Here is a 144179-nt window from a genome sequence, read left to right on the forward strand (position 1 = left end):
GGTGGTATGAACTCCTTTGTACGTAACATCAAAGGTAAAGTGAGGAAAAATCTGAAGTTATCAGGGTTTGAGTACCCAGAGTTGAGGCGTAAGGGATGGGTGATGAACAACGAAGTGAACGTTTCTAAGACCGGGGGGGTTGGATGTAGTGGCGATGTGATGAAAAGCGAAAGTGTGATTGATGTGGACAGTGTTGGTGACGGGAAGAAAATTTTCACAGGTTTTGGAATCACGAATCGTAACACAGTGTGGAAGATGATGACGGAGACAGAAAAAGATGTGATAAGCAATGTGTATGATACATACGGTGATAGGTCAGTAACGTGTGTGTTTGTGGGTTTAATTTTTAAAGTGTGCATTACTAATTGCAATGGCAGTTTTTTGTACTGTAGTACACAATGTTATTGTCGTTTATGTAATTGTAATGTTATATGTTGACATGTGTGTAGGGCTGTAATGTGGGTTGGTCGAATTGATGGGAATGCAGTATATTTTTCGGACGTTAGATCACTGGTGAGGCAATTAGGTGTGCGGGGGAATGTAAGTGTTACCATTTCCGTTATGGGTCATACTAGTTTATCGAAATGACTGTTTTGTGAATATATGTGAATGTGTGAATATTGATTTTATTTGGATTCTGGCGCTGTTTGTGGCAGGTTATTGACGCCTTCGCAGAGGTGCTGTCTGATGAGCAGGAAAGGTTGAATGCGGGAAAAGATTTTCCGGAGAACTCCTATTTCTTCAGCAACATATGCTGGGTAAGTGTTTTTTAGGTATCCATTGTGTGTCATTGTTTGTGGATGGTGTTGACTGATCTTGTTATTTTGGTTTGTTGTGTGTTTGATGCGTGCAGGACATGATGAAAGGTGACAATATGGAGGCAAAATTCAAGTATGTGACGAGCAATCTACATGCTGGTAGGGATGCACGTTACATGCATTTCCCGGTTTGCCACCTTGGTCGTTGGACGTTAGTGGTTTATGATACTGAGGACGGAAGCTGGAAGCACTACAATTCGATGCGGAGCAGGAGCGGTACCGGCGGTGTGCACTACACGGAGGCGGTAAAACTAGTGCGTTGATTTGAATAATGATAGAGTTGACGAGTATTGGAATAATTTACGTGTATTGGAGGTACATGTTATACATTCTCATTGGGTTTGTTTTTATGGCGCCGAAAAAAATTGTAACGGACATTCAGCGGCAAGCGATGGCTGCAAATGGATTGGATCAACTGGTTGGTACGCAGGACTTTGATATGATGGTTGAATCAGTTTTGGAATGCCCCCAGCAGCGTGCGGAAACGTAAGTGCGACGTGTTTTTATTTATTTATTCTTTTTAACAAAAGGTTGATCCTGTAGAAGATTTCTGATGTGTGTTGTTGACTGACCGTTTCTAATGTGTGTTGTTGCAGCATAGACTGTGCGATTATTGTTTGCGCAATAATGAGACAGTATGTGAATCATGTTGATGTGGGGCGGTCGTTGGAAGGAGGCAACTGTAGCGTGTTACGTGTGGACATGGTGAAAAGATTCATAGGAGATCCTATACGTGGGGTGATGAGCAACATGGGCCGAATGGTTGGGTGAATGAAGTTCAATTACCGTTACGTTACTACGTACTACAACTACTTTTTATTTTGCTGCGTAGATTACAATTTGGAAATAGTTTTTGGTTGGCAGTTGCAGTACATACTATTTATATTTTGTGTGTTGGTTTTATGGTTTTTGCATTGGCTTATGGTATGTAATGTGGCTTTTGTCGTGGATAGTTTTGGTTACGCTTCAATTAAATTATGCACAGATTATAAACAAATAAAAACTATGACGTTACTCCGTTTAACAACTGTGTTGAATTATAGTGATCAATGCGCACGTTTGAAATACTGATTTACTGTTGGTCGTTTTTTGACAAAGTGTTATGCATTTATGTCTTGGTTATATGTATGTGTGTTTGCATTAATCTCATTCGTGAATGTGTGTGTGGCGTGCTGTACGTGTATGTGGTGGGGCATCACGGATGCATCTGTTGATATAAATGTGTTGTCGAAATAGGATTTAGGTTGGATTGATAAGGTATTGTAATTTGGTTCTGGCTTGCATGGTAGGAAGTGTAGTACGTGTAGTATGGTGCAATAATTAGACGGGAGGGGGTTCATGTGTGCTAAGTTATTGATCCTGTTCGAAGGGGACATTGTAGTGTGAATCTGTAGTTGCATCGATATGGAAATCTAACTTACTGGTTGTTGTTCTGTTCGTCTTGCTGGCGGTGTTTAAATTGCATCGTTTCGGGTAGGGTGCGATTGTTAGTTGGTGTTGGGAATGTCGGTGTGTGGTGATGGTGTGAGTTGCAAGTTTTGTTTGATGTTTGCATCGTAAATGTGTGTTTGTGGCGTGATGTTTGCACTGGTAAGCTTGTATGAATTCATGATAGAGGAAGTATGTTGTTGATGTGCAAAGGCTGGTGTGATATTCACCACATGACGTCCACACGCTTGGGTTGGTTACCCTGCATGTTGTCATACCAAACACGAATGCAGATTGTGTGTAAGTCATTATAATTTTAGCACGTATTTGCATGTTCTGTTGTAGTTGTAAAATACTGCAGTTCAGGATTCACGTGAAAACACGTGAGAAAATGCTGTGGGAGGTATAAGCTGACATATTAGTTCAATACACAGATGTCAAAGTTTGTGACGGAACTATGTTATCTGCTGTGGAGATAACACGTATGAAATTAAATGAAGGAAACCTATTATTAATAACTGAGTGTGCCAAAGATAGTAAATTGGCTATGACATTGTCGTGTGGCGTCGCACACAATTATTGAAATCGAAAACAATTGAAACAAAAAAATTGCATCGAGGAAAAAACTGGAAGAGTAATAAGAAAGTATTGTATCGAATATGGCAAGGAAAAAACTTGAATAGTAATAATAGTTTAGTGCTGGTGTGGTCGGGTGGAAGGATGTGGTTAAATGGGTTGGTTGCATGTCTTCCTGTTATGATTCCCCATGTGCCCACATCTGCCGCATCTGATTTGCTGAACATGTTCCCCCTTTGACAGTATCCTCTTCTTCTTTGGTCTACCGGGTGGACGTTTCACGGCAGGGGGATTTATGATGTAATCATTTGGGTTGAAAGGCGATTGCTCGACAGTGGGAATTGGGAAAATGCTTGATGCGTAAGTGGCACGAAACTCAGACACGTGGAAGTATGGTTCGACCAATGTGTTCAAATCCCGCCCACTCTTACGGACGGCAACCATCGCATGTGCGCAAGGGAACCCATTGAGTTGCCACTTGAAACATGAACAAGTGCGTCGTCTGATGTCAACAGTGACCGATGGGAAAGAGTGCACTTCGTACACATCAGCGTTTGATTGGCTCACTTTCCATGATCTACCTTCGTTGAATGCTTTTTCTAACCGATCTTCCATTTTGGGACATATGGTGCCGGTCCACATTTGGGAAGCGTCTCTACATTTCGCCATTTGTCGCATCAATTTGGTCCGTATGCTGTCAACCATTCTTGTGATTGGGAGGTTACGGGCCTCACGGACCCATGAGTTGAATGATTCTGCAGCATTTGAGCACATTTCGCCATAACGTCGCCCCCTGCAAAATGAATAGAACATATAGGTAAATAATTATGAACATTATGAGGAAATGTGTTGTGCATGTGGTTTTTTTGACTAACATGTGGGACGAACCTGAAAAATGCATTTGCCCGATGTTATGGATGTGCATTTGCTAGGAATTCAGATGCAACAGACTGGCCTGATTTTTGGAATTGTTCAACTCTGTGGTTAAAAGCGGTAACAGTTGGTGCGTATGCGCAATGTCGTAATTTGCTAACCAAACCTGCCCGATGCATACTGTTTGTGTAACGCAACCAGTCCCTTAAGTTCCTCTGCAAATGTTGTAGACAGAATGCATGTTTTGCATTCGGAAATACGGTGGGCATTGCCTCAAGCAAACCAAGGTTCCGATCCGATACGAATGTTAGAGGTCTGTCCCCATGAACCACCTGCGCGAGATGATGAAGAAACCAAGACCAGTTTGAGGTGTTTTCGGAATCCACCACTGCATATGATAGCGGGAACAAACCTGCAGATTTGGAAAATTTTTTAGAACTAAGTATGTACTGCATGCAAAGGTTGTGACAGAAACATAGCGCCGGGGGTTAATGACCACGTTAAAATATAGTATAAACGTGGTGTGGTTGGTTGTCATGTGAATGGGGTAGTGTGATTGTTTAAATTGAAGGAACTAACCTTGGTTTCCGTCTTTTGCAGTGGCCGCAAGTAGAAAACCTTTGAAGCGGCCCTTGAGGAACGTGGCGTCTAGGAAAAGCAGAGGACGGCAATGGTGGAACCCGTCGATGCATGCTTTGAATGAAATGAAGTAGCGTGTGAACTGTTGGGTGTGATTATCGTATTCAATGTTAATGTAGGTCCCGGGGTTGTGTTCCAATACTGCATTACTATACCAACGTAATTGGTCAAACGAAATGGAATGTGCACCGAACAATTCTCCCCTCGCTTTTTCAACACCGAGCCAGGCCACCCGGTAACTTATATCAAGCCCGTAATCTTGTTTCAAGTCCAATATCACTTCGGTCGGACGGGTTAAAGGTTTATCACGCACACGTTCAGATACAATGTCGGCCACAAGATCAGACCCAACAAATGGGTGTGTGGACGTACGCACAGCCACGCCACAAATGTGTTCACTGTTCCATTTTCGTAAGTAGAAAAATCCGTTTGCCTCCAATTTCCGTCCGTGCACAGACCACGTGCAAGACTTCGATTCGTTCATAGCACATATAGCCGTTACCCGAACGGAGTCATTCTTCAGAAATTTGATCTGGAACCCACATTCAACGGCGTATTTCCGTAGTACATTGCGAAATTCAGAAGCCCCACCTTCGAAATGTTGTCCAATGTGGGTAAAACCTTTTGCCCATGGAGCGGAAAGGAAGACTTTCTCCTTGTGGGGACAATATGATTGCAGCAGATCAACTTCATCATCCATTCCGAAATCATTAAGTAGTGCATCCCCCGTTGTGCCTTGATCTTGGATTATCATTGGGTCAATGGCAGGAGTGTTGTCATCCCGACGAGGATGTTGTTCAATGACCACGTCAATTAACTGCAACTAGAACGAGCGCGCAAGGCAAACCATATTCTTCAGGTCGACATCATTCTGTAAGGAGAAGTTGTTATAGCCGGGAATCTTATAGAACAACTCGAAATTTCCCGGCAGGAGTCCGGAAAACTTCGAACAAACATAATCGACAACCTCAGCAAATGTGTTTGACGATTGCAGATTATATGCGACATTCGTGGACCGATAAGAACAAAGAAGCATCAAAAAGGCGTCCATCTGCATAACGGCACAGGTATCAGTAAGAAATAACACACGACTAAGTATGTGAGAAAGACCCATAAGCCGAAAATGAAAAAAATTGCGATAGAAATGCAACTGCAATGGGAATTGTGCATCGTTGTCAATGTATGGTTACAAGTGCGCAGCGAACGGGAATACATGGAATTGGCTATTGTGTTCGTGAAGTCGAATGTTTATCTGTAAACATTAATGTGTCGGTGTGTTCCACAACATCGACGAAGTTGTGCATAGGTGAGGGGGGAATTACTGAAGTGTGGGTATGGTGAGGAGGGGATCCGTAACGGGAAATGAAGAGAGAACCTGTGTGATATGACGGTGTGAACGTAAGCGGATGAATTTCTAAGCCGCAGAGACGATCATGAACCCACAATGTAAACCCTAATTATAATACCTCTTAAATGAATTTTGACCCACTGTCAGGTTCCACAATTGCTGGGATTGCACATACCAATATGGAAAAACAGAACATCCCATATAATAGGTGAGGCCATTTCCGTCCAGGACACAAAAAAATTTAAAAAAGGACTTATGGGTAAGGAATCCCACCTAATATGGAGATGTCAATCAAAGAAAAAATCAGCAGGACCAAATGGAACACAATTCAACCATAAAGGACTTTCCGATAAATTTCCCTTTATTTAACTAAATACTATTTTGCTAATTAAATTCATAATTTCACAACTACATTAAATAAATTAACAACTTATATTATAATCAACTTAAGTAATTAATCTCAATTAAAATGTACCTTAAACCCCTGGCGATGGCTGCCTTTTATAGTAATCCATGCCTTCCTCGTCCTAGAAGTCTCACTTAATAGGACTCTTATCCCTTTTTAAGATAACTCTTATATAGAACTCCTCTAACCTGAAGAAGATAAACTCTCTCAAGTCTTATCTTATCCAAACAAAAAATTTGCCATGACCTTTGACTCTAGTCCTTCTTTGAATATCGCAGATTTTGGTGTGATCATATCACACCTTAGTTAATCACTGCCACCCACTTGCAAATTCGACTAACAACCTGCGCCATATTAAAATTATGTCCCCAGAATTATGTTTCAATATATATATATATATATTTTACAAATACCAAAAATTGTGATTTCCTACCCATCTCAATATTAAAATTTTGTCATTTTTTTTTTAAATTTTTTTAATTTATTACATTTTTACTACCATATATAAAATCTAATAAATTTATTCACACACTCACAAAAAATCTCTAATAACATATAAAACAATATTGTCTAATATGAAAATACAATAAAAAATAAAAAACAAATATTATAACTACATGTTGACTGCATGTCAGGTCAACTAATTTATTAAAAGGAGGAAGATCTTCTCCAATTCAGATTTTAGATTAAAGGACACTATTTGGGCCCGTAGGGTCATCATAGATCCCATTTTGATAATTTGAATGGTTTATTTTATCAGACATTTTGTGTATATTATCCATACAAAAAATTAGATCGATCTAATAGCTATAATTTATTTAATTAATCTCGTTTTTAACTTTAAAAAAATTATATATTTAAAAATAAATCATAAATTTTTTTATTAAAAAATTTAATAAATTTTAATTATTAAATTGACTTAATTTTTATATAAATAAAATATATAAAATACTTGAGAAAATAAATGATATAAATGAGAGCATTGCTATTAACTCCTACATTTTTTCTTAGAACCCCCACCTCATTCATTTTTTTTTTCCCCAATTTTGTCCCAATCTAAAATTTCATTTTTACCTTCATTCCTAATCTTCTAAACCTAATTTTCCAAACTCTAACCCTAACCCTAACCTTAATCGCCTTCGGCAATACCACTATCTCTGACCACCTCTCACCGCTGCAACCACCACCACCTCCAACCACCCCTCATCGTTGCAACCTTTACCATCTTTGACCACTCCTCACCGTCACAACCATTACTCCCTCTGTCGCAATCAACCATCACCTCTATCGACAAGCACCCCCATCCCTTTACTGCAGATCTGAATCCCATTCAACATTGTGTTATTGAACTAAAAGGATTCATTCAGCACTGTATTGCCGAACATTTAGGATTCGTTCAACACTGTGTTACCGAACATTCAAGATTTGTTTAGCATTGTGTTGTTGAACCCACTCCGCAATCGTGACCTCCCTATTTATTGTGAGAGAGAATGAGTAAGAGATATATATATATATATATATATGAAAACCTATGGTTTTCAAAAGAAGATGAAGAAGAAAAGAGAGAAGAGGGAGAAGAAATGCAAGAAGTCACTTGCCATAGCCTGTGATAGAGGTTTTAATGGTGGCCATTGTTGATGAGTCTTTTGTCTTGCTCTGTTTCTCGCTAATACTTGATTTGAATGCAAGAAAACAAAGAAGAAAGAGAGAGAATCCATATTAGAGAGAGAAGTGGAAGGGGCTAGGGTTTGGGTTTGGGTTTGGGTTTGGGTTTGGGTTTGGTTTTGGGATTAGGGGTATAGTTGGTATTAAGGTGGGGGTTTAAAAAAATGTAAGAGTTTCATTTTGCTAAGTAGGAGTTTAAAGAAATGAAAGGGCCAAACTAATTTGGTGGGGACAAATATCAGCGCTTATAAATAATTATCAAAACAAAATCCGTGTCAGTGGCTTGAGTCCAAAATGTGGATCGGGGGGATGTTCTTCCTTATTAAGCGGGTGTTTGGTAAAACTTATTTGCAGCATAAATCAACTTATAGCTTCAAATAAGTCATGTTGGAGTGTTTGGTAAAAATTATGAGGGATGGATTATAGATTAACTTAAGCCATTTCAGCAATAATCTGTTAAGTTGGTTCCCAGGTGCTTTTGAAAACTGATTGTGCGCGTAACTGTTTGTTGAGGTGTGTAATCACTTAAATGACCGTCAGATATTTCAACTATTACCAAAAACCCACTATATGAGCCTTGTTCTCAACATTGTTCACTTGAAAGAGAGAGATAGAGGCGATTTTCGGCGAGGGCGATTTCTAGCTCCTCAACATTGTTCTCAATTCTCTCTTTCAATTCTCTCTCTTTCTCTCTCTCTCTCTCTCTCTCTCTCTCTCAAACACACATACACACGACCCAGAGCTCTCTCTTCCTCTCTCCCTCTCTCTTCATTGCGCATCAACATCATTTTAGACCGACAGTTAGGGTTTCATGAACGAGAGCTCTCCCTCTCATCTCTCTCTCTCTTTTCCATCGTGATATGAAATCGAAAATCATCTCTGGCGTTCACTCTCTTTCCGTCACCTCCCACACCTGCATCGACGCCTTGTGCATTAACGCCGTCACATTAATGCCGTTTTAGACCAGCGGTTAGGGTTTTGTGAACGAGAGCTTCGCGATTAGGATGAAGAGGAGAAGGAGAAGGAGAAGGAGAAGGAAAATGAGAAGAAGGGTTTTGCAGACCGACAACTAGGGTTTTACAGCACCAGCTGGTCACTAGTTTGAAATGGAAGAGAAGGAGGAGGAGGAGGAGAATGAGGGGTCGGTGGCGTACGGATGGAGGAGAAGAAAGGGGCGGCTAGGGTTTTGTAATGAATTTTTTTTTTGATTGTTTAATGAAAAAAATTTGATTATATTAATTGATACTAATTAATAATTGTAGTATTAATTGATATTAATGAAATTACAATTAATATGAATATATGAATATAATTAATATGTAAGAAGAGAAGAACAAGAAAGAAGAGAATAAAAAACAATTAAGAGAAAGAAAAAAAAAGAAGAGAAAAGAAAATAAGTAAAAAAAGAAAAGAAAAGAAAATGAAGAAAAAGAAAAAAAAAACAAAAATTACGTTACACAACAAAATATTATTTTACAACTTATTCAACTAAATACTATTTTGCTAATTAAATTTATAATTTCACAACTACACTAAACAAATTAACAACTTACATTTAAAGCTATAATCTATCACCTATTAATTCATAATCTATAATCACTAACTTATATTTAAAACTATAACCGATAAACTATTAAAGTCATAATTAATAATCACTATCCGATTGGCTTCCAATTGGTCTACCAAATGGAGCAGAAAATAGGGTCTTTTCCCAAATTAAGGCAAAATAGCAACTTATTTCCCAAACTAGGCCTAGTTTGGACGGAATTCCCAAACTAAGGTAAAACGCTATTACAAACCACGCTTTCACCGTTTTTGTGGCTCTTCCGTGGAAAATTTGTAAAATCGTGGTTACAAACCACGCTTTTAATTAAGAAAACGTGGTTACAAACCACGTGTTTAAGGAAATTTTATTTATACATAAAGCGTTGTTAGGAATCACGCTTTTAAGTAACATTTGTTTTTTTTTTTTTTCCAAAAAACGTGGATGCGAACCACACTTTTACTGTTGTTATTAGCGTTGTTAAGCCACAATGTAAAAACGTGTTTTTTCAAAACACGTTTTCAATAAAAAATCAAAACCAGCACTCACACTCTTCTTTCTCTCTCTCTCTCACTCTGACACATACACCCACAACACTCACACACTCACATCAAACATATATAATTTTTAATATATATAAATTTTATTTTATAAAATTGAGACCAATATTAAATATATATATAATAATAATTTATAATAGCAAATAATAATCAACTATATAAAATGATTACTTTTTTACTTTAATTCTTAATTTTTTTTATTTAGGTAAATTACACTGACACCCCTTGAGGTTTATGTTTATTACAGTTCTCCCCTCACTTTTTAGAAATTACATCTCTCTCCTAAGGTTTAAAGTTTCATTACAGATTTCCCCTGCAATTTAATTTTTTTAAATACCAATTTTTCCCTCACTGGGTAAATTATATTGACACCCTTCACATTTTAGAAATTACAATTCCCTCCCTAAGGTTTAAAGTAGCATTACCAATTGCCCTCTCGGTCAGTACTAGTTGGAAAAAAAAAATTCATTGAAAAAAAAAAAAATTAATTGGAAAAAAATTATTTGAAAAACAAAATTAATTGAAAAAAAAGTTATTTGAAAAAAAATTCATTGAAAAATTTTTTTGTTAGTAAAAATTAATTTGGTTAAGAAATAAAAAATAAAAAATAATTATCATTTAAGGGTAAAAAATAATTATTATTTTAACTTTTGGACATGTTATATACATACATATAGTTGTTTCAATTTAATTTGTAAAAAATTATTTCTAACCACTCGAAAGATAAAAATTATATACAAATGATTTATATTTACAAAAATTATATAGTTGATTATTATTTGTTATTATAAATTATTATTATATATATATATATTTAATATTGGTCTTAATTTTATAAAATAAAATTTATATATATTAAAAATTATATATGTTTGATATGAGTGTGTGAGTGTTATGGGTGTGTGTCACAAAGAGAGAGAGAGAGAGTGAGTGTTGTGGGTGTGTGTTATAGAGAGAGAGTGAGAGTGAGTGTGAGAAAGAAGAGTGCGAGTGCTGGTTTTGATTTTTCATTGCAAACGTGTTTTGAAAACACGTTTTTACATTGTGGCTTAACAACACTAATAGCAACAGTAAAAGCGTGGTTCGCAGCCACGTTTTCTGAAAAAAATAAAATTTACTTAAAAGCGTGATTCCTAACAACGCTTTATGTATAAATCAAATTTCCTTAAATGCGTGGTTTGTAACTACGCTTTCTTAATTAAAAGCGTGGTTTATAACTACGCTTTTATGATTTTATAAATTTTTCATGAGAGGGCCACAAAAAGGGTAGTTTATAATAACGTATTAGCTTAATTTAAAAATTCCATTTAAACTAAGCCTAATTTAAAAAATAAATTACTATTTTACCTTAATTTGGAAAAATCCCCATAAAACAAGTTCGGTTTGCACCGGCATGTGGTATGGAAAGCTTACGACTTGCCAGAATAAAAACCCTACCCTAGTTTCAACCAGTTTTGACTGCTTGCCTTGCTTTCGTTAGTTTCAAATTTCAATTAATCTATCCCCTGCTGTTGCTGTTGTTCCAATATATCCCAATCTGACTCGATTAGCTTCGAATTGAACCCCCTAAAGCTAGGGTTGATCGATTCCAGACTGTTCTCACCAATGGAAGACGAGCAGGTTCTCTGGCCATCAACAGACTCCAACTCCAACTCCAACTCCAACTCCAACTCGATGGTATCAGCGACGCTTGGTCGAGTGATGAGCACTCTGCTCAGTGCCCGTCCCAAGAAGCTTCAAGACGCTATTTCTCGACTCCACTCTCCTCCCAAAAGAGGCTCATTTGGTACGTTTTTCAAAGCCAAAACATTTCAGAGAGAGAGAGAGCGCGAGACAGCAAATAATCTTGAGTGATCTTTACAACTTTTGAAGAAAGACAAGTTTACTGAAATTTGGACAGACAATTATTAAAACTTTGAATTTGTTCTTGTATGTTATTCAAGTTATGAAATAATCTTAACTTGGTATTATTGCATTATTGCAGTTACTTTGGAAGAATCACTGTGGATTCTTCACACCTACGTTAGAGAAGCAGCTCAGAGGGAGGAGTCTTTGGATGAAATCCTCGTTCCCATTACTCAGCATGTACATCAACTTTCAGAATTCATTCTTTTTTGTCCTTTCTATTTCAAGTTAATTAAATATCAAGAAGAAAATTTAATTTCATATTACCATTTTAATGGCGTGATGGAATTCTGAAAAAAAAAAAAAAAAAACCCATTTCTCATTTCAATTTAAAAGTCATTTTAATTGATGTACTATACCAATATAATTTGGAAATTTCTTTTTATCCTTTTGCATTGCTGTGAACTCTCTCTCTCTCTCTCTCTCTCCCTTTTTCCTTGTCTCTTTCTCTGGGTTTATGGGGATTAAAATTTCTACTCCGTCACAGCACTGCACCCATTCTTTTCCCAATCCTTTTACCTGTTGCAAGTCCCTCCCTTCTTTATTCACTCGTAGTTTATGCCTATTTGTTTTTAATAATATCAGTTTCTTTAAATTTTGTTTATAATTTGTCATTGATATCCTCTTTTGTTTTTTAATTTTTCCCCAGTCATTGAAACACAAGGAATCAAAGCATGGTAACCAAGCAATGATACTTTTTAATTGGCTTTTTCAAGATGAAATTATTTTCCAAGCTCTTGCAACAAATCTTGCCGGCATCATAAGAAGGAAAGACGACCGGTATATTGCCCTTGGCTGGTGTATACTTGTGCGTGGTCTTGTAGAGTATGAGATTTCCATGAAACAATTTATAAATAATGGTAACATGACAAGCTCCTTTTTTTTCTCCCCCCTCTATATTTGTATAATTGATGTGGCTGAAAGTTTCTAATTCTTGAGATCGTTGATGTACGATTGTTTTTATTTCATGCAATAAGGATATCCTTTCTTAAGATGTGCATGGAAGGTGTTTGGGTGGGGACAACCCTCCTCCCACCTTTTTATGAATCAAACCTAGGCAAATGCCACAAACCCTCCATAGGGAGAATGAGGTGGGGCTGCTGGCCTTAATTAACTGCATGTGGAATAATTATTTGAACTTGATCACTTACTATATATGTATATGTTGTGGTTTCACTTGAATTATTGCCGATGTTAATATAAGATTCATGCAGCCAACCCCATGGCTGGTTGAGTTGAGTTGTCATCATCATCATCATAATAGTATATTTGATCTAGATCAGTAAATGTATGTAGCAATGTTATACAAAATAATGTTAGATTTGGAGTGGGGTGTGCATGTGGTGGGGTAGGGGTGTTTAATTGAGATGCGGGGGTGGTTTAAGTGGCAATGTGGGGCTGATTTTGCTGGCAGCCGCTTTGGGTTTGTGGTGGTGGCTTGGGTGCTGATGCTGGTGGACTAGTGGATGGGTTTTGTGAATGTAATTACTCTCTCTCTCTCTCTCTCTCCATATATATGTACTCTGAGTGTTCTGAGCGTTGTGGTTTTTAGTTTTGGTGGCAATTATTGGTTTGATGGGTGTGGCAGTGGAGGGTAGAGGTAGTGGATTGCTGGACCCGGGCAAGAGATGGAGAGGCATGGATAGTGGAGTGTTGTGGTGGTAATGTTTCTTGGATTTGATGGTGGGGTGGAGGTGTGGTGGTTTTGTGGAGGGAGAAGAGGGCATGTGCAGTTGGCGGTTGTGATATAGTGATGGTGATGGTGATGGTGATGGTGCCTGAGTTTGGGGGTGGGGTGGAGTGAGGTGTATGCACAAGGTAGAGGTGGTACAAGTTGGTTGGGAATGTTTAGCAGAGGTTTATGATTGTTGATGTATTCCAATTAGTTATAGACTAAGCATAGAGGTGAGGGAGAAAAACCAGTGGGTTAGGGGTTTTCTGGTAGTTGAGTTAGTGATGGTGGGGTCACTATGGTGTTTGTGTGGCAAGTTTGTGGACAAGTTGGAAGGGAGGGGGGTGGGGATCATAAGATGATGGTAGGAGGTTGATGAATGAGTATGACGTGGTGTGGTCAATCTTGTAGTTTTTAAAATGCTCTATTATGTCAAAATATGGTGGGAAGATATCAGTATGTATTTTTAGTTATAGTTTGTATAATGTCGATAAATTAGTTATAGTATAGCATACATCTAAGGCCAATTCTTTTTTGAAAATTCCTTGGATTGCCTTGGGGCCTATTTGGTCAATACAAAGTGAAATTTCCGTAAGCTAAGTGGGTGAGATTTCCATGGATTTTCCAAAGTGATTATACATACAAAAAGTCAAATTGTGTAAGTGCTCAATTGGGAAAATTTAAAGCTTAAGGGGCAAAGTGAGAATCGGTCAATATATTAAGTGATATTTACCCTTTAGATTATTAGAATTTATGCTCTTTTGTTTATGTACTTTGTTTTTCATAATTGGGTAGTGTCTATTAAATTTGGATTGTTTTGTTTTTTTAGCTTTGTGATTTATCAATCATTGTCAATAGAAAGACGGGGAAAACCTTTAGGGCATCTCGAGGTCTGAGATAAGTTGACCCATTGTCTTCTTCTTCATCTTTTTTTTTTGTCTCCCTGTTTATCTTGGTGGTAGATGTGATAGAGCTAGGGAGGTTGGATTAGTTGATAGGTTTGTTATTGGATGGACAAGATTTGCATGCCTCATTTACAGTATGTAGGTGATACAATTATTTATTATTGGAATGAATCCTTTTACCCTCTTCACACCCTTCTCAAAGAAAATCTCTTATCAATTTCTCAATATTCCTCACAATGCTAATCGGAATTTTGAATAGGGGAAAGAAATAGGAACAGAGCCTAATACAGATTGTACCAGAGTATATCGTCTCCTTCTACACAACAAAGCTCGCTTCCATCTCTCCAATCTTTTCCCAATTTTGACAAGAATAGGCTCCCAAAAGGACGTCAATTCAGGATCTCCTCCCATGGAAGCCTCAAGTATTTGAGAGGAAAGGATTCAATGGAACATCCCAACATATCCCCCACCCTTTGCACATACTTATCTCCCAGATTAATACCCACAACACTACTTTTGCTATGATTGACCTTGAGACCCGATACAATTTCAAAAATTCTCAAAATCTTTAGCAAACTACTTACTTTACTTTCCTCCTCTGATGAGAAAAATATAGTATCATTCGCAAATTGCAAATGAGTGACTCCAATCCTATCTCTTCACACCACAAAACCCTCAATGACACCACATCCTTATCCCTAGCTTTGTCAATAATCCGACCCAACACATCAGCGACTAGAATAAACAAAAATGGTGATAAAGGATCCCCAGCCTTGCCATTCACAATGACTGACATAGTGCATGACGACAAGCACCCCCAAATCCACCTCTCCACCTGGATTCAAACCCTTTCCTTTCCAAAACGAAATCCACAAAGCCCGAATCAACTTGGTCATATGCTTTTTCAAAATTAACCTTAAAAACAACACCCTCCTCATGTAATCCCCTATACTCCTTAACTACCTCATTTGCCACTAAGACAACATCCAATATCTGCCTTCCCTACACGAAGGCACCGTGTGTAGAAGAAATGGTTTCCCCAAGGACCACCCAAAGTCTCTTAGAAAGCACCTTTGTTAGAATTTTGTAGAGTGATGTAACAAACTCTTGGCCCTGCCTCTTGCCTTATATCCAGAAACAACTCCTCTCACCCTAAAGTATAAAGAAATCTGTCCAACCTACAGCACATAAGATTCTCCTGAAGATTAGGCCACGTGAACCGAGCATTACTTATGGGAAGATCAATCAAATCACACGCCCTTATAAAAGAATCAAAGTCCCACATACTCCTATTTGTGGAAACCCTATTGAGTTTTTCCGAACTAAGTCGAACCACATTGAAATCCCCACCCACACACCAATTAGGAGAACACAGCCCAAATAAACCCGACAACTCCTCCCATCGTGCTTGACAACTACTAGGCTTGTTGGGACCATAAACCCCTGTCAACCAACATTTCTTGTTATCCCAGTTCCCAAATCTAATGGACAATGAAGAAACCCCAACAACTATCTCACATTCCAATACAACTATTTTGTATCATATAATCAAAATTCCTCGCGATCTCCCACTAGAAGGTAAAACAACCCATCTCTTAAACCGGGTTCTCCAAACACTCCTAATGAACAATCCTCATTCGTCGTCTATTGAAACATCAGTATATATGGTTGATGAACTTTCAAAAACTCTTTAATTACTTACTATCCTTTTCCTACGGGACTGCAGCCCTCTTAACATTCCAATTCAAAATTTTCATCGACAACCAGCATCACCCCTTGTCTCTTCCCCAGACCCTCATAATTGATGCCACTTTCAAGATTCCTTAGTTTCCTCATCCCTTTTCTAAGCCCCAAACTTCTATGACTACTACCCCCTGAGATGCAAACCCCACACTCCTAGACCTAGGCTTCATTCCATTGTTCCTAACTAGTGACAGACCAAGAGTGTCAAGCAATTGTACAAAGTGAGGCACTTTTCCCTCCTCCAAAGGGAAAGGCACATACTTGCTCATTTTCCTCAACCACATCTCAGATTCATCACCACCATTCCCAAGAACATTGCTTTTCTGAAGCCTATGATTAGTAGACACTTCCATTGGAAGATCATTCCTATGGTTATCCATGTTAATCGCCTGTGGGTTCGACCCATCACTAGTAGAGGACCTACTTGCAGATAACTGAAGAAAATTATCATTCTTTGTAGAAAACACTCTACTAGGATGTAAGAAAAAAGGACCCAAGAACTGACTCAGATTGAATACACTAAAGATGATTAGGAAGTGAAGAGTTCATATTGTCGCTGTCAAAAGAGTCAGCATACTTTTTCACAAGAGTCAAAGACTTTCTCACCCTTAGGCCTCACAGTGTGCTTAGAACTGGAAGAATGTGAATCTTAAACCTTTTCTCTGCATGCTCAATCTTTTCAGAGTTGAAGGCCTTCTCACTGTCTAGGACCTCAGTGAATCTTGCGCAAGAAGGTGGCAGAATCTCATCATCCTAGAAAAGCCAATTCAATTTGGGATCAAAATCCTCCTCTAACAGTTAGTTATTATCATCTTCATCTTTTGGAAATGTTGACTCGTCTGAGCTGTAAATTGACCTGTAGCCTTCAAGAGCTTGTAACGCCTCATGGGTATTGTACTTTCCTTCCTCCACATCCTCCACTAGCTGATCTCTCCCAATGACCTCATCATCGAGTATCGCAGCCTCTCCTCCTACCTCATGCTCAACCATCAATATTCCGCATAACAGAGCATCATCCTTTGATCTGTCGACAATGTTTGCTAAGCCCAAATGAATTTCAGATTCGTTGAGGACTGATTTTGGGACCTCAGAGATCTTTTGCCTATCACCCAGTGCTTCGCTAGGCCTCGCACCACCCATCGACCTTCTTCTTCCTCCATCAAGTGTATCAGGCGAACAAGAAGCCCTAATCTGTGAAATATCATGATCTGCCATTACCCCTTTGGATGAAAGCCTGGGTTTGAGAAGATTGACCCTCTTGTCTTAATAATGGGCCATTGTGCTAATCCCCTTCTTCTATAATAACAATGGGCTCATTTCTAATCTTGGCCCAACTTCTAACTCTGGCCCCTTTGCAAAGCCATGGGCTGAAAATTTGCCAAGCCCATTTGACGTTCAAAGATCATTTGGGCTCTGACTGTGAAACTTATTTAGCCCAATAAAATCCTTGTCCTCCCTTCTAACGTCTTCCGCATTCTCAGATAACATCTCGTTTGATTCAAGTTCCTTCGACACCTCGATTCCATCTCCATCTCTGATCCTTTGACATCCTACTGTTTCCCTTTATTGTATATGCTGCGTGTCCTGCCCATCTCCTCCAGCGTTTCGTCTTCCCCACCTCCACTGTTGGATCTGCCTGAGAAATCTTGCCGGAAAATCCATTGCCCATCTTCCTAACAGATCTTGACAATGGCTTAATGCGAATTTGAATAGAGATCCCAGCAATCTCCAACTCCATTCTTGCTGGCAAAAAGCCACAATCAGAGCCTCTTGCCTTCAGTCTTGCTTCAAACAGGTTATCAAATGTTTTGGTTCTTCGATCAATCTCCAGTAAACGTCCACACTTTTTTCCAATCAACTTGAAAGTCACTTGATTCCACAAATTGAAGGGTAGATCACAAACAGCAATCCAACCTGCATACGATGCAATAACCTCCGAAGAACTGTGCTTATCTCCCATCCATTTCTCCACTGTCACTACAATTCCTTCATCAAAGAAGTGCTAACCATATTGGCCAAAGGATTCCGCCTCCTCACTGTTTTTAGCAAAGAACATAGCTCGGTTTAACTTGAACGGACAAAGAACAATAATTTGCTGAAGATATTTGCTCACTTCCTTCTCAATTTGATCCCAGCTGATGAAAAAATCACTTCTAGTATAGATCACAACTTGACCCATATCCAAATCATTAGATAATCTCTTGTTTTGATGATTCAGCTCTGAATAAGTCAACGTACTCTGTTTATCCGTGATTCCTGACATTCATCCTGATCAACATGAGAAGAACTTCTTTGAGCCCCATTCATCAAACTCCCTCTCTGACTCTCCCCTTCCCTAAGCATTTTCCTCATATCCCCCTCCGTCGTCTTATCATTGAAATCTCTATTAATAATTCTTCCAAGCATCTGAACAGTTTCTTCCCAACTAGAACCATTAATTCCTGCTGGAATCACTATGTTACTGCATTTTCCCCCTGAATTCCATTTTGATAACTCTATGAAGATTCCTCTCTTGTTGCTGAACCTCTGTAAACAAAATACTGTTGATTTGCTACTGTATTTGCCGAAAAATCTTTCATCCTTGATTTTCCCCCATTCTTCTCTCAGAGATTGCATTGCCCAAAAAACTCCTCCTAGATCAATCTTCAAAGAGAAACTTCATATTCGGTTCCTTTCAATGATCTCTACTAGCTCCCCTCTTGACGCTTCATCAATCTGAATGATAATAATCTTGTGCTCAATTTTCACCTCCGAGTAATTTCCCCTGTAAACTCCCATCCTAGGGAACTCTGATAAAAGAATGGCACCTGCCTTGTGGCAGCTGTGGCAAGTGTGGTGTTTTGATACCATGTTAAGTCACCAATTATTCCAAAATCTTAAGCTGTTAGGAAATGGGCCAATAACGTATATCAAGCTATCCAATAATTTGGTTGGAAAGGAATGCAAGGATATTTAAGGACAAGTTTGTTGGCACAAAGCCATTGTAGGATAGAGTGTGTTACTTGGCATCATTTTGGGCTTCAGTTTCACTTGCGTTGAAAGGATTCCATGCCTTTTGATATACAGAGATTGGAGAGCTATTTGTGATGCCTGGTTTGTTTATTTGTTAGGCTTGGTGGTGTTTTTTTAATTTATTTTTATGTGAAGAGGACTGTAATAATATTCCTTTTGTTGTCGATCAAAACAAAAATAAAAATGTGTGGAGTGTTAACATCACTAATTGGCAAGATGTTTGCACATGGCTGGCTTAGTGAGACAGCACGTGGTCTTGTGAGGTCTTGACACGAGCAAGAGGATACCGGGGTAGGGTCTTTTTATTATATAATCCTAACTTGAAAGATGAGGGTTGTCTGGATCAGAGGAAAAAATTAGGTAGCGGTTGGTAGAGTTTTCTAAATATGATTTGAGAATAGAATTGCATTTTGAATTTGTGAGTTTTGGAATTATGATTTGAGTGTGGAAAATTTGTTTGATTATGAGTTTTGAATTGAGTTTTGGAGGGAGTTTTGAGTTTTTGAAATTAGAAAAGTTATTTGATTAAAAAACTTACAACTCATAACTAAACACACAACCAAAATTTCTATTCAAAGCTCATATAAAAATTTTAAAAATTCCGAAATTATCTTTTATTTACAATATAAAAATAATAGGTGCCAAAAAAAAAAAAAAAAAAAAAACCGAACATCGTTCTGGTTAATCGGTCGGACGTCCAGGTTAAGCCAAATTTTCCCACCTTGGAAAGGAGTTTTCAAAAGTGGGTGTAGAATTATAATTTGAAAGTTCAAAACAAACATCACACTCAAATCAGTGGGTGGAAATGTGTTAGGAACATAACAAAACACAGCCTTAATGTTGCTGCTTTCTTTCTCTTGCTCCCTCAATGTCACATTCTCTTCTCTTTTGTCCTTTTCTTTTCTTGAGCTTTTGCACATTTCTGCCTCTTTTTCCTCCTCCCTCTCCTACTTGATCATCAGAGCGAACATATGGTGTCATAAGTCGTTGATGCAACAACAAATCTCATATAAAATGACAATCAATTTCAATATGCTTTGTACACTCATGAAACACGGTGTTATTAGCAATGAAAATAGCAGCTTGATTGTCACAGCTCTTGCTCATAGGAGTTGGAACATGAATACCAAAATCTTGCAGAAGAGAACAAACCCATAACATCTTAGAAGTGGTATGTGCCATAGCATGACGCTCAGCTTCAACACTTGAACAAGCAACAACTGGCTGTTTCTTGCCACGCCAAGTAACAAGATTACCTCCAACAAGCTGCAATATCCAAATGTAGAACGACGGTTAGTCTAACTGATGGCCCAATTAGCATCACTAATGCTAGTGTTAGTCAAGGAAGAAGGATAATAAATTAGCCTCGACCTAGAGCACGTTTGAGATAATGCAAGATATGACACACACCATCAAAATGTGGTTGACGAGGGGCATGCATAGTAAGATAAATCAACTTCCCAACTAAATGACAAATACCGACCAATATCAAGAAACAACTCTCTAGTCTCACCATCAAGTTTAACCGAGTCCATAAGAGTATATCACTAGGACGAGTGCCCCGAAGACCAACCTTAACAAAAAGATCAAGAACATACTTGCGTTGAGAAAGAAACAAACCCCGTCCCAATCCCAAGAAAATGTTGCAGATTACCCAAGTCCTTTGTGTGAAATTGCTTACCCAAATAAAGCTTCAGATCAGCAATACCGGCGGAGTCACTGTTAGAGATGATGATGTTGCCTACATAAACAATGAGAACAATAACCCTAGTAGATGAGTTGCGAATAAAACAGAGTGATCAGAAGTGGAACGGTGGAAACCATATGCAAGCACAACGGTACTGAAGCGATCAAACCAAGCACGAGGAGATTGTTTGAGACCATACAAAACCTTCCGTAATTGACAGACCATATGCACATGACTAGGAACAACATAGTCAGGGGGCTGATCCATATAGACATCCTCGTTGAGATCGCCATGAAGAAAGGCATACTTTATGTCAAGCTAATATAAAGGCTAAGACTGACTAACTACAACAGAGAGAAGAATCCTAATAGAATTAAGGCGAGCCACAGGGGAGGTATCAAGATAATCAATGCCATAGGTTTAAGTATAACCTTTGGCCACGAGACGGGCTTTAAGCTGCTCAACAGTACCATCAAGAAGATACTTAACAGTCTAAATCCAATGATAACCAATAACAAGTTTCCTAGAAGGAATAGGTGTAAGTTCCCAAGTCTGATTCTAATGAAGAGCACTCATTTTCTCATCCATAGTATGTTTCCAACCCGACATCGATATAGCCGGTTGATGAGATGGAATAGAAAGATGAGACAAGTTATATGCAAAAGAGTGAAAACTAGAGGAAAGACGAGCATAAGAAACAAAATTAGAAATAGGATGCTAAGTACAAATACGTTTATCTTGGTGCAATGCAGTAGGTAAATCATCATCAGATGGCATAGGTAGAGGAGGGGTAGGAACCTCAAATACAGAAGATGAAGTAGCTGGGCCATAAGAAACCAGTCAACGGGCTTGGGACCACTGATAAACCTGTAGAGGAGATGACGGAGAAGAATCTAAACCGATGGAAGATGACGGGGGAACAAAGGGCACCGGAAGAGTAGCAGTTGGAACGGATGTCTCCTCCTCATGACAAGAGATAAGATCCCCTGACAATTGCTGACTAGGCGAGGAGAAAAAATAGGTGGATTCTAAAAAGGTAACATCGACACTAGTAAAGACTGATGAGACTAAGGGTGATAACACTGATAACCTTTCTGTGTATGGGAATAGCTGGCAAAAACACATTTTCGAGCATGGGGAGTTAATTTATACAACCTTGGATCCAGGACATGGACAAAGGCTAACCAAAAGCACGAGGATGAAGAGGAAACAGAGAACAATTGGGGTATAATTGAGAGAAGGGAGACTGATTATGTAAAACAACGGCGGGCATGCGGTTAATAAGGGAACATGCAGTAAGCACAACATCACTCTAAAATTGTTTGGGAATATGCATATTAAACATCAAGGTCTGGGCAACATCTAGCAAATGTCGGTGTTTCCGCTTAGCAACACCATTTTGCTGTGATGTATGAGCACAACTAGTTTGATGGATAATACCATGAGCATCACAAAAAACATTCACAATAGATTGCATATATTCTAAGGCATTATCAGACAAAAATATCTTAATGCATTTCCCAAACTGAGTAAATATTTCATTATAAAACTTAGAAATTATTTGGGGAAAGTCAGATTGCTGCCGTAATAAAAACAACTAAGTCATCCAAGAATAATCATCCACAAAAATAACAAAATAAAAAAAACGATTACCAGTGGGAGTGTGAGAAAGACCCCATATGTCTGTATGGACTAAATCAAATGACGTTGACACACGACTAACACTACGACTAGAAAAAGAACTACGGTGATGCTTGCCGAGTTGACATGCTTCACATTCAAGTTGAGACAAATGGCTTAAATCCAGAATAACTAACTTATGGGTGACCCATACGGAAATGCCATTGCAAGGGAGACACTGTTGCACACAGAACAACAAAACTAGAAGGAGGAGAACTAGTAGTGTCCAAAAAATATAAGCCGTTCTTCTAATGCCCCGAACCAATCATCTTCTTGGTTTGGAGGTCTTATAAAACACAAGAAGAGGGAGAAAAGGTTACAGAACAATGTAGAACTTTAGTTAATTGACTAACAGAAAGCAAATTAAAAAGAAAGGACGAAACATAAAGACTAGAGGGTAAGGAGAGAGATGAAGTGGGTTGAAGAGTGCCTTGGTCACTAACAGGTTGGGAGGATCCATCAGCGAGTATAATATTACGGGTAATAGGACGAAGAGTATGAAAAAGAGAGGAATTACCAGAAATATTAGAACTAGTGCCGAAGTCTAAAAGTCAAGGTTAAGGGGATTGAGCCATACATGCAATATTACCTGAGCTAGCTAAGGTAGCAGTAGAAGATGAAGGAATAGTAGTACGAGAATTGACTAGCTCTATCTCAGTAAGCTTACTAATCTAGGTGGTGAGTGCATCATTAGAATCAGTTAGGGAAGCACTTAGTCCAGAGGGAACTAAAGTTGACGGAGAGGATGAAGCATCCATAACCTGATTCATATGATCAGGTTTACCATACTTCTGCCAACACAGAGGTTTAGAATGACCCAAGGAACCACAATGAGTACATTTTCGATCACCACGAGATACAACACCAGTACCACGTCCACTGCCACCATGAGAATCATGAGAATAACGACCACCACGAGAACCACGTGAACCAGTATGGGATTCATGAGAACTAGTGCTGCCAGGAAAATTACCCCAAGGAGGTCATCGGTCACTACTGTTAGAGATCAAGGTAGAAAAGGACAAGGGTTAATCAGATGTGGAAGAACCCTGGCCCAAAGTAGAACGCAACAATCGAGAATAGACTTAGCAACAGAAGGTGAAGTCTCAACCCGGCAGCAACATGAAGCAAAAACAGACTCAAGGATAGCCTCCTAGGGCTATTTCGGTCCCAAGGAAGAGGTTTCAACAATCAAAAGAGTCTACTTAAGGAGCTTTATAGCAAATCAGAAATACGATACCATTAACTCGAAAATCTTTCAAAAATAGAAACTCACACCAGATGGTTTCAAAAAAATTCACAAAAATCACCATTGAGATCAGAAGAGGGAGACGACCAATAAGGGGTTACTTCGTCTGTACAGTTTGTGATGTCATGTTGTCGTCATCGTACGAAAGATGACGTCAACACGTCATTGTCACCTCAAAGGAATCGCGAGTGACTGAAGAGCATTTTGACAAGGTTGAATCGACGCTCTGATGCCATGTTGAAGCGTAAAAGTATGGAAAACTTTGATTAGGGCTAGAGAGAGAGAGAATGAACAAAGAGAAGACTGCTATTATTAAACGTATACTTCTTGGTTCCTTTGATAAACCTAAAACATCAGCAAATATATAAAATACAATACGACCAGAGTACCCTCACTCAACACAAAAAATAACATATATCACTATATATTCTAACAGTTAGGTTAGGCTGATTTGTTTGTTTCTATTTATCTAGTTGTGTGGAGCTTGTTGCATACTTAGTTGTGTGGTGCTTCAAATTGCACTCACATAAATTTCCCACCCACTTTTTGTAGCAATCTTTTCATAAATTGTGGGTTTATTAGACTACAACCAGGGATCCTTTGGAGTGAATGAGCCAATTAACAATTAAAAAAAATTCCTGACAGATGCTTTCATCAAAATCTGGGTTAATTAGGCTGTGTAAATTTTGTCAAGTATCTTTTGGCCATGTCATCCTGGATTTACCAAGCCGGCTGGTCAGAGCTTGAAATGAAGCAGGAATAATGTGGTTGTTTAATTGGGTTTTAATTTGGCCAACAATTTGTGTCTTACTTCTGCGATCTGTTAATTGTTAATTGCAATTATTGTATTATCACCAGTTGGTATTTGGATGCGCTGTATAGCCTTCAGAGATATTCTAAATTTGTGATACCTGGATTTCAGTTGTTTTTTTAACACTTGCGAGTTGGAATTTTGCCACTGAAGCAGAAATGACATCTGCTTTCCCTATACTCAACCCCTGTATGTAGAGGCCTTTGTTATAGAAAGGAGTCGCTAAGGGGCGAGTAATATGTGAGCAATATGTTTGGTGTCGTTGTCAAATCTAATCCAATTTGTATTTGAACGTTGTCAGTCACCACTGTGTATTGGTTTCCATCATTCTGAGATTCACAAATTGTCAGGTCTCTGTCATTGTGAAAACATAAGTCGCCAAATGCTTTAGATATTCAATTATCATTTTTTGAGAAGTTTGATCTTCCTTCTTGTTGTTCAATATTCAAATAAGTTAATTTTGAAACAGAGCATTTCTGCGTAGTGGGCCAAATACTTGGGTTGCCTAGTGATCCCTTACCCATGACAGCTCTAGGTAAACTGGGAGTCAGGGGGTTCAGAGATAATCTCTTGTTTTATGAGTACAAGTGGCTCCCTTGGACTCGAATGTTTCATGCTTGACTGCCCAACTTTGTGTAAATGCAGCAAGCAATGGACCATTTGGAATACCTCCATGTGAATTTTTATTCATTGTTTATCTTCGGCTCTGTTGGTTTATTGTTTTTGTTCTGGAGTTTGTATGCTGTGGATGGATTTTGTTTTTGCACATTCTACTTGTTTTAAAAAATTTATTATCTAAAGAAAGAACATAAATGTGATATTGGGCTCAACTAGTTTTATTTATTTATTAATAGAATGCAACACCCTTCTGCTGACCATTGGAAAACTGCCAACCACAGTAACCATATTTTGGGCATTCTTTTTACTGAAAGGGGAGCATGAAGAGCTCTAGTTGAAAATTGAAATTTACCCTTAATAATTGTGTTTAAGCCATTTCAAACTAATGACATTTGTACTTTCAGTAGAAAGAATGGCAAAAGGGAAAAAATCCATCGTCTTCTAGTCAGTACATAGATCCGGATTTCTCAAAAGAAAATACAAATATGTTTGCGTTTCTTCTTAGTTTTTGTTATGGAATCATATTTACAGTTGGCATTCTCCCTTCTCTGCGGAAGTGTAATGGATTGTTTTTCTCCCCCCCCCCCCCCTGAATGCAGGAATAAAGGACAAGTATCGTTCATTGCTGAAATTTTTTTCATCATGTATCAGTCATCTCATATCTATTGTATGCATTGGAAGGTATGTCTTTTCACATCAAAATGTGCCAGTGGCATTTGGTAACCAAGCATTTAGCTGCAAGTTGAAGGAAACTTTTTTTTGTTTGTGTGTATTGCTTCAGTATTTGTTGCCTGCTCTGATTCACCAGTTGTTTTGAGACTGCCTTATAATTATAACTGCATTCTCTCTTTACCACGCTCAAGCTGCATGGATTCCTAATAGGTTGCCTTTAATTGAAGTTCAAAGTCTACACACTATGATTTCTATTGTTTGTTTTTCCATTTATACGATAATTTGCTTCTCATTTTGGCCTTCCCTCAATGCTTTGGTGTTTATTTTTAATTTTTTGTTTTTTTGGGGGTGGGTTGGTGGCCTTTGGGTTAGCAGTATCTGGTCATCTCTAAGTTTGAGCCATTAATATTATCTGGTGAAGTGTGAGCATGCTTGGATAAAGCATCTTGGAATTAATGACTGGGTTCCCACCTGGAGTGGGTTTATCTTGGAATTAATGACTGGGTTCCCACCTGGAATGGCCTAGTCTCAATTTGTAGATGAAGAGGGCATAAAGAGCTACAAGGATATAATTCTAAAATGGGGACAACTCTGTCTGGACTTGAAATCCATACTTTGTTGTTAAACACTAATTTAATATAAGATAATAACAAAACAATCACCTCATTCTAGATACTGTAAGGACCCATACAAGACAAGGACAGCTGTATATGTAAAATCCTTACCTACTGGTACGCACTGAATACAAGTTAATAAGAAAAGAACACCTCAAGCTAGAAATGTCAATGGGTTGCAAGCAACAATTTTAGAAATATTTTAATTTTGTTACGAAAAGATGAGTATACTTACTCTTTGATATTTACTTGCCAATATGAAAGGTATCCTTGTGATAGAGGAACACAAATATTTTTGTGTTCAAATGTATGAAGCTACGGACTTTGCAGATGCTACACACCTGGGGTATAGTGCACCACATCAATGCTTCTATTAGTCCTTCCATTCCATGATTTTGGCACTTAGCGTATGTGATATGGGATTGTTTTCGTTTCTTTGGAAGGAGGATGTGTTTAATGGTGGTGTGGAAATTCTCATTGAGGATTGATGGTGGAACATGTGAAAATTCTTGTTAGGATTGATGATGGAACATGTTTTAGACCTGTTCAATAGGAACCTGCAAATCAAGTTTCAAAATTGGGTGATATTTTTCTCGGTTTGGTTTCTTCATGATGGATGAGGGCAGGAAGTGGACTAGAAGCCTAGAATTACATTTGCTTGTGTAAGACTGTTACAGATGTTGATGGAAGGGGTCAGGATTGGGGGATTGACTGATGTTGAAGGGACTTTGTAAAGCTTGCTAAGCCATGTGATCTCATGAATGTGATGTCAAATGGGTGCCTCAATAAATACATATGAGCCAATCAGTCGTCTAAAAATCGTGCTAGTGTTCTACATCCATCACATATCATGGGACCCATTGTGCTGGAACTCTTGGATATGCGTCTAGTTTCGGTAGATTTAGGCTTTTTGGCTTAGGAAATACGAATGACGATCTTTGTTTCAGTGTTGATGAGAAATGTTCATTTCGGATTGGAAGTAAATGAGTTCATTGCTCAAGCAATTTGGATAACTCTCAATGTAAACTTTCTTGTTGCATGAGTCAGGGAGAATGTTGTGTTAACTTCTTGATGTGTTGATATCTTTGTTCTTGAGTTCTGGGTTCATCCATCCTTTATTGAAAATTTTATACAAAGTTGACTTAAATATTTCTTGACTTGTTAGTTGGTGAGACAACTCATTTTGTTGACATCTTGGTGGGATTGGCAACTTACGTTTACAAACATCACGCAGCTTATTAAATTAGTTGTTGAACATTAAGTTAGTGTGGGTGTTTGTGTTTCTGGATGAAATTTGCTGGTAGTTTTATTCTTTATTCTTAAGTAGTCATCTCTTGGCTTACTGATGATATGATACACTTGGTTCTACTATCTTGGTTAGTTAATTCTTTGACTGAGTTTATCCCTTGTCCCACCTTTCCAAGATCAAGGCAATTACTGTGGTTGTGCCTCTCCATGGCAATTGACTCGGTGTTGATCCGACCGAGTTATGCTAGGCAATATCCATCAAACGGTATCCATCGCATGATTTCCTTTGAGCAGTGTACACTGATTGGCCTTCACCGAGCTGATCAACAATCTATACTCAAGGCACCTTAGTACTACTACATCAAATCTAGGCTAGGAGTAGGGCCTATGAACCTTCATCAAGGACTTGTGGTTTGGAGTTGAGACTTGAGAGTTTAGGGATTGGTAAGGTTGCCTGCCTCACCCTCACTTGGTTGAACCTTGACTGACCATAGAGAGAGAGAGAAGAAATGTGATGATGTGACACCTCGAAGGACCCTACAATTGCAGAGCTTTGATACAACGTTTGAGGATGAACATAGCTACGTACTGCAGTCCTATGAGATGACCTCTGAGGTTTGATCATGGGCATAGTAAATAGTTGGGAAGCCTTTGGTTTGTCAAATCCAGGGGTTAATAATCCACTTGTCCGCCAACATGGTACATTGTGCTTTGGCTAAGCTGACCCCCATGACCTTCTTCATGCATGCAAAATAACACAAACATGATATCAATTATCTCCCAACAAACTAAGAAGGTCTATCTCTATTTTGTACTATCGTCACCCTCTCTTCTTCTAGAGAGCCGCCTTAGCTCTCACCAACTCCACCTCCGATGGTCCCTACCGTCTCAATGCCTACCATCTTTCCTAAAAGATCCTATGTAAGGGCCAAACATCCACACATTTGAAATATAATGGCTTTAGATTGAGCACGGAAGCACCTGAGTCGTGCTTTTGCTATATTCTTTCAATATTTAGGCTCTGTTTGGAAGGATTTTCAAATCCTAATTCTACCCACATTGTAACATCATGTTTGGATAGAGTTTTGTAATTAGTTTTCCACAACAAACACAAAACTCTGCAGAAAACTCGGTATAGCGTGATTTTCAAATTTTTTTTTTTTTTGAAATTTGGCCTAACCGGACGTCCCACCAGTCGTCCGGCCGGTTGACTGGAACAGGGGAATTTTTTTTTTTTTTTTTTTTTTTTTTTTTTTTGACATATGTTAATTTTTATATATTCGAATAAAATATATTCTGAATTTTAAATTTTTTTTTTTGTGCTTTGATAGAATTTTGAGTTATATGTTTGATTGTGAGTTGTAAGTTTTTGTATCAAATATCATACATCACATTAAAAAATAAATTTTCCACATTCAAATCATAATTCCAAAACTCACAAACTCAAAATATAACTCATACTCTCAAATCATATTTACAAAACTCTACCAAACGCAACCTTAGGCTTTTAGATTTGGTTTTGGAATCAATTTTGTTCTCGACTTAGTTTAAAATCCCTAGACTTGGACTTATCAAAAAATAAAAAATCCTAAACTTAGAATTTTCATACATTTAGGTGCTGTCTGGTAACGTGTACAATTTATTGTTTGTTATTTACAGAAATATCAAACAAAAGCATGTTAGGTAGTACACGTCTTAAAATTGTTTGGAAAGCAAGTGAAATGAGTGACTGGTGGGAAGTGGTGATTGAAGGTGTTTGTTGACAATCGTGGATTGTGGCCAGTGTGGTTTTTTACCTTGCGAAGGTGGTTATCGGAGGTTGTTGCCTACCACCGAAGGTGAGTAGCGGTAGCCAAAGGTGGTTATTGACGGTTGGTCGCCAGATGTGGTGGTTAAAAGTGGTTTCTAGCAAGAGTATTAGCGAAAGGTGGTGGTGCTTAGTAGTGGTTGGTGGTGGTTGGAGGAGGTCATCGGTGATGGTGTTGGTAATGAGCACGGTGGGTGGAGGAAGGGGAAAAAAAAACTTTTTCTAAACAAAATGAAAATACATATTGTGGGTGAGAGGGGTTAGAGGTGCTCAGTTGTGGACCTTTATGAAGATGGCAAGCACTTCAATGACTCACTATCCTTGGATCTAAAGGAGATGAAGGCCAAGGCACCCTTAGAGATAGAGAGGGTGGTAGTGAGAGACCTTGAACACTTACTATTTGTGTACAAGATAGGTTAGTGCTCTTATCTTGCTATTATTAGTTTGTGATTATGATGGTAGTGTTGATTTGTTGTGGTTGTGTTCATGATACCGTTATATATACTCTAGGAGTGTTGATGCTCAAGGAAGCTATGGACATGTGGCGAGCTCTTGTCGACTCGACAAATAGTGATATTAGTCCTATTGCTATGTTCTACGATTCAAGCCTTTGGGCAAGCAGCATAATAGGAGCTCCAGAGGTATAGGAATGATATCTCGGGGATTATATCAAGTGTGAGTGTAAGGTCAACGCCCTCTCTCTAAGTTTGGCCAAGGTGGAGCTGTCATCCTAGGAGAGACAACCAAGCGACTTTGATGAACCGATGATCTTATCCTTTACTTCACAATCCTCTAATGATCCTGAGTGGGGATGCCTAGGCCTTGCTTCCAACCTAGGCAGCCAAGTGGTCAAGTAGAATGAGTGAGCACATAGGTGAGCCAAGGGCCCAACCTAGCAGTCAAGTGAACATAGGTTAGTCAAGAGCCCAACTATGTTGTCATTGAGTGAGAATAAGTAGGGAGAGAGTGTTCCCTGTTAGAATGAGGCATGAAGGACCACGGCTATCTAGTGCTCCAAGTGAGTCATGGTGCTGCCAAGTGAGCAAGCTTACCTCCACTACATGAGCCATGTCAAGCTCTTCATATTTTGGCTCATTTGTCTTGGAGCTCCTATGATTGGGCGGCAACTGCACTAGTAAACTCCGTACTTGGTTTGCGTGTATGCCCTTTCTTAGGCTAGGCATACAACCCTAAGGGTTATGGTGTCTTGGGGGTTTGCCATGTGGGGGTGTGATAGTGATTATGTGGCGCCCGTAGGGCTAGCCATGTTTAAGTTCCTGCTGAGTCATTAGTGTGTCTTAGTTGTCTAGAAATAAATAAAGAGAAAATTATATTACTTGAAGTGAAAAGTAGAATTAAACAATATGAAGTTACAGAACCTCGGGATATGCAAAAAACCTTCGATATAGTGAACATTATTAGTGCATACGCCCCCCAGGTAGGATTAGATGATCAGACTAAGAGAGATTTTTGGAACCAAATGGATAAGGTATTACAGGAGATATCCGTAGTAGAGAACCTAGTTATAGGTGGAGATTTCAACAGCCATGTAGGAATAGATAAACTAAGTTATGAGAGGGTGCATGGTGGGTATGGCTTTGGTGATAGAAATAAGGCTGGAGAGAGTATTTTAGATTTTGCGTTGGCTTCTGACCTGGTGGTGGCCAATACTATGTATAAGAAGAGAGAGGAGCATTTGATAACCTTTAAGAGTGGGTCAATTAGGAGCCAAATATATTACTTTTTAATAAGAAAAGTGGACTGTCTAAAATGCAGCGATTGTAAGATGATTCTTAGAAAGAGCTTGACGTCTTGACATAGGATTTTGGTACTACATTTATGTTTTAAAGGGCAATATCGAACTAGGAAGGGTAGTGGGCATCGTAGGACGAGATGGTGGGACCTAAAAGGGGATAAATTGGAAATATTTAAGAATAGAATGAATAAAGAAGGTACGTGGGACTTGAAAGATGAGGCTAACACTATGTGGAACTCGATGGCTAATTGTATGAGTAGAATCTCAAGGGAAGTCCTTGGAGAATCGAAAAGAAAGTGACCCAACTCTAAGGGAACTTGGTGGTGAAGGAAGGAGGTTTAAGCGGTAGTAAAGGCGAAAAAAGAGTGCTTTAAAAAGTGGCAGAAGGATAGAATTGAGGAAAACCTTAAGAGTTACAAATTGGCTAATAAGGAGGTCAAAAAAGTAGTGAAAGGCTAAGTTGAAAGCCTATGATGACCTATACACTAGACTAGGTAGTAAGGAGGGAGAGAAAAGAATATACAAACTTGCTAAGATAAGAGGGAGGAAAACAAGAGATGTTAATTAAGTTAAGTGTATCAAGAGTGAGGACTCTAAAATGTTGGTGAAGGATGAAGAGATTAAGGAGAGGTGGAAGAACTATTTTGAGAAGTTGTTAAATGAGGAATATGGAGGAAGGTCGAAAGGGGAGGAAGTAGCTAGTAATAAGGAAAACCAAGACTACAGGTTCTATCGCAAGATTAAGAAATTTGAAGTGGAGATTGCACTTAAGAAGATGAAATCAAATAAGACTTTAGGACCCAATGATATTTCGAAATGTTTAGGTAAGAAGGGGGTTGCTTGGTTGACTATGTTATTTAGCAAGATTTTGTTGATTAGGAAAATGCCAGAGTGGAGGAAGAGTATTTTAGTACCAATTTATAGGAATAAAGGAGATGTCTAGAATTGCAACTATAGAGGAATCAAGCTGATGCGTAGTCGATTGTGACATATAATAGTGGTGAGAAACAATTTGGATTTTTGTGTGATAGGTTAACAATAGAAGTGATCTATCTTTTGAGAAGAGTAATAGAAAAATATAGAGAAAGAAAAGAGACATTCATATGATTTTTATCGATCTTGAGAAAGCATATGATAGAGTACCTCGGAATATAATCTATTGGGTGCTAGAGAGCAAAGGGGTGACAAAAGGTTATATTGATGTGATTAGGGATATGTATGAAGGCGTGGTGACAACTATTAGATTGCCTGCTGGAGAGACAAGTGAATTTTCAATTACTATGATAGAGTACCTCGGGATATAATCTATTGGGTGCTAGAGAGCAAAGGGGTGACAAAAGGTTACATTGATGTGATTAGGGATATGTATGAAGGCGTGGTGACAACTATTAGATTGCTTGCTGGAGAGACAAGTGAATTTTCAATTACTGTGAGGTTACACCAAGAATCAACCTTAAGTCCTTATCTTTTTGTTTTAGTTGTGGATTAGTTGATGAGAAATATCCAAGGTGATGTGCCATTGTGTATGTTTTTTGCAAATGATATCGTGTTAGTGGAAGAGACTAGAGAAGGAGTTAATACTAAATTGGAGACTTGGAGTGTAATTTAAGTAATAGTAACAATGGAAGTAGAGGAGAAGTGAAGATTGAGAACCAAGAACTACCTAAGAGTGAGCATTTTCGTTATTTAGGATCGATTATCATAACAGCTGGGGAGATTGAAGCGGATATGGTCTATAGAATTAAGACGGGATGGCTTAAGTGGAGGAGTACGCTTGGGGTATTATGTGAAAAAAGTACCCACTAGACTAAAAAAAAAGTTCTATAGAACGATTATTAGACCAGCGATGTTGTATAAAACGGAATGTTGGGCAACTAAGAAACATATAGATAAGATGAGTGTTGTTGAAATGAGGATGTTACGGTGGATGTGTGCAAGCCTAGAAAAGGCAGAGTTAGGAATGAGTATATTCGTGAATGGGTAGGAGTAGTACTGATAGAAGATAAGTTGAGAGAGAATAGATTGAGATGATTTGGTCATATACAATAGAAACCAACAAAGACAATAGTGAAGAAATGCAATACAGTGACGGTAGATGAAAGTGTTAGGAGGTAGACTTAGATTGACGTGGGCTATGTAGTAAATAGAGATATGAATCTTCTGAATTTGACTAACCAAATGGCCGTTGATAGAGTCGGGTGGAGAATAAGGATTCATGTAGCTGACCCCATTTGATGGGACTTAAAACTTGGTTTGGTTTATGGTTTGAAGTTGAAGTGGAACCCATTGTTCTCATTAATAAAACATAGTTCTGCACTAGAACTACTTGCCTAGTCTATCAAACTGTGATGAATATTTTTAAGGTAGGCTTGGTTTGATATTCTCTTATTGAGAGATGTGTGCCCTTTGGGCTGCAGGTACCCAGGGATATGTGTAATGAGCTTTACGGAAATATCTATTCTTTTTGGTGATAAAACACATGCAAAAAATGTGATACAAAAGTGGCTTGTTGAATTCACTGGTTCTGTTACTGTCTTGCTGTGTAATGTCATAGAAATTTATATGCTAGGTGGGAAAATTTGTTTGCCAACTTGCTCTAAAAGTTATGGTAAGGCTTAGGGTTCTAATTATGATTCTTGGTTGAGAGCAAGACCCTCATCTTTGTCTTAGCAGTGATGATGTAATGATTTGTCCTAGTAAAAGAATAGAAACTACTATGAATTGTTTGAGATGAAAATCAACTCCAAGATGTTATCATTATGCTATCAGACCAATTCAATTCTCTGAAGCAATCTGAGAAACATCATGTATTGTGTGCCTTACATTTTTTTTTTTTTTGATTACGTTGAATCTCTTGTTAGAATATTAGTAGTTCAGCCGTCGTATTAGTTCTGTCGTCGTTGCATGCATGTGTTGACTTGGAAATCCTTTTGACAAGTTTATCCTATGCTTGTATTTGTTTTCCTAATGTTTGATATTTTTAGTTGTAGCACTTTGCAGGGGGGATTTGAGTTGCCGACTCGCCTTTCAGTGGCTGCTGCTGATTGCATTTTAGCTCTCACTGAAGCATTGACAAAAAAGGATCTAGTTTCTGACGGGTCAGATGATAGGCTGAAACCATCTAATCCAAATTTATCATTCCTGCCAATTACTTCGGCCCCTGCTGCTTTCGTTGAGAAGAAAGTGAAACCAACTAGTAGATCTCCTGATGTGTTAAACAACATGGAGATGAAGTTGTTGCTTTGGGATCATTTAGATGAACTTATTATTCTTGTGCAGAGACTCGATGCTGTATCTTCCTAACTTATCTACTATAAATATAAATATAAATATTTTGAGCTCTCTTTCGAATTTGTTATCATTAGGTCCCATTTACTTTAAAATTTGTAGAAGTTGATTTGAGGTTCTTTTCATTTGCTGGCATAAAAATAGAAGAACTGAGGATAAAATTGAGAAGAGAAGGGAAGGAACTGTGAGATAACTTTCTTTCAGCACATTCAATAATTTAACTGTCTGGGCGGAATTGAAGGTGTATATATGTGTAGGTAATGTAAGAATTTAAATAAAAAATTTACTTCACATTAGAATGAAAAGGAAACAAAACCAAAATCTTGCCATTGCATTTGATTGTTTTATATTGCCAAGTATGTGAATGCTTGTTCAAGTTTGAGAGCTGCCACTTTGTGTAAATATTGCATAGTTTTGTGATGGAGTGTGAAGTTCTAGTTCAATCAGTTTAGGTTTCTTTTGAAGTCTATTTCATTCTGTTGTCCTAATTTAATTTGGATTGGTGTTTTGCAAAAAGTATTTCTAGGGGACTTAATGTAATGACATTGATCAGGTCAGATTTGAAATTGAATCGAATTACAAGGAATTTTTCAGCAGTCTCCTTCCTTTCACTGTTAGGTTTTTACACCAGTTAGGTTTGTTCCCCATCTTCCCCTCCCAGCACTGTGCATTAACAGGACCAGCATTTCATAATAGCCTTTATCAGCATAACGTAATACCCTTTATTTTTTAATAATCATTTCTTTCGTCACTCCTAACAGATTTGATTAATGAAAACTAAAAAGGAATGAGCGTACATATTCAAAGATTATGTTTTTTGATTGGCAGTTCAAAGTATTAGCTAGTTGACCACTGACTCATCTAAAAGCTTAAGCTATTATAGGGAGGGCCAACTTTATTATTTGTATTATATTCTTAACACACCCCCTCATGTGTGGCCAAACGCTTCTTCATAAGTGGGGCAAACACATACAAGTTTTTTATTTTTATTTTTTCCTTCTTCTTCAAAGAATTGGGTAGACGGTGACATTTGAACTCAGGTTCTATTGCCTGCTCTAATACTATATTAGATTGTTAACCATTGATTCATCTAAAAGCTTAAGCTATTAGAGAGAGGGGCAACTATTCTCAACACAAAGATTGTATTGGCTATAAAGATGCACATGTCTTTATGCTTTTTTGCCCCTGCTTTTGACCTTTTTGTTGACACTTCAAATACTATTCAAGGGTGGATATGCATTTTCCTCACTAATTCCATTATAAAATAAATGGTAAAAGTAAATTTATGGGAGATGAACACCTTAATGACGAAGAAATCGTTCAATTTGAATGCTTAACTGAAGGTAGATATAAGATAATGAAGTTGTTTAAGTTACAGTTGTAAATTATGACAACCTACTTCTGTTCAAGAAATTAAGTGAAAAGAAGTCTAGGAGCCATAATCTAGGAATATTGGATTCTAGTATGCTACGTGGAAATCAAAAGCTTGCTGTGCTCCTGTTTGATTCAACTCATTCTAGTCTTCTCTTGCCACTGATTTTTGACTAGGCTTGGATCATTTTGGACATAATCTAAAGGCTATCTGTTCCTTTGAATTAGACAAGATCCCTGTTCATCACTCTCAGTATGACGGAAAATAAGCTAATTTTGTTCCCTGTTATTTACAGAAATACCGTTATTTCACCTCTTCATCATTTTTTCAATGGAACCAAGGGTTTTTATTGTCTTGAATTTACCTAGCCTTTTGGTGAAAACTTGAGATAAGTTGGATTTAAAAAAATAAATAAAAATAAAAATGATTACTAGTTCTGTATGTTTGCTGAATATTATAACTGACTAGGGTTCTTCATTATGCGTTTGAAAAGGGTGTGCAATCTCTTTTTGGAAAAACCTTGTACTATCTCTAGTTTTGTGATCTTTTTTGTGTTATCTTCACTTGCTTTAGATTTATAGCAGTAGTTATTTATGGATCCTTGGAGCTATGAGTTTTCTGATTTCAGAATCCAGATGGCTCTTACTATAAGAATTGAAAGAATTCACAGAGTATAAATATATGTTGGGTTTGAATTGCTTCCTGAAGAAATGCAACTTTCTGCGGAATGTGATTTGATTTCCTGTTTGAGCTACTGAAAGCTTAACACATGAATAACATTTTTAGTAATTCATGTTATGCAGTGGAGCAGAAAAAGCCGTTCTTTACATGCATATGGGTTGGAGAGAGTGCTTAAGTGGTTGCAAGGCACAAAAGGGCATTATGCGCACCTTCAAACTGAGGCTGGTGTTATTCTCATCACATGCCAAAGTATTTCATAGTCTGTAGTTTTTGTTAATTAGCTCTCCAAGATGATATGCTTGTTTTTGAAATGAAAGGCAGGTTCACAAATGCACAAGACTGGAGTTTTGCTTCTCTCTTCTTGTTGGAAACATTATGGCATGTTGATGCACTTGGAAGACTACAAATTTTATTGGCATTACAAAGAATTGGTGGACCAGTACCTGTCTGGGATTCAGGTGATCTTTAAGAAGTAATATTCTTGTTATATAGTTATGTTCTATTGACTTGAACTATCTAGAGAAGCATGATATTGCTATTTGATGTTTTGTTACATGCATGCTTGTCAATTAAATATATATATATATATATTTTTTCCCTTTTGATATTGTTATTTGATGTTTGCTACATATAGGCTTATGGGAATCTATGAATGGTCTAAAGTATGCTATAAAATTCTAAAATATACAAAAATTTTTATTGGATGCATTGCCAGTTGGAATCTTCTGATGCTGGATTTATATCATACGATATGATACAATTCAGCAAGGTTTCCATTCGAACAGGTAGAGTGAACCCTAAATTTTTAATTTTAACAATTTAAACCTTGCATTTTACATGCAACTCAATTCACCCCATCTGTGCAAGTTCGTTTATTATAACCAATGGAGAAAGGATAAGTTAGTCTTTTTACCTATCATCCTATGAATTTGTCAATTTACACTCTTTTTTCAATTATTATTATTATTTTTTTGATAAGTACACTCTTTTTTAATTATTAAAATCACTTCCCAAACTTTTGTTCATACCCACATTTACAAATAATTTTCCATAATGTTTTTCCTTCCCCTTCCCAATCTCCCTTACCGCCCACCCCCAGCCTCTCTCTTTTTTCCATCACACCTCATCCTAATGCCTCCCCATTGTGCTTTTCACATCATCCCTACCACTGCCACTCCCACTCTTTTTCTCCATAGCCTCCAACTCCTTTCACCCCCTCCATAACCACTCTATGCCCACTGAGTTGCCAGAAATGGAGCCTCTTCCCACCCTCTGCCTTAGCTTTTCCAATGTCTCCCCATGGATTCCTTTTCCTAGTCTCTCCCTCCCCTTAGTGTTCGTTGGTAACATCGAGATGGGAATCAATACAACCTGTTAAAATTGATGTATAAAAAGAAATAGAGAATTGTATTATTGATTGATTTATTGATGTTGTGTTAATATTACAATTACAAGGATTCCTATTATATAGGAGTGTGTTTGGGAGTAGGTGGAGAGTAGGTGAAGTGGAGGTGGTAGTGGTGTAGTGGGTTAGGTTTAGTGGAGTAGGTGAGGTGGTAGTGGTGGTAGGTTTATGGTAAATTCTAACAGCCCCCCGCAAACTCAAGGAGGATAGAAACTAACCAACTTGAGTTTGAAGAGAGGAACAAAACAAGAAAATACATAAAAATAAAAAAAAAAGGATAGGAGACACTGTAGGGTCGTGTCAGACCATTGGTGAAGACACTGAATGGTGGTGTCATACCGATGTAGAAGACAGTTTATGGGGTCGTGTCGGACCGTTGTAGCAGACAATGTTGTGACAGTTTACGGAGTCTTGCTGGACCCTTGTAGAAACTAACCGGAATCAATGTCGGGACAGTTTACAGAGTCTTGTCGGACCCTTAAAAAGTCGCACCCTCAAAAGGTGTGCCCAATTTTTTTAAAAGGCGTGCCATCAAAAAGGCGTGCCCAATCCATAAAAAGGCGTGCCATCAAAAGGCGTGCCCAATTCATCAAAAGGTGTGCCGGACATGATGGCGAGGCACGTGAGTGTCTTGGCTGGCGCGCCCGTTTGTCGTCTGGTGTCAAGGGGCGCGCGATACGCGTGGCTGCCTTGGCTATTTAACCAAGGTTGATGCTGAGGCTGAGGCAGACAAGTCTGAAAATCCTCTGAAAAAAACTCTTCGTTGTGCTGAGAGAGAGAGTCTGTAACACTCTGTTGCGAGAGATATTCTGTAACACTCTGTTGCCCAGAAAATGGCCTCGTCTTCCCGGAGTCTGCTCACCCTCTTTCCCGACCTCAACGAGTCAACAAGAGAGAGAACTGGTGCGGTGGCACTGGAACCTCAACCAAGCGCCCCGGAGTTTGCTCCGTTGAACTTTCCGATGCGGTCTGTGGAGCAAAGAATGGCAGTGCAGTCGGATGTGGAAGCCAATCAGTATACATTGAAGTCATGTGTGGAAACCATGACTGCGGTGACAAACTTGTCGAACCGGCTGCAGAGTAGGACAAATGAGGTGCAGCATTTAAACGCCCAACTGGCTCTGCTCCAACGCATGTATAAGGATGCGCGAGCAGAGATAAGTGTGCTGAAAGCAGAAAATAAGGAACTGAAGCGGAAGGCCACCGTGATGTTCCGATTTGGAGGGCCGCCATATGCTGCAGTGGAAGAGTATGGGGGAGTGAACGTGCTCGGCGGCGTGGAAAACACGGAGGCAGCACCGTCAAGGGCCGCCCAAGACGGAGGCAAGAAGAAGAGACCGGCGGAATAGGCGAAGAAGTGAGGTCGGTTGTTGGCCGTCTGCAGAAAAGAAAACAACTCTGTTGGTGTGGTGGTTTGGTTTGTTGTGATGGTTTTTTTTTTTTTTGTGTGTAAAATGGTGATCGGGAGTGATCCCTGAGATGAATAAAATATGGGTTGTTGTGCAAATTTGGAATTTTGGCAAGAGCACCAATGAAACGTGATAATAAAAAAGAAAGTGATAATAAAACATAAAGTTTAGGCGGTGGATGGTTTTTTTTGTTTTTTTTTTGTTTTTTTTTTGTTTTGTTTTTTTTTTTTTTTTTTGGAGGAATAATAAGAAAAATAAAAATAATAAGAATAAAAAATGTATTAATGGAGAAAGCAGGCTGGTGGGTGGAATGTTGTGGTGGTGTTTAAGAATAAAAATAAAAGAAAAATAAAATAATGGATAAAAAAAAAAGAGATAAAAATATTGGTGGAGGGGTGTGCAAACCAGAGGAGGTGTCGATTGCTTTTCAAAAAAAAAATTGGAGTAAAATAAATATAAAACAAAGGAAAAGAAAGAAAGAGGATAGGTGGGAGAGTGGGTCACATGGGAGAGAGAATCTGTTTGAGAGAGAGAGAGTGGTTGATAGCAACCATCACAAACAAGTGCTTTTTTTTTTTTTTTTTTTTTTTTTTTTTTTTTTTTTAATAAAATCTGATAAGTTGCAAAAGCACAACTCTAAATAAACAAGGCCTTCAAATTACGCTTCCAACTCCATCTCAACGTGATTCACAGGTCTTGCACGCTCAAACCTGGAGGAAGGGATTGCTTCAACTTGTCAGCCTTCTCTGAGTCAAACACACAGAGTGTGTAGAGGTACTTGGAGCAACGAACCTTGAACTTCGCAACTTCTTTGCTCCTTTTGATTTTCACAGAACGTGCATCCTTCCTTCTGGCAGTGAGAAGGAAGTCCTTGATCTCATGGATTTGCTTGGGCATTTCGGTTTTGAGGGCTGCTCTCTTCGTTGAAGATGAAGCAAGCAGAATCCAAAACCCTAGGTCTTCACGCAGTCGGGTTTGCGAACGAAGGCAGATCGGAACATGTCTTGCCATGGTAGAGAAGCTGAGGTTGATTTGGGTCTGAATATGGCGCAAGTGGCGAAGCCGGACTTGGCGAAGAGGACGGAGGTGAGCTGAATGAGCCAGCTCGACTCACCGGTGAAGCCGTGGACGACGGCGATTATTCCGATGATTCAGTTATGGGATTTGTGGCAGCGGATGGAAGGTATGAGTAGAGGTCCGGCGGGCGGCCAAAACGAGACTGCCGCCCGCCAGTGAAGCAGAATGACTAAGTTGTTAACCTTGCTCTGATACCATGTTAAAATTGATGTATAAAAAGAAATAGAGAATTGTATTATTGATTGATTTATTGATGTTGTGTTAATATTACAATTACAAGGATTCCTATTATATAGGAGTGTGTTTGGGAGTAGGTGGAGAGTAGGTGAAGTGGAGGTGGTAGTGGTGTAGTGGGTTAGGTTTAGTGGAGTAGGTGAGGTGGTAGTGGTGGTAGGTTTATGGTAAATTCTAACACAACCTCACAACAAATTACAACCAAATCACACATACACACACAAACACACACACATACGCATGCATACACACGCGTATGTAGATAGATCTGTTGTAAGAGAAGTAATTAACACATAGATATGAAGATCTTGAGTATGAACCTTTTAATCCTTTGGTGCATGATCTTTTGTAGCTAGTTTGTTAGGATTGAAGTTGTTGATGTCAAGATATGAGGATCTTAGATTGAAAGAGGATATCTAGGATACATTGGAGGCAATTGGAGAGAGGCGGTTTGGGTTTGGTGGAGGCAATTGGTTGTGGTGTGGGTGCGGCAAAAAATGGAGGAGTTGGTGGTGGTGGTATAGTAGAGATGTCATTGGTGATGGTGATGGTATGGGTGTGGTAGAGATAGTGGAAGGTGGTGGTTGGTGGTGTGGGTGAATGGAGGAGAGGATGGGTGGAAGCAGAGCAGACTAGAACTAAACTAGTTTATTTTCTTTCACATATTAGTAGGCCGGATTTAAGATAAATAGAACTAAGATAGAATACATGGATTATAATTTTAGTAACAGTAACAATGGAAGCATAGTAGAAGTGAAGATTGAGAACCAAAAATTATCTAAGAGTGAATATTTTCGTTATTTAGGATCGATTATCACACCGGCTGGGCAGATTGGAGCGGATGTGATTCATAGAATCAAGGCGGGATGGCTTAAGTGGAGGAGTGTGTCTGGGGTACTGTGCGATAAATGAGTACCCACTAGACTAAAAGGAAAGTTCAATGGAATGACTATTATACCAGCAATGTTGTATAGGACGGAATATTGGGCAACTAAGAAACAATATGTAGATAAAATGTGTTGCTGAGATGAGAATGTTAAGTGGATGTGTGGCAAAACTAGAAAAGATAGAACTAGGAATAAGTATATTCGTGAATGGGTAAGAGTATTACCGATAGAAGATAAGTTGAAAGAGAATAGATTGAGATGGTTTGGTAATATACAACGGAGACCAACAAAGGCAGTAGTGAATAGATATAATACTGTGACAGTAGATGGAAGTGTTAGGCCAAGGGGGCTGACCTAGATTGATGTGAGCTAGTGCAGTAAATAGAGATATGAATCTCCTAAATTTGACCAACCAAATGGCCGTTGATAGAGTCAAGTGGAGAAGGATTCATGTAGCCAACCCTATTTGATAGGACTTAAGGTTTGGTTTGGTTTGTTTTATTGGTAGCCCAGCTTTAATCAACCTTAGCATTTCTTGCTGAGATTCCAAGTCTCCAAGTGGGCCCTCTTGCCCTATCATGACCTTGGCTTTTTAGAGGATTCCACTCATGTGTCATAGGACTTGTAGCTTGTCAATTCACCAGGTGGATTTGTTTATCCTTTGAGTTTCGTGTGTCTTCTTGGATAGTTATAGAAGCCCATATGCACAAGATGTACCGTGTGCTGGGGTGGAGGAAGCATTGGAGTGACTGTTTAGTCCATGGTCCATTCGATGGTTGGTGCAGGGCCAAAAATTGGAACAGATTGATTCTGCTTGTTCCCATCCTTTGCTTCAGGTGTACACACTAGCCCTGCTCAAAAGCCCCTCTCTTAACGATGTCCAATGAACAGCCCTAACAATCCAATGATGGCATGCCACTAGGACTCCAATCTCATCACAAATATGTCACAAATTCATCTTTATGTGTGCTGGTGCCAAATATATGTGGGAAAACATGTTTAAGTTGAACATCCCAAGGCCAAAAAGTTCATGTCAAATCAACCTCTATGATCATGACCTGCTGAGAATCCAACATACTTCTTGACTTGGCACAAAATTGTCAGATCCCTTCCTCATCCCTGCAATGATTCGACTAGATTTTTCCTGTTCCCAAATGCTCTTATTCTTCTACTTATTGAATCTTTGTTGCATCTAATCAGGTATAAATCCCTAGGTGTGGGTGTGGTTCTTGGTAAGGATCCCATAAAAATTTTAGCTGTGGATTCAAGGTGTTAGACATTTATGTAGTGCTTAGAGCATGCTATGTCATGTCGCATCCACTCTTACAGTGTAGACAATGAGTTGGTGTCTGTGTTCAGACACCGAATGGAATTTCACTATCTTGTATTAAGTTCTGGCATTCTATGCAGACTGGAATGCATTTCAGTGTAGTTAATTTCTTTCAGCAATTTCTACAACAGCATTTAAAACCTTTGGAAAAATTTGTGCTGGCATGTTACCAACATACAAGGGTCCAGCCAGCTGATTGCACTCTTAAAGCATGTTACTAACTTATTGAATATGGAAAGGTGGTATTGGCCTTGTTTGGGAAGTTGGCTATTTTAGTAGGCTATTTTAATTTTTGACTATTTTAGTAGGCTAAAATTTGTGTTTGGAAAAATTGTTGGATTTTTTTGTAGTTGGATGTCATGTTTGTGAGAGAAAAAGTGAAATGATTATAGATTTGATGGGACATTTTGTCTTATTAGCTATTTTAGTCTCTTTTTTTTTTTTTTTGAATTTTAGCCTAAACCCACCAATTGTAGCATTTGCCAAACAAGGCCATTGTTTGTGCACCTCTTTTAACAAGGAATCGAGGATCAACACTCGGTAGTGATTTAATTGGGACTGGCACTCCTTGGCAAAGAGAAATTTTACCATTCAACCATGGTAATATATATTATTATGCAGGAGCTTTTCTATACACCACTTTCTCTCAATTCACACTTTTTTTTTTCTTCTTTTTTAATTTTTATATAAATAATTTTTTGGATATCAACGCCCAACCAAAATTACATGATTTGGAAATTAACTTCCAAACCGATGGTTCGGCTACAACTTTAGTTTGGAAGTTGATTTCCGAACCATATAGTTTTGTTTGATATTTGAACTAAAAATGGTGTGTGAACTGAGAAAAGTGATGTGTGGAAATGAAAGCTCTCGTGTTATGTGTCTTGTTTTTATTATATATTATTGATTCCAATTTTTCTACTTGGAATTGATATCAACAAAGAAAGGGGAAAAGCAAGGCATTGGCACTGAACCGCATTTCTGATCCTGAATTGGTGATAGACAATATAGTTGATATGATTAATTATGATCTGAAGATCTAGTGTCACTTACTTGATGTCCTAGATTAGGCAATCAGATTTCATTTTATAGTATAATGTTATCACCTATGAAGCATAGGTATTTTAAAAATATTGCCATACAAGTACCAGGTACTTACTAGGTGCGAGTATGCGTATTGGTATGGGTACGCGCGTACCGGGTACGTCGTGTACATACTAGGTGCACCGTATACGGTCTGGGGAAGTTGGGGGTATGCCATGGGTACGCGGTGGGTACTATTGTTTTGAACTTTGATTTGTAGGTGGGATGTTTAGCTATAAATTTAAAAAAAAAAATAAAAAATAAATAAATATTTGACGTACCTTAGCTGTATCTGTACCTTATTTTTTTTAGATTTTAGCGTATCGGCGTACCCGTATTGTACCTGTACTGGCATTCGTACCAGCACCAGTGCTTCATAGGTTATCACTTGTGTACTATTATGATTTTGGTTGATGGAGTTCAGTTGCTGATAAGCCTCATATGCAGTTTTATGCTGACAATTACACTGAAGAGCATGCTGAGAATAAAGAAAGTGGAGTAGAGACTATAAAGTTTTTCCTAAATTGTCTATCCCTTTTGTTGGGGCATTTAGATGGCAAGCAATTTGAAAATGCAATGTCAGAAGATGGGCTGCGGATATCTCGAGTTCTCATATCACAGGTATCTATTGTTCAAATTCTTAAATAGATATGCTGCAGTAATTTTCTTGTTAGAGTCATCAAATTGCATTCATTACATCCTAATAGAGATCAAAGCTTTCATGTGACAAAACTTCTTATAAATGGCTTTGAACATATCAAAGTTTTCATGTGACCAAACTTCTTATAAATGGCTTGTGTTTACTTAATGCACTGCCATGCCTATTCCATCTCTTTTCTTTTTTTTTTTTTTTTTGTTTTGTTTTGTTTTGTTTTTGTCAGTTCTTATTTCAATAGCTGTTTGAGGGACGGTGAATGTAGTTGAACAGTTGATCTTTTTGTGAATCAAGCACGTGTAATCATAATTTTTTCTACTCACGTAGATTCTTTTAACAATATTGTGTTGATCTTTGTGATGTTGGTTTTGATTTTACCTTATTGCACTTTTTGTTGAGCAATGGAGGTAGAGAACAAAATAGCCACTTAGTACACCTTTGAATATTATTGACCCTATCCCAATTTGTGATAAAAATCAAATTGGTACATGTTAGTGGTGGTTGATCGTATCTTCACTGAGGAGGTACTTCTTGACATTACACCTACATTCAAAAAATGAAGGGTGGAAACTCTTTTAACTAGTTTTGGGAGTAGATGGATGGACTAGTTTAAACAGGTGATGGTGGGTCAATACGATATAATGAAATGTAAACAGAAACAATGAAGGGTGGAAAAGAAGGATGGAGTGTTCTGGATGCTAGACACTGATTAAATGAAGAATATGCAATCTTTGAGTTTCAGTGCAGGCAAGTTTGAAATCATTGCATTGATATTATTTAAGAATTTACTGAAAAAATGCTAAATGCTAATAGAATGGTGGTAGTGCTTGGCCCATTAACAGAAAATTTTAGTTTGGCAATCTAAGAGGACCATACATTAGTAGGTAGCTTGAGTTTAAGAAAACATCAATGACAAACAGTGTGGGGGGCTTTACAGAGTGTGAGCATTACAGTGAACACTGAAAAACAAAGTTCCTGGAAAATGAGCTATGTATAACAGTGCCTCCAAGAGTAATTCATTGTATCTTTTATGAGCCCTCGAGTTAGAAGAAAAGAAAGAGGCAACTAGAGGTTTAAATTTTGTTAGCTGTACAGAATATGGTGAGTTAACGTTTTTATGAAGATTAGAACAAGCTTGCTTCCTAATCTTGCTTTAGTGTTATATGATATCATTTTTGAAACTTAAATCACCCAAAAAGATATCATTTTTCAAAGGTGAGGTTTTGATAAGCATGCTGGTTGTTGCTGAATGATATTGATGGATGGATATACTACTACAAACTATAAATGTGGATTGAGGCCTATGAAGTACAGGTACTCCGAAAATGATGCCGTACTCGTATTGGGTACTTACCGGGTATTGTTATGTGTACCAATAGGGCTGCATGCGTACTGGGTACTCAAAATACGTACCGAGTACTTGTTATATATTCTTTGGCAGTTGGGTACTCCGTTGGTACTGTGTGGATAAGAGATGGGTACATCGGGGTTGCATCAAGTTATGGAATATTGGTGGAGATACGTTTAATTTATTAGAGAGTTCTAATTTCCTTGAATTACAAATTCTTTACTTGATGTGCCAGAAATGAAAGATGTATTATTCAATGATAAAGTTAATGAAAGTAAAAATTGAAATTTGAAGTTTCTAAATTTTGCTTAGCTTGCTTTTGGAATGAAAATTTGTTTTGTAATTTTTCCTATTTAATGGCATTAAAATAGCTTATGAACTTTGCTTTGGTATTGGTATTGTTGAATTGTGATTTCTCTTTTTGTTTTGTAATTTCTCCTTTTAGTTTTGGTATTGAACTTTGATTTGTAAGTTGAATCTCAAACTATAAATTATAAAAAATAAAAAATTATTGACGCATCCTATTTAAATTATAAAAAATAAAAAATTATTACCCTAGCCATACCCATATCCTATTTTTTTTAGGTCTTGCCGCATCGACGTACCAGTATCCGTACCCGTACTACTACCTGTACCCGCACCCCGTGCTTCATAGATAGATGGTACAGGAACTTGAAGATGTGTGCATAATGTTTAATGTCATCCATATTGAAATGAATTGTGCAACATACAAAACCATGGGTTGGATTTGGACAAGAAGGATGAAATCAAGAGTAAATGATTCTGAACACAAAGAAACCAGTGATTTTGGTGGCACATAGTGATGCTGAACAAATATCAAGAAACCCATTCAACAAATTAATTGATCCCAAAACTAGAAATTATGGAGAATTGGTCCAAAGAAAAAATCAAAAGTTCTAAGAAGAATAAGAAGAGTGAAGCACATGGGTCAAAACTCTAATCTCACAGAAATGGCCACAACCAATATCAATATTCCAAAGCTAACCTAAAAATATTCCATAAAGCCATATATAGGCAACTTAGAAAAACCTAATTATGTTTATAAAAAATAGAACACTAACCTAATAAATCCCTAAATTAAAAAACTGATAAATAAATAAAATTACAGAATCTTCAATTTTTCTATCCAACGCCTTTTCGTTTCCCAGCACATAGTCTTTTTGTGACTTCAGGGATGATTGGTGTGTACCAACGGAGTGATGCAAGATTGACCAGGAACTTGGATTTGACAGGTAGAGTGATCCAAGATAGCTGATCAACTGATGTAGGATGAGTAGAGACAGCAACAAATTAGACTTTTGGGGCTGATTTTAAATGGGTTTTATAGCCGAAATCGCAATAAGAATTTATGTTACATGGACTTGGGTACGGGTGTCGGGTGTTGGTATGTATCTAGAAGTCGGACTCATCAACTCATAAATTTAAGGGCATATGGACTTAGAAAAAAAAATGTCATATTTTTATATTTTTAATCAAGTATGTGAGATAAAATGGTGTTGTATGTTCCTAACAGTGTTAAAAAGATATTTATAACAATTACACAAGAATATGTACATATAATAATAGTGTTATATACAATTATATAAGAAGTATCCGACACGTATCCCATACCCTTGTCCAAGTGTTGGATGCCCGACACGGGTATTTGATTTATTTTGAAGAGTCTGTGTAACATAGATAAGATTATAGGGTTTTGAAGAATTTGTATGGGGTAATAAAGGGGTAAGCGTTTAAGCATGAAAATATGAGATTTTGGCATTGTTTAGGGGTTGTTTGAAGGTCTTTGAACAGTGAAAGTGCAGAAAATAAATGAGGGAAAGAAGGAGATAGTTTCTGGGAATCACTCCTAGAGGCCTTAGGCATCACACCTAGGGTTTGATTGTATCACACAATCTATAAGAAAGTTTCAAGTCTCTGAATATTCTATATAATATCAACTCTACTAAATTAGAAGACTTTATATAGATTTTAAAGACTTCCTATTTCAACTTTAACTAAAAAAGGAAACTACTAAAATATGTTGACTTCTAAAACCAATTTAAGACTAAATAAGAAACATAAATAAAAACTATTTAAATAACTTGACCCACATGACAACGCATGGGTGACCCCATCAGCTCGTGTCAGCAAATATTAAAATTACCAAAATACCCCTAACAAAAAAATTCTAGAAAATATGTAAATAATCATAAAATAAAACTCTAGTAACACTAGAAATATAGTTTTCTATTTGAAATCAAGTCAATGTCCAAATATCATTGCTTCTTTGAATTTAACCTTCCTTGAGCTTCGTATACTCTGCATCATAAACTAGGATGGGACAGGACTGAAGTGTGCCAATAAACTTCATAGTGGAGACAAGAAGAGTTCTAACATCTGCTTGTGGATTTGGAATGAGTAGTTTGTGAAAGGGAACCTCTTTGGGTTCTTTGGAATTGTTCTCATTCTAAGTTGTGGTGACAATAGTCAATTTAAGAGTAATGGCTTTTAAGTATGGGAAGTTGGTCTTTTTGTGTGTGCGAGGTAAAGTAGGTGGGATTCATGTTTCAATCTCATTTTCTCCTAATGGTAAGCAATTAACTGTTTAGGACCTTTTTCTCTGATGCCATCTTGAAAATTGAGAAGTGTTGTGTTTTGAGGATTAACTACTATATGTCAATTGCTTCTTTCTTTGCTCCCTTGTGGCAGTCTTAAGAAGTTGGATATTGTACAAGTTTTGCAGGTTCCTGTAAACCATGTATTTTTTTGTTTTTTGTTTTCTCTATTCTCTTTTTTTAAGAAATGAGGATGGTTTTTGGGGACTGCTTGTTCTCTGCCAAGCTTAGTTAAAAAGAAGTAGAAGAAGAAGTATAAGAACTTGAAATTCACGGATAGACTCTTCAAGAAGAAGATAGGAACTAAAAATTTATGGATAGAAGTTGGGAATGGGAATGGGAATGGGAATGGATGCTGGATACAGAACGATTTGGTGTTTGCTGTTTGTTGGGTTCTTTTGGAAGGAAAAACTGAGTATTTTTAATATCTATCAGTCTTTATAGTATTTGTTGGATAGAAGATGTTTTCCAAGTTACTGTGTGGATCTCCATGTCTAAAGGTTTTTGTTATTTTGATTGTCATTGAAGATATGCAATCTTTCATGGAACCTGCTGATCCCTTCTTTTGGTATGCTTTGTCTAGGTTTACAGTTTGGTGTGTTTATGAATATTAATATTATCTAATGGCTCTTATTGTGATTAAATTTTACATTTGCTGCTCAATTTTGGATTAGTTAGAACCTTCTCTTTGATGGAGCCAATTTAGGAATGAATTTTATTAGAGAGAGAAAATCTCAATTAGAGATACAAGAGCTCTCATGCTCACAAAATACAACGTAAAAATATCATCAACTACATTTCCAAGACTCTACCTACCTATTTATAGGCCAAGAGACCCAACTAACTCTTATGGTGCTAAGACATAACTACACCACTATTTCTAACTACATCACTCTTAACCTCAAAACCAAGGTTCTGAAAAGCGGTTGCGGTCGCCGTAACGGTGGCGGTGACGCAGTTGCTGTTGCGGGGTGTAAAGGCCGTAGCGTAACGGTTGCGGTAATCGGAACTGTGAATTTTTTTATTTTTCGCACAATTTGAAAAAAATTTACCGATACGCACATTTTTTTTCCATGATCATTTTTATTAGGTTTTAAAATAAATATTGATCAATTTTTGTAAATTTTAAAGTTTGATTCAATATATTTCGTATTTTTAAAGCACTATAAACTGAGTTTTTTACATTTTATTTTAATAATTAATAACTTTATATTATACAAAAAATCAATCACTAACTATTATATATAAGATAAACAATGACAAAAGTAAGAGAATAAATAAAAGTTTAAATATATATATATATATATTTTAATCAAATCAAATAGATAATGACCACACTTATTATTATTATTTTCAAACAATATATAGATAGACACACACACAAACAAAATGGTTGAGTGATAGCAGCTGAATACAATAGCATAGGTCTTATAGCTTCAACAAATCAATAACATGTTCTTCATCTTTCCTCTTCTCTCTCTCTCTTTCTTGCTCTTCCATCTTCTCTCTCTATCTCTCTTCCCCCATTTTCAATTTTTTTTTTTTGGGCATGTTTTTTCGAAAGAAGCAATTCGGAACGGTTACGTAACAGTGCGTTACAGGCCGTTACGGCCATTACGGCACCGTTACGACCGCTATAGCAGCCGCTACGGCCGATACACCTGTGAATCTCAATCACACAGCAAAAGCGGCCGTAACGGGTGGCGGCAACCACCACAACCGTTACGTAACGGCGCTACGTAACGGTTGCGGCCGCTTTTTAAAACCTTGCTCAAAACTGACAAGTTACCATATCACATAAATTGATTCAGAATTGCGAGTCATACAATTGTATCATGACATGCATAGATTCATTGATATTCTATGCATTTAAATTGAGAAGGGCCCACAATCGAATTGAATTGAATGATTCAAATTATGAATCTTAAGATTCTGACAGTTATGTCTGTGGGTATCTATTTTATGCTTGGCACGTGGCGAGCCCTACGAGTGTCACGTCAACACCACTACACATCCACATGGCAGACCCTCTAGGCACCACGATGAGTATGTCATTACCACCACACATCCACGTGGCAGACCCCTGACGCACCATGATGAGTCGGGGTCGTATGCCTAGCCTAAGCGGGGGCATGCACACCACCGAGTATGAAAACAATGCCACAACTCACTGTGATAAAGCTGGCTCACCTAGAGCACTCCATTGCCCTTCATAACTCAAGAAATATATTCTCTATCCACTCACCCCAGCTCCATAGCAATAGTTGGACTCTTGGCTCACCTATGTTTACTTAGCTGCTTAGGATGAGCCCTTGGCTCACCCATACATTCACCCTCTTGGCTGCCTAGGTTGGGAGTAGGACCTAGGCACTCCACCTTGGGATTATTGGAGGATTGTGGATTGGAGGCTAAGACATCAGGATCGTCAAGGTTTTGTAGCTGTCTCCCTACAGTGATAGTTCCCCTTTGACCTGGCTTAGAGAAAGGGACGTTGACCTTACACTTACATCTGATGCACATATGATACGCCTCTCTCAAGATATCATACCTACAGCTGCAGCTCCTATGATGCAACCTTCCCAAGGACCTGAATCATAGGACACATCTAGTAGGGTTGATATCACCCTCCCGTCGAGTCGAGGAGAACTCGCCGCTTGTCTTGAGGTTGCTTGGGCTCAAATACTCCTGGAGTCTATATAACGGCATCATAAGTGCAACCACAATAACACAAGAAGAGCAACAAGAATCACATGGCATATACTAAGTGTTCAAGGTCTCTCACTACCACCCCTTTCCTCTCTAAGTTTGCATTGGTCTTCTCCTCTTCCACCTCTGGTGATCTCAGGCCATTGAAGTGTCTACCATCTTCCCAGAGGTCAACGACCGATCGCCTCTAATCTCTATCACCCACAATGTCTAACAACCTCAAAATTGGGCCAATTTTGAAATTGCTTGACTTCAGTGGGCCACTGTTATATAATTGTCACTGAGTGGTAAACTGAGGAAAATAAACAATATTATGTCAAATTTTTGAAAGAAATTCACTGGGAATTATTTAGTGAGAACATGCCCTTGTTAAATCCTAATTGATATGAATTGTGGAATTGGAGACAAGACAACACTTTGCAGGTCCATTGTCCGATTGGTCAATCATTATTATACTCCTTGTTAGAAAGAAATGGATATTCTATTTTTATATCATATTCAAGTGTCAATTCACTTCATAACCAATATAGTTTTCTATGTGTAACAGGTATATAATGTTCATATGTAGAAAGGTTATTGCATGATTTAAAGCATATGACAAGCAGTTGTGTCTAGTTTGTACAAGCTTGATTTGATGTCAATATATGCTGGTTTGTTCGAAATTTTTGGCTCAATTTGATTACATATGCTTCCCTAGGGTTGTGTCTACAGCCATTGTGGATTGGTTGACCAAGTAACCTTTGCCACCCTCAGTTGTAGTAGAAAACTGTGCAGGTCTCTTCTATTTCCTGGTATACATTGATTGCATTAAGTACCATGAGCTGCACTAATAGGATGTAGATAATTTGAACAACTCAAGGAGAATGAATCAATATTCTGTGTTTTCAAATTTATTGGAGCGGTTGTATGCTTTATATTCATACTCACATCCTGGCTCTTTTTGAAGCTTCACTGTGCTGATGTGGATGTGATTGATGGCGCTGTTTGCATCTTGAAAGCAGTCATCTTTAGAAGCAATTCTTCCTTGGCTGGAAGCAGTCTCACTAATACTAGAGAGATGGATGCTTTATTACCATTGCTCCTACACCTTTTAGATGAACGTGATGGCACAGCTAGGGCTGTTGTTGTACTCATTGCGGAATACTGCTCCATGTATCTTTTTTCCTTTTTAAAATTTTTTCATTTGCATTAGTAATTCATGTTCTAGATTTTTATCTTTTCAAATCTGACTGCTAAAAATTGGTTTACCAGAAGCACAGATAACCAGTGCCTTAAGGAAGTTCTACAGCGTCTTGCTTCTGGAGCTGTTTTACAGAGGAGGAATGCCATTGATGTTATTTCAGAACTATTTCATATATCACCAGATTCGGTGAATATACTTTCCAGTTTAATGTGATTCAAGGTTGCTTTTGATGGCAATAAGCCTTTTGATAAATTGCATGTCTTTACCCCCTTGGCTATTCTTCAGGTTTATTGCAGGCAAGATATAGCAAACCACTTGCTGAAGCTCCTTGGAGATGAAGAACTGGTAATTCGAGCACAGGCAACAAAGTTGATTCCTATGATGGGTTAGTATGAGATTTAGAATTTATGATTCCATGTCAAATCTAAAATGCTTGTGATAAGTATTTCAGTAGAGGTTACGTAGAAACATGCTTATTAGGAGACAACAAAAAAAAAAAAAAAAAAAAAAGGGAAAAAAAGAAAAAAAGGAAAAAAAAGGTTTACTTGTAGATCTGTTGCTTCTTGTGCCAACTGTCATTACTGATTAGTCATGGACAGTAGCTTTGGCCAGTCTCGTAGTCTTAGTATGCTAGGTTGAATGCTTTAGGAAGGAAAGGGTTTGGGTTTGTGGGTTGGAGTTGTTAAGGTTAGGAGTGAGGTGAAAGGATAGTAAATTGCCATGGGCTGGGCTTGTGAGTTGGAGGTTTTAAGGTTAGGAGGAGTGAGGTAAAAGGATAGTAAAGTGCTAAATAAAGGAAAAGGAGAAGGCGGAGTAAAATTTAAAGTGAATTTGTCAAGTAAAAAGGAGAAGGAAGAAGGCAAATAAAGCTAGATGGTTGGAAAGGCCTTTTGATGAAATGGAAATTAAACGTCGTTTTTGATTTTGAGAACTCCCTAGGTCCAAATGGTTTTATTATGGCTATTTTCCAAAATTGTTGGGACATTGTGAGGTTTAGTTTGATTTAACGAGGGGCTTTACTAAATTTTTCAAAAATGGAGTTGTCAATGCTTGTACAAATGCTGCATTCATATGTTTGATTCCTAAGAAGGAGAATTCTTTGAAGATTGAGGATTTTAGGCCTATTATTTAGTTACTTTCTCATGTAATATAGCATATATGCTTATTTCTAAGAGATTGATAGTGATTTCGGGTGACACTATACTTGTTTCTTAGGGAACCTTTTGTTGAGGGTTGTCGGATTTTGGATGTAGCATTGGTGGCAATCAGATAGTGGAGTAGGATTATATATCTCAAGGCGTGTAAATTGTTTTTTTTAAGATTTAATTTTTGAGAAAGTTTATGATCATGTGGATTGGGGTTTCTTTCATTTTTCTATGGATAGGAAAGGATCTGGAGTTAGATGGAGGAAATGGATTCATGGTTAGCCTTCTTCTATTGAGATGCAACAAGGATCTAAGGCAAGGTGACCCTTATTCTCCTTTTTGTCCACGATTGTGGATGATGTTTTGGGTTGAATGGTCTATAGGACTAAGGAGAGAGGCTAGGTTAAGATTTCAGTTTCTCATCTTCAATTTGTAGATAACACCATTTTTTTTTTCTCCATTGTGGAGCACTCTAAAATGGTTAGTTTGCATTCTGTTTCGAGGAAAAACGTGTGCTTTAGATTGGGAATATAACCACTAGTGATAGGGAAAAATTCAGGGGGAAGGACAAAGGAAAGAGCAATGCCTAAATTAAATCAATTGATTTGTCATGGTAGAGAATAAAAGTGGCACACAGACTATACTTGAGCTTCAGATCAATGTCCCCAAAAGCAAGGACTACGCCTGCATGTTTCAACGAGAACACTGAAAAAACCTAATTGAGCTCTATGTAAGATAGCCATGAAACTATAACCGATAGATTCAGACACTTGGCTGCAGCTGCATGCAAAAGGAATGTGGTTCTGGTTGAGGCTTTCTGTCGCAAGATATATTGCATAGGATAGTTGGCTTATTAGGCTGTTCCATTGAATCTTTGCCATTGAGATATTTAGGCCTTCCTCTGGGGTTAATCCTAGGGCTGAAAGTTTTGGGGATCTTGTGATTGTAGGCATTCATCCTACTCTCATTGTCTTGGTGAGAAAAGAATTGTAATAATCTTTTGTCTTCGTGCTATTGTTTGTACAAATTAAGTGTCTCGATTATAATCCTCTGCGTTAATGAATTGTTTGTTTCTTCTTGCAGACCCATCTCTGCTTTTGCCTGCATTAGTTCGTCTTGTTTGTTCGTCAGATGAAGTAGTACATTCATCTGCCAGTAATACATTTGTCGCGGTGCTCAAATATCATAATAAAAAATTTGAAGTTTTATGCATGCTGCTCGACTGTCTTAGGTATATTGCTAGTTTAACTTCCACTTGTTTCTTTGTTTGTTTGTATATGGCTTCAAAGGCTTGATTTGTTTGCAAGTGGTTTGTTTCTGGAAATTTTGGAGTACCAACTTATTTCGCTCATATCATTAATACATCGGGCAGCTGTTTTACTTGTGAAACTTTGTAATTTGTATTTTCTTCAGCAATATCTGCCAGAATCCAGATCTTCCTCAAGCTCTAGGTGATAGAGGGAAAGGTGTGTCTCTCCTGTTTTGATTATAGAATTGATCAACATGCTATCACATCCTTGTTCATACTCGTTTTTTTTACAGTTTTATGAAAAATTTTGAAAAAGAAATTCTTTGATCTTGTAAGTCTGCAAAAAATCTAAAAAGTCATAAATGGATATATTATACATAAACCACATTTTTCTGACAACTTCTGACATATTTTTGGAAATATCTTCTCCTATTCTTGTACAAGGCAAACATTTAGCATAACTTGGGGGATACTTGAATGGGGCCATGAGCTGCCTTTAAGTAGATCATTCATATGGCCTAAAATCTTTATTTTGACTACTAAATTATATACCCTGCATTATGATTAGGGCCCATTAACTGGACCTTATTTTTTGTTAATTATTTATAGAGTCAATTTTTGAATTAGGCTGATCATTTGGCTAGACTATTTGCACAAAATATGGATCAATCTTCTGAGACCTATCTTGAATTATTTGCTCCAGTTGCTGCACCAAAGAAAATTCCAATTAAATGGACCTTAGGAATATGGATTTTTTGAGTTAGGATATTTAATTTGATGGACCTTGCAAACTTATAACCACAATTGCCATACCAATTCCAAAATTGTCATAAGGTTCTGAATTTTTCTCTTCTGTTCCTCCATCGAAGCATTCAATGGAGGCACTTTTATGTCAAATACTTGGTTTTAAGTGTTCTTACAAAACAGTTTCAAGGTACTGTTTGTTGAGTGATTTTTTTTTCAAGCACATTTTCTTTCTTTTTTTATTTTTTATTTTTTATTTTATTTTTTTTATTTATTTTTTTCCATTTATGTGTTACCTCTTCATTATATTGTAGAAGGGTCAAAGTTGGATGCTGATAGAGTGCTCAAGCTGATCCCTCAGTGGTCAGAAAGTGTAAGCTTGATTATTTTGCAATTTGTGTATTTTATTTTATTTTATTATAAGTGATTTCTTCTATGAAAATTTGATGTTTCTTTTTTTATTGGTTTGTAAATTTGATGTTTCTTGGCTATGGTGTTCTTTCATGTGCGTGTGGCCTTTGTTCATTACCTTTCTGAGTAGTGTTTTTTGTATTTGCCTGTTTAATGTATTCATGTGTTTCTGTGCTTGGCTTAGGTTCTTTTATTGTGCTAGATTGTCACCTTATTAATATTGCTATTAAGCTTGTGTACTGTTCTCTTGTTTTTGGCTTGTCTATGTAATGTCAGACGTATTTGGTTTGTGTAACACATCAGTGCATTAACAATGCCTTAGTTGCAGAATTTTAATAATTATTGAACATATATACATGCATATGTATCTATGTAACAATGGAAGTATATTTTTAAGGTAGTCCATTATAGGACTTCATCCTTCATATTTTAATAAATGAGCCACATACTTTTCTTCACTATTCATATAAATACATTTATGATGAACTATTCTAGACTTCAAGGGAACAACATACTTTTTTGGATTCATGGTAGACTTCTATGTTAAACCAAAAGATTGAGTTTATTAGTGTGATGAAGAAAGTCATGCTTTTCAATTTATTCTTTTGTCACCGAAGAAGCATAGGCACTTCTAAAAATGCAGCGTGCCTGTGTTACATTGACACTCGTTGGACACTTCCCGACACATGTTTGACACTCATCAAAACATGTCCTATTTTTTTTTAGAAAAATTTGGACTCTCTTTGGACACTTGGAGAACACATATGTCCATCGCTTAAACAAAGGTGTCTATTGATTAAACACACATGAAATATGATACAATAATAAAAGAAAAAGCAATATAAATTTATAAAAATAAGTGTTATATTGTATTTTTTTTATCATCTTTGAATAATATATTCATATATATGACATATAATTAATATATAAAATTATTTATTTCATACATGTCCCCCACATGACGTGTCCTGCATTTTCTGAAAATTGGCATGTCGGCGGCCGTGTCGTATCCTTGTCGTGTCACATGTCAGTGCTTCTTAGTCTGTCACCATAGGTTAATGCTTATTGTGGTAAAGGCCTAGGACTTGGGGGTGTGAGTGTGCTCCCTCTAATGTCTCAGGTTCAAAACTTACTAGGTGCAAACAATTTCTTGGTGCCAATCCATATGAGGCTTTGCCTCGGTTTTAATTGGGCCCCCCATTAGTGGACAGTGGGTTTGGTCCTCCGTATTAATCAGTGAGCCGGATACCGAGTTATCAAAAAAATGTTAATGCTTATTGTGGCCATCCAATTTGTTTGTGAATTGCTTTTTAAATTAGATATGAGGACTTTTTGTCAACTTTTCTTTTCTAAGACATACGTGGAAAAAGTTTTTTTACTATCTTGATAATAATAAAAATACAATTGTATTTTGTCTTTCAACTGTTTTTATTTATTGATGTGTTCATGCTGTGTCATGCCATGAATTTTTTGAAAATTGTTTTGTTAGTGTGTCTATATTGTGTCATATCCATGTGCCCTTTTCCTTATCCATGCTTCTTAGTCGATATCTGCACCAATCCCTTGCGCTGTCTCAGGTTTGCATGTAAGTTATTTATTGACTTGAGGCTAGCATAACATTTTCAACTTGTCAATTGGTGTCCTTAAGTTGTGTCTAAATGACTTTTTGGACTTGCTTGCACTAAGGTTCTATTTCTCATGAGGCCTCATTTTCTTTCAGCCTATATCTGAATTTTTTATTTTGTTGTGCTATATATAGGTTGAAGACTGGAACTCGTTAATCGAACCATTGATTGACAAGATGTTTGCAGAACCATCAAACGCAATTATTGTCAGGTTCCTAAGTTATATAAGTGAACACTTGGCAGATGCTGTAGATGTTGTCTTTCACCAACTTCTGTTACATACAAGACAGCAAAACAGGTGAGTGAATTGCGTTATAAAATGTTCTCTTTGATTTCACGTGTAACCTCTCGATGTTCGAAAAATCTCATTCATAATCTCTGATAGTTCAAATGCTATAATTGAATTGTGTACTGGTTATCTTATGTGCTTGATTTACTGTTATATATAATGGTAAGTTAAAAAGTTAAATACAAAGACTTCCTGTTTCCTGTTTTGTATGCTAGTGTATTGGCTGGCAACATTTGCATATAGGTAATAATTAACTACTCAAGCTAGATTGCTGAAGTGTGCCTTTGTAAAATAGCCTAACAACTAGTAAATCCACAACGTATTTTTCCCCCCTTCTTTTTATCACCTTGTGTGAACCAGCACCTTTGTCTAGTTTACAAATCGCTTAAAAGGATCCAGATGGTAATAACTAATTACTCTAAAAGCATAGGCTGGAAAGTGATGCGACTTTCATCGATATAGAATTACTCTAATGGGTTTTCTTTGTTATTTTTGTCCTTTTTTCCTATCCTCTCTGATTGTCTCCACTCTTATTTTCCCTACTGAAGTTGGAGATAGTGGTAAATCTATCTAAACCACCCCATAATTAATGTGTACTTGGTATTCAATTCAACCTATTTACATATTCAATTGCACATGTACCATGTGTCCTTTGTTTGAGAACTGCTTAAGGTACTCCAACTGTATCATTCCACTGCAGCATTTTATTTCAACTCTTTGGCCCCGTTTGTTTTCCGCTTTCACAGTCTGGAGTGGACTGTGAAGGATGAACAGTGCCCATACCTCCCATTTGTTTTGACAACGTTGTACCGGAGTCATAGTCCGAACGGACTATGAATCCCCTCAAACCAACGGATTAACAATCCCTCATGGGACTTGGTATTGAAAAAGAAGCCGTTGGGATTATGATGTAAATGACCATACTATCCACCATATCATCAAACAGAAAAATAGATCCCTCCTCCAAATTTTTAACCACACTCAGAAATAATGAATAATTTCCATTTTTTTTTCAATTAATTTTCTACTCTTTATTGTAGAAAAGAAGAAAAGAAAAAATAATGGAAATTAAAGAAGAGAAAAGAAAGAAAAAAAGAAAATAGATAATTTAATTGAGAAGAGAAACTGGAGAAATTTCATAAATCCTGTCTTCTTTTCTCTTCTTCACTCTTCTGCAAAACACGGTGAAGATCGGCGTCATCGTCATCGTCATCGTCATCGTCATCGTTGATGGTGATGATCGGCGTCGTTGCAGTGAATGACGGTGATGATCAGCGTTGTTGCGTCGTCGTTGTCATTGACGGTGAAGATCGTCGTCATCGTCGTCGTTGTGGTGGTGATGGATGAAGGCAAAACTCTGCGTTTGTTTTTTAACAGAGAAGGCGAAGATGATGATGAAATGAACCAATATTTGAGTGAATAAAATATTTCAACACAATGTTTGAAACCACGCACTGGTTTTGGAAAACCATGGGCTGGATGATTTGTTTTCTTTTGATTTTCTATTTATTACATAATATTTCATAATAATATTTTTATAAAATATAATTGAATATAATTTTTTAAAGAGGGTTGTGGGGTCCCAAAAAAAGAGATCCTAAGTATTTTTTATAAAATATAATTTTTAATATTAAAATATATCATAAACAAACACAATTTTTCATAATCCACTCACTAAATTTCCAAATTTGATAATAATGTAACAAGGGTATTTATGGAATTTTACTGGTTAATCCCACTTCTATCTCTCAAAACAAACAGGAATTATTACTAGTCCATTGGTTATCAAACAAACACAAATTTTCTAATCCCATCACTAACAATCCCTTCACTAACAGTCTCCTCACTAATAATCCCCTCACTAACAATCCTACCGAGTCTACCTCTAAAAACAAACGGACCCTTTGGCTTTTCATTTACTTGTCTGAATCATGCCATAATATGTGGCCATTGAGTATATTCCTTACCATCTTCAGTGAATATCCCTATCATCAATTAAGGAAGTGGACATGTTCTATTCCTTTCTCTTTTATTAGTCTGTTTTTTTCAATCATTTGGTCAGTGCTAGAAGTCAAGAAGTTGTTTCATATTTTACTTGTGATTTGTGTGCATCCCCCCACTTATCCACTATGAAACATGAAAAGAGTCTTGATTCATGTTTTCACATGATGCCATAGTTCTGTAGGATGGGTTTCAATTTTTTACCTTAAACAGTTGCATCTGTTTTCAATGTTTTTATGTTTGGTGTGTAAACTGTTCTCTCTCATTATTATTATCATAGTTTTGAAATTTGGATTCATATCGTGAATCGAAATGGCTTCGTACTGAATAACGAATTGAATCGAATCGAATCGTGAATCGTAAAGATTCTGTCACTTTTTCTAAATTATTTAAAAATATATATCTACACATTTAGATGTTAAATATATCTTATGAATATGATATATTTACACTTAAATCAATGAAAATGTTATTTTGAATGATAATCACGTAGTTTAATAGGTAAGAAGTTAATAAAGGTTCCTATGTAAGATCACTATCTTACATTTTTTTTTTTTTAGATATTTTTTTATCAACAGTTCTTAATAAAGATAATAACCAAATAGACAAACTATCAATTTTCAAAGTAACAATAATTAACAACAATATTGATATTTGGACAATAAGCATACATAAGTAACAGTGAAATAATAAGAAAGAATTGTTTAAAATCTTTTATTTTGAAGCGTAAAACATTTTAAAAGGTATAATTGACTTTGCACATGTAATATTCAATTATATTCAATTTAATAAATTAGCAATAGATAATTCATAGTGTAACTTTAATCTTAAATATCTTTAGAAGATATATTAAGATTTTTTAAAGGGAAAAAAATGGAAAGAAAGGTAAAAAATATATTGGGTCTGACCGAATTTAATTGGATTCTATTAAAAACTTCATGATCACTAAAATAACAAATCATGTATATATATTAGTTATTTTGGTATTAAACGCTATCAAAATTTGTATTATGTCATTTTTACTAAAAAGATAGAGAAAAGAAGAGTCGAAAACATGTCAGACACAATAATTTCAAAAATTGCATGAATCGTAAAAAGTGAATTGAATCGTGAATTGATTGTGAATCGTGCAATTCACTAGAGATTCACTTCCAAAATAGATTCACCCATAGATTTGTATCGATTTTTCAAAAATGGTTAATTGAATCGCGAATTGTAAGATTCTGATAATAGAGATTATTATCATTATTATTTTTTTCTTGGGGTGAAATTGATGAAAAATTTTGTAGATGGGAGAATCAAAACTATGAAGTTGATAATCCTCTGAAGTTGGAGCATTCTCTCTTTGATCGCCTTTGTCCATTACTTATTATCAGGCTGCTTCCACTAAGAGTTTTTAATGATCTCAATTCTTCACTTATATATGGTGAACTTTGCAAACAAGGTATGATGATCCGTGCCTTCAGTGAATTCATTTTTTCCTTTTTCTTTTCTTGTCTGTTTATTCTTTGCGTCTTTCAAGGTGAGTTCATTGTTCTTGTGAATTTATAAAACATAATAGTCGTAAAGTTTGTCCATCTCGAAGCCCCTTTCTTCTCTTCTTTTATTTTATTTTATTTTATTTTATTTTATATTTTTATTTTTTTCCCTAGTGAAATTTACAAGTATTTGGCGGTTCAACGTAAATTTCTCTGCTTGTTTGCTTGTATGTTGTCATCTCTAAAATGCTACATTAGTGACTGATAGTATTTTTAATTTTTCTGTGTCCCCCCCCCCCCCCCCCCCCCAAAACACGTTTTATCCTTTTTCTTTTTCGGTTGCCTTGTGGACTTGTGTCACACAAGGGAAGGGGTTCTGGGGGAGGTATGAAATATGTTTTTATTCTGCCTTGTCGCAACTGGTTGAGGAAACTTTACTCTGTTGAATGTCAGCCAATGAGAACTTGTGTTTTTTATCCTGTTTAACTGGAGTTTTTCCCTTAATTATAATACTTTTAGTTGATGGGCCGTTTATTCCTCATCTTTGTAAGTAGTTATGTTATTACCATGTCATGTTTTGAATATTCACAACACACTAAGATTAGAAATCATAAAATTAATGTTTGAGACTGTAAACTTTTTTGTATCCTTGGTGGCATGGTCTAAATACTACTATCAAAGTCAGCTTTCCGCTTTGAGACGAGTTCTCACTGCCAATCACTGATCTATTAGTCCATAACCATTTTTTTCATGTCATTTAATTGCTGAGAATGCTGCTAAGAATGCTTCGTCTAATTTAGAATCTCACATAAATGAGTTCCTAGTTTAATCCTATTGCAGTCTTATTTATTAGTTATGGGGGGCAAATTCATCGGAAGTGTGGATTTGCACCCATGACTCTTTTCATCTCAGTCAAACCTGTAATCATCATGAATGTAGCTATTTTTGCCCTTCTGAGCTAAAAAGCGTATAGACTTCTATGGAGGATGCATATCATGTCATATGTTGTACAGACACTCCTATAAGTGTGCCTGACAATTCTCCGACTTGTCTTAATTAAAATTTTATATTTATAATACTGGAAGCTTCCTGGACATTTGTTGGACACTTTCAGCGCCACTTCATGAAATCTTCGAACACGACCTTTGTAATGAATCTCTTCATAGTAACAATATTCTAAATTCTTCATAATGCAACTTGTGTACTCTAAATAAGTTTGGAAACATTTATATGATGAACACGTCATGCGTATTTTAATGTTCTAAAATTGTTTTGCATTCTTTAGAATGCAATTTTTACTTGAATGATATCTTGATGTTTGAATTGTATGGTGTTTAAATTTTAGTTAGTGTTGTTTTTTTCATTACCTTTGAATAAACTATTCATATATTTGACATAATAAATTTATTAAAATATTAATTTTAATGTGTTCTAGGCATATTGTGGCCAATAATTTTTGAAAATTCTCGTGCATGTGTGTCTGTGTCACGTTGTATGTCCATGTCTTTGCTCTACTTAATTCTAGGAGTAAAGAGTTAGGATCGGTGAAGTTGTACATTTCTTAAAGTTCTTTGATTGCCCTAGACTGAGCTGTGTGAGTAATATATATCAGAAACATATACAAATATTTCTATTGAATTTTTCTTATTCATCCTTTTATATGTTTGTCTCAAGTTTTACCCCTCCTAGTATTGTTATAGATTTGTTGTGTGGATTCTTTATGGTTAAGGAATTTTTCACTCTACCATTACGTGTTGTGTTCCAGGGTCCCGAAGATTAGATATATACATTCATTTCTATTTTGTAGTTTCAATATTTTATCATCTGGTCTGAAGTTCTGCACTTAAGAAATACGATCTGCCTTAATTGTCTTGTTTTACCGTGTAATGAAGTCCTTAAGGCCAAAAATAAGGATATTGCAGCTCTAAACAAGCCTTTTGCAACTCATTTTGCATTTCATCTCACAAGCTTTGTTAGAAACAAATCATCCTACACTTATGACTAACTCCGCTTTTCATAATTGGAAATCTAGATACAGGTTATTTTGACATTCATGATGCTGAGAGTGTTGCTGGAATTCTTCTGAACAGGTCTTTTTGATAATTCTCTCGATGTGTGTGTCCCTTGTTGTTTGGGCCATGATAACTGCTTAGCATTAAAAAATAAAAATAAAAAGGAAGCACATAACACAACTCCATGTGTTCTTTCGACTAAAGTGTGCCGTTGCAATTTCTGTCCAAATTAATTGGAGATGCAACTCACGCACCTGTGTTGAGAGTGAGTATACAACCATTTTCCTGGGTTGAAAAATATCCTTAAAAACCATCCGTATTACAAGATGCCAGTGTCTTCTTTCTCTCCCTCTTCTGTCCATTTCCTCTCTTCTTCCACTCCAACCACCTCCTTTCTCTATACTAACCCCTGCCACCCCTTTCCTCCTTCCCTGCCGCCGCCACCACACTCTACATCTCTCACTCCACTGCTTCTCCCTCTCTATCTTTTCTCATTTCTGAACAAATGATGCAAGTCAATGACCAGTTAGACAATTATTAAATGATGGGGCCATCTCTTTCACTCTCTTTGGATATTCACATTGGATGGGTTGCTTGACTTGGATAGTTTTGAAGTTTCCTTTAGAATTCAGAAATTTTGAATCAACAACTGGTCATTGATTGGCCTTTAACAGCAACGGCTGGCAAAGACATGTGGGAAAGATTATAAGATAAGAACTAGTCCCAAAAGCTTAGGATGTTAGGAAAGGTGCTCAACCATGCATATCAAGATCTCGAATACCCTCCCTCGTGTAGCACTGTCTTGCACATAGAGATGGAAACATCCAAACATTTACAAAAATAGAATGCAAACAGGGAAACAAATGCAAACTGAGAGACATGAACCCAAGACTTCTTCAAATCTAAACCCTGATACCGTGTTAGATCATCAATAGTTCCAAAAGCTTAAGCTGTTAGGAAAGGGGTCTGACAATACATATCAAGGTCTCCAACAGCTTACAGATTGGGAATGATGACTAAGTGCGACTTATATTCGAGGGTATAGTGACCTTTTTTTCTTTTACCATTAATGATGTGAGCAGTGTATTTTAGTCCAAAAACCACAGGGAGTTGTAAGCTTATTTTTTAATGTCGGGGGAGTGATTAGTACGTGGCCCAAACCACCGGGGGTAAAGTGAAATATGCTTTTTAAAAATAAATACTAATTGAGGAGCTGATGTTACCGCTACTATCTATTTCAGGGCATTTAATAAGTTTGAATTCGAAGATGTTCGGAAACTTTCAGCTGAGCTTTGTGGCCGGATTCATCCCCAGGTAATTTGCGATGCCAAATGTTCTCCTTATTTGCAAGAGAAGTTACTTTGTTTTTACAATATTCTTTTGGTTACAAATACACACTTATCAGTATATCAAGTGAAGAATGAATGCTGTTTGGAAAATAATAATAATAATAATAAGGGAAAGAAGAGAAAGAAAATGCTGGACCAAATGCTATTGCTTAGATGACGTTTTAATGCTTGATTACATTTGCTACAAAACAAATTCCATGGTACATGTATTTTTTATAATTATTTTTTGACAATTTCAAAATCTTAAAGTCTGCCCAGTTTAGTCCCCACTGGATGCTATCCCTTGGCATAATTTGCACAAAGTGATTGCCCTTAGGTTCAAACCCGTAACCTAAAGATTAGTAGGTCAGGTTTTAACCACTGAGTAGATGCTAAAATTTTAAAGTTGATGTTTGTTGTGCGTGGCATTTTATGGCGCTTGATGCATTATCAGGTTCTTACAATTTTACGGAGTGCTCTTTACAATGAGGGGATTGTAAATTTTTACTGTATTAAGCACTGGAAGAAAGTTGTTGCCTCTTCTTACTAGGGCCTTTTCCTCTATTTTCTTATTAGTTCAAAGAATTTTTGTTTGTGCATCTATATACAATCTTCTTTTTTCAGATAATCTTACATTAAGGGTCCCCTTTCTCCTTTTCAAAGCTTAGTATAGGCAACAATAGGCACAATTTTACTTATCCATTCATTTTTAGAGTTTGATATGCAGTGTATATATTATTTATTTATTTATATGTTTTGTGCATGAGGATAACTAAGCATTATGGAATTTCTTACCCTGAAAAGAGTTGCAATTATATGATTCTGCCAAAATTTACATAGATTGAGTTCTGCTGTGCTTGAGTTCCGTCTGGGTTTACTATGTAGTGCCATATTGTGTTAATGATGAATTTCTAAACTGTAGTATATTCATATAAATAAAATGTAGGAGCAAAAAAGTTGAAATTCTTAGTGAATTTCAATGCCCATATTAGTCTGTCCCCAGAAAAGATCACTGCTTAGATAGTGCATCACTGGATTATTTGCAGATAAAATTTAACCAACTCAATTATGGTGTTGGTCATACTTTCCTGAAGTGTAATATTTTCTAGAAGGTTTTGTTTGTAGCCCCCAAGATTTCTGTTTATAAAAAAGTGTCAAGTTAAACCTTATTGCACCTCTTTTGCGTATTTAGTAGTTATTGAAAGATTCCATTTGTAGTCCTTGTGTACTTGATTATTTTAACTAAGGTTTTTTTGCAATCCAATTAATTATGCATTTAGCACTTTACTGATACAAGAGTTTAACCCATGGACCCTGGTTTTCTATGTTTGAACAAAGGTAGTGAAGAGTTTATTTTTTCAGATTTTGTAGATTTACATGTGCTTTAGCATTGTTCCCTGGGTGAAGTATGCACTTTTGGTGCCACTTGGTACATGATTGGAAACAGAGAAGGCTTTGTTCCCTTCTGGTTTGGATTGCTGGAAGTACATGGTTGTTTCTTTTATGTTTTATTTTAGGAGGGGGGAAAATAAAAGAAGAGCAATTGTTGTGTTTCTATAGGAAACTTGAGGTATATAGATAATCATCACTTGCTACATGCTGACTCTTTGGGAAAAAAAGTGCAGCTGGTCTGTTTCTTCTTGGTATTGTTATGATGCTCTGGATGAATGCTGCATTCTGTGTCAAATTCAATTCTTCTTGACTGAGTGGAGTCACATGTAGTAGAGCATACTCCTTTAAATAGTTGACATGAGCCAATATTTCATTTAATTTTATTGTAATTTTTCATTTATTCAAATATCTGTTGTTGTCACTCTGCTATTCAGTTCTATGCAAGGGTGTTGCTTTCTAATTTCGTATTCAGTTGTTCTCTAATTTTACCTTCTAACCTTCCTGCCTTGTGATTCTGCAGGTGCTATTTCCACTTATTGCCTCGCAATTGGAACATGCTGTAGATGCTCGTGATGTGCTGAAGATAAAAGCTTGTTTGTTTTCAATTTGTACATCCCTTGTGGTAAAAATCTGTCATCAACATCCATTTGTCATGGTTCATTACTATTTGTTCTGGGCATTTAAGTGTCCTGTATCTGCTATTACTTGAATTAACATTCAACAACTAAATGATAGTAGTTTCTTCTTGTATACAGGCTAGAGGCAGGGATTCACTTTTACATCCTATTGTGCTCAAAATTAGGAACACTATAGAAACCATCTTGTTGTGGCCTTCATCTAATGGGGATGAAGGTAACAAGTTTTCTTTTCTAAATTTGCCAATCCTCATACTGTTACTAAAGCCTGATGGCTGCAAGTATCTTTCTCTCTTTCAGTTTCCAAAGCTCAGCATGGGTGTATTGATTGTCTAGCACTGATGATATGTACTGAACTACAAGCTCTAGAATCATTCAGAGACTTGACCTCAAAGAACACAAGCCTTGTGAGAATGGACAGTTCACGTCAGTATCTTATTTTCTCTTTGTATAAGCACTTTTGCGTTTTACAAGAATTCAACTGATCTCTGTGATTCCAAATGCAGGGGATGCTGCAATGAGAGATTCAGTACGCAGTTATGTGATCCATCAATTAACACGTGATAAGGACTGCACATATGAGGCATCGATATCTATGTCATTTGTTCTATGCATGGCTAATGTTCTCATCAGTGCTTGTCAAAAGATCCCAGACTCTTGCAAGAGACCCTTTGCTCGAGAAATTCTTCCACGTCTCATTCAGTCTGTAGAGGTATGTCATAATAAAGGTCACAATTGTTGGGTTCGAGTGGTACCGACTTTCAATATCTAGCAGCTCCACATTTTTAATGTTACCATTCCTCTTTATTCATCTCGGTGGTGATAGCAGGTGATGATGGAATCAGAGTATAGAGCTGCATGCCTCCAGGTTTTCTTCTCAGCAGTATATCATCTGAAGTCTACAATTCTTCCTTACACTTCTGATCTTCTCAGAGTCTCTCTGAAATCTCTTAGAGAAGGATCAGAAAAGGTAAGAAGTCCACTATGATAAATACGTCCATTTTCGGTTTTCTACCAATTTATTGGCAAATAACTTATTTCTTTTCTGACCTATTGTCTGTGGGTTTACCTGAGTTTTGCCTGTCAAAATTTTTCACATCTGTACACCGCAGAATGAGTGAAATTGCTCAAGAATAGATATATGTCCTCCTTATGTTCTTTATATGCAGATTTAAATAATTATGCACTTCTTAGTTTCTAGAGTACATGACTCTTAGTGAAGAAACGGGTAACAAAAGACTATATTGATGTGATTAGGGACATGTATGAAGGTGTGGTGACCACTATTAGATTGCTAGCTAGAGAGACAAGTGAATTTCCAATTATTGTGGGGTTGCACCAAGGATCAACTTTAAGTCTTTATTTTTTTACTTTAATTATGGATGAGTTGATGAGAAATATTCAGGATGATGTGCTATAGTGTATGCTTTTTGCAGATGATATCGTGTTTGTCATGCCCTAACCCGCCTCTAGAAGTTAGGATCATAACCGGCTAGCTAAGAAGAACGGACACTTCTAAGGAGGTGGCATATCCGTGTCGTGTCTGTGTCGGACACCGACACTCTTCGGACACTATCCTGACACGTGTCCGACACTCCTCAAAACGTGTCCTGTTTTTTAATTTTTCTTAAAGATCCGGACACTCTTTGGACACTTGGAGGACACATGTTTATCGCTTAAACACGCGTGTCCATCAATTAGACACAGGTGAAACTAATTATGAGTTTGAACAAAACAATTTAAGATACAAAATAAAATAGAAACCATATAAATTTATAGGAATTAGTGTCATATTGCATTTTTCATTATTTTTGAATGATATATCCATATATATAACATTTAATAAATATATATAGAATTATATATTTTACCCGTGTCCCCCATGTGTCGTGTCCTGTATGTTTTGAAAATTAGTGTGTCGGCGTGTCTATGTCGTATTCGTGTCGTGTCGCGTGTCCGTGTCCATGCTTCGTAGGCGGCTAGTAATCGTGAGATTACTTACGGCATCGACAGAAATCAAATCATGATTAATAATAAGGGGCCAAAAGCGTAAGCAAAATATAAATCATTATCCAATGAGCTGTGCATATATGGCAAGGTAAAAACCTTTCACACATATATAATAACTCACACATCGCATACATATGCAATTTGTACATGTCCAGGATCATTCAGACTTGTTATGTACTAAACCAAAACACCAAAAACGGTCTTTTCAAAAACCAAGGTTTATACAAACTTGGTCACATATGACCACAAAAGAAAGCAAAAAGGAAAATAAAAAACCTCATATGTGGGGCAACCTTGGATGACATCAAAACTCGGTACTCCTTCACATTTACACTAAGGCTGGGGCTGGATATCTCGCTGCTCACCTACATACATATAAATAAAGAGTGAGTTAATGCCCAGTGAATAATACCAGAGTACAGGGGTTAATGAATGAGATTCGTATGTAAATAAATCATACTTGCATTGAATACATATGGAAGAAAATTCCCATTCATAACGTACTTAAACAAATTATAGCGGAATGACCTCAGGCCCAATCCATTATACGTAGTACATGTTGAAGGGACAAAATGACCTTGGGTCCAAACATTTTTCATAACTGATCATAACATATGTACTAAACGACCTCGGGTCCAACATTTCCATACTCTTATCCATGCGCATATGCAAATTCAAGATCATATTCACATTTAATGAATCCATGCACAAATGACCATCTGGTCCTTCACGTTGTATGTACAAAACGACCTTAGGTCCATTATTTCCAAATTCATACTCACATGTGCGTTTATAATCACGATCATGTTCACATTCATATTCACATTCAAAACAACCTTTGGTCTAATCAATTCTTTGTTTAAAATGACCTTTGGTCCATTTAACAATCATACAAAATGACCTTCGATCCAACTCATTTGTAAGATGACCTTAGGTTTATCTTGTCAAATATTTTAAACGGCCTTAGGCCCATTCTGTGTCCCTGTCAAATATTCCAAACGGCCTCGGGCCTATTACACATTCTCATCTGTTACCAAACGGCCTTAGGCTTATTGTGTATTCATACAAAACGACCTTTGGTCCAATCTTATAATTCCGTGCTTATCAATCACGTTTCAAGTCTTTTACGAATTAGATAGTTAGAATATTCATTCATAATACAAATTCATGATTCGGGAAAAGTTACCACGTAGGTAGTATTTAGAAAATAATATACATGAAAATATCTTTACTAAGATATTACTCACAATGTTCAAATGGTTTATTCGTCTTCGCGATTGACCCTACACAATCCATAGCACATACGGAAATCGGGTCACAATACAATTCAGTTCGTTCTTTACTTCATTTATCTTTGTTAAAATTGATGTATTATTGAATGTTGTATGTTGTATTTTACAAATGGTGAGGGGCTCCTTATATAGGAGATGTAGTGGAGTAGGTGGTAGTAGGTGGTAGTGGTAGGTGTGTAGTAGGTGGTGGTAGGTGTAGTAGGTGGAGTAGGTGATGGTAGGTTTTAACAGCCCCCCGCAAACTCAAGGGGGATAGGAACTAACCAACTTGAGTTTGGAGAGAGTAACAAAAAACAAGAAAATAATCTGAAAAATAAAAAATGGATAGGAGACACTGTATGGTCGTGTCAGACCGTTGTAGAAGACTGTATGGTTATGGCAGACCAATGTAGAAGACACTGGCTCGTGTTGGACCGATGTAGAAGACAGTTTATGGGGTCATGTCGGACCGTTGTAGCAGACAATGTTGTGACAGTTGTTGTGACAGTTTACGGAGTCTTGCTGGACCCTTGTAGAAACTAACCGGAATCAATGTCGGGACAGTTTACAGAGTCTTGTCGGACCCATGAAGGAGCTAACCGGAATCAATGTCGGGACAGTTTACAGAGTCTTGTCGGACCCCTAAAAAGTCGCACCCTCAAAAAGTGTGCCCAATCTGTCAAAAAGCGTGCCATCAAAAGGCGTGCCCAATCCATAAAAAGGCGTGCCATCAAAAGGCGTGCCATCAAAAGGCACACCTATGTTGTCGTCTAGCGCCGAGCGGCGCATAATGCGCGTGTCTGCCTCTTCATCATGGTCTTTATAAACCGAAGCGGAGGCTGAGGCTTGGAAGCATAACAAACCAGTTGAAACCTCTTCGTTCTTTGAGAGCTTGTCGCTAAGAGCTGCAAATCTTGAAACACTCTGTAACCAACCCTTCTCTGAAACACTCAGCAACCCATAACATGGCCTCGTCTTCTCGTTCAGCTACCCAGAATATGGCCTCTTCGTCCCGTGGTCTGCTCACTCTCTTTCCCGACCTCAACGAGTCAACAAGAGAGATAACTGGTGCGGTGGCCAGTGAACCTCAACCAAGCGCCTCTGGTTTTGCGCCGTTGAACTTCCCTATGTGGTCGGTGGAGCAAAAAATGGCAGTGCAAACAGATATTGAGGCCAATCAGTATACTTTGAAGTCATGTGTGGAGACCATGACGGCGGTCACAAACTTGTCGCACCGGCTGCAGAGTAGGACAAATGAGGTGCAGTAGTTAAACGCTCAACTGGCTCTGCTCCAACGCATGTATAAGGATGCGCGAGCAGAGATAAGTGTGCTAAAGGCGGAAAATAAGGAGCTGAAGCGGAAGGCCACCGTTATGTTCCGATTTGGAGGTACGCCATATGCTGTAGTGGAGGAGCAGGGTGGAGTGATCGTGCCCAGTGGAGTGGGAAACACGGAGGCAACACCGGCAAGGGCCGTCCAGGACGGAGGCAAGAAGAAAAGACCTGCAGCAGAGTAGAGAAGAAAAAATCCCACTGTGGGTGTGGGTGTGTTGGGGTGGTTTGTTTGTTTGTTTGTTTGTTTTTTTTTTTTTTTGTGTAAAATTGTGATCGGGGTTGATCCCTGACATGAATAAAATGAGTTTGGTGTGCAGTTTTGCTTCTTCAGCTTCTTTTTTTTTTTTTTTTTTGGAGTGGATATTTGTAAGAGATGAAAAGTGAGTTGGAGAAAATAAATAAAAAAATAATGAAGTTGGAATCAAACGGAGGAGAGAGGGGACAAGCCCACATGGGTGTCTTGAGAATGAAAATTCAAAGGTGAGTGGAGTTGATTTTTTTTTTTTTTTTGGTCGAATATATATAAATATATATATAATATCAACTAGTGACATACCTCATCACAAAACACGTCCCACCAATAAGCTTTACAGCTGCTCAAGCACTAACCCATAATACATGGCAAAAAAACCATGTGCTGGTACACAAAACCATGGGCCAGAATACCAATCACGTGTATCTCTACACTATGCACGAAATCAAAATGGCTAATCTCAAAGCAAGACCCACAGCTTAATCCACTGTTGAACATTGCTGTGTGGGCCTAATATTCGATTGCGATCCTCCTCATCCAAAAACTCTAGTTGCATAATTTCACAAACCAAGCTGAGATCTGCCATAGATGGCTGGGTGTTTCCCAGCAAAAACTGCTCATTTTTCCTTGAGCCAAAATGTCTCAATCTGTTCAAGAGATGCAAACAAAATTTTCTCAGCTTCAGCAGCTACATGTGGATTTGGTTGAATGCGAAGAACAGGTGCAAATACAGTATTCTGAAGAAATGTAACTGCACCACGGCGTAGATTGGAGTGATGCCAATCAGCACTGAGTCAATCTTAGCTCTTTTGATGAGATCAGTTGGATACCAATGATCTGCAACTCCAGGAAACGCACAAGCAAGATATCTGAGAATTGCATGACTCTCAAACAGCTTAAAATCTCCATCCACTATTGTCGGCACTTGTCTCATAGGGTTTATTTCTTTAAATTCAGGAGATAGGTGTTGACGTTTAATCAAGTCAACTGTGATCTCCTCAAAATCAATTCCATTCAACTTGCAGAAGATGAGAACTGCACGAGATGGCTGCGACAATCGATAGGTGTAGACTTCCAGCAGGCAGGCGTAAATGTTGCTGAGCTGGTTGTTGCCCGAGGCTTTGGGACTGTTATTAGGCATCGAGATTTTTGAGGAAAGATCAAACTATTATGATGTCCTTCTCTCTGCTAAATCTCGAGCCATTGCTGGGAAGAAGAGGATTCATTCTTCCAAGGATTCTCCAGTAATGCACGTAGCAGACCTGATGACGGCTTCAGCAAAGAAAACAAAAGATTTCTTGCCATTTCTACAACGGAAAAGGTTGCCAGAGTACAGGACGAGAACAGAGGAAGCTTCAAGGAAGAAAATTGGTGGTGATGGGTTGACTGGGTGAGTCAAGGACAGTGACTCGAAGGAGTTGGGCGTGAAGGTGGTGGACTCGAAGAAATTTCAAGGTATGTGTAGAAAATTCTAGCGGACTAGGTTGAGGTCCGGCGGGCGGCCAAGGCGAGGTTGCCGCCCGCCGGTGAAGCGAAAAATACGAACTGCTTAACCTTGCTCTGATACCATGTTAAAATTGATGTATTATTGAATGTTGTATGTTGTATTTTACAAATGGTGAGGGGCTCCTTATATAGGAGATGTAGTGGAGTAGGTGGTAGTAGGTGGTAGTGGTAGGTGTGTAGTAGGTGGTAGTAGGTGGTGGTAGGTGTAGTAGGTGGAGTAGGTGATGGTAGGTTTTAACAATCTTTCTTATGCTTCTTCCTACCTCTTTGGTTCATTTAAAATGCTCAATGTATGCCTAAGAGTGCTTAGAATTGAAAAAGAACGGAAATTGAAATATAAAACAATTTTTCAAAATTCCTAAAACAGGACACTTCGCTCGAGTGCAACATTGGTCGCTCGAGCGAACCCCTTGGTCTGCGAAAGGTTTTGGATGCTTTCATTTTATGCTCGAGCCAACTTTTTAGTTGTTCGAGCCAAGATTGAGAATAAAGGGTGGTCACTAGAGCGGTCTTTTGGTCGTTTGAGCCAACCCCCAATGTCAGCAAAAGTACCGGGAGCTCGAAATGTATGCTCAAGCCACCTCTCCATCACTAAAGTGATAGGTCGAATTTCTGGAATTTCCAGATTTGAAGAACAATGCCCCAAGCTTGATTTTAACACTTAAATGCATGCATGACTCACTCAAACATGCAAGAGCACTCCCAAATACATATAATTGAAGCTAGCTTTACCTATAGTTCAAAATTTCATGAATTCAACAAGATTCAAACATTAAACTTTATGTTTGTAAAATTTATGTTTTACATCTTGCATTCACAAGCTTCAAGGCTTAAAATTGGACTTCAAAACTTTACAATTGATGCATGCATGTGAGATACAACTCTTAATTGTACATGAATTACAAGATTCATGTTCACAAATGAGAAAACATAACAAATTCATGCATGTATGTATGTTAGACCTCCCTATTCATCATCCTTAAGCCATTTCTTACATTAACTCTCATAATCTTCTTAAATTCATATCTTTGATAACTTAATTTCATGAATTATAAGTTCATGACTTACCTAGAGTTTTCAATCAACTCTTCACAAGTTAGTTCTTGAGTTCTTACACAATTCTTCAAGCCCCTAGCCAAATCTTCAAGATTGAGCCTCACCCTTTCTAGAATCACACTTCTCTCTATAAAATGCTCTCCCTACAAGCTGAATTTTGAGCTCAAAAATGAGCTAAGCACCTTAATTAGCATATATATAGGCTAGGTTAACTTAATTCACTAATCCATGATTAAGTTAAGTAATTGGAGCTTATTTTAATTGAAGTAATTTAATTAATTCAGTCTGAATCAAATTTTAATCAAACTTCACTGTAGGCTCTAAAAATTATGCCGATCACAATAATTCAATCAATTATGGTTTTTGAAGCCGATAAGGCCTTCAATTTCATATTATAGCCGCATATAGAATAGATCTCTCTACGAGGGATAGATATAAATTCGAAAACGTATATAATCACATGCTTAACATCCAAAATCATATTAAGCACATAATCACAAATATAATTAAAGATTAACGGCATCAGACAGAATGGGGTTATCACATTGTTAGTGGATGAGAGCAAAGAATAAGTTAACACTAAGTTGGAGACTTAGAGAGAAGCACTTGAAACTAAAGGATTTAGGATAAGTAAAACTAAGACATAGTACATGGAGTGTAATTTTAGTAACAGTAACAAGGGAAACAGAGAAGTGAAGATTGAGAATCAAAAACTATCTAAGAGTGAATATTGTCATTATTTAGGATCGATTATCACAATAATTAGGGAGGTTGGACCAGATGTGGTTCATAGAATTAAGGCGGGGTGGCTTAAATGGAGCAGTGCGTTTGGGGTACTGTGCGAAAAATGAATATCCATTAGACTATAAGGAAAGGTCTATAAAACGGTTATTAAACCAGCGATGTTGTATGGGATAGAATGTTGGACAGCTAAGAAACATGTAGATAAGATGAGTGTTGCTGAGATGAGGATGGTAAGGTGGATGTGTGACAAGACTAGAAAAGACAGAGTTAGCACTAATAGAAAATAAGTTGAGATAGAATAGATTAGGATGGTTTGTCATATACTGAAAGTGTTAGGGGAAGTGGCAGATCTAGATTGATATGGGCTACTGTAATAAGTAGAGATATGAATCTCCTGAATTTGACTAACCAAATGACCTTTGACAAAGTCGAGTGGAGAAGAAGGATTCATGTAGTCGACACCATTTGATGAGATTTAAGCCTTGGTTTGGTTTGACTCTTTGTAACCTGCAAAAATATTAGGGTCATATTTGAGATTAATCAACGAAGAGGCATGAACACAAACATGCATACATGACAATTTTCACAAAAATGTAGGACACAACATATATGGACAGAAAACATATTGTTTTATATATTTATTATATGTTATCTATGAAGCATGGGTAATTCTAAAAATATTGCCGTACTCGTACCTGGATACTTGCTGAGTACTGGTGCTTGTACCGGTAAGGCTGTATGCATACTGGGTATTTTTTATCCATTCTTTGGCAGTTGGGTACTCTATGGGTACTTTATGGGTACATCAGGAGTGCACCAAGTTATGGGACCTTGGTGGAGACATGTTTAATTTATTAGAGAGTTCTTATTTGCTTGAAATTGCAAATCCTTTACTTGATGTGTTAGAGATGAAAGATGTATTGTTTAATGATGAAATTGATGGAAGTGTCAAATTTTCAAATTTTGCTTAGTTTGCTTTTGGAATGAAACTTTGTTTTGTAATTTCTGTTGTTTAATGGCATTAAAATAGCTTATAGACTTTGCTTTGGTATTGGTATTAATATTGTTAAATTATGATTTCTCTTTTGGTTTTGTAATTTCTTCTTGTAGTTTTGGTATTAAACTTTAATTTGTAGATTGAATCTCAAACTATAAATTATAAAAAATAAAAAATTTATTGACGTATTTCAACCATACCCTATTCTATTTTTTTTTAGATCTTGATGTATCGGCGTACCCGTATTGCACTCATACTAGTATCTGTACCCACACCCGTGTTTCATAGTATGTTATATATATATATATATATATAAATATTGGGCAAACTTCATTTTACTCCCTTATGATTTGGGTCATGTGCGGTTTACCCCCCTAACATTTGGAAATGACCACATAGCCCCCTTGTAGATTGTGGACTGAAGTGCAGTGTTATGTCCGTTAACAAATTAATGAAAAAGACTAAAATACCCCTATATTTTTGTCGTTTCTTTTGCAAGGCAAAGTGAACTTTAACTCTCTGTGCTTTCCATGTGCGATTTACCCCATTGAAATTTGAAAATGAGCATATAACTCCTTTATGTCTGCCATGTGTTTCACATTTACTGTTAAGTTAGACAGAGTGTTTAATGGTTCAATTCAATCCACAAATCATGTAGGGGTTATGTTAGAATTTATCTTCATCTACCACCTCCACTATCACACACTCCACACCTACCACCTCCACTATCACACACTCCACCTACCACCTCCACTTCACTCCTACACCTACTACCACATTTTCTTCTATATATAGGAATTGTAAACAAACAATCAATCATCAATCAATCAATAATAATACATCATTTTATTTTACAATATCAATTTATTTTACATGGTATCAGAGCAAGGTTAACAACCTAGTCATTCTGCTTCACCGGCGGGCGGCAGTCTCGCCTTGACCGCCCGCCGGACCTCTACACATACCTTGATCTTTGACTGGGCTGACTATTCCTGTCACTCTCCGTTCTTTTGAATTAGGAAGAACTTCATCAGTGAGCTTGTGATTTCCCCTTGTGGTGGCAGAACAGTTTTAACAGCCAAGATGTGGGAGATAGAGGTGGAAGAAGCCATGTGATTCTCTCCCAATCTCTCTCTCTCTCACTCGCTGCCGTTGGGATCACATAAGTCCAAACACTCCTTTGATGGACTCACTCTCGCCGGCGATCGCCTCCAAAATCGTTCTTCCGGCGAGAAATTCATACCAATTCCTCGGCCCGGTTCTTCCGAGTTTGAGGCCAAGCTTCAGCCGACTTTGCAAGAAGATTTGCGTCCATGCGGAGAACACGACCCCTACGCCGATCGCTCCCGCGATTGACTTCAGCGATCCTCATTGGAAGTCCAAGTTCCAGGACGACTTCGAGGCTCGATTCAACATTCCTCACCTCACTGACATTTTCCGTGACGCTCTCCCCATTCCCTCCACTTTTTGCCTCAAGATGAGAACTCCCACAGAAGACTTTGCTGATGGGTATCCATCTGATGAGAAGTGGCATGGGTACATTAATAACAATGACAGAGTACTTCTGAAGTTCATACATTACCAAGTTGCAGCTTTATCTCAATGTACTTCTTGAATATCTTATCTTTTGGAGCCTTCCCAATGGCATTGCCGAGGATGAGCCGTGCACCACTCGTATCCCTACTACTTTTTTTTTTCATTTTTAATTTATATTTTGTTTTTACTTTATTCACCCCACTCGCTTCTTTTAGACTTCTTAAATCAGGAACTTGATGGTTCTGCACAAACTTTTCCTTTTTTTATTATTTTACTCCATCCTTTGAAAACCCACTTAGCTTTCTTTTTTTCTTTTTTTTATTATTTTTACTCCATCTTCTTTGAAAAGAAACCGACACACAACTTGCTTTGCACATTTTTTTTTTTTTTAATATATATATATATATATATTAAAATAATGTATCATAAAATCAAAACCATGTGCATCCACGTTCTTTCCTTCTTTTCTTATTTAAATATATATATATATATATATTTATTATAATATATTTCCACTACTCCTACTTTTATTTTATTTTATTTTATTTTATTTTTTTTATCTTTATTTTTCCATCAATTTTCCTTATTATACAAAAAAAAAAAAAAAAAAAAAAAGACGCAGGAAGATCTGCACACCAAACTCATTTTATTCATGTCGGGGCTCACCCCGATCACCATGTTTCCACATAAAAAAAAAAAAAAACAACCACATTCACAGGTGAGATTTCTCTTCTCTACTCTGCCGCCGGTCTCTTCTTTTTGCCTCCGTCATGGGCGGTCCTTGACGGTGCTGCCTCTGTGCTTCCTAATCCACCAAGCACCTTTACTTCCCCCTGCTCCTCCACTGCAGCATATGGCGACCCTCCAAAACGGAACATCACGGTGGCCTTCCGCTTCAGCTCCTTATTTTCTGCTTTCAGCACACTTATCTCTGCTCGCGCATCCTTATACATGCGTTGGAGCAGAGCCAGCTGGGAATTTAAATGCTGCACCTCATTTGTCCTACTCTGCAGCCGGTTCGACAAATTTGTGACCGCCGTCATGGTTTCCACGCATGACTTCAGAGTATACTGATTAGCCTCAATATCAGTTTGCACCGCCATTTTTTGCTCCACCGACCGCATCGGAAAGTTCAATGGAGCAAAACCAGAGGTGTTTGGTTGAGGTTCACTGGCCACCGCACCAGTTATTTCTCTTGTGGGCTCGTTCAGTTCTGGAAAGAGCGTGAGCAGGTTCTGGGTAGCTGGACGGGAAGAAGAGGCCATGTTTTTGGGTTGCTAAGTGTTTCAGCGAAATAGCAATTTCAGACTGGTAATGTTCGGAAGGGTTGGTGACAGAATGGCAACAAAGTGTTCCACAGTTTCTCTCTCCGCAGAGGCAGAGTTTTTTAAGCGAAGGGTTGGTTTCAGAGGTTTCAGAATGGTATGCCTCAGCCTCAGCCTTCGTCTTGGTTAAATAGCCGAGGCAGCCACGCGTATCGCGCGCCTCTTGCCGCCCGACAAACTGGCACGCCTTTTCATGGCACATCTTTTGATAAAGTGGGCACGCCTTTTGATGGCACGCCTTTTGATGAATTGGGCACGCCTTTTGATGGCACGCCTTTTGACAAAATTGGGCACACCTTTTGAGGGTGCGACTTTTTAAGGGTCCGACAAGACTCTGTAAACTGTCCCGACATTTGATTCCGGTTAGCTTTTCCAAGGGTCCGACAAGACTCTGTAAACTGTCTCGACATTGATTCCGGTTAGTTTCTACAAGGGTCCGACATGACCCCATAAACTGTCTTCTACAACGGTCCGACATGACCCCATAAACTGTCTTCTACAACGGTCCGACATGACCCCATAAACTGTCTTCTACATCGGTCTGACACCACCATACAGTGTCCTCTACCACGTTATGACACCCCCATACAGTGTCATCTACAATGTTATGACACCCCCATACAGTGTCATCTACAATGTTATGACACCACCATACAGTGTCTTCACCAACGGTCTGACACGACCATACAGTGTCTCCTATTCTTTTTTTTTTTTTTTTTATGTATTTTCTTGTTTTGTTCCTCTCTTCAAACTCAAGTTGGTTAGTTTCTATCCTCCTTGAGTTTGCGGGGGGCTGTTAGAATTTATCTCCATCTACCACCTCCACTATCACACACTCCACACCTACCACCTCCACTATCACACACTCCACCTACCACCTCCACTTCACTCCTACACCTACTACCACATTTTCTTCTATATATAGGAATTGTAAACAAACAATCAATCATCAATCAATCAATAATAATACATCATTTTATTTTACAATATCAATTTATTTTACAGGTTATGTGGTCATTTCTAAACGTTAGAAGGGTAAACCGCACATGACCCAAACCACATGGGAGTAAAGGGAAGTTTGCCCATGAATATTTCATTTAAATTTAATAAAAATACACCACATAACACAAATTTCTAGGGTTTAAAAGAGAATTCATGAAGAGGTATAAATCTACATTAATTTTCTTTTATCAATAGATTCCCAAGTTATTATTTTGTGAAACTTGTAATACATTTCATATGTTTAAACAATAAACATCTGTTTTCCAAGAGTCTGTAGTTTTGTCCGAGGTGTCGGACACGGACACACGACCATAAACGTATCAGTGCTTCTTAGGTAATCAAGTACAATGCTTTTTCAAATTCTTTCCTTCTGAATTTTTGAATAAACTATGATCACGGAAGAGCATTTTAATGACCCTATTTATAGTACAAGTACACATTACATCAAAATTAAAAAGTCATGCTTGGATGCAACTTAGAAGAGAAATCATATTACTGTTGTTTAAGAACCCAACTTCTAAAACGTATTTACCATAAAACAAATTTGGCATGAAGTTTAATTGCGAGTTTACATGCTTCATTTGACTATAGAACAAGCACTACTGTTGGCTTTCAGGCAGTGGATATGTTATTCTACTAGGGCTTTGTCATTCTTTGTTTAAATCACATACTATATACATATGTTCACAGACTTCCTTCTCATGGACGGTTAGCTATGTAGCTCTGGAACTACTAGATATTATTTGGCATAGAAAAATTGAACATCACTCACATAAGTCCTGGATTGTTAGTTTGTTCAATATTGAGGTTCTACTTACCCATGCAATGCAAGCTCCCGATAAATTTGTAGGCCTCGGTCCGAATGTTGTCGAAAGGAGAAAGAGTCATAAGATGGTTGAGGTTGGGCGTTTAGAGAATAAAAACTGTTCCTGTCTGCTTTTTTGTGTTCTATGGATCGGAGACAATCTAAAGATGGAAATGAGATTTGGTGTTTTCTTCTTTTCCTTTTATTTTTGGGTTGCATAATATACAACTACTGAACATTTGTTGTAAATGGCTGCACTTTGTTGAACAGGAAAAAATGGCAGGTGCGAAGCTAATGGCATCTCTAATGGCAAGTGAAGAAGCCATTGTCAACAGTATTGCTGGAGGACTACTAGAGGCTATAACAGTACTTTCTAGTTTATCATCTTCTGATCCATCACCAGACGTACGTCAAGTGTCCGAAAAATTGCTTGCATGTTTAACTTCTCTCTAAATTTTGTGTACTCCTTTTCTTCTTGTAGTTTTCTCTCCACTTGCTACATTTTTCTTATCTTTGAAGTACTTGTACAAATGTATATAATTACAAGGAAAGCTATGTGGTTTATATGCATATTATGGGCCTAATGTCTCTCCTTTTCACTTAAGAGAAGTGAGTACACCTTAAAATTACACTACCTTCCCTTCACATTTGAAGAATAGTAAGTTTCACAAATTTATGTAGTTATATTGGACTCCTTTGAGATTTAATTTACATAACACTTTAGACATGTAAAAATGGCCAGGTCACGGGCCTATCGGGCTCCTGCCAAAAATTGGCTCGTTCTAACCCATGTGTGGAATCGTGGCCTAGGTCCAAGTGCAAGCCCAGATCCAAGGAGTAATCGAGCTTGTGTTTGAGGTGGGTTTGTGCCAAGCCTGGTAAAAATTTTTTCTAATTTTTTCACCAAAATAGCTTGAAAGTGACATTTAGGCTGATCGGGCCTCGGCTCGGGCCTCATATTGGGCTTGCTTGTTGGGTTAGAAAAAGCATTGCCTAGGCCCTGGCTTTGGGCCTCAGTCTGGCGGGCCATTTTGAAACCTCTAGGCTCTGCTTGTTTTTAGAGGTAAAATGGAAGGGATTGTTAGTGAGGGAATTATTAGTGAGGAGACTGTTAGTGAGGGGAGTGAGGGGACTGCTAGTGAGGGAATTAAGAAAAGTTGTGTTTGTTTGACAACCAGTGGACTAGTAATAGTTTTTGTTTGTTTTGAGAGGTAATGATGGAATTAACCATGTAAAATTATACAATTACCTTTGTATTAGTATTAAATTTGAGCTAATACCAACTAATAAATGCATTACCCAATTAAACTATTCAAAAATTAAAATTAAAATTACATAATTAAAAATAATAAAAAAGTTAAACTATTAATCTATTTATTATTATTATTATTAAAGAAACCAACCAATGGTTTCTCCAAAATCAGTCCATGGTTTTGAAAAAGTGTTCGTTCGATTAACAAAAAGATGCTACCTTTCACTTCATCAATTTAAGGCCAACCCAGCAGCTTTTACTTCATCCATCTAAGGTCGACGATGATGGAGAACAAGATCGAGATCATCAACCTTAAAGAGAAGAATGATGTTGCTTCATTCGGGTATAATTTTTATTTTTTCTTGCAAATTTATGGGTTTGTGGGTTTGTGGATGAGAACGACGATGTTACTTCATTTGAGCCAATTTTTTTATTATAAATTTTTGAGTTTGTTGATATTTTCTAAACATCAAAGGAACATTTTTGTGGATAAAATCGTCATTCACACTCTAATATCAATGGCTTAATTTCTAATACCAAATCCTCTAGCTTAATTTTAATTCATGTTTGTTTTGAGAGGTAAGGATGAAATTAACCATGTAAAATTATATAAACACATCTGTATTAGTATTAAATTTGAGCTTATACCAACTAATAAATGTATTACCCAATTAAACTATTCAAAAATTAAAATTAAAATTACATAATTAAAAATAATAAAAAAGTTCAACTATTAATTTATTTATTATTATTGTTATTATTATTATTAAAGAAACCAGCCAATGGTTTCTCCAAAATCAGCCCATGGTTTTGAAAAAGTGTTCATTCGATTAACAAAAAGATGTTACCTTTCACTTCATCCATTTAAGGCCAACCGAGCAGCTTTTACTTCATCCATCTAAGGCCGACGATGATGCAGAACAAGATCGAGATCATCAACCTTAATGAGAACGATGATGTTGCTTTATTCAGGTATGGTTTTTTTTTTTTTTCTTGCAAATTTATGGGTTTGTGGGTTTGTGGATGAGAATGACGATGTTGCTTCATTTGAGCCAATTTTTTTTTTTTTTTTTATAAATTTCTGAGTTTGTTGATATTTTCTGAACATCAAAGGAACATTTTTGTGGATAAAATTGTCATTCACACTCTAATATCAATGGCTTAATTTCTAATACCAAATCCTCTGGCCTATGCTAATCCTCTCGTTGGAGGGGATTCAGAGTCTGAATGGATTATCACTTCAGTGACTATTTTGCAAACAAATGTGATATTGTGAATCCGACCTCACTACTAATCTTAATCCTAGGCCTCAACTCGGAAAACAAACGGGGCCGTACAGTTAACTCATTTTTATTAGTAATTTGTTAATCATATGGATTGAAAAAGGGAAAATTATTTAACAGTGGAGCAGAGAAAAATAATTACAAACATACGGAGTGTGCAAGTGATTATGTGGTGGGGTGCAAGTCTCACTTGCATTCCATGTTTGTGTAATTTATTTATTTATTTTTCTTGTTACACTGTTAAGTAATTCTCCCATTAAAAAAATGATGTCATTGTTGTTATAATGAAATGTAAATTTTATCTTATTTATTTTTATGTCTTTATATTATCTACATTAGTTTTGGTAAGTTTGACTAAGTGACTAACAGTTTCTTCTATTTTACTTGGAAAATTTGCTATGGCACATTGAAATAAATTTTTTCAAAAATGCTAAGTAGTTACCATGAATGTTGGTAGTCTAATGTTGGAAAGATATACAAGTTTCCTCTAACATAAAAATAACCATTGTCAAAGTTTGGTCTTTTAGTATTCTCTCTAATGTTAAATTAATACATTCTGTGCAATTTAAAAGGAGCATGCATGCAATTTCCCCCTTATACATAAATATCGTTAAGGGTTGGGCTTCTTTTATATTCTCTCACTCAACATTAGAGAACTTGAGAGGCCTACAGGGCCGTCATGAGTCTTGTTTCGATAATTTGAATTATTCATTTTCGTAGGACCTTCAATATATATTATTCATAAAAAAAATTAGTTCGATCAAATAATTATAATTATAATTTTTATTTTATTTTATTGTGTTTGTTTTTGAAAAAATGGACAGATATATTTTTGAAATATATAATCTATTTTTGTAAAGACAAATACGATAAAATGAAAATGCTACATTATCAAATTGATTAAAAAAAGTTATGAACGATATATATTGAGGATCTTATAAAATAAATGGTTTGTATTATTGAAATGAGACTCGTAATAGATCTTATGGGCCCTTCAAGTTCTCTCATATTGAACTCATGTTGAGATCTCAACATGAAAAACCCAACCTGCTAAGTGTTTTTTTTTTTTTGAGAACATGGAAAATATTAGATTGATAAAACAAAAACAGTATATAAACAAGATTCCAAATAGTCATCCCAACTAAACAACAAAATAAAAAAAAAAAAATAAAATCAAATCCGTCAAAAAAATAGTTATGATACAAGAAAAACTACCGATTTGCTCAAAGATATGGTCTAGAAGTTAAGATCGGCTTGAAAACCCACTGTCCCTGTCGCTGCTGCTCAACTCTGCCACTACTGCCGCCAAGGAAGTATACTCAAAGAAGGCTTGAGAGAGGAGGGAACCATTGCGAGTGTCAAAAATTTAAAAATTTATGCCGAAACCGGAGGAGAAAACTCTCAAAATTCATATTTTGGGCATAAAAAGTTTAGATGTACACTCTAAAAATGTAGATCTATACTCTAGTAGTGTAGATCTATACTTTAAAAATGTAAAATGTTGTTGGAATGTCGCCAAAGTATCACCGGAATATCGCCGAAAATTATCTAGAGAGAGAAGCTCTGCTCTCTCTATTTGGACCTTTGCTAACCGTTAAGGGTTGGGCTTTCTATTAACTTATTATGTTATTTAGGTTTGTTTTGGCAAATTATTAAAATAGTTAAAAATTCACTACTAAAAAATTAATTATTTTCTTATTTTTATACGCCTTTTCGTAAAAAGTTAAAAAATTAATTAAAATAATTAATTTTTGAACAACCCTTATGGCATGGATTAGAATAAGTTTGAGTAAGACCTTTGAAAATTATTACATATTAAAACTATGCTTTGTAAAAATCAAACATAAGATTTTTTTAAAAAAAAAAAAAATAAAAAAAATAATGTATTAAACTTCAATATTCAACTCTTTAATTACTACGTCACTTCACTTCGTGTTAGATATCTCTCTCTCCCTCGAGACACACACACAACGGTTAACACAGTATCATGCACAAAGTATCATGTGCAAGCAATAATGGCAACTATGCTTTGGAAATAATATTGTGTAATACTAATGATTCGTTGTAGTTTGAGCCCCAGTTCTTTGTGATAAATAATTACCAGAGATAACTGAAAAAACTAAAGGGATTTTATTTAGAGAAATTTATTAAAAAGTGCAATTTAAAGAGGATATAGGTATTAAAGTACAAATTTTTTTATATATTAAAGTAGCAATTGAATTTTTTTATTAGTTGAAACAGATCTGAAGAGTTTCATGCTTTCAGATCTACAATTCGAACCAAATTTGAACCACTCTCGTTTGACGATTTTCATGTTCTTCTTCATTCAGAGGAACAATCACTGAAAGAATCACACATCTCGCATCATGATCTAACCAATTCTTTAGCCATCGCTGATGAAAATAGAGATCAATCAAGGTCTAGAGAGAGAGAGAGAGAGAGAAGTAATCAACGAAGAAGAAACGCAAACACCACTCACTATTATAAGTTCTAGATTTCCTCTCTCTTAGAAGAAAAAATATATTCCATCATCGAAGAAAAGTAAAAGAATAATGCTAAATGTACCTGTACTAATTAATGTACTAATAAATAATGTGAAATAATTGTAGAGGTTTTGAATATTTATAATTTATATAATACGTGGAATCAGTAATAATAATTGATTGATATACTAATTAATACACTAATTAATATATGTAACACATCGTAAGTAAAATGCATAATGGAGCTAATCAAGGCACAAATCCAGAAACTTATAACGGAAACAAGTAACTAACTCCTATAGACATGGTAAACAAATGGACATCTAAGACTAGGACAAAAGCTTATTCAAATTGACTTGAACACTTGTTCAAGTTGACTTGAACTCCTAATGCCTTCCCTTGAACTGAGTGTTTTGCTATCACTCAGTTTAGAAAGGGTTCTTCATTAGCCCCTCCAACGACTTGTCCCTCTCAGCTTGCTTATTACCGAGTAACCTTTCAACTCCCTCCCTCAAACTGGATTCTCCAATGAACAAATTCCAAGTACGCTTCGCAACTTTATGAGCATAGCCGGAGTTTGGTTATGCTGTGTTTGGTCAGAGGATTTGGAATGGAATTTGAAATGAGAAAGAGAAAAGGAAGGTAGAATGTGAATAAAATATACATACATTTCACATAGTTTCACACATTTTTTCTTTCTTTTTCCAAATTTCTTACCAAATGCTCAACCAAGCACAGTATTAATATATCAACAACTCAAACTTCACTTCTGCAAAAGGTTAGATCAATGGTCCCATCCTTGTGGACATCAATCTGTCTACTAACCTGTTTACTACACCCATGTAAAACTTGATTTTTTGAGATTTTGATTGCCGAACTACTTTTACTATCACAGTAGATCAGAGTAGGACTATAATGATCAGGAAAAATTTTTAATTAATGTAATTGGGCCTCAATTAAGTTTAATCAATTGTAATTAAGGCTGCAAGTTTCCCCATTCATTTTAGTCTAAACTTTTGTCAATTTATTTTTTGCGCATTCCACCATCTCGGTTTGCATGCATCGATTTTTGAGCCAACCCTAAACTCTAGGGACTGATTCTCTGGGCCCATTATACGGTCAATCTTGTTACATTAGAAGTACTTTGCATGTTTAAAAAATAATATGACGATCACCTTGTTTTACATGCACTTGGGCCAAAATTAACACAAGATTCAAGAGATGGACTCAGCATGCTCGATATTAAATATTTTTATACTTTTACAATATTATTGGTTAATTTGAATATATTCTCGTGAATTAGATATTTCAATGCATCGATTGTCTCGTTGTGTGCTCACATGAGCTTGATAGCTTGAGATTTGAGAAATGGACTCAGTGAGACCGATAATTATTATTTATATGTTATTTACGTATATTCTATTATTATTAGTTGATCTCGCGAATTTTGTGAAATTCTAGTACAAAAAAATAAAATAAAATTATACCCGATACTATATAAATTTGTGTTAGAATTTTGGAAGTCCGTCGGAACCCCCCATCCCCCAACAAAACAATTTGGAGACTTATTTGGAGTCCACATGACCTAAGAGGTTGAAGCCTTTGTTTCTCTCTCCTTTGAATCATCTTTTTCCTTATCTAGTGGGTGCATTTTCTTCGACTTTTTTCTTACATCTCTTACAATACATCAAAGAGGAAATTAATGTTTTAATGGTTTTGCTAAGTACTATTATTTTTCTATAAGCCTTATTATGTCTATACAAGCCTAGGACTGTAAGACACCAGAAATCAATCACACACAATAACACAAGAATATTTATGTAGTTCGGCAATTGCTTACGTCCACGGAGAGCTATCTACTATAGAATTTTCCGGAGGGAGTTTACACACTCACACCTCACAAACACTCACTGTTGCACTCTCACTTCTTGTTTCTCACAATCTCTCTTAGATTACGCACTGCAATCTCTTATCAAACCCATCCTCCTCACCTTAATTTATACACAATTGAGGGATGAGCTTATTGGTTGCCACTAACCCCTTCCACTAGCTAGTGGGTTTGGTGGAGTGGGAGAGCCACTTTTAGATAATGGAGAAAGTGGGAGTTCCATTTGGGCATTGGAGCTAACAATTCTCTCATTCCACGCCTATGTGGATAACTGACTTCTCACTTGAAGTCCATCCCGGCAATGTCTCTGCAGATTTCGAGTTTATTTCTCGAGACCAATGATGACTGACTTCTCACTTGATCACTTCACGTATCCAATGATACCGAATATTAATGTGCTTTGTGCGAGAATGGTACATTGAATTCTTGCTCAGGTCGATGGCTCTTTGGCTATCACAATATACCGTGAACTTTTCTTGCTTTAATCCCAACTCTTGGAGAAACCGCTGCAACCCCAACATCTCTTTTCCAGCTTCCGCTGCGGCAATATACTCTGCCTCGGTTATGGATAAAGCAACACACTTCTGCAACTTGGACTGCCAAGACACAGCTCCCCCTGCGAAAGTGAACAGAAATCCTAATGTAGATTTTTTACCATCAAGATCTCCCGCCATATCGGAATCCGTATAGCCTTCTAAGACTGGTTTAGCATCTTTAAAGCACGAACACATTTTTGCCGTACCCTTGAGGTATCTCAGAATCCACTTGACTGCTTCCCAATGCTCTTTTCGTGGATTGGAAAGGAATCTACTTACTACTCCAACAGCTTGAGCAATATCTGGTTGGGTAGACACCATTGCATACATCAAACTCCCTACGGCAGATGAGTAGGGAATAGCCTCCATATTTTCTCTTTCTTTAATAGAGGAGGGACAAGAACTCTTGCTCAACTTAAGATGATTAGCCAGCAGAGTATTGACTGGCTTGGAATCTTTCATGTTGAACTTCGCAATCACCCGTTCAACGTACTTCTCCTGTGACAGCCATAATTTCTTGGCTTTCCTGTCGCGCACAATTTGCATGCCCAACATTTGCTGTGTAGGGCCTAGGTCCTTCATGTCAAAGGACTGTGATAACTCATTCTTCAGTGATCTGATTACTGTGGCATCCTATCCAACAATTAGCATGTCATCAACATAGAGTAGGAGTATGATGAAGTTTCCATCGAGAAATTTCCTGACATAAACACACTGGTCTGCAACAGTTCTCTTGTACTCATGACCCACAATGAATGAGTCAAACTTCTCGTACCGCTGTCTAGGCGCTTGTTTGAGGCCGTAAAGACTCTTCTTCAATATGCAGACTAAGTTTTCTTTCCCTTTTACTTCAAAACCTTCTAGCTGCTCCATGTAAATTTCTTCCTTTAGATCACCATGGAGAAATGTCGTATTTACATCCATCTGTTCAAGTTCCAAATTCAAACTGGCCGCTAGTCCCAAAACTACTCGAATGGAAGTCATTTTCACAACTGGCGATAAGATTTCATCAAAATCAATACCTTTCTTCTGCTCGAAACCTTTGACAACCAATCGAGCCTTATACTTGACTAGCTTTCCGCTGCCATCTTTTTTCAACTTGAACACCTATTTGTTCTGCAATGGTTTTCGATCTTGGGGAAGTCTTACCAAATCATAAATCTGATTCTTCTGCAAGGACTGCATCTCTTCTTGCATAGCTTGATGCCAGCTACTCTTCTCCTTATGATTTTGAGCTTCTTGAAAACTTTATGGCTCCCCCTCATCAGTAAGCAAAATATAATCAGAAGCAGCGTATTTTGATGACGGCTTAGACTTTCTTGTTGATCTTTGCAACTGTGGACCAACAGTCTTTGGCGGAGGGGGTTGTAGCTCCCCCTGCTCCACACCCTCTTCTTCTGGATCGTCTTCTTCTGGCAATCCATTCTGTAACTCTACATCATTGGCGGCATGCTGCGGTAGCTCTTCTTCATCAATGGTATGCTGTGATGGTGTAGGATTGGGAACAATTTCTAAAACATCATTAACTTTGGGTTTGGCTGGTTGCCCAAAGTCTTCTAAGGTCTGGCCTTCTTGAAATACCACATCTCGGCTTTGAATGACCTTTTTGTTTTTCGGATCGCATAATCTGTATCCAATTCTTCATCTCCATAGCCGATAAAGATGCATGGAGTAGCTTTGTCATCCAGCTTCTATCTGTGCTCCTTGGATACATGTGCAAATGCTTTGCACCCAAACACTCTCAAGTGAGAGTAAGAAATCTCCCTCCCAAACCATACTTTCTCTGGAATTTCAAAATTCAGTGGAACTGATGGCGATCTATTGATCAAATAGCATGCAACACAAACAGCTTCTCTCCAAAATGGCTTTGCCAGCTTTGCCATTTTGAGCATACATCGGACCTTCTCCACAATGGTCTGGTTCATTCTTTTAGCTACATCAATGTATTGTGGGGTTCCAGGAACAGTCTTCTCATGTCGGATGCCGCGAGTAGCACAGTAGGCTTCAAACTCATTTGACGTGTACTTGCCTCCATTGTTTGTTCGGAGACACTTCAGCTTCTTTTTGGTCTCCCTTTCCACCATAGCATGAAATTTTTGAAAATGTTGAAACACCTCAGCTTTGGTTCTTAGGACATAAACCCATACCTTCCGTGATGCGTCATCAATAAACGTCAGGAAGTATTTTCTGCCATCCAAAGATTCCACTTCTATGGGACCGCATACATCAGAGTATACTTTGCTCAACAACTCTGATTGTCTTCTGGATGATGAATGGAAAGCGACTCTATGTTGCTTCCCAACCAAGCAGTTGTCACAAGGGTTCAAATTTGCATATTTGGCAAAGGGAATAAGCGACTTCTTTGTCAAAATCTACAACCCTTTCTCACTTATGTGACCCAGCTTTTTGTGCCACAAATTTGGTGATGCCTCATCTTCTGTTGCGTTGAGGCTATCTGAATGCACCTCCACATGAGTCTTATATAACGTGCCACTTGCCCGTCCTCTGGCTACCACCAGAGATCCCTTTTTCAACTTCCACATGCCTTTGTCAAAGTAGTTCTTGTAGCCTTGTCAATCTAAGGCTATTCCTGAGATAAGATTTAGGCGTAAATCAGGAACATGCCTGACATCTTTCAATACCATTGTGCACCCAACTTTGGTTTGGATGTGAATATCATCGATTCCCACAATCTTTGAAAAATTAGAGTTGCCCATCTTCACTGTACCAAAATCTCCAGCTTGGTATGTACTGAAAAACTCCTTCCGAGATGTGGCGTGGTAGGAAGCTTTTGTATCTACCACCCACTTGGTGTCATTGTCTGACATATAGAGGCATTCTTCTTCTTCAACAAAGAATAATGCAATATCCTCTGAGACAGTAACTGTAGTGTTTCCATCTTCAGTCTTTGGCTGTCTATTGCCTTGTTTTTGTTCTCCTTTCAAGGCATAGCAATATTTCTTTATATGACCCCTCCTGGCCACAATGGTAACACTTGAACTTCGGCCAGGTCGTCCCTTTTTTGGATTTCCCTCTGTCTTGAAATCTTCCTCTGCTTCCTCTGCTTTTGCTTCTTCCTCTGTCTCTGCCTCTACCTTTATTTTCTGTGACAAGGGCATGGGATTGATCTCCACCCAAGTCTTTTTGCCTTGTCTCTTCATTGTACATGGCGTCTGTGATCATGCTTATAGTCAGCCTCCCTTCTGGTGCAGAGTTTTTGAGAGAAACCACCAACGTCTTCCAGCTATCCGGTAAAGAACTGAGCAGTAGAACAGCTTGGATTTCATTGTCTAAGCGCATCTTGACGGTTGCAAGCTGATTCACCAGACTTTTGAATTCACTAGTGTGCTCGGCAACAGACACACCATTCTTCAATTTCAAATTGACAAGCCTTCTCATCACCAAGGCTTTGTTACAAGCAGTCTTTGACCGGTACATGTCGTCTAATATTGTCCATAGAGAATAGGCATCTGTCTCCTCGGCGACATGATGGTACACACCGTGGTCTATCCATTGCTTGATACAACCAATAGTCTTGTGGTTTATCTTTATCCAGTCATCAACCTTCACTGCTTCGGGTTTAACCCCTTTTATAAAAATAGGGTCAAACAGGTCTTTATAATACAGGGTGTCTTCCGTTCGTGACTTTCAAATTGCATAATTGGAAGGAGTCAACTTGAACATAGATCCTGAAGTCGACGTTGATTCCTCCATCAACACTTGCGTATACAAAAAATAATCTCTGTCTGAAAAATAGGCTTCGCTGTTGCGTCCGGACTACTCAAATTAGCCGGAACAACACTTCGGATTGTCCAAATACAAACTGAAATTTTTTGAAATAGGATTTGCAAAATTTGACTATATAGATGTGTCCGGAATATTCCAAATAATTGGAAAGCACTATTGGATCGTCAAAAATGGTCTCAGAATGACTCAAATCGAGCCAAAATAGTTTGAACGATTATGATCTGCGGGTGTACCTTAGTTGCGAAGCACTGAATCAATCCTCTGGAAGGTTGACTGGCCAACAGGATGTGATAACATGTTCGACACGTTTCTGACACGTGGATGGAAGACTGACAAGTGTCACTGACATGGCTGATGACGTGTCAAACAGGTGGCGCTGACGTAGTGACACGTGGCGTGACGTGGCTTTGGCGTGCCACCGAGGTGGCTCGTCTTCTACCTTCAGACGCGCGTAAGGCGCGTGTCGAGAGTGGGTAGACGCGCCGACTGGTTTAACGGTGTGTGGTGGCGCGTGATGAGACTGGGATTCATTCGCTTGCTTTGGGTGGCACATGTGGGCACGTGGCAAGGATTCTGGAGCTCGGTTTTGCAGTTTTGGATTCCTCTTGACGAGACCTTGCTCCTGGTATGCTCAAAACTTGATTTCAAGCAACTTGATTTCTGGCAGTTTCGAAAAAACGCACTCTGTTTTTTCGAAACCCAACCGATTCGGCTCTGATACCACTTGTTGGGACTGTGAGATACCAGAAATCAATCACACATAATAACACAAGAATATTTACGTGGTTTGGCAACTGCCTACGTCCACGGAGAGCTATCCACTATAAAATTTCCCAGAGGGAGTTTACACACTCACATCTCACAAACACTCATTATAGCACTCTGACTTGTTGTTTCTCACAATCTCTCTCAGATTACACACTGTAATCTCTTATCAAACCCATCCTTCTCACCTTAATTTATACACAATTAAGGGAGGAGCTTATTGGTTGCCACCAACCCCTTTCACTAGCTAGTGGGTTTGGTGGAGTGGAAGAGTGTGAGAGCCACCTTCAGATAATGGAGGAGGTGGGAGTTCCATTTCGGTAGTGGAGCTAACGAAGCTTACTTAGTTTGAATTGTATGGCTTGGATTGATTCTTTTGTTTCAAGATGAGATTTTGACGTTTAGATTACAAAATAGATTAGTAATTCATGAGGGTTAATGTCTAATTGAAGATGGGTCTTTACTCTTCAATTTTAGATAGAGGAAATCAATTCCTCTCCCATTTTCAAACCCTTAGTCATGCCTTCCCTTTTTGTGTGTGAATCTTTTGGAAATTCACATATTTCAAATGTGGAATGAAATAAAAATGAAGTTTATTTTGGATTATGATGAGACTTGTGAGCAATTGGGTATTACATTGATTTTGGTATGTATATAATTGGTATCTCAATCATGGATTTAATTAATGTTATTTTAGATTACGAAAATTGGAGCGTTACATCTCTCATTTATTTTTCTCCATTATTACACATTTAAGATTTTGTATTATTTAACCTTTGGTCACCATTGTTGCAAATGAGTGAGAGTTAGTCGGTTAGGGCCATAGATTAAACACTTTGGTGGGATAATAAGAGTGTTTCGAGTGGGCTTGAGCATTGGATTAAAGAACTTTTAGAAGAGCAACGTGGTGTTCTTGAAGCCTCGGTCTCCTGTCATCTCTCCTCTCCATTTTGGAATGTTAAAGCTTTATTTCAAGGTAGGAGTCTTCTCATTAGAAGCATGATAGGATTTACTTTTAAATTAATGGCATGATTTTAAATATTTAAGAATGACTTTTTTATTTTATTTTATTTTTATTTAATTTATTTATTTATTATTATTTGTATTTGTTCAAATCCATGAGATACATGTTTTATTTTATGCCTTATTGAACTACTTTTTTAGTTACAGTGGGATTCTTGGCATGAAACCTTTAAAAGTGTTCTTGTTATGTGATATTATGAACTTTGAGTATAATATTATTATATTTATCTTGAAATCATGAGAAGCATTATTTAATTAATTTAGGATTTTTTTATTCAAATATCAAAAAACGCAATATATAACATATTACAAAACTAATGGTGTTAAAAGCATGTGATTTAAATCACTTTAAATTTTTGGTAATTATTTAAAGTGTTATGAAATTAGAAAAAATGGCTTCATAGATTAACTATGGGTTAAAATAAGTTAATCTAAAAGATGGTGTGATTTAGAGTTGATTTACTATTTTTTTTCTTCATAATATTAGCACTAATTTTGCTTAGTGGAGGGTAAACTGGTAATTTCATACCTTAAGGTCATTTTAGTAAATTGAACTTTAAGAGTAAATTGGAGAAGTCATGCCTTGGGGGAATTTGGGTTATTTGACAAAATTATGCCTTAGGGACATTTTGGTCTTTTCACACTTACGCTTCGTTTGTTTGGGGTGAAAACATTTTTTGAAATATGTTTTTTTTTTTTTTTTTTTTTTTTTTTTTTTTTTTTTTGTAATTTCTAGTGTTTGGTACAATGAAAAATGAAAGTCAACATAAAATATTCTCCATAGTAAATAGAAAACAAGTCCATATAGGTGAAAAATCTTTTCCACTTTTAAAAGACAGAAAACCTTTTCCAAACTAAAGCCTTACCAATATCACGACACGACCATTACCACTCTTACCTCCATTACCACACCACCATCACTGCGGCTACTGCCACAATTACTATCTTTATCACTACCACCGTTAACCCATCACCATGCCACCACATCTACCTTCGTTTCATCGCCACAACCATCAAACATAGAAAATTATTTTTTCTAGAAAATATTTTCTGGAATTAGTTTTTCGTAGAAAATATTTTTCATTTGAAAATGTTTTCTGCCTAAACAAACGGAGCGTTAGTATATTACAATTATAGCCATAGGGGCAAAATGGTAAAATTGGCTAGAAAGAGTATTGTTGAGAAAAAATGGATGTGTTAAAAATCATTGTAAGTGTGAAAAAGTGAAACCTTACTAAGTATTTATTATACTTGGTTCATTTTCGAGCATGTCCTAGTTTAGGGTTGTTCTGTTGTTGTTGATTTTCGTGTTTGTCCCTATAGTATTGATTTTATAAGCTTGGATCAGGTTATAGATATAACATTGTGATCTAGTATGCTTGAGGAGATAGTGAGCAGATAGTGGATCAACTATCTACGAGTTAGAATCTCAGATATTGTGTAGTTGGGAGGAGTAGTACCCTTTGTGGAGAGGGTTGTGTGGATTTTGTAACAAGTATCTCGGAGGGAGCCTGAGGCATGATCAGGATAGGACCTAGTATGTATTTATTTACGGCTTGGATACTATATGTGTTGGTGAGATTGGGTTTATTATCATATTGGCAAATTATTGATGCCTTGTTAGTGGCTATTGATTTCAGATTATTTCTTTTATTTAATTATAAGGTGTGAGTTTATTAAATAAAATGAACTTAATGAGACTGTGTAAAAGAATTTGGGAATAAGACATGTGTGTTGCATTATATACCCTATCACTTCACTTACATGCTTAATAATGTAGATATGAGCTTACTGTCGAGTGATGGTCATTACTCCCCTCCCTACATTGTGTCGGTACTGATAGACACCCATAGGTACAAGTCTCAAGATGTAGTTTATTTTGTAAAGCTTAGACCCTAGGTTAATTGGGTATGCGTGCTTTTATACCCTATTGTCAAATTATTTGTATTAGTTAATCACGGGTCTGTAACTTAAACATTTCATCTATTATATTATGTTGTATTTCATTTTATAAGACTGTGTGCCAATGAGATTGACTTATGTAATTAAGTGTTTCACATGTTTTTCAAAAAACATTTAACTATTATTTCTAAAAATAATGTAGACACGTTATCAAAGGCAAGTCAGTCCATAAATCGCTTCTTTTAGGTGTGTAAAAAAAATTGATGGAATCGGTAAACCGGTCCAATCCCATCTAAAACGCTACTTTGGTCTGATTTTAATTAGTTTCAGTTCTGGTTCTAGTTCTGAAAATGGTGGAACTGTTCAAATTGGTCCGGGTACCGGTTCCAAGGCTTTGATTACGATTCGGAACCTAATCGGATCGTGACATATTTGTTTATTATTATTTTTATATGTTTATATCTAAAAAAATAAAATATAAAGAATCTCTTACAAGATTTGAACATTAACTTTCATTGTGAAATTGATAAACTCTAACCAATTTAGCCAAATTAATTATTGGTAGTTTGTTTACTAACATAAAATATATATTATATTTATTGTTATATAAAATTTTTAGAACCATAAAACCGAACCGAACCAAACCGGTTTATATAGTTCAATTCTAGTCCAATTGCACAGTCTAATGGTTCGGTTACGGTTCTAATTTTTTTGGAACCGGTTCTCATGGTTTGGTTCTTGATTTATTTTAAACTAGGACCAATCTGATCCATGTACACCACTACCTTCTTTTATCACATAAACTCTACTTAAGTTTAAGAAAAATATAATGGACACATTTTCTAATGTTGTTCAACCAAAGGCTTTTGGTCACATTTTACAAAGCAAATCTAATATTCAAAATTGAATGAGAATTTGATAAGAAAGTGATTTTGAGAACGAATTAAATAATAGAGAGAGTTTTTACTTAAAAACTCACTCTAGACACCCCAATTTTTACTAGCCTTAAGACTTGGGTGCTCTCTTTTGAGTTCTCAATGATGAAGAGGAAATGTATTGATCTTACAAGTTCTATAGCGAGAAGCCTAAAGATCAAGCTTTAAACCACCCCAAGACCTATTTTGGACAATATGTTTTTTAGTCAGAATAAAAAACCTTCTTTCAAAATGATTTTAGTGGTGTAATTCTAGACATTTCCATAATGTTCTGAGGCTCATATTTTTAAAATCAAAGCGTTGTATTCATTCAAATAAATTGAGTAAAGGATATAGTGAGAATGAATAGAAGGGATGAAATCCTCTGAAATACTTATTTCTCCTTTCAATTCAGGCTAACCTTCTCTTGTTGACTTGACGATGTGCTTTTTGACTGGCCAGACATCATATATTGGTTGACCAAAAATGCACTCAGTCAATAACTAAGAAGAACGATTGGCTGAATGTTCCGGGTACAGAGCATTTTCAAGAATTTCAACTTGGTCTGCTTACCTACCACAAATATCTCAGATATTTACATCTTGAGCTCTATAAATAAAGCTTGGCAGACCCTTTCTAAGGGTTGGAAAAATCTTGCCTAAAGCTTATACAAGCTTTTGGACCTCTCATTCTTCTTCCTTTACTCCCTACCTACCACCTTCACTTTCTAACATTAAAAGCTCCATTAAAGCTTGATCATAACCTTTGGACCAAAGGACTTGGACATAAAACAACATATCTAAAAGCTCTTGAGGGAACCAAAAGGGAGTTGGTGAAACAAAAAGACTCACTCTCTTTAAGAGGTGAATTCTTTGCATCTTTAATCACCTTTCTCTTACTCTTTCTTTAGTCGTAACTTCATTTTAATCATGTGATTGTTGTAAGTCCTCATGGATGTAGAAGGAGTAGAATTTAGCCACCCATCTATTGAGTTGATAGATTTTTCTTTATTTTCTTGTTTTCCTTAGCTTTAACTTCATTGTTGTTATATGTCTTGGGCCCTTGTGAATGTGTTTGGAAGTAGCTATTAGGCATCCATTCACAAGGTCAATAAGTAGAATACATTTTCTTATTATTACATTTATCTCCGTCATCTATCATATCTCTCAAGTGCATAAATCCATGTGTTCTAACTCTTTGCTTAATATCAATGGATGCTAAGGGTTGTTTCATAGGATTGCTTGGGTGATCCATGGGATTCAGTGCTGGAAAATTTGTGTCCTTAATTTTCCTTGAGCATTTTGGAAGCAAAACAAAGAGATTTTGGGTCAAAGAAAGTTGAAACATCTCCTCTCAATCATTTGTGAACATAGAATGGGGTGTAACTATCCTTGTTTTGTGACTAGATGATGAGTTTTCAATCAATTTGATGAATCCCTTGTTTTAATAAGCAAAGCTTCCACCAAAAAATGATTTGCATTAATCTACGCTCTCCACTTAATAGCATAGATTTGGGTATTAATTTGCCCTTATTCACAAAGAGAAGATGTAGGTTCCTATCTATTTCTTGGGCTTAAATTGGTTCTTGATTTTGATTCATTGATTTGTTGCTTTGTTGCAAAGTGTCTGTTGAGGGTTATCCCCCATCTACCTTTTCCCCAAGTGATCCCTGTAAACAGAGGTGTTAGAAGGGATGAACACCCCTTAGAAAATATCTTTTGGCCTCTGTCCTGGAATTTTGCACTGACCTAAATCCCAGTTGGAAGAAGAATTCGACCGACCACTTTCCTGTTCGGCTGGCCCATTTTTGTGTCTGGCTGGACATCTCCTCTTAAGAACATAGTAAACATTTTCTGGGGAGTGCTCTCTTGAGTGGTTATGGAACTCTTGGTTAATTTATTTAGCATGATTATTGCATGTGCATGTTCCTTATCACATCTGTTACTATATCATGAGGGTAAGTGCTTAAATGAGATATCTGTTTGAATGCTAGTGGATGGAGGTTATGTTGTTGATATTGGAATGTAAATGATTCTTATGCTATTGAGTTTGTACAAAAAGACTTTTAAAAAAATGCATAAAATCAAAGCATAACCAAAATTAATGACATAATCTATACTTACATGCCTTAGATAGTAATGATAGCATTATTAAATAATCAAAACATGAATATATGTTGATTATAAAAACTATATCATGATTTAGTAGAGGCCGATCTTTTGATAGGGTGAGGGGTATGCTCAATTAATGACCTTCTCCTCTCATACTTAAGTTCCTGAATTGAGACACTTTGATTATGATGGACGGTGGCCTTTGGCACAAGTCATGGGTTTCATAATTTTCCCAAAAGATTAGGTGGCGACTCTAAAATCTGGTAATGTAGTCCATTCCTGGCAAATGTTTTTGCAATAAAATGAATTTTCTATAAAAATTGCCAGATCTAGACTTTCATATTCTGTTTTACATTGCACTAGTGACATCAGATTAGAGATCGAGAGTCAGAATTGTTGGGCGCGCTTGGTAACCCCATAAGCATCCCATAATTTTTGGCAACTTTGTTGGGGAGCTAGGAGAACTTGACTTAAACTTCATGATGTGGATTTTATTTCATATATATATATATATATATATTTTTTTTGCATTTCATGCATGGTGCACCAAGTCACTGTATTTTTCATCTAACATCTGGAACAGCTCGTTGGACATGGGCTCTATTATGGTGCGAATACAAGCCGTAGATGTAGATCACCAATACACTATTTGATCCTCCCTTCACTTATAGGTGTTAGAAATGATAGGTATATCTGGTGTATTGCTAAGGTACCCTTTTTGACAAGACTTACCTAGTCCATATTTTTAACTTTAGCAACTTCCACAATTAGGACATGGTGCTTTCCCATATCTAAGATGCAGTGATGCTGCTTGACTGAATGGTGGAGCCCTAGTTCAGCTTCAAAACTAGGACAGGGTAACATAAGCCCCTATAGGAGTGTTTTGCTCGCCTTACTTGCTATATACTATGTATGCGGTTGTCATGATCCAAACCTGCCCACAAAAGTTTGGTTTACAACCAGCCAATAATCACACGATTACCTATGGCCTCATATAGAAAACAAATGTTTTTAATAATGGGGCCTTAAGCTGAAGCTAATATAAGAAATAACGTTCATTGAGCGGTGCTTAAATGGTCAAGATAAAACACTTATATACATAGGAGTCAAGACATTAAGTTACACATCCACAAGACCAACATGACAGCACCAGGCAAAAGTCTTAAAATAGACATAAAGTCAAAAGGCAACAACTCCATCTTGGAGTTTCGACATGACAGGTCCTTATAAGAAATTTCCTGAGGTTGACTCTAAGGTTGACCTCCATGCTGATACTACACATACAACGTAGGGGGTGGGTGATGCTCAATGAATAATAGTAAAGTAAAGAGAATCAAATGAATAATCTTGAATTAAAAGAAAGCATATTATGTGAACACAATACTTTTTCAAAATTTCATCCTTCATAACACTATCCATAATTACATTTACAAAATGGCCTCGGTCCCAACATATTATGAAACGACAGACCCAACATGTTACGAAATAGCCTTAGGCCCAATCATATATCACAACGGCCTTGGGCCCAATCATATATCATCGTATCATTAACAGAACGACCTTGGGCCCAAGCACATCATAGCATAAACAGAATGACCTTAGGTCCCTATTGCACATGTCATATAACGTTAACAAAACTCATTCATTTCGATAAAAACACAATATCTGAATAAGTCACTGTACCGAGATTAAAATAATCAATTAAGAATATATCTGTACAATACTATTACTCACAATGTGTTTGGTCTTGCGGCGTCTCTTTTAGCACATGACCTACATAACATTTCACAAAACCATGTTCGATAAATAATGCGTTCCACTTCGTACACTTTTCTTTTAATAATTCATATCCTTTTTCAACAAGTTGCTAATCATCAATTCACTTTCCATAGCGTTTAAATAAGGTCGAGAATGTGTTCAGAAGGTCGGAGGGCTCAACATAAGAAATTAGGATTTTTTACCCTGCTGGCCGCTCGTACAGTGATAGGTCCAAACGCTTGAGCAGTCAGGCTCCGCTCATGCAGAAATGGTGGCTACTCAAGCGGGCAGAATGTTGTCCCTTGTTTTGGTCCATGAGTAGAGCTCGCAGTCGCAGGAGCGATCTGGGCAATTCCAGACAGCCCGAAAATGAGGTTTTGAAGCCAAGTTCCAAAACTCAATTCAAGCCCAAATTCATACAAAACTAACTCAAAAACATCATATACTAACACATTATTACATTTTGCTCTCATGAAGGACAGTCCAAATGAATAAAGAAAAACGAACTAGCAACTAATTAGGGCTAAGCTAATTAAGATAATTATTACAACACTTTCAATATAACTAACTAGTAAGCTAATCAAATTATAACAGAAATGCAAATAAGCTAAGAAATTAAAGTATTTAACTATACCACTACTCTGCCTCAGGCAATGGAAGATGCATATGCTCGGATATGACCCGAAAAGATCTCTGTTTCACTCCCGAAGCCTTTGTTTGCAGAGTTGAACACTTCCTGTAATAACCCGACCCTCGTGCATGTTTTCTGATATATTTTCAGACCCTATTTTGTGTTTCTGAATGCTTATTGTGAAGCCCTATGAGTATTTAAGGCTAAGTGAACTTCATAATTATGGGTGCCTATCTATCCAACAAGAAACGTATCTGTTGCATTAGAATGTTTGAACAGAAATTGGAAGCCTTAGGGGCTTAATTATCTGAAATTGAGTTCATATATGTGATCAGCATAATTTTTAGGCAATATTAAGCGTTTCTGTGAAATTTCAATTTCAGATGTTTAAACGATTGATTTTCATCTTTATTCAATCTATATATATATATATATATGTATATATGTATGTCTATGAGAAGCCTCAAGACTTAGACACTTCATATAACATATGTCTTGGGAGAAAAGGAGAAAGGCTAAGATCAAGGGAGAGTAGAGAGAGATTGAAGCCAAGGTAAGTTGGATTTCCCTAACCTAATCCTTTCCCTCAATTTTGAAATAGGAAGCTTTTGATGTTGTATAAAATCTTGGATGTGTGTCTGTGTTGAAGACTTGGCATGATAATCCTACCACATGTGTATTTTGGACCAATTCAAGTTATCTACCCATGCTTATGCCATGTTTTTGTATATCTATACATGTGTGTGTGTGAAGTTAAGAGCCTCAAGAAAGAAATTATGTTAATGAGCTTCAATTATGCCATGTTCTTGTCCAAGTCAATTAAGTTGTGTTCATGAGTTTAATATGTTGTGTGTTGTACCTTGATTTACATGCTTTTTGAACCACGAATGAACCATGAATCAGCCATAAAAAGCCCCAAGTTAAACCCCTTAAATATGCACCAAGGGTTGAGATATTGCAGAATTTCGGATTGGGAAAAATGTAGAATCGCCGTACGTGCGGGAGTCACTGCCGCACGTGCGGGGGTCGTGGCCGCACGTGCGGGAGAAGAACAAAATTAGAGTTTTGATTCTGCCTAAAAGGCACGTGCAGGCCGCACGTGCGGGACCAGCCACCGCACGTGCGGGGATCCTAGCGGCACGTGCGGCACATGTTGAAAAATATGAGTTGCTCCGTTTTACGTGTAGGACCCTCTAATGTTGTCGAAATGTATATTTGATGCCTTCTCGATATTGATAAATTCCTTCAAAGCAAAGCGAAATAGAAAGTAATTTGATAAGGGAAATGAGCTAATATGTAAGTTTGAATGTGTGCAGGGCACACTTCAGGAGGAACAAGCACGTCGTTACAACACTGTGAGTAGTAGTACCGTTATATGCTTCAAATGTAGCTAATGATTGTCATAAGTATTATGTTCATGCATAAAATGCAACTATGTTATGTTTCAAAATATGTAAAGAAAGAAATGGGAAAGATGAAAAACATTCATTCAGTAAGACTTTGAAACCAAGTTATTCGGTTATTGTAATATGAAACAAAGTGCTATGTGGAACTAAGTGCTACGATGTGAGCCACCTCTAGAATCCGTGTAAGACACCTCTTGAGTTCATACAAGCATGTCCAAGGGCTTAATGCCAACTTACTCAAGGGCTTAGTGCCACATGATTCAAAGGCTTAATGCCAACTTATTCAAGGGCCTCGTGCCACTATGTTCAAGGGCTTAACGCCACCATGTTTAAGGGCTTGTGCCATTACGTTTAAGGGCTTATAGCCATCATGTTTCAAGATATCATGTTGCAAGCTACCATGTTTCAAGAATGAGCCAAGACCGTCATGAAATTAACACAGATTCAAACCAACTATGTGTGCACCTTTTTATGCTTTGATGTATTCTATTTCAAGTCAAGCATTATTTTATTTATGTATTACTATTCACTGAGCTTCGCTCACTCTGTATTATGTCTGTTTCTGTAGGTAACCAACTAGGTGGTCAGTCCTAGCCCTGACACTCGTTTTCTTTTGTCAAACCTTCGAGGGTCCAGGCACTACACGAAGCCATTTATTTTTGTAAAGTTTGTTAAGATAGTGGCTTACCTTTGATTACCCATTTAAGGTTAAATGTATAGAACTTCAATGATTTCCGTATAAGCCCATGATGGGGCTGGGACTGTATGTATGTTTGTATATAACCGATACTACGAGATATAGTTTGGAACTTTACCTATTTTCTATGGTGCTTATGATGCATGTGAGGTCCTGGCATGTAAATGTAGCTCAATGGAGATTATATGTATCGTTATTTTCTTATTATATGCTTCCAATAAGGCCCCGTATGTTATATACAACAGGTTAAATGTTCGTTTTCGAACGGGTCATGCCCAAACTTGTAGGGGCGGGTTTGAGGTCGTGACACTTCCAGAACCATTTTGCTCCACCTTACTAACATTCTGCTGAGGTTTGTATCGGTAAAGACTGCCGGCCACCTGTTGGCCATGGAAGTGGCCTGGGCCATCAATGGTGCTCTGTCGGCCACGGATAGTGGCCTGCCAGCCATTGATGCATTGGTTCAACTTGCTGCAATAGAGAACAAACAGAGGAAAAAGAGGGTATTCCCATAGATTGTTTACATAACTCACCCCTCATTTTCATGAGCAAATCCAAGGAGTTGTGAACTTAAGCCACAAACCACCAACTCAAGCAATTTCATTGCATGATGGCTTGTGATTCAAGAGGTGCAAATACAATAAATGCAAAATGAGACACAAACCTCCTCCCTTTTATGAAAGATCAAGGGAAGAAGTTGACCTTGGAGACTTGGATCATTTCATCACTAACAAGTGTGAAATGGTCCAAGTTCCATGTGTTCAATTAACATCCGATTGAACACAGCAAAACACAACCAAATTCTTATCTTGGCTCACTTTTAGTCCTAAGTTTTAATTACTCATTTTACTTTACCAACCATTCCTTAATCCAATTAAGTCCAAAATGTGAGTTAAAGTCCTCTAATGGAAAGAAAAGATCAAAACATAAGTTGCTTTGGGTATGAAAGAAGTATCATACCGTTCGTAATGAACCCCCTAAGGGATTAAATCATTAAATATGAAACCTTAATTTCAGACTTAGGCAAACAAGTGACTTGAAACCACTTTCAAAGCAAAATCAAAAGCCAAGAAAGGAGGGAGGTTGCAGAGATAATTAGTGCTAAAATTGAGTGTGAAAAGCACCAAAAACAAGAAATCAACTCAAACAAGTGGTGTCTAATGGCCTAAAACACTAAGCTTGTGAGGACTATTATACTACAACTATGCAATACAAGACTCAAATGCAACAACCAACCCAAAATAGAGTTAAAAGAGCCTAAATCAGAGGCTAAAACATGTTGAAATAAAGCTACAACAAGCTAAGAAAAATAAGCTAAAGCATGGCACCAACTAGGCTAGCAAACAAGACACAAGGAGGGGAGGCTAATCCCTCCAAATTTGGACTTCAAAACATAATTTTTACCACTAAAAACACACTGAAATTCAGTGGTTAAAAGCCCAAAAAAAGATGGTTTGAAAATTGGAAACAAAGGTGCAAAGGCTTTTTAAACAAGGAATAAAGAGGGATGAACCACCCCCTAACCTTAAATGGCTAAAAACACCAATTTCAGCCCATAAAAATAGGTTTTTCTACAGCTCAAAAACAGCCCAAAAAAATAAAAAAAAAAAGAGATAGGAATACAAGTATGTAAAGCAAGCCTACAAAGCTAGTATCATACCTCTTGAAGAGAAGAGTGATTCCAAGCAACAATTCCAAGCAAATACCACATTCTAGAGCTTAAACCAAGCCTAAGAACACCTCAGCTCAGAGATGAGAGGAGTTGATTAAGGGTGTATAGGCAAGAGTGTAGGAATTGTAGGCAAAAGTGTAGGAAATTTGTAGAGAGAGAGAGGAAAATTTTGAGTCTAAAATTTTTTAACCCCAAAACATGAGAGAGGGGGTCCCTATACAAAGAGATTTAGCCGCAGGGTTTGAAAGGCTCAAAGTTGTGGTGTTCCGTTGAGAACTTCGAGCGCTTGGTGAGAAAACAGACTTATCATCGGATGTACCTGCAAGAACATCTAAGTCTTGAAGGGCCGTCAAAAATGGGGTGTCTATAGTTGTCCCTTGTTGACAAAACTCGGAGTCATGAAATGACGTGCGCGAATGTCAAAGGCCAGAGATGACCCATTTTGATAAGGCCATAAGACTTGGACAAACAATCAAGACAGAAATAAATGGTCGCGCCCGTAGGCTGCCTACGTATCCCTTTGTAAGGAATCAAACCAGCGTAGTTCTGGGACAAAATGCAAATGATATGCATGATGCAAGAACATAACTTATGATCATGCAATGAGGCTACGCAATGAAAGATTTAAATGCAAATGCTATGTAAAGAAATGCCACAGTTAAACAAACTAAAACAAGGCACAACAATTCCAATCACGAAAAAAAAACTACGCGTCACGTGCGAGAAACACGAGCCCAAACTACATTTCATGCAAAAAGGATGTAAGAAAATTAAAGCTTAACTACATGATGCGCAGAAAAGGCAAAGGGTGACATAATCGTCGGGCACACCTGAGGTCTCAACCGAGATTCTAACGCGTTGCATGCGGAAGGAGAAAAAGGATGGTGTGAACACTGGGCGCACCCAAATGTTTTTAACCAAAAGGGGGTGGTGTGAACACCGGGATGCACCTGAATGTTTTTAACCGAAGGGGTGGTGTGAACACCGGGACGCACTTGAATGTTTTTAACTGGAGGGGTAGTGTGAACACCGGGAGCACCCAAATGTTTTTAACCGGAGGGGCGGTGTGAACATTAAGACGCACCTGAATGTTTTTAACCGAAGGGGTGGTGTAAACACTGGGACACATCCAAATGTTTTTAACCAAAGGGTGGTGTGAACACCGGGACACACCCGAATGTTTTTAACCAAAGGGGTTGGTGTGAACACTGGGACACACCTGAATGTTTTTAACTAGAGGGGTGGTGTGAACATCGAGACGCACCCAAATATTTTTAACCGATGCGATCCTAACGCATCTCATGCGAGAGGAGGAAGAGTGGTGAGGAAGCGATTCAAAGGGCACAGATGATTTTACCCGGAACTCCTCTGAATGAACCATACATACAATATCATGCATGTCTAAGAAAGATACTTAACAAGTGTGATACAGTACGAATGCATTGTTCAATGCAAGACAAACAATTAAGATACAATGTTAATGACATGTTCTATGCAAGAAACAAACAATCAAGAAGCATATTCTATGCATGATTGATAACAGGAGCATATTCTATGCGTAAAAGCGAATGCAGATTCCATGCATGATTTAAGACCGAATGCATATGCTATGCATGATTCAAGAGCGAATAAGACGCGCATGCAATTCTTGTGAGATGCATATCTTATAACAACATATGTGAAATGCATATTCCATGCCCCAAAGTGAAGTGTGTGTTAATGCATGTTCTATGCAAGATACCAAAGCATGATTTGACGAAAACAAACTCAGTAACAACTTCTGATTCACCTCTCAGAAGAGTTACAATATGTTTAAAAGGATACACCTCGTTCATGTTGACAAGTGATGAACATCGCGCACTGAAGACTCAGTTTTGAACTTCCGTAGAGACATTCTGAACCAAACAGTGAACAATCCCTTCAATTCTTGAAAACCAAGGACACAATACTTCATTAGAACCCCAAGGGAAGCCGCTGGCCACCTGCCGGCCACAAGGGAAGGTCGTCGGCTAGGTGTTGGCCATTGATGGCAGATCGAGGGTTTTTTGGTCATTCTGGTTTGGGTCTTTAAATATGAGCCACTAGGGCTCATTTCCTCACTCACCCAAGTCCAAAATCTTCCCCCCTCTCTCTAGACACTCATTCTCTCTAGATTTACACTTTCTACACGTTTTCCAATGCCCCACACAAATTTGATTGCCCTATTTATTTCCTTCACTTTGAACCGATCAAAATTTGATTTCGGTGCTTTTTTCCTCATTTCCACCATTCTAGACTTGTTCCCCTCGAGCTTCTTTCGAGTACAGTGCACTTTTCCCGGCTTTGACTTTTTCCTCCATTTTCTCTCTTTTAGGGTTGACATTTTTCAACTTTACCCTTTTTCTTCATTTTTCACCCATTTCACACCTATTTTCAGATGGTGAATGAGATTCCTGATGGTAGGGCTCCTTTCGAGCTTCCCCCTGTAGTTCCACCTATTCTTGAGGTAGTAGAGCCAATAGCCGACCTAGAGGTAGAGTTCGAGCCTGAGGCCAAGCCAGAGCCAGAGTCGTTACCGCTGAGGGTACGACCTTTCGATCCGGAGAGATATCACCCACAGACACACATATTGCCTACTTCCGGAGGCATCAGACGCTTCACAGAGTTTGCTCGCGGCGCACCGGAGGACCTTTTGCTAAAGGAGCCAGATTCTCACTTGTTGACCATTGTCGTTGAGGTAGGACCTCTATTTTCATGTATTTTGCCTTTCATTATTTGTAATTCCTGCACTGCCTTGTATCGGATTCACCTGACTATATTTCATACACTGCCTTGTATCTAACTATGCACTGCCTTCATCTGATTCCATTTCATGCACTACCTTCATCTGATTGCGTTTCATGCACTGCCTTCATCTGATTGTATTTCATGTACTAGTCTCGTGCCTTCAGAGGCTACGGTGCTACGACCGCTCGAGATTGGCATGACGAGCTCCCCGCTGGAGTTTGCGACATCATTGACAAGGCAGGCTTTGGCCTCTTTTGCTCTGGCTTGACTCGGGTCACCGCGAGTCTTCCTCTCCTAGGAGCAGTCGTGGAGAGGTGGTGGGATACCACCAACTCCTTCCACTTTTCCACCGCAGGAGAGATGACGATGACTCCTTACGACTTTGCCATGATCACCTGCTTAGACGTAGAGGGCGATCCGATCCCTCTTGATATAGATATGGAGGAGTGGGAGGCAGCCTGGTTCGAGTTGCTGGGGTCATACCCACCCATATACCAAACAGGAATGGTCAGATACACTTGGTTCACTGAGCGATTCAGAGGGACCAAGCCCGAGACGATAGAGGCGATCAAGCAGTATGCCAGGGGCTTCCTGATGTTCGTCTTCGGTACCACCTTGTTTTCGAACAGGTGGAACACCGTTGGCCTGCATTTGTTGAGTGTCTCGGTGACCCTTCCTCGGGTTCGTTTTTATGACTCGGGCGGAGCCGGCCTCATCACGCTATACGGATACATGAGCTCTACCCCTCGTCTGTAGGGAGACTTGATTGGAGGCTACTAGCGAGCCTGGGAGGTACACATCTCAACTTCCTTTGAGTACTTTACAGTTTCTTTATATTTTCTGCTTTACATCTATTTCAATACATGCTTTTTGCTTTGCATTTCTGTATCTGCTAAAAAACTGTTCATACATTGTGCTTTTTGTTTTGCACTTTCTGCATCTACTCGATATTGTATTGATTACATACCACTACATTTTTCCTGCAACTATGGGTATAGGCATACTTTCCGACTCTCGCTCCGAAGCTTGTAGAGGAGCTTCTATTGACAGTTCCCTATTCACGGATATATGACAGTCAGCTCCGCCGTAGGACCCATGAGCCGTTCACATTCTTCTGCCAGTATTTTGACACGGTAGCGACCGATGAGGTAATCCAAAACACAGTCATTTTTTCTTTGAAACTGTTCTGCTTCACATATATAGCAACTGACAGCAACTAATAATCTGTACAACTTCTGATTGCAGATCACGTGGCAGCCATGGGCCTTGATGCCAGCAAGGGTTCGGGACCAGTTTGCTAGAGCTTGGGACATTTCCCGCTACCGTATTCTACTCGAGGGCCCAGTTTGCCAGGCTTGGTTCTTGGGTGAGTGCTTCATGCGCCAGATTATAGGTCTGCCCGACCCTATCGTCCCGATGGCTCCACCAGAGTCCATGCGGTCCACAGAGAGGCTATCTATTGAGGAGGTCATCCAGTTCATGGTGGGCCTAGATGCCGACTTCTTGCAAGCGAAGGGCGACTATGCAGCTTTCATCCAGACACACTTGATGCCGTCCCTGACCAGTGTTCATGGAGCTGAGGAGGCAATAGCTCCTATCGCGAGAGCGAGGCTCAGATTGACTCGAGTGAGTAGGGCCCGTGGCCGAGGGGTTTCCTAAGCGGGGCAGAGGGCTGATTGGCCAAAGCTTCCCATTATGTTGACTTGCTGGCGATGCACCAGGGATGCCTACCAGGTCCCAATTGAGCTCGCAACGGCTGGTCATGAGCTTGTTGGGGTCCGAGGCCTGACTCTGGTATGAACCACACTTTAGCACTTGCACTACATGTTTCATTTTAGATATATTCATTTGCAGATACTAATCATTCAAATTGCATTTACAAGCGGCCATTGAGTACATAGGAGGCGCCCTCGAGCTAATAGCGTCACTAATGGGGATTGTACAGAGGAGGGAGACACTGTTCGGCCTCCACAGTATCCCAGTAAGTTCTTCAGTTTTACATTCTAGGTATCAAATTTCCACTGACACACTGACACTGACATTCCAACTAAAATCGTATTTGACACACTACAATTACACACTATATTCACACACTGCATTTATACACTGTATTCATATGCTACATCTGATTTCTACATACACTTATTCTACATACTATGCTTGCATTTGATACGCATACTGTAACTGATATGTGACAATTACCTTTTCAGATTTCACCCATGCCAGTGGCACCAGCGGTAGTTGCAGCACCTATACCAGCAGTACCTCCTCTGGCAGCAGGGAGGAGAGAGAGACAGGCTCCAGTACGCGGTCAAGGCAGAGCTAAGGGCGCCCGAGCTGAGAATGGTCCTTCAGAGCCTATTTTGAGTGATGATGTTGCTGAGACGAGCGACTCTGAGGAGGCAGCGAGTCAGCAGTTAGAGTCATCTGAGAGTGGGGGTGATGACGCTGGCTCGGGTTCCAAGAGCGGAGGCGATGATGCTGAAGAGGGCTCTGGAGCAGAGAGCAGAGATAGTTCCGACTCAGACTTTGGTTTAGAGGGAGATTCAGACAGTGGTACTGACGGAGACAGTGCCCCAGAGTCCTCTCCTCCGAGGAAGAGGACGAAAAGGGCTTCTCGAGCCTAAGGCGACCAGCGCTGATTTTTTTTTTTTGTTGTATTTTTGCTTAGTTTCTTTTCTCTTATAGTTTTAGCACATGTATAGCTTCAGACATGTTTTATTTGCTTTAAAAACTTGTACTGCAATTTTGTAAAAATAACCATGATTGGAACGAAAACCAATTTTTATGAAAAAGTGTTGTATTTTGCATCATAAGCACCACTTAGCATGGAAATGAGATTGAACTTGATAATGAAAATTGAACACTTGTATTGGCACAACGTTCTTAATCGGGTAATGAACTGAAAAATAGCTGAAATAAAAAGCAAAATACAACTCAATGAACAACAAAACAACAACTTGATAAACAAAACGACAACAACTCGACAAACAGAACAACATACAACTCGATAAACAAAACAACGCAACAAAAAAATACAAACAAAAATAACAAACTTGCTAAAGCCGAAAGGACTCAAAACAAGACCTTAAAGCAAACTAAAAGCATAACAAAACACATGCTTCTAGCACTGTTCAGCACAAAGGTGAACAACCGGTCAAAGTGAGAGACTGCCGACCACAAAAAAAGGGATTATCGGCCACATGCCAGCCATAAGAGGTGGGCTGCCGGCCATCAATGCATCTTGCCGGCCATCAATGCAGATTGTCGGCTACTTGCTGGCCAGATGCCAACTATCAATGTGCAGGACCTTCAAAGTGTTGACACCTAGCTTCCACTCACTGCCTTGTCTTCTACAAAATGTTGAACTTCGTAGTTTCTTCATTTCAGTTGCAAATTCTTCACAAATTGAGCCTTTTTTCGCCAAAAAACTCTCGAATTGGATTACAACTTTAGATGGCTCAGAAAAGGTGAATTTTTGGGGTTTCGGTATAAATGCACTTTTCCCGTTGAGTTGTTCCCCGCTTTGTTTTCTGTTCCTTCATGTTGCGGCTACACGTTGGAACCCAATTACACATGTCTTCAGCTTCTGGGGACAAGAGATATGCCCGACAATCGAAGAATTTGAGGCACTAATGGAATCCCAGTGCGATGAGAAAATCATACCTCAGCCCCGTTTTGGCCATATCCAAGCTTTGGGATGGATGTGCAAGCTTACTCCATATGATGCTCAATCCTTGGTCCACAATGGAGAGCTGGACATTCCTAGTTTGATTCGTCGATTTTCTGAGGTCAGCGACCAAAGTAATCTTCTTTGGCGGGGTTTTCAACAACACACCCTTTGTTTGTGTATGCTAGCACATTTTCTTCTTGCTCCTAGATTTGGAGGGTCTAGCATTTGGCTAATTGAAGTGGTGCAAGGTCTAAAAGAGGGCAAGAGTTGTATTGGCTTGGTGCTGTTCATGGGCTTAGACGCCTTCCATCGGCGAGAGACCACCAAATTCGCAGGGAGTCCACTACTCCTTCAGGTAATGCTTCCTACCCTTTCTAATATGTGTTTCTCACATCTCTCGACACTCATGCTCTGCTTTTCTCTCAAAGCTCTTTTCTCACTTTTCTCTCAACGTACATCTCTCTATTAGTTAATCTCTCTTTTCTTTCATCCCTCCCAGGTGTGGCTAATGTACAAGCTGAAGGTAGTGGACTCTTGCCCTGCATACTGAGCTCGAGCATACTTTTTCTACCAACATCTAATGGATTTCCCGAATAAGGGATGGTGGTGCCATTAGATGTGCAACAGGTCTGCTGCTGACATTGCTTGGCATTGCCCCTAGCTTAATATGACTGAAATGAGCTACAGCATAACTCGGCAACCTGGCATTTAGTTGATTGGCCTGACACACTGTGTATTCTATTTTCCGTTCTGATTCAGGTGCCAATTTGGACATGATCCCAGAGGAGGAGATAGAGTACCTAGCTTCGTTCCCCATTCGAGGTTCACATTTGACTAGGTACCTCACCACTTGGAGGACAAGAGAGCTTCTGGCCCCTGCCTCTAGTTTCATTTGTGCCCTTTCTCGCGAGTGTTTGTCTTGGCTCGAAGATGACGCACAATCCGGGCCCACTTTAGCATCAAAAGCTTCCACAAGCACAAGCGAGGGACGCAGGAGCACCGGACTCATCTATGCTCCTAGTTTATTGCTTTGATCTTACTTTTCAAGTTTTATGAATGTAATAAAAGCAATTTTGATTTGTATCGAGAGTTGGAGAACTTTGTATTGAAATCAATGAAATTAAAGTTAGGAGCACTGAAATCTTTCCTTTTGGTCCAAAAATGGTCTAACTTGTAAAAGGTAAAATTTGAGCAAAAATAAAATTTTATCAAAACTTTTAAAAACCATTTTCGATAAGGATCATTACTTGACACACATAGAATCTATCCTTGAGATGTACAACCTCAAATCCAAAGATCACAAATTGCCCCTTGACTGAATAGCATTGCTCAGTACTGTAACTAGCTTTTCTCTCAGAGTAAGGATCCCAACCAAACTTTCAGATAAAGAACAAACAAAGATGACCTGATCAAACACATGGGCAGGACAGTTGAATCACAGGTGTTTATGGCCGAACTTTAGGATGAAGTTGCCTACGTATCCCGAAGATGGGAATCAGGCCTTACGTAGTTCGGTTTGGGTTCACTCGAGTATTAACGCTCTTTTTTTGCACTCTAATTTTTGCCAAGGCCGCCCTTTAGGGTTTTCAACCTTGCGAGCTCAATTTTTATTTATTTTTAATTTTTTGTGCTCTAACTTTTGCCTAGGTCGCCCTTCCGGGTTTTCGACCTAGCGAGCCTCTTAAGGATAGTATTTCTTCAACTTGTTCATGTTGATCGGTTGGGAGAATTTTAGGCCATCTAGGTCTATGAGAATAACAGCTCCACCTAACTAGATAGTTTTGATGACGTAAGGACCAGTCCAATCGGGTCTAAACTAGGGCTGAGCAAGGAATCCGTGAAATCCGTAATCCGATTCAGTCCAGTCCAATCCAGTAGGTTTGGATTGGTTTTTTGAATCCGTGGTTCGGTTCCAGATTGAAAAATTAAAAATCCGTAATTCACGGATTGGTTCCGGATTGAACCCCACGGTTCCGGATTGGAACCGATCCGGACCGTATACAAATAGTTTATATTTTTATTATACACCCTCCTGCATAGTAACTTCTTTGATTTCATATAAAATTTAAATCCAAACCTAAACTTACATAGTATCTTCTTTTATTACTTTTGTTTGCTAGTTTTTAGTGTTAATTTGTAATGGTCTAAATACTTATGGTGGAACTAGTTTTCTTATGGTTGTTTAAATTCTTGAACAATTTGTCGCTATTATGAAAAGACATGTTGCTATTGTGAAACTAATATGGTGCTATATTTATATTTTTATGAAATTAAAGTGTTATATATATTTTTTTGTTATTTAATTATGTAAATCCGTGGTCCTAAACCGATCCAATCCGTGTTTAAATGGATTGGTTCGGATTGGTTCCACGATTTAAACGGATTGGATTGGTTCCAATTTTTTAGGATCCGTAGATAACGGATTGGTCCTGGTTTTACTTCAATCCAGTCCAATCCGGACCATGCTCACCCCTAGTCTAAACTTGCCCCTAGGGTTATGGATGGGGGCTCGATTGTCTTTCAGCACCAAATCTCCTTTCTTGAGATTCCGGGACTTAACTTTTTTGTTAAAAGCCCTGGCAATCCCGTATTGATAAGCCTAAACATGGTAGAATGCTTTTAGCCTTCTCTCATCAAATAGCATCAATTCTTCGAACTTGCTCTGTTGCTAGTCCGCTTCTGCTATTTGACACTCAGCCATAACTCGTAGCAACGTGACTTCTATTGCGATTGGCAGAACAGCTTCCATCCCATAGACAAGAGAGTAAGGAGTTGCCCCTGTAGACATCCAAATTGAAGTTCTATAGCCCCAGAGTGCAAACAGCAATTTTTCTAGCTAGTCCCTGTAGGTCTTAACCATCTTTTGCAAAATATGCTTGATGTTCTTGTTGGCGGCCTTAACAGCTCTGTTGGTTTGCGGCCAGTATGTGGATGACTTATGAAAAGCCACATTGTAATTCTCCAACAAGTCTATCACTTCTTTCTTGAAGTGGGAACCATTATCTGAAATAATCTCGTTTGCGACTCCATATCGGCAAATGATGTTGTTTCGGATGCACTTAGCCACGTGCGCTACTTTCAACATTGTGTAAGATTGAGCTTCCACCCACTTTGTAAAGTAATCAATTGCCACCAGAATGTATTTTTGCCCATTTGACGCTTTCGGTGTGACTGCGCCGATGACATCGATTTCCCAGACTAAGGAAGACCATGGTGAAGTCATGTTGTACAACGTCGATGGCGGGATGTTCATGTGATTAGCATGAATTTGGCATTTGTGGCATCGCCAAACAAAACCAATACAATCCTCTTCCATAGTAGACCAGTAGTAACCTTGCCTGAGAATTTTTCGGACTAACATTACTCCGTTCATGTGCGCTCTACATTCTCCCCTACGGATGGCATCCATTAGGCACTTTGACTCCTTTGCTTTGACACACAACTTGTGCATTCCCAGATGACCTCTCTTGTACAGTTTACCTCCACAAATGATAAATTGAATGGCCATCCGCTGTATTGCCCACTTATCTTTGGCATTTGCCCCTGGTGGATAAACCTCCTTTTCCAAGAAGTTCCAGATGTTGTATAACCAAGGGTTTTAATCTCGTGATTCATTTATTGCGGCGAAAGTCTCGTAGGCTGGCGTATATCTCTGTTCGATGATGATCGGACGCATTCGGACTCCAAATAGGATATCTATCATAGAAGATAGAGTTGATAAGGCGTCAGCAAACCTGTTGTTCTCTCTTAGTAGATGTGCGAAAGTTAGCTTCTTAGGAATCAGAACATCCAGGGTTTGATGATAGATCTTCATCTTTTCTTCTTTAACTTTCCAGTCTCCTTTTGCTTGAGACACAACTAGGTTTGAATCCCCGATGACGTCCAACCTTTTTGCCCCTAGTTCCAGGGCGGCTTCCAAACCAGCGATACATGCCTTGTATTCTGCTTCGTTATTGGATACTTTGAATCGGAGTTTGAAGGCTAAGGGTATATGGGAATTGTTAGGTGCTATCAACAACACCCCTATCCCATAACCGTATTGGTTAGACGTTCCGTCAAAGTACATTGTCCAAATCTCTTCCTCGACTTGCAGAATAGCTTCATCTGGGAACAAGTATTCTACCGCTTCATCCCCTTCCACTGGGTCATCTGCCAGGAACTCCACTACCGCTCTTCTCTTGACAAACTTACGAGTGACATACTTCAGATCAAATTCAGAGAGAAGAAGCAACCAACGGGCTAGCCTACCCATAAGCACTGCTTTCTCAAAGATATATTTGATGGGATCTAATCTCGAAACCAGAATTACAGAGTGAGCTAACAAGTAGTGCCTCAACTTCCTGGTAGCCCATACCATGTCTAAGCAAGTTTTTCCAGAGGGGTGTAACGGGTCTCATAATCCAGCATTTTCTTACTCAAGTAGTAGATGGCTTTCTCCACATTATCCTCAGATTCCTGAGTAAGCATGCATCCCATTGTTGTGTCCGTTACTGACAGATACAAAATCAAGGGCTTCCCCGGCTCTGGCGATGACAACATGAGCGGGTTCTAAAGGTATTGCTTAATCTGCTCAAAAGAGAATTGACAATGATCATCCCATCAGAACTTCTTTCCTTTCTTCAGGAGACCAAAAAGTGGGTTAATTTAGAATAAACCGTCTTATGAATTGCACTTTACCTAGAAAGCCTTGCACCTCCTTTTTAGTCATTGCTGGTGGCATTTCTAAGATGGCCTTGATTTTGAAAGGATCTACCTCGATGCCCCTCTGTATGATCAAGAAACCCATCATTTTCCTTGCTGTTACACCGAAAGTACACTACTGTGGATTCAACCTCAGTCTGTATTCTCTGATCCGTTGGAAGAATTTCTTTAAGGCGGTATAGCGGCCTCTCTTTCTTTGGACTTGACAATCATGTCGTCCATGTACACCTCGACCTCTTTATGGATCATACCATGTAGAATTGTGGTTGTAGCTCTTTGACAGGTATCCCCGTCATTCTTCAGCCCAAACGGCATCACCCTGTAGCAGTAGGTTCCCCACAGTGTAGTGAAAGTAGTTTTCTCTCTGTCCTCGGGTGCCACCAGAATCTAGTTATACTTGGAAAATCCATCCATGAAGGAGAGCAATGCATGACCCGTGGTAAAATCCACCAATTCATCAATATGCGACAAGGGAAAGTCATCCTTCAGACTGGCTCTGTTTAGATCTCTGAAGTCCACACACACTCAAATTCTGCCGTCTTTCTTTGGCACCGGGACGATGTTGGCCAACCAAGTTGGATACTTAGATACTAGCAAGAACCTTGCATCTATCTGCTTAATGACCTCCTTCTTAATCTTCAAAGCCCATTCCGGGTATATTCTCCGCAACTTCTGCTTGATAGGTTGGGCCTCGGGTCGAGAGGGATCCGATGCTGTACAATCTCAAGATCAATTCTAGGCATGTCTTCGTAGGACCACGCGAAAACATCTTTGAAATCTTTTAATAAAGTGACTAAGCGCTCTTGCTCCTTCGAAGACAACGTGGACCTGATCTGGACCAAATGCGAATCCTTCTCAGTACCCATATTAAAAGCAATGATTTCATCAGTGAGGGGTTTTGCAAACCTCTCCTCCTTTTGATTAATCAAAAATTTCAAAACCAGAGGAATTCTTTCCTCATCGTTTTCATCAAAATTTTGAAAATCATGATCAATGCAATAAACAAGTGGCACAGAGAAATACTTAGAATCTGTAGTGGCATTCTCATTCACAAGGTCAAGCTCATCCAATTCCTCAGTTACAACCGACTCAAAAGAAAAAGAAAAGGTCAACCTGGACAAAACCTAGGCATTTGGGTTATCAACCCCAGGAATACCAGACCCAGACTCAGAAGCACTGGAATCTGATTCCGACTCCACAGACTCTGTGGAATTAGATTTTTGTTCACTACCCGACTTAGAACTACTAGATAGGTAGCCCTCCTCCAACTGCCAAATGAGGGATGATGCGTCAGATGCATCCAAAATGCTGCTAGAAGGGTTCACACCCAGTTGGTCCCTGGTCATGGAAACGGTCAGGTTATCCCCCAAGCTCTTTGAGTTGATCGGAGGATCTAAAATGAGACATGCCAGTGCTGCATCTACTTCAAGCTCGTTGTTATTGGAATCACTTTTAGTACTCCGTTCAACTTCAGCAATAATTAGCTCAGCCCTTTCCTCTGTATCGCTGTCTTACAACTGCAAGTCAAAGAAGATTTCAAAATCGGGAACCCGCTGCTTCTCACAGTTGAACCAAGGTCTGGGGAAACCATAGAATGGGAAGTTTTTGTCCTTCCGAACAAAATGACCATTCAGGGTTCCCCGGATTGGTCTATGTACAAGTTCATGGTGCTTCCCGGTCTGCTTAGCTTTGTCTCTGCCGGCCAACTCTTTCCCTTTCCTAACCCAATCCTCTTTAGTGAGCGTATAACCAAGACCAAAGGCATGCGGGTTATGTGGCACATCAGCCAATGCAGTAACGCCCTTCAGGCCACTTCTTCCCAACCCCATTCTTGGCATATGACGGAGCTTGTTCATGAAGTAGATTGACTGCGCACTGACATATAAGCCCTTATCAGCTGCCAAGATGGTCTGCACTGCCCGAGCCTCTGCTAGGGTAAATCCAGAGAAGAATACATCCTCCTAGCTGTGAACAATTTCCAGCACAGGTGTAGTTACCTTTAACGGAGGATGTATAGATGAATTCCCGAACACAATAGCCACCCATTTCCCATGGGGGTATTTCAGCATTTAGTGGAGGGTAGAGAAGATAGCTTTTGCTTAGTGCAGCCACGGCCTTCCTAGCAATAGATTGAAAGTGGCCAGCATGTCCAGGATATGGAACTCAATATCCTATTGAGCTGGGCCCACTTGAACCCTGATCTGTACTGTGCCCATTACCTCCCTGCTGGTGTTGTCATACGCCCGAATCACTTGGGCTGTAGGCACAAAATCTGTTGGTTTTAAGCCGATGGCATATGTTGTACGAGATGGGCAGACGTTGATTGCTGATCCGGTGTCAACCAATATTACTGGCACCCATTATTCTCTGCACTCCACTGATATGTACAGAGGTTTGTTGTGGGTTGAGCCTTCTGGCAGCAATTCCTTGTCTGAAAAGGTCAAAGTTGGCACAGCACCTTCCAGGAAGACTAATCCGACTAACTATTCAAGAGTCGTGCCAATGGACAATTTGGCTTTATCCATTGATGATAGCGCAGCTTGTCGATGCATGTGAGAAGCCATGAGTAGACCCCAAATTGAAATATCGGCCTGGATCTTCTTCAGTTGTTTTAGCACTACTTCTTATTCCAATTGTTTTTCTCTCTGCTTCTCTACCTCTTTAACTTTTCTGAAGGCTTCAGCTTGGTCCAAATGTGGGGGCTTGAAGTACCGCCCACTTCTAGTCATATGGTCCACCTCTTCAGAGTACTAGGTATTGTCTGATAGGTCTTCGCTCCAATCCTCATCAGTGTGGGCAAGATGCAGATCATCGTCTCCCACCATATTCCTCCAACAACTGACAAACAATTTTCCGGTTTCGGCCTAATTATTCTCCAGCAAAAACATTCTCCGTAGGGTGTTGAGCTATTCCAGCTTCCTATTTGTTTTTATCCCTTTCTTGCACAAACCACTTCAGTGTAGCTTCTTATTCAGTATTCACGGTACTCATAGCGTCCAGTTCTTAAGCTAAATTCTTGATACCGGTGCTCTTCGGAAATTTTCCCTTGTCTTCAGCCATTTTGGCCACTGCAACTATTCTAGCTCCCTTTTCTTTGGGTTTTGGTTGAGTTTCCTCCTGTTCGTTAGGATCATCACTAAGCCACTCAGAGTTGTCTATCGACCCATTTAGATCAAACCAGTCAATCTGCACATCTTTCTGATCTTGTTCGTCATAGAACTGCAGATTGTCTAAGTCTTCTTCCAGCTCCACTAGATCATCTAGACCTTGGCTTGGGCCATCTTCTCGAACCACATTAACCTCCATTGCCTTTGGAAATACTATTTCAGGTTTGGCTTGGTCAACTGGCACAATATAACAGCACGGGTCATACATCTCCTCAGCTAAGTCCGCATAGCTCTCAAGCGATGGACTAGCATTCTCCTCCAAGGCCAACCTCCCTCTTTCTTCCATTGTCACCACCATGGGTTCAGGTTGAAGAGTGGAAATGTTCATCATGCACAAGTCCATGCTCTCAGGGATGAACACAGCTGGTTTGGGTAGGTGAGAAGCAGTTATGTATACGCTGGGGTCATATGGGATGGCCAGTGTATGTACTAGATTTAGGTTCCGAGGTGAGGAAACTTGGTTGTGGGCTGGAAGAGGGTTGGTGGTTACATTTGGCTTTTGGGGTGGTGCTATCACCTTTTTGTCAATGAAATCTTGAATCTCATGACGCAACCTGTAGCATTGGTCGGTGTCGTGACCGTGCTGCTAGTGAAAGGCACAGTATTTGGACGGGTTGTGTTGAGGTAAGAGGGGATTGGGTAATACGCATTGTTCTAACGGCTTAAGGTGCCCCTTTTGGATTAGCACCCGTAGGGCTTTGGATAAAGGCATATATAGTGGGGTAAAGACCCTTTGAGATTGGGCTTGATTGTTTGAGGTTTGTGGATTTGTACTGGTGAATGGGTTGGCAGTCTTGGGTGTCGTGGTGACGACATTCACATCAGATGGCCGTGCAGTTGTACTTCCACTCATGGTTGCATTGGAACTGCATGTGAAAGGTCTCTTAGGCTGTTCCTTTTCATCGGCGATCAATCCCTATTTCATCACATCCTCAATCTGAACCCCTATCTCATGGAGCTCAACGAATGTATACAATGGCAAGACTATCATCTTCTGTAGTAATTTTCCTTGCAGATTGCGGACCACCATTATGATTTGATTATTCTCGGACGGCCTGATAGTCATCATCGAAGCCTTGGCCTTTCACATGGTCACAAAGTTCGAGAAGCACTCCTTTGCCTCTTGTCGGGTTTTCTCAAGATCACGAGTTGTGACCTCGACCTGGGTATTCTAGGAGTACTGTGCGATGAAGGCCGTAGTCATTTCCTACCAATGTCGTTTCACAGAGTCCTCGAGTTTTGCATACCAGATAGCCGCTATACCTGACAAGGTTCGGCCAAAAAGCGACAGCTTTTGAAGTCTAATGAGGCCTATTGGCCGCAGGATGTCTGAGAATAACCGCAGATGGACCATGGGATCCCCAGAGCCATCGAATCGGTCTATATGTGGCATCTTGAATCTGTCCGACAAAGTTACTGTGGAATCGGTATATCCATCCTCGATGTCAGGGATTGAGTTCACACCTTGTACCCCCTTGAAAAGTTTTTCTAGCTTGTTGACCTTCAGTGTAGTGGGGTTAACTTTGAATTCAAATGGCACCTTAGTTTGGTACACTGGTGCCTTAGAGGTTTGTGGTAGGATGAAGTCTATCGGGTTGCCCAAATTCTCTTGGACATTGACAGTGATTCCAGGTGCTGGAATACCCACTGGAGGTGCATGGGAAGCAGAAGCTGCTGCTTGCAGTGGTTGCAATTGCTGTAAGCTATTTATCACTTCTGCTTGATGGGCTGTAACTTCAACTTGGCAGGCAGTATCTAGCTGCATGGTTTCAATGGTTTGCTGGAGATGATGAAGCATGTCTTCCATGCTAATCGGGGGATGTTGAGCCATTAGAATTGGCGAGGAATCTCTAATTGGAGTGGAAGTAGAAGAATGAGCCTGACTGGGCGCAGACGAAGTAAAAGATGACTGCTGGATTGGTGAATTATACCTAACCCTCCTCTATCTCATAACTGGTGGGAGTGAAGCAAACACTAGCTGTCCCCTAACAATATCCTCGAATCTGTAAAGTCTTCTTACACGGGTCCAGAGTGCTTGAGGGGTAACAGAACTGTCCAAAGCAATTGTGATAAACTACCTTTTTTTGGGTGAGTATGATAAACTACCTTGCAAAAAGAAATAAAGCAAAAAGAAAGCAAAAATCAAAAACCACACAGCACCTCAGCTCAGATATTAACAACACATAGTTGTAATCATAAGTTGTAGAACTACACTCAACATTGATTTTTACCCCCAAACCTGATCCCCAAATCTGATAACCAAACTTGCCACTGATACGCATATTCCTGTAGAGTTTTACTCTAAAAGCACATACCAGTTAAGTGAGAGCTAAAACACCCCTATGATGGGGTAGGGTTACCCTGTCCTAGTTTCGTTAGGAGCTAGGGTTCACTACTCAAGCAAGGTGGTTTCACGCAATCCTGCATTTGGGTAAGCAGCCAATCCTAGTTTGGAACAGTCTCTATGGCTTTCGATCTACAACTAGGCCGATTGGTCAAAAAGGATACCTCAGCAAAACTACCTAATATACCTCTCACACCTAACACCGAGAAGTGAAACGAGGATCAAACGATACAACGGTAGTCCAGATCCAAGCATTGTGTTCCCATCGTGGCAGAGCTTGCAACCTGTCAGCCTTTTGGCAAGCTTTTCCAAGCGAGCCTCTGGCAAATCGTTCAGGAATAGTAGATGGTAAACACAGTGACTTAGGCGCACCAATCCAAATGCAATGCAAAGAAACACATAAGTGTAGATAAAATTTCATATCATAAGTTCTAGTCAAGTTCTCTAAGTCCCCAGCAGAGTCGCCAGAAACTGTAGCTCGTCTTTTCGTGCCCCCTTTCGAAAACTCAAAAATAAGCCCTACAGTTTGGACTCTCGCGGTTCTGAATCTAATCTCACAAGTGCAATGTGAAATTGATAAACACCAAAGAGTCTAAATCCGACAAATCTTTTGAAAAATCAATTTTGAATCAAAAATGCTAAAATTGGACTGCTTTGCTAGATACAGAGTCGTCACCTAAATATTTTTAGGAAATCTAGGAAACCCATGACTCGACTCGTGTCAAAGGCCACGTGTCCGTCATCACTAAAATTGCCTCGGCTCGGGAACTTAGGTACGAGAGGGGAAGGTCATGAATTAAGCACCCCCGCTCGCCCGATCAAAGATCGGCCTCTACTAATCATGATATGATTTTTATGTACATAATGTGTTCTTGTTCTGGTTATTAAGCAAGCTTTACTACGTGATGCGCATAAGCAAGTATAGACCAGTTTGCTCAAGTTGGAACAATTCAAATTCATGCGTGTTTTTCAGAAAAGGGTTTGAATTTGCCACCTCAAGTGGGCTTAAAGTTTGCGAATTTTCCACCAAACATAATGGGCTTAAAGCTAATTTGCCACTCAACAAAATGGGCTTAAAACGTACATTCGTTGAATCGTTCCAATCAAACAACAAGCCTTCATCCACAGGCATTCAAGCAGTTTAACAAGTAAGCATTTAGCCTCATAGTAAGCATACTAGTCATGGCAATCACTCACACTCATGCAAGTATGCTAAAACACTAAAAACTCGCCTAGTACTCCAAGCAAAAAACATATAAGTTAGAAAAAATATGCAGGATCCCTAACTTTACAAGATGTCTAATGCAACACATGCAATATGCAATTAAATAAGCTCGGCTACTAATATGGCATATAAGACAATTTTGATAATATGCGGTTTAAACACGTGTTAAAAGAATTATTGAAATAACAATGTAGCTTGAATGATACGCCGAGCCTCGGTGCATCCAAGACAAGATGAATGGATGCAAGTATAAGGTATGCTAATTGAAATATATGATGCTCCTAAACTAACCATCAAAAGCGGTTAAATAAAAGGGAGAAACACGTGGGGTTGAAACACATACACATTATTACATTTCACTCTCACGAAGGAGAGTCCAAATGAATAAAGAAAAACTAACTAGCAACTAATTAGGGCTAAGCTAATTAAGCTAATTATTACAAAACCAAATGAATAACTAGCTAAACTAATTAACTAATTATTACAACACCTTTAATTTAACTAACTAGTAAGCTAATCAAATTATAACACAAATGCAAATAAGCTAAGTAATTAAAGTATTTAACTACTTTACCACTACTTTGCCTTGGGCAATGGAAGATGCACATGCTCGGATATCACCCGAAAAGATCTCTATTTCGCTCCCGAAAGCCTTTGTTTGTAGAGTTGAACACTTCTAGTACCATTTAGCTCCACCTTACCAACATTCTGCTGAGGTTTGCATCAGTGGCCAACCGGCCACTGGTAAAGACTGTCGGCCATCAATGGTGCTCTGTCAGCCACCTGCCGGCCATGGATAGTGGCCTGCCGGCCATTGATGCACTGGTTCAACTTGCTACAATAGAGAACAAATAGAGCAAAAAGAGGATATTTCCACAGATTGTTTGCACAACTCACCCCTCCTTTTCATGAGCAAATCCAAGGAGTTGTGAACTTAAGCCACAAACCACCAACTCAAGCAATTTCATTGCATGATGGCTTGTGATTCAAGAGGTGCAAATTCAATAAATGCAAAATGAGACACAAACCTCCTCCGTTTCATAAAAGATCAAGGGAAGAAGTTGACCTTGGAGACTAGGATCATTTCATCACTAACAAGTGTGAAATGGTCCAAGTTCCACGTGTTCAATTAATGTTTGATTGAACACATCAAAACACAACCAAATTCTTATCTTGGCTCACTTTTAGTCCCAAGTTTTAATTACTCATTTTACTTTACCAACCATTCTTTAGTCCAATTAAGTCCAAAAGGTGAGTTAAAGTCCTCTAATGGAAAGGAAAGCTCAAGACACAAGTTGGTTTGGGTATGAAAGAAGTATCATACCGTTGGTAATGAGCCCCCCTAAGGGATTAAACCATTAAATATGAAACCTCAATTTCACACTTAGGCAAACAAGTAACTTGAAACCACTTTCAAAGCAAAATTAAAAGCCAAGAAATGAGGGAGGTCGCAGAGATAATTAGTGTTAAAATTGAGTGTGAAAAGCACCAAAAACAAGAAATCAACTCAATCAAGTGGTGTCTAATGGCCTAAAACACTAAGCTTGTGAGGACTATTACACTACAACTATGAAATACAAGACTCAAATGCGATAACCAACCCAAAATAGAGTTAAAATAGCCTAAATCAGAGGCTAAAACATGCTGAAATTAAGCTATAACAGGCTAAAAAAATAAGTTAAAGCATGACACCAACTAGGCTAGCAAACAAGACACAAGAAGGGGAGGCTAACCCCTCCAATTTGGCCTTCAAAACATGATTTTTACCACTGAAAACACTCTGAAATTCAGTGGTTAAAAGCCCAAAAAAAGAACACCTCAGCTCAGAGATAAGCGGAGTTGGTTAAGGGTGTATAGGCAAGAGTGTAGGAATTTTAGGCAAAAGTATAGGAAATTTGTAGAGATAGAGGAAAATTTTGAGTCTAAAATTTTCTAACCCCAAAACATGAGAGAGGGGGTCCCTATATGTAGTAAACATGAAATCTATACAAGGAGATCTAGCCCTCCGAGTGTGGACAGATGCAAGCATCTGTACCAATAGCTGGCACAATTGGCATAAAATATCTGTAGAAAACATTGGTTGCGGCCATCAGTGATGGCTGGCAAGGCATCATTGATGGCCGACAAGGCACATCAATGGCCGGCAGACAAGAAATGATGGCCAACAGCCTTCAAGGATGGTCGACAGGTCACCAGAGATTGTAAGATAGAAAGACCAAGGCATGGTCCAAAAAGGAGACAAAATAGATGCAAGGTTTGAAAGGCTCAAAGTTATGGCGTTCCGCTAAGGACTTTGAGCGCTTGGCAAGCAAACGGACTCATCATCGGATGTACCTACAAGAACATCCAAGTCTTGAAGGGCCGTCAAAACTGGGGTGTCTACACTTGTGCCAAAGGCCAGTTATCTGTCATGACCAAAATGTCTTGGCTCGGGAACTTAGGTACGAAAGGAGAAGGTCATGAATTAAGCACCCCACTCGCCTGATCAAAGATCGGCCTCTACTAATCATGATGTGATTCTTATTTACATTATATGCTCTTGTTCTGATTATTAGGCTAGCATTACTATGTGGCGCACAAAAGTATAGACTAATTTGCAAAAATTAGAACATTTTGATTTCATGTTTGTTTGAAAATTGTTTCGAATATGTACTACTTGAAAAAGTGATATCATATACATTACCCAAATTATTCCAATTCAAGCAATTAGCCTTCATCCACGGGAATTCAAGAGTTATATCAATTAAGCACTTAGCCTCATGGTATCATGCTTGACATGGCAACAATCACATGCCTGTGATATACTAAAGCAAAAGATGCTCACCTAGTACTCCGAGGCAAGCCAAATAAAGCAAAAGAATTAGAAGACATGCAAGCTCCTAAATAATGCAGCATGACTAATGCAACACATGCAATATGCAATTTAAATCAGATCGGCTACTATCATGGCATGTGAATCAACTTGATAAAATACAGTTTGTACACGTTTGCAAAGAAGCAATAAATAAGAATGTGAGTTAGAATGATGCACCAAGCTTATTGCATGCAAGACAATGGATACTTTGTACGTTGAAAATGCTAAGTAAACATGATGCTCTATGCTATCTATCATAAACGGGTAAATAAAAGGGAGAAAGACGGAGGGTTGGAAGACATACACATTAGTGTCCAAATAAATGTCCTAGCTAGCTAGCTAACTAATTATTACAACACCGAATTTAACTAACCGTCCTAGCTAATTAAATAATTATAACACAAGATTAATTACTCTAATTAATTACAACACCATGTTAACTAGCTTTTTTAACTAAATAATAAATAGTACAAGTCCACAAGTTAACGGGTCCCGAGAAATGAGGGAATGGCTTATGTATGCACATGGTTTTCTGTCACGCCCTAAACCCGCCCCTAGAAGTTTGGGTATGACCACTTCAGAAACATACACTTAACCTATGTTACATCTATATATATGGGGCCTGAGCGGAAGCACTAAATATCAAAATTTGACACTGGAAACAAACTCCATCGAGCTACTACTATCATGCCAGGATCAAAAACTTTTAACAAACAAATAAAATCTAAAACATACACCTGAACATCGGTTATATACATACATATATACAGACCCAGCCCTATCATTGGGCATAAACAAAAACACGAAAGCTATATAAATCACTCTTAGATAGATATTCAAAAAGCAAGCCAACATCTTATCAGCTTAACAAAATCAATGGTTGTGTATAGTGCCTGGACATATGAAGGTTGACAAAAGAAAGCGGCATCATGGCTGGGACTGATCACCTAATTGGTGACCTACAGAAACAAACATAACAGAGAGTGAGCCGGGCTCAGTGAATAGTAATACATAAATAAAACGATGCTTAACTTGAAACATAACACATAGCAATGCATATAAAGATGTAGAGTTCACATAGTTAGTCTGATTCTGTGCTAAGTACATAACGGCCTTAGGTTCAATCTTGTAACATAAACATGGTGGCTATAAGCCCTTGAAACATGGTGGCTATAAGCCCTTGAAACTTGTGGCATAAAGCCCTTGTAACATATGGCACTAAGGCCCTTGAAACATGTGGCATAAAGCCCTTGTAACATATGGCACTAAGGCTCTTGAAACATGTGGCATAAAGCCCTTGTAACATATGGCACTAAGGCTCTTGAAACATGTGGCATAAAGCCCTTGAAAGATTGGCATAAAGCCCTTGAAACATATTTGACCTTGTAGCATATTTAAACTTGTAATATATACTTGAAACATACCTGAACATACTTGAACTTGTAACATACTGGAAACATGCCTGAAACATACTTGAACATCATTCATTAATTCAAACGGAACATATCATGACTAGAGCATTTCTTATTGTATCATGTCATTATCGTACGCTTAACAATGAGAGACTAATTCACATTCTCATGAGGGTCACACAATGATGCTAAACTTTGCACTTATATCGTAGATTCTGAATAACTTCCAAGTTATAAGCAACATAGCAAAATAACTTCAATTCATATGGATACACATGGCTACTCTTATATTTACTCAGAATCCATTCTTCAAGAATGAACATAAATTCTTTTGGGTAAATGACTTATTTTACGTGCTCTATTAATCAATAGCATACACCTTTGTTTAATCATTCTTATATGTTAACATAGTTGCCTTGCCTTGTAATTAACAGAGTTCTAATGGTAACCGTTACACCATTCCCATGAGTTGACATAATTAACGTAAAGTTAACAGGACATTACTGATAAGTAGTAACGAAAAGTAAGCACATTTTCATTAGATTACAGATGACTTTATTGGTTTCACAATTTCACAGTTCGACCCTTGGCCTGAGGGGTTCACACATTCACAATAGCCTTTGGGTTTCATAGATTCACAACTTATCACATCGGCCTTCGGCCCTTTGGATTCACAAGTTCACAAATTTGGCCTTGGCCTCATAGCTTCATAAGTCACAAGTCGACCCTTGGCCACATAGGTTTGATCTTCACAAATGGCCCTTGGTCACATAACTTTATATTTCACAAGTTCTTTTGATGTTTTCATAATTTCATAATGTTTCTCACATAACTTCACAAACTCTTTTGAAGTTTCCATAATGTCACAGTGTTTCTCACATAGCATACATAACATATATGTAAGCATAATTCTTACGACGAAGATTTAACATCAATAACGATATACGGTTAAAGGTACATCAAAGTACTACTACTCACAGCGTTCAGGTGCTTGATCCGCCCCTGTAGCTGACCCTACACAATTCACATAATTCAAACATAATTCATCATAGTACAACACCAATCAATTCACTATGAGTCAACACAACATAATCCAACAAAGTCAATATCACTTAGTTCATCAACACCATTTGTAATTTAACATAATTCAAAATAAATCCTTGAATTCCATTTCAACATTCCAAAACCGAGTTCATATCATCCATATCATTAATAGATTATTTCCCCAATTTTCCCTTCACATTACGGCATGAATTACAATGTTTATAACATAGCTCATTCGCAAATTTTAAACATAATTTTCAAACATTTCCAAATTCCAATTAAACTTGAACACATATAATTCCGTACCTCAATTTCATTACTCTACTTTCAATTTGGGCCAATTCATTGGTTATCATCATTAATCAACCTAGGGTTTCAAGAAAATATTGAAATTTCAAGAAAAATACAAACTTATTAACCCATTACTTTTTATTCCAATTTTCCCAATGATTATACATCTAGGAGTCACAATCCATCATTTTAACCCACCAATTTAACTTCCAACATCTCCAACTCTAAACCCTCAATTCTAAAGTTGGACATAATATGCTCAAAACTGTAGATTTTGTTTGTATATACACAAAATTCCATAATTCCATCCATGAATGCAAATATTGAAAGGGAATAAGGACCCCTACCTCAAGAATCAAGCAAAGGAGCAAAGATTGAGAAGAATCCTCCAAAAATCCGAATTTCAATCGGTTGGAAATGTTGACCCATTCTTGTTCTCTATCCTTGATACAAGATCCATGGTGGATTTGTTGATAAAAGTGGAGGAAATCAAGGTTTTGGGAGCTAGGGTTTCGGACATGGAAGAGGGGAGAAGAAGAGAGGAAAAGAAAATGTAAGAAATGGGCCAAAAATCTCGTTTTTGAGCTGCTGTCCCGCACAGCCCGCATGTGCGGCGCTATTCCCTGCACGCGCGGCTCTGCTTCACGGCTCTGCTTCCAGCACAGATGTAAAAACTTTAAACGGGTATAACTCTCTCATCGGGACTTCGTTCTAGGTCGTTCTTGTGTCCAAATTGAAGCTCCGAAATAAGCTTTCCAATGGTTCTAACCTCACATTCAAATTCAAAGTGTAGAAAAAGAAAAGGGCAAATGAGTGACGGCTAATTGTAGAATAACTATCCGGATTATATTCTTTGGTCCAATCTTACTTTACCATCATACCACCACCTCAATCAATACCCCAAAATAAGATAAAAACATTCTCAATTCCAATAGATATAGTTGAATTAAAACACATTAACCCCTAATTAAATAAGGATGACTTTTGGGGTCATTACATTTTCTCTCCCAAAAAATGCCTCTGTTTTGCTGCCAAGAAGGTTCTGTTTTACAGTCAAAAATTTGCATTGTTTTGCATCAGCCTCTGCTCTGTTCTGCAGTAAAAGTTGTACTGCTTAGCTGAAAAAGGTGGACGGCCGACCACTAGTTTGTGGTACTGCCTTGCTACAATAGATAACAAATAGAGCACAAACAGAGCATTTTTATGGGATGTCTATCCACTCTGCCTCTCCTTATCACCAAACAACTCAAAGAAGGGGTAGGCTCGATTCGCAAGCCATCAATCGACGCAAATTCATTGCGTGATGACTTATGAACCAAGGGATATAATTTCGATAAATGCATAATGAAAGACCCACAAACCTCCTCCCAATCATGATATTGATCAAGGGAAGTGGTTGACATTGACTCTTGAACCGTTTTCATCACTAACAATTATGAAACGACTCAAGACTCAATGGGTTCAATTAACGTCCGATTGAATCCAAACCATTTTATTATCTTGCTTCATTTTATTCCACTTTTAATACCTCTTTTAATTACCTTTCCATTCCTTAAGCCTTCTAATCTAATAATGAAGATTATGTCCACTAATGGAAAGAAGTCTCAAACAAATGGTTGTTTTGGGCATGAGAGAGATGTCATGCTATTGTTAAGAACCTCTGAAGAGATTAAACCATTAAGCACAACAATCTCTATCTCAAGCTTAAACAAACAATCGGTTTGAAATGACTCTCAAAGAAAAGAAGAAGCCAAGAAATGAGAGAAGTACAGAGATGATTAGAGATGAACACAAGTATGGAAAGCTTGAAATAAATGCTATCAACTCAAATAGGTTGGTGTCTAATGCCTAAAACACCAAACCTATGAGGACCGTTACACTACAAGCATGCAATACAAAGTATAAATGACATGAACAACTTAAAACAGTCCTAAACTAGGCTAAAACAACACTGGAATTAAGGTAAAAACATCCACAAAAGCAAGCTAAAATAATGGAGCAATTAAGTTAGTAAACAAGCCAAAGGAGGGGAGGCTAATCCCTCCGTTTTTGGGACTTCAAAACCATATTTTAGCCTTGAAAAAACCTCAGAAAGGCAGTGGTAAAAAGCTTAAAAAGGGTTTATGAAAAGATGGGAAACACAAGGGTAAAGGCTTAGAAAGCAAGGTTCATAGAAGAGTAGTCCACCCCTCTACCTTTAATGGACTTAAACCACAAGTTTCAGCCCATCAACACAGGTAAAAAATGGCCTCAAAACAGTAAGAAAAAATAGTGAACAAATAGATGAAAGAAGATAGGAATTATACCTTTTGAAGAAGAGTAACCCTTTCGAATTATAAACCACCAATTCCACACCCTCAAGAGCTAAAATGCAAGCTCAATAACCTCAGTAATGGACCCTCAAAGTTTGGTTTAGAGGGTCTAGGTAGAAGGTATATAAGTTGCAAGAGAGAGAGAGAGAGAGAGAGAGAGAGAGAGAGAAATGTAGAGAGAGAAATATTTTCCAAGATTTTGCTCCACAAATTTTTTTAACCCTAATTTTTGAGAGGGAGTCATCTATTTATAGAAATATATGAGACTATCTTGAAAATATCCATACAGACACAACTAGTGCAGTGTATGCATCTGTGGAGACAACTGGCACAACTGGCAAAAAGATCTGATTTTTTCGGCCACTAAAAGGGGGGCGATCGGCCACTAATGGGCGGCAAGTCCCTGGATGGTCAGGCTTAAAAAAACACTATTTTGGTCCAAAAACAAAGCGCACAATTTGTAGGTTTCTGAGGCTCAAAACTAAGGTTTCATGCTGAGGAAATTGAGCATTTGACAAGCATATGCATTCATCATTGGGTGATCAATTGGTGGCGTCCAAGTCTTAAGGGCGGTCAAAAATTGGGTGTCTACAGTTGCCCCACTTTGACAGAGCTCGAAGTCATGCAATGACGCGAGTGAATGTCAAAGCCCAGATACGACCCATTTTGACAAGGCTGTAGGACTTGGACAAATAGTCAAGACATAAAATAAATTGGTTGAGTTCGAAAGCTGCTTTTGTATCCCTTTGCAAGGAATCAATCCAGCGTAGTTCACGAGCAAGATGCAAATGATATGCACAAAGAATATACAGCTAGACTCACACGCTTCGCGAAGCCGACTAATTTGAAAATCCATGATCATGCAAGACGATGTGATAAGCAATAACAAAGAAGTCCAACCACGTTTCACTCAGAAGAAAATAAAAACACACTCTAACCACTCTGAAATAGTGAGAAGGTGAGAAAAATCGCTCAGAGTTGTGCGTCCACACACCTCGAGATGATACGATAGATGTAAAAAATTTGAGATTGTGTTAAGATGCACAAGGCAGTGAAAGTGTGCGATAGATGCACAATGTAGAAAGGGTGTGATAGATGCACAACGCGAACGAGTGCGATAGATACACAAAGTGAACGAGTGCGATAGATGCACAAAGTGAACGAGTGTGATAGATGCACAAAGTGAACAAGATTGAAAATTACTACAATGACAATGCATGTTCTATGCAAGATCATAAACAACCGACACATGATGTTAATTGAAAGCATGCTCTATGCAAGCATCGAGAGCATATTCTATGCAAGATAATTGAAAACACGTTCTATGAAAGATAATTGAAAGCATGTGAGTTATGATATAATGCGCACATGCAACATACGAGGTATGTGAGAGTGCACGTTCTATGCAAAAGAAGATAATAGATATGTAAATCGACAAAATGAACAAAAGTGATTTCGACAACAACCTCTGACTTACCCCTCGAAGGCTTTGCAAAATGCTCAAAAGTATACAACTTGTTCATAGTTTCGCACACCAGAGTACAACGGGCATTGGAACGGCACAACTGGAACACAGTTTCACGCTCCTCAGAAATCCAATCCAATTCAAATACCGCAATCCTTCTTTCCAGACCCAAAATAGGACCTCCCATACACTGTTAGGGCTAAAGGGGAACAAAACCAGCACTGGGCCACAAAAGGGGCCAGCCGGCCATTAATGGTAGATGGTTGACCACTAATGCAAAATCGGGGGCAATTTTGACATTTCGGCTCAAGCCTCTTTTAATACACCACCAAACCTCATTTCCTCACACACCCAAGTCTAAAAACTCTCACCTTCCCTCTCTAGGTACTTCCTCTCTCTAGATTTGTGCTTTGTACGCATTTTCCAACGCCCCACGCAAACTTTATTCGTAAAACCTCTTTGGTCCTCTACACTTTGAACCGATCAAATTTTATTTTCGTTGATTTTTCTGGGTTTTCAACACTTTGGGCTTGTTTCCCTCGAGTTTTTCTTGGGTTTTGTGAACTTTCCCGAGTTTTGACTTTTTCTCCCATTTTCTTTGACTTAGGGTTGACTTTTTCTAATTTTTCCCTCTTTTCTCCATTTTTCTTCATTTTCCCCCCATTTTCCAGATGGTAGAAAATGTCCCACATGATAGTGCCCCTCTTGAGGTACCTATGCTTCCACCTGCTGTCGAGGTTGAGGAGCCTATAGCTGATGAGGCTGGTGAGGCAGTGGAGGACATTGCCGTTAATTTTGACGCAGAGGCAGAGGTCTGTACCCCAGGGCTCGAGCATGAGTTACCACCATTGAGGGTGAGGCCCTTTGATCTGGCCACTTACCACCCCCGTACGCACACTATGGCGCCCGGAGGCATGATGCGCTTTGATGACTTCATTGATGGCGTGCCGGAGGATATTTTGCTGAGGGAGCCAGACTCCCACCTTTCCCACAGCACTTATGAGGTACAAACTTTTCTTTTATACACTTTCATCTGACTGTCTTTTATTACTGTTTTTTATCTGATTCACTCTTTCTTTGCCACAGGAGGACTCTCGCTCCTGTAGGCCTTACAGGGCAATGACAGCCAGGGATTGGTATCACGAGCTTCCCTCCCAAGTCCGCGACCTTGTTAATGAGGAAGGCTTTGGCTTACTTTGCTTTGGCTTTGGCTTACTCTGCGACCTGTAGGGCTTAGATACTAATTATTTAAACTCACTTATAGGCACCCATAGAATATACGGAGGGCCTTCTTCAACTGGTTGCCTCCTTAGTTCAAATGGTACAGATGAGGGAGATGCTACTTGCTTTGCACGATATCTAGGTATTCTTTCCCTTCCTCTCATGCATTTGCTTTCCACACTGTACTGACATGCCATATTCCCACTGATACACGATACTCATACGATAAACTGGCATGCATTCTGATACACTGCACTAACACACTACACCCATTTTCTGTACCATACTCATACTATATACTACATGTCTTGTTTTTCAGGTTCCATCTGTACCGAGGGCACCAGCAGCAGTAGCACTATTGGCACCTCCTCCAGCGACAGGGAGGACAGGTGCAAAGGCCCTAACACGCGGCCAAGATGAGTGTCGAGGTCAATGCAAAAACAGAGGTGATCGGAGTTGGAGCAGCTCGGAGCCGATTTTGAGTGGGGATGATACTAAGACCAGCAACTCCGAGAAGGTAATGAGCCTACACTCTAAGTTTGAGAGCGGGGATGATGATGTTGGCTTGGGATCAGAGAACGAGGAGGACGCTGAGGCTGGTTTTGAGTCAGGGAGCTGAGATGATGATACTGGCCCTAGCTCGAAATCCAATTTTGATAGCAGAACTGATTGAGACAGTGCCCCTGAGTCCCCACCGAAAAAGAGGACGAAGAGGGCCTTTCGAGCTTGATGCGACTAGCGTTGATTTTTGTACTTTTTGCTTTGTTTCTTTTGTTTTGGTAGCTTAGCACATGTATAGCTTTAGATAGTTTTTTACTTTTTCTTTTGAAAAGACTTGTACTCTCTTTTGTAAAAACCATGATTAGGGTAAAAACTTTACAGTTTTATGAAAAGAGTTATTGTTTTTGCATCATGAGCACCACATTTTCATGGAGTTGAATTTGAAACCGAGAATGCTTGTATTGGAACGATATTCTTAATCGAATAATAAGCCGACTAACGACCAAAATACAAAATACAACTCGATAAATGGAAAACAAAGTAAAAAAACAACTTAAACACAGCTATGCACACCTGTTAAAAACAAAAAGACTCAAAACAAGACCCCAAAACACAAAGAACAGGATAAAACCAAAATGCTGAACTGCCAGGCCCCAAAAGTGGAAGGCCGACCACAAATAGTGTACGACCGGCCAATAAAAGTGGACGACTGGCCCATAAAAGTGGGCGGTTGGCCACTTGTGGTGATCCACCAGCTGGCTGACAGGTGGCCTCCACTCACAGCCCTATCTTCTTCAAAAGGTCTTCCTTTGCAATTTTTTCACCATAACCTTATTTTAGCTACTGTTTTCTTTGAAAATGGAGACATTCCTTGCTGAGAAACTCAAAGAGTGGACAGCCACTTTAAACGGCACGGAAAAGGTAAATTTCTAAGGTTTCGGTATAAATGCGCTTTTTCCATTAAGCCGTACTCCACTTTGTTTTCCATTTCTCCATGCTGTGGCCTGATGTTGGGACCCGATTACGCATGTATTTCGCTTCGGAGCATAGGAAATGTGTTCGACTCTTGAAGAGTTTCAAGCATTGCTGGAATCCCGACACGATGAGGAAATCATGCCTTAGCCCAGTTTTGGCCATGCCCTGGCTTCAGGACGGATGTGTGGGCTTACTTTGCACGAAGCTCGATCTTGGGCTCATGACAGGGAGCTAGACATACCTGGGTTGATTCACTGGTTTTCCAACATCGGCGACAGAGGCGACCTTCTTTGGTGAGGCTTTCGGCAACATGCCCTCTGTTTATGTATGCTTGCGTATTTTCTTCTTGCCCCTAGTTGCGGCGGAGCCAGCATTAAGTTGATTGAAGTAGCCCAATGCCTAAAAGAGGGTAAGAGCTACATTGGTTTAGCACTAGTCGAGACCCTAATGGCTTTAGACGTTTTTCATCGGCAAGAGACCACCAGGTTTGTGGGGAGTCCCCTACTGCTCCATGTATTATTTCCCACCCTTTTTTATATGTGTGATTCTCACATAACTCAGCATTCATGCTCTATTTTCTCTCAAAACCCTTTTCTTTACTTTTTTGTCAATGTACGTCTCTCCATTCTTTAATCTCTCTTCTTTTTCATCCTTTCCTAGGTATGGCTCATGGATAAGCTGAAAGTGGTGGACCCTTGCCCCGAATATTTAGCCCGAGCTTACTTCTTCTGCCAGCAACTAGTGGACTTTCCCAATGAGGGATGGTGGTGCAACTGGATGTGTAGTACATTTGTAGTTGATATAGCTCGATGCTGTCCTTAGCTTGCCTTGGCTAAAATAAGCTACAACATGTCTCGACCACCGGGCATACAGTTGATCAGCCTCAAGCACTGCAAGTTCTATTTCCCCTTCCTGTTCAGATGCCAATTTGGACACGATCAAACCCGACCAGAAGAGAGAGTAGAATACCCAGCTCCATTTCTACTTCGCGTTTCATCCTTGACTCGGTACCTCGTTGCTTGGAGGACGAGAGAGCTTCTGGCACCTACCCTTAGTTTTAGTTATGCCCTTTTCGGTGAGTGCTTAGCTTGGCTTAAGAAAGAGGCACAGGTTAGGCCAACTTTGGTTGCAGCGGCTTCCACAAGCACAAACAGAGAATGCAGGAGCACCTGACTCATTCATGCCCCTAGTTTATTGCTTTGACCTTTTGTAGACGCACCCCGGGAACTCCCCTTGGCTCAAACTGCCCTCGTTCTGAGTGACGAAAGTGTTATCCATAGTTTTTGCAATAACTGCGAGACACTTGCTGTTTGTTCAGTCCCCCGGCTTTCAAAGCCTCAACAGCCCACAAGAGTTGTTCATAGGGATCAATATCTGCCTCTACCTTGTTCTTACCATTCGCCTCAGCTTGGTCAAAGGTTTGGGTTGTTACATCAGTGCGAAGCCCTTTTATTGCCGACATGTCATTGCCCGAAATTGGGATGACTTCAGGTTGGCTGAGTTCAATTACAATTCACCCCAAGAGTGGGGGCTCTTCTGGCGTGAAATTTCTGACATGTGATATGGTTGATGGCAGAGCCGACATTCCGAAGGCTAGATTAGCGACAGATCTCTAAAGATCACTGATCATTCCCATCAGCTCGAAAGTAGTTGGCTCACGAGTTTGAAATGATTGGGGTTCCAAGACTGCACATGCGGTAGGTGCCCCAGATGGGCGTTGCATTTCAGCATTGGTCTCACCCTGCATGGTGATTCCCTGGTTTAATGCTGTTGTCATGACTACAATTTCTTCTGAACTCTGCGTCATCATGAGTTTGCTGAACTGAACAAAGGTGATATAACTGGTGACTAACGGATCAAATGAACTAGTAAGCCTTGACTAGCCTTTCTCTGCCTTGCCTCAGCAAAGGAAAGCACTGGTTGCTCTGAACTGAATCTCTGACTCGACAAAGTCTATTAGTAAAATTCCAATGTACCCGAGGGATATTTGGAGCCTTCTGAAGCTATAGTTCCACGACCTTGTAAAAGAAGAAAATAGACAGCATCTCAGCCTGATTTCACCAAAACAGATACAAGCAAAAGCTGAATGACTGCACTCTCTATTGAGTTCTGCTCAAAATTTTGCCTGTAACCTGATGCCCTTAGGTAAAACTGATTCCCAAATACTGATGCCCTTAGGCCTGATACTCAGACTTGCAAACTGTTACATGCATTCCTGTAGAGGCACACTCCTAAAAGCACATATCAAACAAATGAGAGCCAAATCACCCCTATGTTGGGGTAGGGTTTCCCTGTCCTATTTTGTCAGGAGCTATGGTTTCACTACGCACGCAGCGGTTTCAAACAACCTACAATCGGATAAGCAACCTATCCTACTTTGGAATAGTCACTACGGATTCCGACATGCACTAGGTCGAATGGTCAAAAGGGTGCCTTGGTGAAAACCGAGGTTTGTGTTCTCGTCGTGGCAGAGCCTGCAACTGGTCAGCCTTATGGCACGCTTTTTCAAGCGAGCCTCCGGAAAACTTTTCAGGAATAGCATACGGAAAACACGATGTCCTGGGTGCACCAATGCACATGCAATGCAAAGAGACCCATAAGTGTAAACAAAACAAGATATCATGAGTTCGAGTCAAGTTCTCTAAGTCCCCAGTGGAGTCGCCAAAAACTGTAGACGCACCCCGGGAACTCCCCGATATCCATGCCTGCGAGAGGGCGCGAATCTCGTTTTGTTCTGAGCTACTACAATTCGGACTCAATGTCACGGTTCTGAATCTAATCTTGCAAAGTGGAATGCAAGACCGATAAATCACCAAAGAGTTCAAATCCGACAAATTGTTTTTGGAAAACTGATTTTTATAAAGAAGTGCCAAACATGGACTACTTTGCCAGATACAGAGTCGCCACCTAAATATTTTATTTTTTGGGGGGAATTTAGGAAACCCTGACTCGTGCCGAAGGCCATGTGTCCGTCATCACCAAAGTTGCCTCGGCTCGGGAACTTGGGTACGAGAGGGGAAGGTCATGCAATGAGCACCCCCGCTCGCCCGATCAAGGATCGACCTGTACTAAGCATGATATTTTGTTTTTGAAAACACATGTGCTCTTATTCCGATTAATTAGCTAATCTTACTACGTGATGCGCACAGCATATAAGTATAGACTAGATAGCCTAATTTGGAACAAAACATTGCATGTTCATTTGTGAAAATGGTTTGAAGTTTGCTACTCGCAAGTAGGCTAAATTCGAGATTCAATGAATTGTTCCAATTCAAGTAATCCAACCTTCACCCACAGGCATTCAGACAGTTATATCAAATAAGCAGTTAGCCTCATGGAAAGCATGCTATCATGGCAGCATTAACACACATGCAGTATTTTAAAGCGTAAACACTCACAGTGTACTCCGAGCCAAAATAGAGAACTAGTTAGAAATCATGCATGATCCTAGTTCATGTTAAGATGGCTAATGCAACACATGCAAAAATGCAGCTAAGATAGGCTCGGCTATCTAGAATGTCATGTGAAATTCAACTCGATAACATGCTGTTTGAACATGTGTTCAAGTAAGTGTATTGAAAATACAATGCTGGTTTGTATGATGCGCCGAGCCTGGTGCATGCAAAATAAATGAATGGATGCATGCATGCAAGCATAAGGTATGCTAAATGAAATATGCCCTAAAACTAACCATCGTAAGCGGTTAAGTAAAAGGGAGAAAGAAATGGGGGTTGGGAGACATGCATCACAAGCATGCACGGTTATTACAACCGTTGGCCCTCTCGACGGAGGAACCGAATAAGAAGCTAACTAGCTAATCTAAGCTAATTAAACTAATTATTACATCACAACGAAGCTAATTAACTAATCCTAGTTAACTAACTATTACAAAACAATTAAGCAGCTAAATGCATTAACTACTTAAATACAGAATCCAAAGCATAAACTAGCTAAGCAAATTAGCTAAGTAAAGCAATAAAACAAGATCCTCAGAGGGAGAAGAGTGCATGCATGCCTGGTCGCCTCGTTCAAAAATCCGTCGCGATGCCCTAACTTGCCTCTGCTTTCAATTGTTCTCAGAAACTTGCACCAAGCTCCAGAAAGCTTCAACTTCACCTTGGGAAGCTGTGGGAGGGTGGCCGACCAGTTGTTGGTGTGGGAGACCACCTGCCGACCACTTTTTGTTGTTGCAGGGTAGAAAAAGTGGTCAGCTAGCTAGTTTTTTTGGCTGGCCGGCCAGTTGTTGCTGCATTCCTTCAATTTGCTACAACAGAGAGCAAGAAAGGGCATGGCAATGTATTTGCAAGATATGTGTGCACAACCACCCTCCCTATCATTTCATAAGTTCAAGGGAGTGTGGTTCTCGACTCTCGGGCCACCAATTGCGCATTTCAATGCATGATGGCCGAGAGGCAAAGTTGCACAATTCAATATGAAAATGAATGCACACATAAACACATAAGGCCTAAAACTCTATCATGTATGATCAAGAGCGTCGGTGATCGAGAATTGAGGCACATTTCATCACTTCAAGTATGAAACGTCCTTCGTTTTTCGTGTTTGGACTAACACCTATTCCAAACACAATGCAACACATAACATGGCATGCACAATGCTATGTAACATGGAGCATGCAAAAATGCAATGCAACACAAGCATGCAAATATGCAATATGACTTAAGCATGCAAACAACATGGCATACACAATGCTAAGAACATGATGGCATACTCAATGCTAAGAACATGTAAACAAACGTGCTCAATGCAATGAACTACATGGCATACTCAATGCAATGTGATTATGGCATACATAATATGAACAAGAACATAACATGCACAATGCGATGTAACATGGCATACACAAATGTAATGAACAATATGGCATACTCAATGCAATGTGACCTAAGCATGCAAACAACATGGCATACACAATGCTAAATGGAGTTAAACCAAAAGTGGACGGACCTCAGTCATGCCCAAATCAGTGGCCATAACACCAAAACAAAGGCACAAAAGACAAGGCATGCATGCACAATGCAGTGGCTAAACAAGTAGGCCTAAGAGCACAACTCCCAAGAGTGCTCAAGGAGTGATAAACATAGAAGTGTGACAACACTAAATGCACTGAAATAAGGTATGAAATGATGTCAAATCATACAAACAAAGCAAGCATAGCATGCAAAGGTCCTTAAAGCATGAAGCTAGTAAAGAGGACTACAAAGGGGGCATGCAATACATGGCACAAGTGCATGAACCAAACATGGACAAAGCTGAAATAGGTCAAGACAATAACCAAAACATGCTAAGTTAGGGGCTCAAAGGTTAAGGCATGCAAGCATACAAGCTAGGCCATAAGCAAGGCAACAATGCACAACCCTTTAAAGCATTCAAAGCATGAAAGAAGTGGGAACATAGCCATGCTATAAACTCTGAAATGAAGTATTAAATGATGCCAAATCATCTGAATAGCTCAAAGATAGCATGCATGAGTCACCAAAACACAAAGCTAGCAAGGCCAATTGCACTACAGCTATACAAAGCATGAAGCATATGGCAAAGGCAACCCAAAACAGTCCTAGAACATGTTAAAATGAGTCTAAAACATGTATGGAAGAAAGCCAAAACAGGCTAGCATGAAGGGCATAAGGCATGGGATATGTAAGGCCAAAATGGAGGATTACTCTACACCTACCAAGACCAAGCATGGGATGGCTTCGCCAATAAAAATCAGAGTTATATCATGGCAAAATAACCCCAAAAACACATTGAAATGATAGCTCACAAGCTTTGGCATGAAGGCATACGCAATGATCCATGTTAAGGCATAAAGGGGCAAACCCTCCAAAGCATTGAATGAGTGACAAATGCAAGTGCATGAACATGAAATATGGACTGAAATCACATTACAAATGATGCCAAATCATTCAAATAGTCCAAGTAATGCATGCTAGTGGACTTGATGCACAAAGCTAACAAGCTAGAATGCATTATAGCTATACAAAGCAAGTCATGCATGGCCAAAACAACACAAATTAGAGCTAAAGCATGTTAAAACATGGACAAAATCTTCTTGAAGTTAAGCCAAAAGTGTGCTAGAATGACATGTTAAAGCATGATGCATGTTAGGCTATTTCATGGAATTGCACTACAAGTGCATAGAGCATGCAAGGGGTGACCAAACCAAACCCTAACAGAGGTATGACATAGCAAAGAATCACCAAAAACATGCTGAAATGGACACAAAACAAGCTAGAATGACATGCTACTTCATGAAGCATACAAGACTAGTTTGTGTGATTTACACTACAAGTGTATTAGGCATGTATGGAGTGACAAAACCAAGTAAAAAAAGTAGCATTCCACAGCAAAATAACCCCAAATACAAGCTAAGATATGGCCAACATAAGCTTAACAAACATGCTCACACATGAGGCATTCAAAGCAAGTGAAAAAGACACAAGGAGAGGGGGGATGACCCTCTCCTATTTTGGACCCCAAAACCACCTTTCCACCACTGAAAATTCTCTGGATTTTAGTGGTAGAAAGGTCAAAACAAGGTGGTCCCAAAAGCTCACAAAGAAGGCACAAAAGCAAGGCCAAACAAGGCTTAAGAGGGGGTAGACAACCACCAACACAAAAGTGACCTTAAAAAAACATATTAAGCATACAAAATTAGAACTTTTTGCAATAAGAAGTTAGGCTTAAATCAGTATACAAAAGGGTCCAAAAGCTTAAGCAATAATAGGGGTTTAAGGAGTTAAAGGCTCACCCTTGAAGAACACTTTTGAAGCTACAACTCCAGCAAGTTTTTCCAGCTCAAACCAAGCCAAAAACCTCAAACCAGCTCCTAAGCACCTCAGCAACAAAAGGATGGTGTTTGAGTGTGTGTTTGTGTACAAAAGTGTGATAAAATGACACTTTTAAGGCACAAAATGAAAGAGATTGAGGATTATAGAGACAAGAGTGTATCTATCTCTCAAACCACCCAAAACCCAACTTGGAGGAGGGAGGGGGAGCCTCCCTCTTACAGAGAAGCAAGGCTCAAGCTTCTTGAAGAAGCTAAAGGTTCAAGGCCATCCCTCCATACACGTGTATGGAGGATGGTTTCAGTGCCTTCCAGTTGTGCCAGTTTGAAGAAAATATCTCCAAAAAGGTGACAAAAAGCAACCAACCACTTGAAGGAGTCGGACAACTACTTTAAGTGGTCAGTCGACCACTATAAATGGTCTCCCAAAAATAAAAGTGGTCGGCCATGGTGGGAGAAGGTCAGCAGCATGAAAACAAGCAAATAGTGTGGTGGCCGACCACTTTTGATGGTCCAAAGACCAAGGAGACCAGTTGTTAGACCAGAAAACTGGCTGGTAGAAAGGAAAGTGGTTTGCGGGGAGAAAAACTGGTCTCCCACCCTTGTACCACCTTCCAAACAAGGAAAACAAGGTTTATACCGAAAACAAACCAAAACGGATGCAAGACGAAAGTTCGGGAGGCAAAGCGCGCAGCTAGGAGCCTCGAAAACTAGCTAACAAGCACCAAAAGTGGTTCACGACCAGAAAAGTGGTCTCCCAAACCACAGTGGCCAAGGAAACAAGGTGTGGTTCAAAAACCACGCCAAACGGAGAACGTTAAGTTGTCCCGAGACAAGGCGCGCGACCGAAGGCTCCGAAAATTGAAAACTAGTCTCCAAGCGGGAAAAGTGGTCTACGACCACGAAAAGTGGTCTATGACCACAAGAGGGGGTTTACAAGACCTCTCTTTCCCTCAGGCAAGGAAAACAAGGCTTGGTCCGCAAACCGAGCCAAAGGACAAAGAGTTCAGAGGGCCGGAGGTAAGGCACTCGGCCGAAACTCTGGAAACTCGAAACGAGCACAACATGCACTATCACCGAGCGCTCAATCGATGACGTTTGAGTCTTAAGGTCGGTCAAAAATGGGGTGTCTACACCTTTCTTTTCAAGTTTTATGATGTAAAAGAAACTTTGATTTAAATTAGATAATTGGAGAATGTGCTCGTGTTGAAATCAATGGAATTAAAGTTGTCTGCACTAAAAAATTTCCTTTTGGTCCCAAAATGGTCGAAGTTGTAAAAAAGGTGGAATTTTGAGAAAAATCAACTTTTATTAAAACTTTTCAAAACCATTTTCGAGAATAATCACTACCTGACACACATGGAATCAATCTTCAAGATGTACAACCCCAAATCAGAAGATCAAAACTACTTGTAACTGCATTCATCATACTAGCCCTTCTGTCAAACTGAAGATCACACAACTAATCTAACAGATAATGAAGATGGCCTTATCAAAAATGAATGGATAAGACAGTTGAGTTGGAGATGGTTATGGCCGAACTTCAGGATGAAGTTGCCTACGTATCCCAAAGATGGGAATCAGGCCTGACGTAGTTCGGTTCTAGTTCACTCGAGTATTAACTCTCTCCTTTTACGCTCTAACTTTTTCCAAAGTTTCCCTTTAGGGTTTTCAATCTTGCGAGCTGAGTTTTTATTTATTTCTAATTTTTCATGCTCTAATTTTTGCCTAGGTCGCCCTTCCAATTTTTTGGCCTAGCGAGTCTCTCAAGGGTAATATTTCTTTAACTTGTCCATATTGATCGGTTGTGAAAACTCCAGGCCATCTAGATCCATAAGGATGATCGCCCTTCCTGACCAAATAGACTTGATGATATAAGGGCCAGTCCAATTGGGTCTGAACTTGCCCCTAGGGTCATGTATGGAAGCTTGGTTGTCTTTGAGCACCATGTCTCATTCTTTGAGATTCCTGGACTTGACCTTCTTATTAAAAGCCCTAGCAATTCTGCGCTGGTAGCCCTGGACATGATACAATGCCCTTAGTGTTCTTTCATCAAACAACATTAACTCCTCAAATCTACTTTACTACCAGTCCACCTCCGCTATCTGATACTCAGCCATAACTTGTAATGACAACACTTCAATTTCAATTGGCAGAACAGCCTCTATCCCATAGTAGAGAATAGGGCGTTTCCCCTTTAGATGTTCGAATCGACGTTCTATAACCCCAGAGCGTGAATGCTAGTTTATCCAGCCAGTCCCTGTAGGTCTCAACCATCTTCCACAGAATGTTCTTAAGGTTCTTGTTGGCGGCCACAACAGCTCCATTGGTTTGTGGTCTATATATTGATGACTTGTGGAAAGCCACATCATATTTCTCAAGCAAATCCACCAACTCTTTCTTGAAGTGTGAGCCATTATCTAATATGATCTCATTCAGAACCCCATATCAACATATGATGTTGTTTCGGATAAATTTGGCTACATACGACACTTTCAACACCACATAGGACTGAGCTTCCACCCACTTTATGAAGTAGTCAATCGCCACCAAAATGAACTCGTGCCCATTTAACCCTTTTGGTGAGACTACACCGATAACGTCGATTCTCCAAACTGAGAAAGGCTATGGCGAAGTCATTGAAGAGCTTAGACGGTGGTATATTTATGCGATTGGCATGGATTTGGCATTTGTGGCA

The 144179-nt window shown here is 38.6% G+C and overlaps 3 protein-coding genes, 1 long non-coding RNA gene and 1 pseudogene across 11 annotated transcripts; 3 read left to right on the forward strand and 2 right to left on the reverse strand.

The window, feature by feature from the left end:
• Positions 1–2972: 2972 nt before the first annotated feature.
• Positions 2973–7418, reverse strand: LOC145803473 (uncharacterized). Its single transcript, XM_082896751.1, has 5 exons — positions 7311–7418; positions 5290–5385; positions 4275–5157; positions 4050–4107; positions 2973–3615 (listed from the first exon to the last, which is right to left on the reverse strand). Exons 1-5 carry the CDS (start codon positions 7416–7418, stop codon positions 2973–2975), a joined length of 1788 nt encoding a protein of 595 aa, XP_082752877.1.
• Positions 7419–11206: 3788 nt separating this feature from the next.
• On the forward strand, positions 11207–81283 carry LOC114263496 (uncharacterized). Of its 8 annotated transcripts, none has more exons than XM_082898277.1 (24): positions 11207–11642; positions 11841–11941; positions 12411–12621; positions 25738–25819; positions 34220–34526; positions 36699–36801; positions 36898–37034; positions 44449–44622; positions 52272–52477; positions 52577–52694; positions 52794–52893; positions 54737–54884; positions 55067–55119; positions 55961–56019; positions 57817–57980; positions 61262–61416; positions 63483–63540; positions 64704–64776; positions 66703–66804; positions 66938–67034; positions 67118–67243; positions 67324–67529; positions 67647–67787; positions 80928–81283. In XM_082898277.1, exons 1-24 carry the CDS (start codon positions 11462–11464, stop codon positions 81108–81110), a joined length of 3285 nt encoding a protein of 1094 aa, XP_082754403.1. In that variant the 5' UTR covers positions 11207–11461; the 3' UTR covers positions 81111–81283. The 8 variants fall into 8 exon arrangements, with proteins under 8 accessions (XP_082754403.1, XP_082754405.1, XP_082754406.1 ...); XM_082898279.1 differs by having other exon boundaries at positions 11212–11642; positions 34226–34526; XM_082898280.1 differs by having other exon boundaries at positions 11212–11642; positions 34226–34526; positions 55964–56019.
• LOC114319923 (glutathione S-transferase T1 pseudogene) lies at positions 71967–72842 on the reverse strand (annotated as a pseudogene).
• A 20192-nt stretch (positions 81284–101475) lies between the features above and the next one.
• LOC145804433 (uncharacterized) lies at positions 101476–103260 on the forward strand. Its single transcript, XR_014346150.1, has 2 exons — positions 101476–102305; positions 102925–103260. It is a non-coding gene; the product is annotated as an uncharacterized LOC145804433 (long non-coding RNA).
• A 3702-nt stretch (positions 103261–106962) lies between these two features.
• Positions 106963–110286, forward strand: LOC114304183 (uncharacterized). The gene is made up of 4 exons (XM_028249363.2): positions 106963–108639; positions 108737–109285; positions 109375–109472; positions 109702–110286. Exons 3-4 carry the CDS (start codon positions 109422–109424, stop codon positions 110116–110118), a joined length of 468 nt encoding a protein of 155 aa, XP_028105164.2. The 5' UTR covers positions 106963–108639; positions 108737–109285; positions 109375–109421; the 3' UTR covers positions 110119–110286.
• Positions 110287–144179: the final 33893 nt, after the last annotated feature.

This window comes from Camellia sinensis, chromosome 12, assembly GCF_055761805.1.
Source record: "Camellia sinensis isolate YWXY chromosome 12, ASM5576180v1, whole genome shotgun sequence".
Classification (NCBI taxonomy): Eukaryota; Viridiplantae; Streptophyta; class Magnoliopsida; order Ericales; family Theaceae; genus Camellia; species Camellia sinensis.

Coding starts and splice junctions, on each gene's coding strand:
- LOC145803473 (XM_082896751.1), bottom strand. CDS start 7,418: ATGGGATTCAGATCTGCAGTAAAGGGATGGGGGTGCTTGTCGATAGAG. Junction 5,386..7,310: donor GTGAGGAGTGGTCAAAGATG/GTAAAGGTTGCA, acceptor GCCGTTATGCAG/ATGGACGCCTTTTTGATGCT. Junction 5,158..5,289: donor TTGCTGAGGTTGTCGATTAT/GTTTGTTCGAAG, acceptor CGCTCGTTCTAG/TTGCAGTTAATTGACGTGGT.
- LOC114304183 (XM_028249363.2), top strand. CDS start 109,422: ATGGGGATTGTACAGAGGAGGGAGACACTGTTCGGCCTCCACAGTATC. Junction 109,473..109,701: donor TCGGCCTCCACAGTATCCCA/GTAAGTTCTTCA, acceptor TTACCTTTTCAG/ATTTCACCCATGCCAGTGGC.
- LOC114263496 (XM_082898277.1), top strand. CDS start 11,462: ATGGAAGACGAGCAGGTTCTCTGGCCATCAACAGACTCCAACTCCAAC. Junction 36,802..36,897: donor GCACCTTCAAACTGAGGCTG/GTGTTATTCTCA, acceptor AATGAAAGGCAG/GTTCACAAATGCACAAGACT. Junction 67,035..67,117: donor TTCATCTAATGGGGATGAAG/GTAACAAGTTTT, acceptor TCTCTCTTTCAG/TTTCCAAAGCTCAGCATGGG.